Genomic DNA, 144,179 nt, shown 5'->3' on the forward strand with positions numbered 1-144,179 from the left:
ATAGAACTCTTATGAGGTCTAAATATGACAGTGTATATAATGCACATAATACTACTACTTATTGAGGGCTTATTATCTAATCCAAAAGTATTCTTTAAATGAACAAATTGACACACTGAAGATTTGAATGACTTCCTAACGGCACCAGAGCTAGGAGTGAAACACCTAAATCTAAATCCCAAATCTAGAATACTTTCCTAAATCTAGAATGCTTTCCACTACATCATTTTGTGCTTCTGAAATTATAAAAATACTGGATCATTTTTCCATTTATTTCTCAATGTTATCTATGTTAGTGAGCCTCAGTCAGAAGAATGACAACTTTAAAATTTGCTTTGCAATACAGGAAGCAAGCAGATATGCTATGTGTGATCTTATTTCAATAAAGTTGCAAAGAAACACAAACCAAGTATTCACACATACACAGATACAATGCCTCTGAAATGGCACCTGAAAACAACATGTGTGTAGTGTGTGTGTGTGTATGTGTGTGTGTGTGTGTGTGTCTGTGTGTGTATACTTGGTTTCTGCCTCTTTGCAACTGTATTCTCTTATACTTATAATGTAGTATCCTCATTTCTTCAGTTTTCTTCAGCTACAAGGAAGCCTGGGTCATCACCAGCCACAAGCTTGGTCAACTTCAATGGAGGCAGCCAGAATCAAAAATTTGACAGGGCTCAGTTAACCAACACTCTTTCACCAGGAAGGCATTTAAATTTGGTAACTGCAAGTATGGCAAGTATAACTCTGCCAGCTTTACTTATGCAATAAGCTTAGTACCTTCAAATAAAGTGAACTTAACTCCATTACTAGACCACGCAACTCAACTATTTCAGGTTTCAATAAACTACATTTAACTCTCACAGTGTCAACTTAGCTATAATCAATGTCAGCAGAAAAAATGATTTTGTTATGTTATTAATATAAGAGCATTTTGAGCTAATCATATTATTTACTAATCAATTCAGCATTTCTTGGCTATTTTAGTCTTTTAATACTTGGTTTTAATCTTTAAAATTGCATTATGATCAATTAAAATAGCCTGATGTAATTTCATCTAGCTTTTTTTGAAAAAACATAATTGTTTTTAAAAGAACTGTTTTATTGTGTAAGTATATTTCTGCATTTCTAGATGTAATGGGAACTATTTACTCTAAAGGAATTAAGAGATTTGTCAAGAATTCTGCTGTGTCACAAACTAAAACATAACATGGAAAATCACCGTGAACTTACTATGAAAAACTGATAAACTTTGTTGTCTAATGCTATGATTCGTAAAAGCTTTACTCAAAATCCTCTGGCTCAATTTTAGAAACCTTATAATCAGTTTTTCTGTTTAAACCTATAATCACTTTCATTTTTCATGTCAGCAGTTTGTGACACTCAGAATTCCTTCCCAAGTACTTTCATTTCATCAAAAATATGTAACACAGAGAAGATCCCCTTCTACAGAATACAGGATAAGCTTTCTCACTGTTAGCAGGATTCTCCTGTCTTTTTCAGGTAAATCTTCTCAAAATGTAACTCACCTGATACTTATAAAAGGTATAAGCATTATTATAAAGGTAATAATTTTGATATTTTTGTATAACATACAATAATCTGACATAGCGGTGTTAGTACCACCAATTAATTTAAAAGATCTATGCATCAGGTAGGTTTTGTAGATAATTCGAAATCATATTCAAAAAGATTAAATGAATTAAGATTTAATTACCCAAATATTCTTAAAATGCCAGGCAGTATGATAGCTAGTATCTATTCCTCAAATCACCCACCTCAGTGATTCTAAAAGCAATAACCCCATAGGGAAATGGCACAAGAAACATCAATTTGATGTTCGAGACTTGGTTGATCTTGCCATTTATGCCCCTATAATTTCTATCTTCTTAAAAGCAAGAAAATTTTGTGCTTCAAATAGCATGAGTTCACTCTTATACAGGGGAGGGTAATTCAATATGTGGTTTTCTTCCAATTCAAAGCAAGGAGAGAGGACAACAAGAGGAACTTTGCAGTAAAGAAACCCAACAGACACTACTTCTGCCAGTTGGTCAAGGTCACCATCAACGATCACAAGTGATGTCGATAGTATGCATCCTTGATATAAGGAGATGAAAATGATGCTATATCTGTTCTTCCTTCCAATAACTATAGCACCAGTTTTATCATAAGAAAATAATCAGACGAATTCCAATATTGGGCAACCCATAGAACACCTAACCAGGATTCCTCAAAATTGTCAAGGGCATCAAAAACAAGAGTTGTCTAAGAAACTGTGACAGCTAAGACAAGCCTAAAGAGACACGGCAGTAAAACGTAACGTGGTATCCTGAATGGGATCCTGGCGCAGAAAAAGAAACACTACGTAAAAAACTAAAGAAATCTGAATAAACTGTGGATGTATATGTTAATAACAATATACAAATAATGGTTCACTAATTGTAACAGATGACCCACACTACTGTAAGATGTTAATAATAGCGGAAAGTGCACATAGACTATATGAGAATCCTCTTTACTGGCTTCTTAATTTTTCTGTAAATCTAGAAATGTTCTAAGAAAGGAAGTCCATTAGAAAAATCCCAAAAGTCCACCCAGAAAAAAAAAAAAGGCAAGTGAAGGCATAAAATGCATTCACAGATTTTCAACAAAAAATCTACTGTGAATTAATAAGATCTCCTTAATCACCTGCCAAGAGAATATATTGATATTCTTTATCCATGCACAGATTTTCTCTTTTTTTTTTTTTTTTTTTTTTGAGACAAGGTCTTCTTGCTCTGTCACCCAGGCTGGAGTGCAGTGGCGCGATCTTGGCTCACTGCAACCTCCGCCTCCTGGGTTCACGTCATTCTCCTGCCTCAGCCTCCCGAGTAGCTGGGACTATAGGCACGTGCCACCACACCTGGCTAATTTTTTGTATTTTTAGTAGAGAAGGGGTTTCACTGTGTTAGCCAGGATGATCTCAAACTCCTGACCTCGTGATCCACCCACCTTGGCCTCCCAGTGTGCTGGGATTACAGGCATGAGCCACCGCGCCCAGCCTTCCCTTTCTGTCAAACAAACAATGAATACATGTGCAATGATATTCAGAAAGGCAATTTAGTTAGAAGAGGATACAAATCAAGAATTATGCAGAAAATATAGGCCAATGGGGCTAGTATCATTAGTAGTTTTAATTAGTGGTTTCTTGCTATTAACCTAGGTATGTCATCAGATGGGCTCCTTAATGAATTGGTCCTCTTTCTTGCTTTATGCCACAGGGCTCAACTCAATTTCCCTCTTAAAAATTTGCCAAAAACAAAAGCAACTGTCCATCACATGACACGTAAATGGGAGTACATACCTATTTCATTTAAGCAAAGGACACTTGTTAAAACACAACTATTTTTACATGTCAGCGAAGATGGCATTGCGAGTTGGCACACTGCTCTCAGCTTCTCATTCCCACCCTTCTTGCTTGCTTGCTTGCTTTCTCTTTCTTCTTTTTAATGTAAAATTCTTTGCTGAAGCATAACAAACAAATAAGAAAGTTCAGCCCAATGGATTTTCAAAGTGAATACATCCAGGAGATAAGCACCTAGAAACAGAGCATTACTGAACTCCTGTAGCCCCAGCGTGTCCCCTTCCAGACAGAAGCCTCCAATGGTAACCACTATCTCAAGATCTAAAAGAATTGGTTTGTTTTGCTTGTTTTTTGAAATATATATAAATGGAATCCTATGGTGCATATTTTTTTGTGTGGGTCCTTTTACCCATTATTATGTTTGTCAGCTTTATCCATGCCACTGCATTTTTAAAATTTTTCTGTGATTGAATTATGCCATTGTATGAATACATAACAACTTACCCATTCTACTGGGTTGGGTTGTTTCCAGTTTAGCACTGTTGCAAGTAGTATTGCTATGAATGTGGCTATAATTGTCTGTTACCCTCTGGTTAACTTTGCTGCACCTTCATGGCCTAGAATCTCCAGGAAGGAAGTCAACTAAATATTTCCTGAAATCACAAGCCCATGTGTTTGTGCAACATCACTTTTAAATTTCTGCATACCTGTAACGATGCCATTCAAAAAGGGCCAAGGCCACATTTTTCTCAGTCTACCTGGTAAGTGATGAAACTGTTCCTCTAAGTGTAGGCAAGCAGAGAAGAAGGATGGTGGTATTGAAAACAGAAAGGGCTACACTTCAGGCAGAAGAGAAGCTCAGCATTAGCTGATGTCAATGCAATGTAACAAGTGGGCATTTAATGTTATGGTATAATACAAGAAACCAACAGAGTCCTGAACAAAAATAAATTCCTGCTCTTGGACACTTTACCCAGCTATTGCCACACAATAACTTTGGACTAATTACTAGACCTGTTTCTTTGGTCTCTGATGACAAAGTTCCCCTTCAAGAGGATTTCCGCTGCTTTCCAGCCACTAAAAACTCTAGGTGGTAAGTGTATATGTGCTTGTGTTGAAATCCTCATACTTGAAGTAGATCTTGTTAATTACTACATAATTGAGTTAATCCAATGTCGCAGCAAAATATTCTTCTGAATCTCAAATTGTCTGAGATACAAATTTGTCACTGAACATCATCTGAAACTCTCCATGCAAAATTCGTTTACTAAAGCCCAGGTGAGAGTCTGTAAGGAATAATTTAAGCATATACAGACAGTCCCCAACTTAAGACGGTTCAATTTACAATTTTTCAACTTTACGATGGTGCAAAAGCAATATGCGTTCAGTAGAAACCATATTTCAAATACCCATACAACCCTTCTGTTTTTCACTTTCAGTATAATATTTAATAAATTATAGGAGATATTTAACACTTTATGATAAAATAGGCTTCACATTAGATGCTTTTGCCCAATGGTGAGCTAAGGTAAGTGTTCTGAGCATGTTTAAGGTAAGCTAAGCTTAGCTATGATGTCTGCTTAGGTGTATTAAACACATTTTTGACTTAATGATATTTTCAATTTACCATGGATTTACTGGGATATAACCCCATGGTAAGTCAAGGAACATCTATATATTTATTTTCAGCATGTATTAATCATAATAGTATTTTAAGAGACATTTTACAAGAGAGATGAATTATAGATTCTGAGGCAATGACATGGCCATTAAATAACCTCTGCTGACAAATAAATTCAGAAAACCCTTAGAAAAGAAGAAAGTTATTCTCCATAATTTCCTTTAATGTTGACTAAAGGAAAAGAAAGTAATCAAGGTACCAACTTTTTCTGAGTTGAAGTAAAATTGATCACAAGGTCTTTCATCTGTTTATACCCGAGGCTAAAGATTGCAATCAAGCTAAGAGGTTTCCTTTACAATAACGTGTAAAAAAGATGCTTTTGTAGAGAGAATTTAGTATAGCCTCAGAGTTGCAGATTTTTCTAAACCTCCATAGTAGGAACATCTCTGAGATAGAGACAACATTGGCCAAAATTTTAAGTCCTAAAACCTCTGGCCTACACATTACCTCCCTAAAAGGGGCCAAAGAATAAATGCAGAGGAGGTGAGTGGGCAGAGAGACATTTCTCAACACTAATCATGATTGGGCTCCAAATTCTTGTCTTCTCTCTCACTCTTGAGAGAGTACTGGATCAGATGGGTCAAGAATGCCATTTGCTCCTAGAGCACACATAAGGAAGATGAGACCAAGTTTTTGGATAATTAAATATTTTACCAAATGGGAAAGGCTTAGAAAATTACTAGCTGGTAATGAGCATGCAATAAACATGAGCTTTCATTTGTATCATTCCCTAGGCTCACTACCTGATCCTGACCCTATAGCTCTTAATATTCTGATGGTGATAAGAGGCATAAAAACATAAACCAATAAAAATAGTTTTCTCACTAGAGCATCTCATTCTGTCATTTCTTTTGTGTCCTAACCTTAACCATATTTGGCTTCTAAAGTTGCAGAAAACTTCCCCAGGCTCATTTGACCATATCGATGTCATGGAGTTCTGGAGAAAGAATTCAGGGAGAAACATGATTAAAGAAGGGAGTGATCCCTGCAAAAGATGCCTAACAAATATCAAAACTTCCCCAGGATAATAGCCTCAATGTGTATTACGTATTATGATTAACAACTCTTACAGTGGTGCAAGGAAGCAAAACCAAGGGGAAGGAACAAATCCCACCACAATGAAGAGAGGTATTTGGGCCATACAAACTCTTATAAAAGCCTGGTTCTCTACTCGAGAGTCTGAGGCAGAAGGATTGCTTGAGCCTAGGTGTTTGAGGTTACAGTGACCTATGATCGTGCCACTGCACTCCAACCTGGGCAACAACACAGTGAGACCGTATCTCTAAAAAATTATAATAATAACATTTTAAAAAAGTTCTATGAGCTGGGTTTAACATGTGCTACTCACAAAGTGCTTTCTGTAGTGTAAGGATAAAACTACATCCTTAGAATCTTCAAGACAGAATGCTATTTATTTCCCATTTTCTGTCAACCCCAAGTTGCCCCCACAAAAATGGAGGATCTAAATGTCAGTTTAAAACGGGGCTTACAAGTGTATTCCATTCCTAATCACTTTTGTGAATTTGCTAAATAGTCCAATTAATTGGTTTTCTTCCAGATATTTTCTGGTTCTGCAATTCCATTTTGAATGTTTCTAACATACTTTGATACAAACCAATCAGCAACTAAGCCCATAGACAACAATAAAATAACTCCAGGAAAAAAAAATAGGCATGGTTGGTGTTGGATATGAACAACAAACAGTATGTGAACATAAGCAAATCATTAGGGAAAATCTTCATTTTCTCCGATATTTTCATTTTGATGTAATAGGCACAGAAAACATATGCTACAATTATGGAAGGTAATACATCAAATGAAAGATACATCACATGACACAATGAGCCTTTGGAGATGTGTGAAATGATAGCACAAGGCCCTGAAAACTTTAAAAATAGAGGCATTCTGAGTCTCTGCAAACCTTTGGAGAATTAAGAGAACCAAGTAAGGCAATTTATTACTTTCTACAGCTTACAATCCTGAGAGATTTAGGGAATGTACATTTATATGCTTCTTGTATAAGGTTGGTTAACACAGGAGGTCAGGGTATTTTCTTTACATTTCATTTCTGTAGAACTCTTGAAATTACATAGATTTGAATGCCAGAGGGAAAATAGAAGTTTCCGTTGCATGTTTGATAAGAAGCATTTCAAGTTAAAGGTCAATGGTCAATGTTCTGATGAGTGGCCTACAAGCCTGAGCTTTTGCAAATAATGGCATGTGCTTTCCTTCTCCAAAAATAATGACAAGCAGATGAGAAGGGACTCCCAGATGGAGAGGCCAATTGAAGGGCAAATGAGCCTGTCCTGCACTTGAAAATCAGAGCATGTGACAGAGAGCAAGTAACACTTTTCAGAGCTCTAGTGGGCTGATTTGCATCCTAATAGCAACTCGAGACAAGTAATCCATTCTTTTAATATATATTATTTGTCTTTTGGGGCATAGGAGGCTATACTAAGAAACCATGAATTTCATTCCTCAAAAAGTTTACCATCGAAGAAAATTATAGGAAATAAAAATGACTAGGTACCTAAACAAACAAACAAACAAACAAAAAACAGCAAAAAAAGAGGCTCAAGAAAAATAAATTTGTTGGATCAAAATTTTACATATTAGAAAAATATATATTTGTGCAAATAGTAAACCCAATCTAATGTACAAAAACTTTAAAATATTAAGGACATCCAACTGGTAACACAATATGTTGCTATTAAAAATAATAGAGTACTTCTAGACTAACTATAACTTTGGTACGGGGATCTTACTGTTTCCTTCAAATCCCAATAAAAGTGATGAAAGAAAAATAAAATAGAGGAGTAATTGCAGAACATTGAACACAAAATCAAGGTGACATTCACGTGGCGCAATCTTTGACGTAGTTCCACATAAATTCCTAAAGATCTAGCAAATTCTTTGAAAATCATACATTTACATAACGAATCGTGGGGGGACGGGAAGAATATGGAACTGATAGGAAACAGTTCAAAACCTTGTTGACATCTGCTGTACTCAGAGGCACATGCTGTGAGATAGGAGTTCAGCAGACTCCGCAGATAAAACAGGATGCAGTAAAGAAGCTGGCCAAACCTCCCAAAACCAAGATGGCAACAAAAGCCACCTCTGGTGGTCCTCACTGCTCATTATACCCTAATCATAATGCATTAGCATGCTAAAAGACACTCCCACCAGCACCATGACAGTTTACAAATGCCATGGCAACATCCAGAAGTTACTGTATGTGGTCTGAAAGGAAGAGGAACCCTCAGTTCCAGGAATTCCACACCCCATTCCTGGAAAACTCATGAATAATCCACCCCTTGTCTAGCATGTGACCAAGAAATATTCATAAAAATAGTCAACCAGCCTATGGAGTAGCCACCCTTTCATTCTGTTATGTCTTCATAATTTGCTCTCACTTAACTCTGTCTGCTCACTCTTGAATTCCTTCCTGTGCAAAGCGAAGAACCTATATGACTTCTCAAACTGAACCCCAACTTTGAGGTTCGCCCTGTGACACAACTATGTGAAATAAGAAGCCCAATGGTGGAGCCTTTCCCTGACATGGTAGGTCGTCCTCCAGGATGAAGGTGGACATCATCCTTGTCCGCTCACATTCTGCTGAGAATGAAGGCTCAGTAAAAAATTACATATGAAAGCTGGCCTTTGCCAAAGAAGCATAGCTGTCTACAGAGAACAAACTGTACTAAAATAAAGTCTGTTTATTTCCCCTTATCCCAGGCACTGGATCACAGAACTGATAACGTCACCTTTTATCAGCAATTTCTTCTGCAAAACATACTAGAAAAGAATTTTAATAACATCCTTATGGACAGTGAGAGGACACAAACAAAGCTTGTGACTATGTTTCTGATGAATACCAGGCTGGAATGGTGTACCAACAAAATCCAATATCACACGTGGATTTTATTGTGCAAAGTTGAAGAAGCAAAAGAATATTGCTTGGTATTGATCTTTCCTAAGAAAACAGAGGTAAATTATGATGTATTAATAAGTTTACAGTAAAATTCTATGAAAGATGAAGTACTTAAAATAGGGAAAAAGAAAAGATGATAAAATAGTAAAACGGAGCTGAATAAGACACAGAAAAAATGTAAAAAATTAGAAATGCCATGGATGAAAGCAGCCTTACAGAAGCCAAAATACATCAGAAGGTTTCATCTAAGATATGAAATTAACCAATTTACTACAACTACCAGAATGCACTGAAATAAGACAGAGATGAAAACTGCAACAGAAACTATGATAGGCTATTTGACATCACTGAAAAAGAGACTGCAAGAAAAGAAATATATGTTTAAATATATGATATATATATTTTTAATACATCATATTTCATAAATATTATATAACCCCTGAGATGAAGGCTACAATCTTCATATCTCAAAAAACTTACAACTTTCCAGAAAGAAAATTTAAAAATGTAGGGAAAAAACCTAACATACCCTGGTAAATAAAACTTTAGCATCAAATCCAAAAAAAAGTCATACAAGCAACCATGCAGAAAAACAAAAGAAAAATATAAAAACTCACCACAGACTGTTCTGCCTTATTATTTGTAAGAACACTATGAAACAAGACTACAGATTTGTGAGAAGCAAAATGTTATAAACAGAAATTCTAGAACAAACAAAAATGAATGTTTCACATATTATACAACAAAGCATTCTCAAATACCCTCATAAAGCAAACATATGTTACTTATCTTTAAAAAACAATTTAGAGACATATTCTAGGTAACCATGAGACAGATTGAAATCAGGAACTCAGGAATAGAGAAATCAAGGTGGAGAAAAGTTACCTGACAGTGACATCTCATCACCTCCATACACAACTAAGTCTAAATTGTTGTAAATGCCATTATTTAAAAAGAATGGAAACTGTATAAATAATTATTGAATAGTAAATACATACTACAAAATATTATGTAATAAACTGGGAATATTTTGCAAAGTGCATAATGAAGATAGTATTTTATTTGTAAATATCTCTTACAAATTTTAAGCATAAACACTACTGTTAAAACCAAAAAGAACAAACGAAAACCACATACACACATAAACAGGCTAAATCCCAAAAGAAAAACAAAGCCACATAACCATTTGTTTAAGAGATTTCTAAAGTTATAATTTTAATCATCTCATCTTGGAGTGTAACAAAAAGAGAACCAGCTATCAGCCTGTGTATCAGGAATTTTCCGCAGAAAATGTGTATTACTTTCTCTTCCTAAAGAGACGTAACAGACAAAATTATTATCTTTAGGTTACATATTGAGCATATCTTATTTTTAAATATATAATAAATTATTATCATTGTGTGCTTATCTGTAAGACCTGGCCAGAAGAATATTTGACTAAAATAAAAACAATTGAGCCAATTAGAATTTCCAGTTTCTACCTGGCAATTCTAAGGAAACAAACCAACGAGAAGAGCCAGTGCTGATGTAACAACATGGTAGAAATAGAACAGTCAAGAACACTGTTTACGGGAATGTAAATTAGTATAGCCATTATAGAAAGCAGTATGAAGGGTTCTCAAAAAACTACATATAGGGCCGGGCGCGGTCGCTCACGCCTGTAATCCCAGCACTTTGGGAGGCTGAGGTGGGCGGATCACGAGGTCAGGAGATCGAGACCATCCTGGTTACCAAGGTGAAACCCCGTCTCTACTAAAGATATAAAAAATTAGCCGGGCGTGCTGGCGGGCACCTGTAGTTCCAGCTACTCGGGAGGCTGAGGCAGGAGCATGGTGTGAACCCGAAAGTCAGAGCTTGCAGTGAGCCAAGATCGCGCCACCGCAGTCCAGCCTGGGCGTCAGAGGGAGACCCCGTCTCAAAAAGAAAAGAAAAAAAAGAAAACTGCAAATAGAACTACTATATAATCCAGCAATCCCACTACGGATTATCCAAAGGAAAGGAACTCAATACATCAAAGGGATAGCTGCGCCCCATGTTTACTGCAGCACTATTCATAATAGCCAAGATATGGAATCAACATAAATGTCCATCAACAGACGGTGGATAAAGAAAATTGTGGTATACATACACAGTGGAATACTGTTCTAAAAAAAGAATGAAATACTGTTATTCACAGCAACATGGATGAGTCATGTTATTAATTATTAATGACTTATTAAGTGAAATAAGTCAAGCACAGGAAGGTAAATACCACATGTTTTTACTCATATGCGGCAGCTAAAAAACAATTGAACTCACGGAAGTGGAGAGTAGAACTGTAGGTATTCGAAGCTGGGAAGGGGAGGAGGGGAGGATAGGGAGAGGTTGGTTAACGGGCTACAAAATTGCAGGTGCACAGGAGGAATGAGCTCTGGTGTTCTGCAGCACTGTAAGATGAAGATGATTAACTGCAATTTATTGTATATTTTCAAAACGCTCCAAAAGAGGATTCTGAATATTCTCAACACAAAGAAAAGAATGAATTCTTTGTGACAGAGATGCTAATTTCCCTGATTTGCTCATTATGCATTGTATACACAGACGGAAATGTCACTCTGTATGCCATAAATATGTACAATTATGACATGTCAACTAAAAATAAAAGGAACAAAATAACAACAGTTTTAAAAAATTTAAAAAAGAATCACCCTTTTCTGACAGTGGCTAAGGAAAAGTCAACAACCTCAAAGGGCTATAGGTAGGCAGATCTGCTAAAGTATGGATTTTCAGACATTTGCTAGGAGAATCAACCAAGATTTCCCCCTAAGAAGTACCTGCGACCAAATCTCAGCCTCAGGAGGGCCCAAGAGAGGTCGTCAGGGCCATATCCCTCGCCAGCCACACTCAAAGACAAGGTCCACACTGTGAGCCCTGGGATCATAAGTGGACAAAGGGGAATAAGGGATCGGTGGTACTAGGATTGACTTTTTTATTGTTTTCATTTTCTCCAATGAACATACATAATGTTTCTATTCAAAAAACAGAACAATATTTTTCAAATGGTTGTTGCAGATAATATGTGATATGGGCCACATCCATGACATAAGAGCTAAGTGTAAATTTTATTTACAACTCTGAGGAACAAAATAAGCTTGGAAGGGAATATTTAAAAACAAAATGACATGAACAGTAAGATTATGAATTATTAAGGTTTGTCCTCTAATGTCTAAACATTTCATAAGATGGTTATGTTTTAATCATTTTAGATATTTTAAACATAATTGGAATCCAATCATTCTGCAACACATATATATTAAGACATATGTATCAGAATAGTACCATATCTTCTAGCCTTTAAACAGATTACAGGAGGATCAATGAATCTTAATATATATTAGAAGGCCTTTTTTTATTTGAAGCATTCACAAATAATAAAATAAACCTGGAGATTTAAAATGGAGGTGACTTCCAAAGGAACATTTTTTTTGGAACCCACTCTTTTTAGAAAGTGTAGTAGTAACCATTGATTAATTATTGGCATTGCTGGAATTTTACAAGTGACAAATTTCACATCTAATCATGGATGACAGAATCTCCAAAGACTGGATATATTGCAACTAAAGCAATCAAACAAATACAAGTTATTTTGGATACAGCAAAGACCACAGAAAGACTTTAATGAAATTTCAGTAATCCTTGCTAGGAGAGAAATTCACAAGGCCAGAGAACCCTAAGTTCTGAAACTATTGTTCTTCAGAGCGTTTGAAGAGCCCACTGTCAGAGAAATTGAAGTGGATCTGGCTTTTGATTTAAAATAAGTTCCTATCATAGAACTGTCACTTCCAGGCATTCCAACCTCAGGCACATGATGAGCTGTGGACGGCAGAAGCTATAATCAGAGGTAAAGCAACTGGTGATAAAGTACAAGGTGCCATAAGTTTCAATATAAATCAGTAGAGAAATTCCATCTCTATCCAGTTAAATCATTTCTAACTTTATTGTCTTACAGGAAATACAACCTGTGTCAAAAGAAAGGCAAAGTCAGAATCTACTGCTATAATTCCTATAATTTCTATTTTCTTAACAGTGCTTCAGCAAACTCTTTTGGTGCTGTTATGTGATAAGTATCTCCCCTTAACCCTGGGTGCAAGGGTAGAATCCCATTGTGTTGGCAGGTAAGAGCTCACAGCTGCTCCCTTCTCTAGGAATTGCCCTCAGCTGGCAAAATCTGCTTTACCACAGCCTCCTTAGTCATAGCCACCAGTTAATGACTGAGTGATTTTGGAGTACAAAAGGTCAACCACCTTGCCATTTGTGCAGTGAATACTGTAAAGTCCCCAGCTCCCCACGCCCCACACACATACCCAGCTTCCATGTATCAGACCATGCCCAGCCTTCATCTGATACCACATCCTTGCCTGGCTCTTTCTCCTTCCCTTCTTCCCTCTCTTCTCTTTCCTGCTTCACTCCCTCCACTAAGGGGTTTTTCCTGAAGATCACTTCCTCAGTAAATAAATCACTGTCACCTGAATTCCTATTTCAGGCACTGATTCTACAGAACCAACCTAAAACAGAACAAAAATGAAAATAAACATACTTAAAAATCAAATTAAATTTTAAGACTTAGGCTGCACAAATCTCCGGATATTCCATCAATATGTCTTTGACCTTCTTTATTCCTCTCCCGAAGAGAACTTCTCCAGTGTATCTTATTCCCCACTGCCTTTAAGACACTGACATCAGTTCAACAATTGTATGTTGACTTCCCAGGTATATATGACAATGCTTAAGACTATTGCTAAGCATAGCCTTAATGTTTGGAATAACACAATGACAGCAAGATTCAACTCCTAGCTCTAAAGAAAAAAAAGAAAAAAGAAGATTCCACTCCTGACATATTCGGACTGCAGTTTTGTATCCAACAACTCTGAAATTAGTAATAGAAGAAAAGATACACTCTCTGCCCCTCAAATGTTTTTATCCTTTACAAAGCAGAAATGCAGAACGCCTTTGATGCCAAGTGTTACTCACCCTACACTGCCCTTCCTCACCTTTCTGTGGCTCCTAAACCACTTAACATGGTGTGTGGTGGCTCAGGCTTGTAATCCCAACACTGGGAGATAAGGCAGGATTGCTTGATCCCAGGAGTTTGAGACTGGCCTGGGCAACGTAGCGAGACTCTGTCTCTACAAAAAAAATCAAAAAGTTAGTCAACCATGGTTGTGCATGCCTGTGGTCCCAGCTACATGGGAAGCTGAGGCAGGAGGAGCACTTGAACCAAGGAGGTTGAGGCTGCAGTTAGCAGTTTTCACACCACTGCACTCAAGCCTGGGCAACAGAGAAAGACCTGTCTCAAGAAAAAAAAAAAAAAGTGAGAGAATTTGTTTTGATTTGCTTTAATTCCTCCTAATGAGAGTTTTAATTTCCATTTCAATCACTGGGAAAAAATTTTTTGAAAGCATCTGCTCTGTACCAGGGTCTGGAGATTAGGGTAATGAAAAAACAGACAAAATCCTTTTCGATTTTTTAAATGATGCTTACATTCTAACTGTGGAACACACACACACACACACACGCACATACACACACACACACACACAAAAACAAAACAAATTATGTTATATCCAGACAATGGAATATAGTTAAGTACTAAAAAGAAATAAGCTATCAAGCCATGAATAGAGGAAACTTACATGCATGTTACTAAGTAAAAGAAGCCAATCAGAAAAAGCTACATACTGTATGATTCCAACAATGTTACATTCTGGAAAAGCTAAAACTATGGAGACAGTAAAAAAGATCAAGGGTTGCCAGAATTTCGGAGGAAGAAGGAAGGAATAGGCAAAGCACAGAGGATTTTTAGGACAGTGAAACTGCTCTGTATGATCCTACAACGTTGGTGCATGTCGTACATTTGTCCAAACCCACAGAATATACAATACCAAGAGTGAGCCCTAATGTAAATTATGGACTCTGGATGATAATGTGTCAGTGTAGGTTCATCAGTTGCAACAATGCGCCAGTCTGGTGGCAGATGTTGATAATAGAAAAGGCTACACCTGTGTGAGGGCAGAGGCTATATGGGAAATCTCTGTACCTTCTGCTTAGTTTAGCTGTAAACCTAAAACTACTCTACAAAATAAAACCTACTTGAAAAAAAAAACAGAATGTAAATAAAATTATAAATTCTAGTAAAGAAGAACATCCAAAAATAACTTTGTCTCTAAACTTTAATATAACATTTTAAACAAATTATTTTTTCCTCCATAAATTACATTCTAGGCCAAGGAGCTTAGTAGTCCTTGAAATGTTTTAGTAAAATATAGATTGATCAAATATTTTAATATGACGTTATTTCCATTACAACTCAGAGAAGGGAACAGTATATTCATCTAAAGAAAGTAATGGTTTCTCCAGTAAAATAAGTTGAATAATTTCATAATTTAACATTGGCATTACTTGAAATAGCAAATACTTGATAAAAGATTTATCTATAAAATGCACACTTAAACTATAAAAATACTATTAGTATTTTTTGACAATTAGCTATTGTTCTGCAACAATTTCACTAATAAAAATTTCACTAGCAAAAATTAAAATGGCTATAAGTAGCTAAAAGGTGCAGACTGTGAAATCATTCCTCAATAGTGGTCACTTAAATGAACTGTTCTCTCAATGTAGATGGTAGGTTTACCCAACAGTTGCATTGCCCAATTATTTGCCTACTAACAGTGTCTTGTGAACACTGTAGCATCCATCACAGCCTTTGTTTCATGATCCACATTGAGACTGTGCTTCCAACTGGACCACAGGAGTAATGGTAACTTTGAGATTACTTTGAGATTGTCAACCAGATCTGAAAAAGGAATCACACACAGCTCTAGCTGCAAAAGAGACTGTAAACTCTATGAGATGGTACCATGCTTGAGGAAGATATGACATATCCCCAGCATAGAAGATACTAAATAAATGCCTATGGAATGAATGAATAAGCAAAAACAACATACACTTATATTGTGGAAGCTCGAATTTTATGCTCCTTCATGTTCCCAATTAACTCAGAAGGAATACTTCATGGAATCATAGAAAATTATTTCCCCAGTGATAAAGAAAACTAGGTTAAACTAGAAGGCATACTATAAGTCATTTTGTAACTTTAATATATATGTTAATGATTATTGACCAGAGTTTGAGATTAATAGGTCACACTTGCTGAAGCTGTAAAAATAAGTACTTTGTAAAATATGTAAGGTCTAAAATGTATTTAATAAAGGAATGTGTCTAATATAAATATTTTCAGGGATATTTTATTAAATAGATTTTTCTCACATCTTTCAATAAGGAGTTAGGCAAAAAACGTACTATTCTATCTATCTATCTATCCACCTCACTCCTTTTCATTGCTGAATCCCAAATTTGCTCTGATTAAGTGGTAGCATTGATTCTATAGCTGGTTTCCTTTCTTGACTATTTGAGGATCTCCTATAGTTCACTCTTGAGCACTTTGCAAGATATTGCTTAAACTCTCCTTCAGTCTAGCCAGTTTTATTCTGACCTTCTATACTTTCTAGATATTTATATTGTCTTTTCATGAACCTACATTTAAGTTTCACAGGTGTCTTTTTTTTCTTGCAATAGCTTCATTGACTTTGCCTGTCAGTTATGCTATGAAAACTTGCAACAGATTTTATATACTTAGTACACTCATACTTAAAAATTAAACTAATTATTTAACTAAGATTAAACATAAAATTTATTATTTATCAAAAAATTAAAATAACAGAAAAAATAAAAATAAAATAGAAAAAAATTAGAACATGTGGAAAATACACCAAAAATATAAAAAATAAAAATATAATAAAAATGAAATTTATGCTCATCAAATGTACAGATTTCAGAAAGCTGGAAAGTAGAATAATATATTAGGTAGGTGCAAAGGTAATTGTGGCATTTAACGACAAAAACCACAATTACCTTTGTAAGAACCTAATAATAAAACCAAAATTAAATATCACTATGAGAGATTGGATCTCAAACTCAAAAGGTGAATTTAAAGTCCTGTATTTATGTTCAAAAAATAATTACATAAGTACAGAATGAGAAGATAGGTAACATAGCTAAAATTCACTTGGAAAAAACATAAAAGATTTAACTGTGAACTCACTAGGATCAGTTTTAGGATGGGACAACTTGAAAACTAAATCCAGTCTAGCTGCATTGATAGAAGTCATATGAAAGTAAAACTCTACTGCATTCTAGTGCTTCTCAAGGTTTTCTCAAGAATATTTTCCATCTAAATACATCTTTTAAGAAAAAATCACCAGTGGTGTTTTCAACCTTAATGCTTCATCAACTTGACTCACTGAACTGTGTACTGAAACTATTGGAGCTACTTAGGAGTGAGATAAAGTGCTCCACTGAGAAAATCCAAAGACTGGGAAGTCAAGAATGAGACAGCAAGTAGAAAATGTGAAATCATTGGGGTGAAAAGGAAGACTCCAACAAAAGGCAATAAAATAGCATTCGCTCAAATACTGATGAAATGCTCTCCATTGTCCATATGCCAGCAGCTGAACGACACCAACACCATGCCATTACCTAAGTAATTGCACACATTTGTAATTCACAGAGAACTAAATAGATATCTGAATTTATCTTGTTTTCGTCTGCCTTCTATTCGTTTTGTCATTACAAGTATGTGAATTGTTATTGTTTGCGTAACTGCTCCTGATACATGAAACGTTAAGTAGTTAGCACCAAGAAGATCCTAACACATTTCAACATTACATCATGGCTGGTGGTGAAATGATATTACATTTACTTTTTTTTAGAAAGTTTGACTTATATAGTATGCATTTCAGTGAATCTGTTATTAATGATATTTTTAAACATCATATAATTATCTATTTCAAGAATCATAACCACTTCCCAGAAAATGGTTCTCCCATTCATTGAAAAACATATCAAGTATATTCTGCATATGTTGATACGTACTTGAGAGATAGGAGAAAAAAAGTACTATTTCTGTATCACATCTATTTACTGATTTGAAATACTATTATTATTATTATTGCCCAAATGTTTATTTTGCAATAATTATAACTACACTAACATCTACCCAACAACTAAAAAATGAATTCTTAGTCTTCTGTAAACACAATAAGCATCACACCATTTTAATAATTAAACTGAATGCCTTCCCTTTACATTTCTCCTACTTCTCCAAGTCATCTCAGCCCCAGCCACTCTCTAAGTAAAAAGAGGAGAAAGAAATAGCAGGTATTTGGGCAAGTAGGTTTTTTTACACTAACTAACATTGTTTCCCTCATAAAAGCAAGCTACAGATAATTCTTTCCTGTATTCTTAATTTCTCGGCACCACTAGCAGGACTAGTTCAAAACCATAGTACAATATCAAATTCAAGTACACTAATATCTTAATAATGAGGATCCCTGTTAAAACATTGCTGAACATTAGAATGTAATTTAATGGCTGAGTGGCTTGAAGAATTTAATCTCCTTCCTCAACATGGCACAAGAACTGCTGCTACTCTCAGCATAAAAGTCCAGCAGATGGTGGAAAGTCTAGTCTGATAAGCATAACAGGCTTCATCAAGTACAGAAGGATCTGTATGAATTAAATGTATTACACTCAAAGGTATTACACAAATAAAGTCACTATTTCCCTTCTTAGAAATGTCTTGTCCTGACTTTTCCAACTTTCCTTTTCTCCCAAAGGGAAAAATAAACAAAAATCCAAAGAGCCATGTTGGTTAAACATTCACATCATTCCTATTGCCATGAGTACACAGCTCAACACACACATGATTTTTAGGCATATATAAAGTGAGTCAAAAGGAAACAGACAAGAGAGATTGAGACTAACTTCCAGACATTTAATATAATTATTGGATCAATCCAGACAATAATAAAACTAATTTGATTCTTCACTGAATGATCTGAAGAAATTTCTCTTTGATATCATAATCTCTAAAGGAAAGAAATAATGAGAAATAGGTCAGTGAAATTTAACAATGGATATCACAAGAATGTTATTGATTATACCTTCCACCAAAACATAGAGAGCCTTTTTATGAGTATCCATGAGAAAAACTTCACTATGACTTTAGTACCAGAAACAGTTCTCATTTGAAACTTATGGACACCATGATTATTTCAACTGCTTATGTTTCTCTGTTTGTTCTAGCTACTGAAAGGTCCAAGCCAAAGTTTTGATCCCCTTCTTACAAATGAAAATGACTTTCTGTGATGCTTCTGTCCCTGAATCTTTCATTTGGCATCAGATTATCTTACTATTTCTTTCCCTATACCTCAGGTATGTCCAAAAGTCAACTCCAGTTCTCTAATTCTCTTTTTAAATGTATGGATCAAAGTTTAGGTCTTACTCCATTTTGTGATGCTATAAAGGAATACCTGAGGCTAGGTGATTTATGAAAAAAAAAAAGTGTTGTTTGTTTGGCTCATGATTCTGATGCCTAGAAAGTTCAAGAGTGGGCATTGGCATCTGGTGAGTGCCTCAGGCGTCTTCCACTCATGGCAGAAGCCTAAAGGAAGCCGGCATGTACAGATATCACATTACAAGAAATGTGGAATCCGCCCATCACCAAAACATGCGGTTTGGAGGGGATAAACATCCAAACCATAGCAGTATGTATAAACAAGTAAATAGTACATTGGGATTCTTATTGGTTTTTTAAAAGATAATCAGTATAATGCTTTAAAAGAAACAAGCTTTTGGCTGGGCACGGTGGCTCATGCCTGTAATCCCAGCACTTTGGGAGGCCGAGGGGGGCCGATCACGAGGTCAGGAGATCGAGACCATCCTGGCTAATACAGTGAAAACCCGTCTCTACTAAAAATGCAAAAAAAAAAAAAAAAATTAGCTGGGCGTGGTGGCGGGCACCTGTAGTCCCAGCTACTTGGGAGGCTAGGGCAGGAGAATGGCTTGAACCCTGGAGGTGGAGCTTGCAGTGAGCCGAGATCGCGCCACTGCACTCCAGCCTGGGCGACAGAGCGAGACTCCGTCTCAAAAAAAAAAAAAAAAAAGATACAAGCTTTTCCCAGTTCTACTTTCAGTGGAACGTCCTTTGCCTTTATGTGCAAAATTCATCAAGCAATTGGAAAGAAAATATCTTCCAAGACAATTTTATAGACAATGAGCAGCCAGTTTTAAATGATTATTTCCTGTTTCAATCTTTGATTAACAGTTGAATTCTTTGATTTCAGAATATTCCCCTTAACTGAATTTTCTTCTACCATACTAATCTACAGATTCTCAGTCTTCCTTCTTGTTCCTTAACTGGTAATTTTGGTGCGCTCAGCCCTTGGTTCATTCTCTTCTCTGTGTACTGTCTCTTCCTTGGATCACATCCAGTCTCATAGTTTTAGGTACCATCTATATGCTGGCCAGTCCCAAATTTGTATTGCCAGCCTAGACTACTCTCCCGATTTCAAGACTCATACATCTGACAGCTCAACATTGCCCCCTGAATGTCTAATAAACATTCCAAAGTCAAATTTCTAAAATCAGACTCATGATCTCATGATTTTCCTCCCAAATATGTTCCGCTTATAGTCTTCCCTGTCTCATTTGATGGCAACACTATCCTTCCAGTTGTTCAGGCCAAAGCTCTGGAATTATCTTTGACTTTTTCTTTCCCGCCCTGTATCAAATCCATTCGATATTCTCTTGGATCTAGCTTTAAAATACTTCCAGAATCCAATAGATTCTCACCACTTTTCACTGCTACAAAGCCACCAACCTCTCTTACGTAAGGTTTACAGCGCTAGGTCTTCTCATTTCTTTTTATATATATTTATTATACTTTAAGTTCTAGGGTACATGTGCACAATGTGCAGGTTTGTTACATGTGTATACCATGGTATCTCCACACTCTATTTTTCACATGGAAGCCAGATGTGAAAAATTTATTTTTAAATCATCAGTTAAATCATGCCACTTCTCAACCCAAAACCATATAGTGATTCTCCATTCACTTGCAGTAAATCCAAAGTCCTTACAAGGTCCCACAAGACTCTACAACTACTGGCCCCTCCATTACTTCCCCGACTTCATCTCCACTTTCACCTCCCCAACGCTGCTCAGCCACACTGGCCTCCTTGTTGTGAGGACACACCGGGGCACTCTCCTTGCCTTAAGGCCTGAGTTCTAAGCTGTTCTCTCTAACTGGAAAGCTCTTCTCCCAAATATCCTTTGGCAACATCCTCACCTGTTTCGAAATTTGTTAATAATTTTATCTGTTCAGTGACTACTAATTCAATACTACATCCTTCTAAGCTCTTTCCCCACAATTTTCCAGCCCTCCTAATCCCCCTTATGCTTTTAAAAATTTTTTGTATATCACTTATCACCTTCTAACATAAAATATAATTCACTCATGTATTACGTTTATTGCTTTTTGTCTTTATCCCCTTGCTAGCATGGGATACCCAGAAAGATAAGGATCTTTGTATGGGGCTCTGATATGCTCTGGACACATAGAACAGAGCCAGGAACGTAGTAAGATGGTAGGTGCTGATTATTTCTTGAATGAATTCATACAGGCTCATAATTTAATTCAAGGAAGATATTCCTGGGAGAACCAAACTAACAAAATATACTAAAAAAATTGAGAAATTCTGGTTCCTGCCCTTTATCAAGTGAGTTTCCTGGATAACACTAACAAAAATAAGAAACATCAGTTCTACAGAACTTGTTTAATAAAAATACATTAAGCACACATTTTCCGAGAAGTTTGTTTTCTTCTGTTTGTTTTTTTTTTTGTAATTGTCTTAAGTGACTTTATATTTATATATATATATATATATATATATATCCTTTAAGTTCTGGGATACATGTGCAGAATGTTGCACAGGTATACACGTGCCTTGGTGGTTTGCTGTACCCATCAACCCGTCATCTACATTAGGTATTTGTCCTAATGCTATCCCACCCCTAGCCTCCCACCCTCCGACAGTCCCCACTGTGTGATGTTCCTCTCCCTGTGTCCATGTGTTTTCATTGTTCAACTCTCACTTATGAGTGGGAACATGCAGTGTTTGGTTTTCTGTTCCTGTGTTTGCTTGATGAGAATGATGGAGAAATAGGAACGCTTTCACACTGTTGGTGGGAGTGTAAATTAGTTCAACCATCGTGCAAGACAGCGTGGCGATTCCTCAAGGATCTAGAATCAGAAATACCATTTGACCCAGCAATCCCACTACTGGGGATAAACCCAAAGGATTATAAATCATTCTACTACAAAGACACATGCACACGTATGTTTATTGCAGCACTTTTCACAATAGCAAAGACTTGGAACCAACTCAAATGCCCATCAATGATAGAATGAATAAAGAAAATGTGACACATATACACCATGGAATACTTTGCAGATATAAAAAGATGTGTTCATATCCTTTGCAGGGACATGGATGAAGAGAAGTTTACTTCTAATACTCTGAGAACATGCTTTTCAACATAGAAACATCAGCTGTTTTTCAACAAAGTATGAGCCCCTAAGTTTCTGACTGGCAATGTCCTTCTCCATCTGCAGTTTGAAGTATTTGATTGGTATCAACTAAAGCAAAGCAACATTGGAACAGGCACTAGTGCATCATGATGAAGAAACGTCAGTTAAGAGTGGTGTTATAAGGAAATATCCAGCTGAGTCAGCCTTGAGCACGGTTGAGGCATAGGGGAGATCCTCGGCACAAGAGAACACAGAAGGCAGTGTTTTCAAGCATTCAGTCTTGAATATTGCTTCAAGACTTTTTGCATCAGGAAAACAGGTGCTTCAGACTAGTCTTTTTTAAAACTTTTCAACCTCAAAAAGAGAAGTAAAGTTTGTTACTGAAGAACTATTAACATGGATGTTTACATAAACAGAAGCATATTTAAACCAGAATGAATAGATCAAAATCACTTTGCAAGAAGCTAAATTTACAAAGAACACATACTCTATACACTCAAGCTTTGCTTTTTTGTTTATTTGATCTATTTGCTATATTTGGCAGAAGAAACAGGAGGCTGGAGGCTGGGACAGATTTTATTAGATGGAAGGAGCAGAGGTCAGGAAATTATACTCCTCAGTTCACAGAGAATATTGACATCTTTAATCCTATTTTTTTATACCATTCCTCCTTCTCAATTCCTGTTTTCCTCCCCCACTCCCATAGTCAACCATTTTCATATATTCAACACATATCATTTTGCTTGATATGTTCTTATAAAATATATGGGCTTGGTTGGTTTTCATGTATTTTATTTTGTACAAATAGGATTGTGTGATATATTTCAATTTGTTTCTTTTTTCTCAGAATTTTATTTTCAAATATGCTACAGTCTGAATGTTTGCATACAGTACTGACAGTATTGAAGGATGGGGCTTTGGAGAAGTGATTAGATAAGTGTCATGATAAAAGAGACCCCAGAAACTAATTAGCCATCTCCACCATGGGAGGATGCAGTGAAAAGGCACCATTTATGATGAGTAGGCTCTCAGCAGACACTGCATTTGCTGGCACCTTTTATTGGATCTCCTAGCCTCCAGAACTGCAAGAAATAAATTTCTGCTCTATATTAGCCATCGTGTTTATAGTGTTTTGTTATACAAGCCCAAAAGGACTAAGACCAAATACTTACCCATATTTCCATGTGTATATCTAGACCACTCCTGCTAACTGCTGCATAATACTCCAAGATGGACACAGGCTTTACTGATCATCCCTCTATCATAGACACCCATTTTGTCTCCAACTATCTGTAGTTAAACACTGCAGTGAACATTCTCATACTTGTCCCCCTGTGGAGCTCTGGAGCTATGTGACTTTGAGATATATATATATATGTATATACACACACACACACATATATGTATATATGTATATACATATATGTGTATATATATACACACATATATGTATGTATATGTATATACACATATATGTGTATATATATATACACATATATGTGTATATATATATACACACATATATATGTATAGTCCGACTTTTAATTATGTGTTTATGATTTATACTTTGGATTATTTGCTTCCCCTTTTGTTGAATTATTTACCTTTCTTTGATGGGAACAAAACTATTAAGGCATTTCCCTAAAGGCTCTTCTTATATATTTTTAAGGAACAAGTTTTCAACATTATAACTTTGCTAGAAACACACTAACTTAGCCATCAACATCACCTCACTGTGGATGGCAGCAAAGATGGATGAGGGAATCTGGTCTGTAAAGGAATTTATCCAGTGCTTTAGGCTGGGCTGCAAACCACAAGCTTGAGAACTTCATGGCCACCTAAGCCAAGCAAATATCCTCATCCTTCATATATATATTCAATATACTCCTACACCAAACAAGAACAGGATGAAATAGGTCCATTTAAGAACTTTCTGAATACTCTTCTTATATTAGAATGTGATCATGTATAGCAAAAAAAACACTCGAAATATATGTTCAGTCTCTAAAATCAGAAAAAAAAATCAGAGGGGAAAACATGTTGTATGTACTTCAATCAGGGCAGTTCCTTTAATATCAGTATCCAGGTCAATCCCATAAGAACAATGACAAGCCCCATATGACACCTTGGCTAGGGTTCCCCTCCTGCCCTGGAATGTCCTTGGTACTCTCCTCGCCATTGCATCCACTCATCCAAATCTGACATTCAGGACCTAACCCATCTCCATGGAAAATTATTTCATTCTGCAGATTGCCATCCTTCAGCCGTTCACATAGGTTTATTAACGGTTTTTAGTTTTATTTCCTTTAGTTATATTTAGCTTATGATCTTTTTTTTTTTGCTTTTATGAGATACATGGCCCTGAAAGACCATATATGTCTTATAAATATGTCCAAATAGATATAGGGCCTACCATCAGTAATCCTTAAAAGCTTGTCCTTTATATTAAAGTACTAATGGACAGTTAGCGAAAGTATTAGGGTATACACGTTATAGCCCAGTAGAAGTGTATAAATGTTAAAGTTTGTTCCTAGGGTCACTAATTTTGCCAGCTATAATTTTCATTAGTCTAGACATGTTGACATTGGCAGTGAATTTGACAATTTGAACTTCTCCTTGCACATTATGGAACATATTAATTCCCTAATATCATCAGCTTCATAAAGTGGTACAATACGTTGTCTGCCCAACTATTAAGAAGTTCTCGCTACTCTCAATAAGCTTGCATCTAGAAAGAATAATGCAATATAGATACTCATTAGAAATATATTGAATAATTTATTCCATATATGCGTGTATCCGTGAAAAAATAACAGAAAATGTTACATGCCACAGGAATGCTATATTTAGAGAATTTTTTCAGAAAAAATATTTTGATTCTCCTAATATATTTAATAAGAAAGCATGCAATGATAATTCAAGGCATATTTGTATTTTTAAAACCTGAATATTACTGTGTGCCAAGTGATACTTGAAGAAATTAAAAACAACTTAATCCTCAGAATAATCCCATGACATAGGTAAATCTTCCCACTTTGTGTTTGAGAAAGCTGAGATATAACCCCCTCAAAGTCTCAAAACTAGTTAGTAGCTGAGCAAGGATAGAAACCCAGACAGTCTGGCTCCAAAGGCTATGCTTTCAGCAACTATGCAATGTTGTCAATCTATCTGAGATTTTATTTTTAAAATAAAAAATGGGAGGCTGAGGCACGAAGATCATTTGAGGCCTGGAGTTCGAGACAAGCCTGGACAACATAGCGGGACCCCTGTCTACAAAAGTTACAAAAATTATTAGGGTGTAGTGGGACTCGCCAGTAGTCCCAGCTACTTGGGAGGCAGAAATGGGAGGATTGCTTCAGTCCAGGAGTTCAAGATTATAGTGAGCTATGACTGTACCAGGATTTCAAGGTTACAGTGAGCTATGACTGTGCACTCCAGCCTGGGTGACACGGCAAGACCCTGTCTCTAAATAAATAAATAAACAAAAATAAAATACGCAATGTAACCCAATGTTTAATACAGCGTTTTCACAAAATGTAATAAATGCATGTTTCTGACTATGCTTTGGGGATTTTTTAAGTTTTGAGACTCACATAGAAAATTTTACGGAGTTTTCTACAAGTGAAAAGTGGTTTTGAGGATTTAACAGCCCAGACCTCTTAAAGTGCAAGAATTCTCTTAATTTCCCTCAACATGAGAGAATTAGTGCATTAAAGATAAACCAATTTCAGCTTGCACGATTAGGCAAATGCTACCAAAAGTTCCTCTGAGCCTTGTTTTTTTCCTCTTATACTTCCAGTTTGTACACTGAGCATCTGCAAAATAATTTTACCCAAGAAGATACATTTCACCTGATGATACCAAATTGAGATATTCTAAGAGAGGTGAATGCTTTAAAATCAGAGCAGGAGCAATACATTTAATCCCAAATAGAGCAGAAAATAATTATTTAAAGCCATCCCTATCAAACTAGCAAAACCATTATGTCACCTAATTAATCATATCTTCGCATTTGCACACAGTATGTAAAATAGTCAGAAACCATTTACTGTATCCATCCATATTCTTTTTTGCTTTCAACAATTTATTTTTTCGTTTCTGAAATACAAGTCAAAATACATTTTTGTTACGTAACATGCCCTAAAATAATTTTAAAAAAATAGCCCGTGTATCCACGTATTTTTTTGATGAGCTGTTTCCTCCATTCACACTCTTCATCTATGCTCTTTGGCTAGAAAATACTATTTGTTATACCCAGCAGTCACCTCCAGCCCATCCCAATCTTCCTTGTTAACAGATCTCCAATTTTGTTGAGATGCCAACATGCTCAGGGAAGGGGCCCAGCTCCAAGGAATTATTCGTGATTGTTCTCAACCTGTCACAAGCCTGCCCTCCCCTTCCGTGGACCGTTGTTGAAGCATACTTTGGTAGGAGGCTTGGTATCTCATTCTGGGCAGTGACATGTAACGAGAAATCTGCTAGGACCTTCCAGGACAGAATTTCTTCCCTGGAAGAAAAGAAAAATACAGAAACCTGATACCACTGAGCATCAAATCAGTTCTGAAACTGCCTGTCTCCGAACTTATATGAAATTGTAAGCCTTTATTACCAAAGCTGCATTTAGTATGCTATTATATTACTTGTAGCCAAAAGCATCCTAATTTATATCTTATTTGGCTTGTTCTCCAATCCCCAAGGCCATTATCATAAGTATGTCCATGCTACTATATCCTAACAGCTACATTAGCAGAATTTCTCCTCATAGATACCTGATTCTCTTTGCTTTCTTTTACATGCAAACTGCATTTATTTGTGTGAAATATAATAATTAGAAGATAAAATAAATGTTGGAAAATTTTTGATGTCCAAAGTGTGATGATGACCACTATTGTCAATTAAGATTGATTAAACTGTTCCTGATAACAAGAAATCTAGCAAATATCCTGATTACACACATTGAAGCTGTGGAAGAATTCAGAAATAAGATCATATTTTTTGTCAAGCACTTGCACGAATCCCTGTGAGCACACAATTTTCCTTGCCTGAATTCTGAAGCATACTTACCACCTGCAGATACTGAGAAAACTGACAAATAGCTTCTGACAAATAGGCAACTACTCTATAGCAAAATGACACTGGGAAACATCCACTGTGCCAAGTAGCATTTTATATTGAAGAAAATACACTAAATTTTCACATTGTAGGTCAAGTTTATATACTTCATGATATCACTTTTGGGGAGAAGCTTTCCTCTTCCCTCTTTTATAATACCCTTGTAACAACCTCAATCAGAAAACCACGGGAAAACTAAACCATATGCAGTGACAATCTTAAATTAGAAAATTGTTCCCTAGCTAGACCTCTTACTGGGTTTGCTATGACTGCGCACTTCAATTTGAAGAGACAGCAATGGTCAAAGAAGATGGGCAGGATGCTATAATGAGCCCACGTTTCAGAAACAAAATGTCAGGAAGGAGAATACCAGGTCATTCAAACATGAAATAAGTATAGTTAGAATGTATATCAGAAAGGAAATGATGCATAACAGAATAGCAGGATAACATAGTTTGGATTCCAAAGAGATGAAAATGTGGGCTAAAATCCATAAAGCATAATTTATAAAATAAACAATATCTGAAGAAAGATGGGTTGCTAAAGGAGAAAACCACTTTGCAGTCAAAACACTCCTATTGGACGGCAGTAACCAGGCAGGGGTGAGCAGAGATTCAAAAGAGAATTTGACTGGGGCAAACACTTCACTGGACTCAATCCCCACTCTATCACTTTGGTATACAACTTCAGAAATTTAAAATACAGTACTCCAACAGAGACTTAATAAGAACTGAAATACTAAGATTGAGCCCTCAGGCTTAGACAACATTTATGTTACTGTCGCAGTAAGCCCCTCTCATAGATCCAGAAACATTAAACATTCATTAAAATCTTTCTATCAATTGCCTACATCTTCAAAGGGGATTTCATTTTTATTGTGAACAGATGGGAAGCCCATTGCAGGGCGTTCTTTATGACCAGAGCATAAACACTGTCTGATTAAATCGTTCACAAACCAATTAAAAACAGCATTTGCTTTAGTAAGTCATATCTGCAATGAGAGAGGGAACATGAGCAAACCTAGTCAATTAACTATCCGATCCCCTGAGGAAAATTTGACATAGGACGTGGGTTAATAGAAGAAATCAGGTACCTCCATGTAGCTATTTATAGCCATGTAAGCTCTCAGTTAAAAGTACAATTGGCCAAAATGTTGGAAGTCCTTTCTCATACATGTATTGGAATTCTCCAATGATAAAGTCTTCAACACACATACACATACAAAGAAAACCCACTAATTTAGAAAATTTGATCCTATTACAGAAAGAAAAAATGATAAGTCAGTGTAGATATTACTCTGGCACAAGGCTAAGTTCCACTTAAATTGTAGCCAAAATATTGAAAACTTTCTCTCTAGTAAACAATAAAACACATGACTACCTTACATTACAGTCAGACCTCACCCAATATCATTGAGAAGTTCTTGGAAACTATGACTTTAAGGGAAATGACATATAATGAAGCCAATTTTGCCATATACTGATATAAACAAGAGTGAAGTTCCTAAGGCATATTTCCGGTCACAAAAACATCACCAAACTTCTAAATGAAGATCAAAAACACTTGTAATATTAAACATTGAAATAAATGTGAGCTATACATGCATTTAAGAAAGATTAATTGAAACGAGTAAGATAATTATTAACCCAATTTTTGGTGGCTCGACGAGCGATAGCAGTCATAGTGGTGGGGGGCAAAATCAAGGAATAAAATGTTTGTGAAGTGAAAATTGTCAGGAGCACCTCCTTCCACTGTGCAGCTCAAAAACAAACAATCACAACTGGGGCAGCTTGCTGAGCACTTTGCACGGCATCGTTTATTCTTATGCCCTTGTGTGACTATCATCTACTCGTAAAATTTTTATTTGACGATGTTTTTCAGGGCGTATGTTCATTCATTTTCCAGCCTGCTTATTCCAGTTCAGGGTCTCGGATGGCTGCAGCCTGTTCTGCAGTTCAGGACACAAGTCAAGAACCAGCCCTGTCCAGGACTTCATCCCATGGCAGGGCCACTCACACACTCATACTCTGGCAGATGGGGACAACTTAGACAGCTGATTCACCTCATGGCACAGCTTTGGGATACGGGAGAAAACCTAGGCAGGCATGGGGAGAAAGTGCCACTTCCACACAGATGGTGGCCCCACCAGGAAGCAATTTTTTTTCTCATCAACGTTGTAAAGAAAAGACACGACATGGCTGGGCATGGTGGCTCACGCCTGTAATCCCAGCACTTTGGGAGGTCAAGGCTGGTGGATCATGAGGTCAAGAGATCGAGACCATCCTGGCCAACATGATGAAACCCTGTCTCTACTAAAAATACAAAAATTAGCTGGGCATGGTGGCACACACCTGTAGTCCCAGCTACTTGGGAGGCTGAGACAGGAGAATAGCTTGAACCCAGGAGGCAGAGGTTGCAATGAGCCGAGATCGCACCACTGCACTCCAGCCTGGCAATAGAGCAAAACTCTGTCTCAAAAAAAAAAAAAAAAAAGAAAGAAAGAAAGAAAAGAAAAGAAAATACATGACGTTATTTGAGGTCCTGCTATACATAATTTATTCTTCATAACAACTTATTAGATAGGTACTATTGTACCATTTTACAGACCAAAAAACTGTGCCTTCAGAAAAATAAATATTTTTGTCAGTGGGATCGTTCAGGTTCTTGACTTCAGCACACAAAAGAATTTGAGAATGAGTTTAAAGCAAGGGTAGGCAAAGAAGTTTATTGAAAAGTGAAAGTACACTCTTGAAAGGCACAGGGAGCTGCTCAGAGGGAGAGACAGCAGCTAGTGCCTTCAGGGGAATTCCCTTTATAGGAGCTGTTCATTCACATTCATAAAATACCAATGAGGTCGAGTATGCAAAAGAAGACCTGTAGTTGGTGCACATACTCACCGTCTACATGCTCTCACATGCATTGCATGTATCATTAGCATACAAAATCTCCACCTAGGGGTGTGCATTTTTACTATTAAAATGAGGAAAAGGTCATATAAGCTAAACCTTGAGCCTAGCTGCACATGTGGGACCCTGGAGAAGTTCTGAGCCTCTCTCTGCAAGGCAAGAATTTGTAGTTAATAGCTTCCTGGGCTTTTGGTGCTGATTGGCTGGAGAATGAGAAAGCTATATCAAGAATAAGGACTTGGATGGGCATGGTGGCTCATGCTGTAATCCTAGCAGTTGGGGAGGCCAAGGCAGGAGAACTGCTTAAGCCCAGCAGTTTGAGACTAGCCTGGGCAACATGGCAAAAAATACAAAAATTAGCCAGGCATGGTGGTGCATGCTTGTAGTCCCAGCTACTCAGGAGGCTGAGGCCAGAGGATAGCTTGAACTTGGGAGATAGAGGCTGCAGTGAGCTATGATCACATGACTGCACTCCAGCCTGGGCCACACAGTGAGACCCTGTCTCAAAAACAAACCAAACAACCAACAAACAAAACAACAACAAAAAGAAGAAGGGACTTTTGTTCTCTTTCCCGAGCCATGCTGGGTATTAGGAACTTGGAACCATCTGGCAATCCACTGGTCCACAGGGCTTCACAAAAGGGGACAAGTCAGTATGGTCTCCTAGCCTTACTTATTCTGCCTCAGTGTTCTCACTCATATGTGAGAGTTAAAAAGTAACTGAACTCAGAGAAGACAATTGTTATTATTAGAGGTTGGGAAGAGGGGAGGGGCAAATAGGGAGAGGATGGTTAATGGATCAAAAAGCACAGCTAGATAGGAGGAATAAGTTCTAGTGTTCTGTAACATTGTTGGATAAATATGGTTACCAATTAACTGTATAATTTCAAAAAGCTAGAAGACAGGATTTTATTCTGCTTTTTCATTTTGTTTTGCTTTTTATTTCTTCGAAAAAAAATAAATGGGATACAAGTGCAGAACGTGCAGGTGAGTTACATAGGTATACGTGTGCTATGGTGGTTTGCTGCACCTATTGACCCATCCTCTCAGTTCCCTTCCCTCACCCCCCATCTCCCAACAGGACCTGGTGCATGCTGTTCCCCTTGAAGAGAGGATTTTGAATGTTTACAACAAAAAGAAATTATACATACGGAGATGAATATGCTAACTACCCTGATTTGATCATTACACATCATATACATATATCAAAATATCACTTTATTTCCCATAAATATGTACAGTTATTACCTGCCAACTGAATTTTTTTTTTAATTTAAACTGTGCCTTCATGAAGTTAAACAACTTTCTCAATATCACATAGCTAAATACATGGAAGAGCAAAAACTTGGCATTGTACCCGTAAGTTTTGATACCGGAAGACGTGCTTGAAACTACTACCCGCTATTTCCTCTATAAGACAGAACAGTTTTTCTAAACTCTTTTAGAGAAAATAAAATTAAAAGCAAAAACTTCCAATCTAACAGTTGCTAGAACTAATTATTTTCAGGCATTGCATATAAACAACTGAAGTACTCATCACAAATCATTCTCATTTCTTCGTTAAAGCAAAATGAGGACGTCTGTGTAGTCCAAATTACTATATGTACTTAGTTAAAAGGATAGATTTTAAATATTCATATTTTAGGCTTTTCATGCCATACTACAAAATACGAATTGGAAATAATACAAATGTTATATTAAAATGTAAATGAAAATCTAATATATCTGGAATTCATCATCAAAAGGGCATGTATTATTGGTAACCTAACTGTACCTGATCTTAGGTGGCTGACTAAGCATCACAAACATGGAAGAGTACCAAGTACCAAAATGTCACTGTTCCGGTGCGAAAGGAAATTAAATCTTGGGACCCCAAACTCATTAAGCCAAAGAGAAAAGTTAAGATGGAAACTGGGTCACACACACCTGCCTCCTGACAGAGCAGGAGCATCACCACCTTAGACAAACACTGCCATTTAAAAGTTTCCCTTGATCAAAAACTGCCTAAATCCAAAGGGCATCAGCCCCAATGGCTAAGGTCACCATGACCATAAACCACAAATGACATCTCCGATCAGAAACATTCCAACCCTAAGATAAACCCCTCCCCAACCAGAGACATGCCAGCCCTGCGATAACTTCCCTCCAGCCAGAGAGATGTCAGCCCCAAGATAACCTCCACTCCAACAAGAGACATTCCAATCCTGCAATAGACTTCTCCTCCACACAGAAATATTCCAAGCCTGTGATAAGTTCTCTCACCCTGAACCTTTAAATACTCTTAGTCTGTAAGACAGAGCGCTCCTGATCAAAATTGGCCAGAAGCCCCTCTCAGGTTTATTCACCAAAATAAACCTGTCTTTGACTGTTGAGCTGCTTTTTGTCTTTCTTTCCTCTTTCTTTAACTCTTACACCTCCCCTTTTTGTTCCTAAATAAGATATCTATGAGATGAAAAGTTACCCACCTTCCCCATATTTTGCCCACAAAGAAATTCCCGGTGAGCTCCAAGATCTTTACCCTAAAGTACTCCTGTTAAAATTTCCCCATGGAAATGTAAGTGGATAGCTTATCTTTACAGATGCAGCCACACCCCCTGCCCACCTGACGCAAATGCGTATCTGATGGTTCCCCTATGTTATCTTATGTAAAAATACAGATACCCTGCATTTTTCCTTGGCCCCAATTGTGTATGTCATCTTATGTAAAAAAATGCAGATTCACTGAGCCAGACAAAGGCATGAACGACTATTTTCCCTACTCCCCTTCCAAATGAAAATTGTGTACATCTCAAAATCCTGCCCTTTCCCCTTTAAATTTGGAGCCCTCAAAATCATCTTCAGAGGAAAGCATAGACCTGGTTCCTGGCAGCACGTCCTTAACTTTGGCAAATAAACCTCCTAAAATGATTGAGACTTGTCTCGTCATTGTTCTCAATTGACTCAGGAAAGACAGAAATATTCAAGAAAACATTCTTATGATGTGATTCATACTGGGAAACAATGCATGTGGAATTATATACTTTCTTAAGAAATTGAGCAATTATAATTGTTTCAGCTTAGGCCCAAAAGTCCAAGACTTTTAGGTAATTTTTTTTTAATGTTTGAATGGTCAAATAGTACACATTTTCTCTAGTAAACTTGATTAATCTCTGGCAGATTAAGGTATCACACAAAATTTCATCTTTTTTTTTTTTTCTTTTGAGACAGGGTCTCATTTAGTCACCCAGGCTGGAGTGCAGTGGCATGATCATGGCTCACTGCAGCCTCAACCTCCTGGCCTCAAGCCATTCTGCCACCTCAGTCCCTCAAGTAGCTGGAATCACAAGCTTGTGCCACCACACCCAGCTAATTTTTTTATTTTTTGTAGAGATGAGGTCTCACTATGTTGTGCAAGTTGGTATTGAACTCCTACATTCAAGAGATCCTCCTGCCTCAGCTTCCCAAAGTGCTGAGATTACAGGCCTGAGCCACTATGCCTGGCCCAAAGTTTCATCTTTATGTGCAGCTGTAACTGGCACATTTATTTACTACTTTAAACATACTTAATGTTTATTCTGGTTAGGGGGATGATGACTACAAATTCATGAAGTTTATGATATTTTGCTAAAATTGTCTCACTATGGTGCATCTGAGAAAATGTCCTACCATATTAACTAAAAAGGCTACGTTTATATGCTATTACTGATATATACTAGATAGTAGCAAAGAACTTTCAATCAAATTAAGGTTGAATTTAACACAATCTACTATTTCACAGTCATGTCAAAGAAGACTTAATTTGGACCCAGCCCTCTCACAGATTTACTGCAGTGGCAGTTAACTAAACTAGGCAAATAAATTACTTAATTTAATTAAATCACTACTGGGTCACTGTCAAGTTCATCACAGCTAAAAGAAAATAATTAAAAATGCAAAAAGAAATTGCATTTTTAAAAATGTGAGATGAATCCTAGCAATACAATGTTAAATGAGAGACAACAAGTCCAAATATTACACACAGCAAAATGCCTTTTAAAAAAGGTAAAAACAACAAAGAAGTACATATTTAAGGAATACATACAAATGCAATAAAATCATATTAAAGGGGAAGAAAGAAATACTGATCACACAAATCATTTGGGAAGAAGTAGAGATACCAGATGGTTGTGGGGGACCATATGCCTAGTTTGGGGCCTGTGTTCGTAGTGCTTATAATATTATTTTAAATAAAAATAAATAAATGTATGAATGAATAAAAGCAGGGAGCCATGCATAGAAAATGAGCCATGCATTGTCTCATGTAATAATGATTACAATTTTTCAATTCTGTGCATTTGAGGTTCTTTAAAATCATATACGAATTTACCACCCCATTTAAATCCTGGAGGGCAGCTAGAAAGACCCAGGTTAGTCTCCTGCCTCCAATGCTGACTTCTCCATTTCACTTACATATTTCTAATACATCCTCTCAAAATTTCTTCATTTAAAAAAGACCTGGTCAAGAGGCCCGATGATGCAAATGGGATTTTCCTTCTCCATCCTCTCATTAAACTGTTAGAGTAGGCAGCTAGTCAGACATAAGCAGAGCAGCAGAGGGCTCCCCCTGCAACTCAGACACAGAAGGAATGTCAGGCAACCATCATGTGATGGTCAGAAGGTTGTTAACTGTCTCTTTAAAATAATAATTGGTCACATTCAGTGCCAGGGAAAGGCAGTTTCCCAATAAACAGAAATACCTGAAACTGACAATCAGCAGCTTCCCAAAAAGATCTTAAAAGTTGGGTAAGTGGGCTCAAGCATGCACATCGATGTGGTTTGGCTATGTCCCCACCCAAATCTCATTTTGCCTTGTAGCTCCCATAATCCCCACATGTCGTGGGAGGGACCCAGTAATAGGTAATTGAATCATGGCAGTGGGTTTTCACATGCTGTTCATGATAGTGAATAAGTCTCACGAGAACTGATGGATTTATAAAGGGCAGTTCCCCTGCACACACTCTCTTGCCTGCCACCATGTAAGAGGTGGCTTTGTTCATCCTTTGCCTTCTGTCATGATTGTGAGGCCTCTCCAGCCCTACAGAACTGTGCATCAATTAAACCTCTTTTCTTTATAAATTACCCAATCTCAGGTATGTCCTTACAGCAGTGTGAGAACGGACTAATACAAACATTAAGAGGCAAAATGGTGCAGTTTAACTGGTACATGACCTTCTAGGGACATTTGACTGGTAAGGGAAAAACGCCTCAAGGAAGCATGCATACAACTCCAGTCAACGCTGTGCATGCAGCCCCTCCCAAGTGCTAGCAGCCCACTGCATATGTGAACAACACACTCCAAGGATAAAATCAGGGGAGAAGGATTGCAAGGCCATGGAAGTATGCCAACTTATAAAACGCCAAGTCAAAAGGTCATACTGAACACTTGATCTCTCCAGTCGCCCACCTGGCCCTCTTCCAAGTGTACGTTACATCGTTTTACTCCTGCTCTAAAGTTTTGTAATAAACTTTCACTCCTGCTCTAAAACTTGTCTCGGTCTCTCCTTCTGCCTTGTGCTGCTCAGATTCTTCCTTCTGAGAAAGCAAAAACTAAGGTTGATGCAGACCCGTGTGGATTCACTGCAGGGAACCTACTTTGGTGCCACAGGACCCACGTATGTTCCGCTGCTAACAGAATCAGGCACTCCAGCTCATGCTAGACCTGGTCCTGGACTGCTTCCCTGGGGTTTGCACCTCCTCCTTCCTGACCAAGCCCTACTTACCTTGTAAGCACTAGCACATGGGCCACCACATTCACAAATTACCTAGTCTACAATCTGTTTTCACTCTATACCCCAGAGCATAGTATACATATTTTTATAAATGAACTTATCTACAGTAGTCTATTTCATCTTTTTAATTTAGCAAAAATCTATTGACTTCTATGAGTGAGGCAATAAGCGAGTTTGGGGGAAAAAAGGTACAAGGCCCTCAAAGAATTTATAGTTTAGAATTATTTATATTTCTATTTCACTTTTCCTATTTAATAATAAAAGAGGCAGTATCAATACATTTCACATTTGTATGTTTCCTAGTGCTTACCACACAGAAGGTAATTAACAAATATTACTTTCAGATTTACCAATCTTATTTTCTTTAACTTCAGAGCCCACTAACCTAATAAATAACTCCCAAATTATACTACATTTTATAACTTTCCGATGATCATGTCTGAATAAATATTGCAACTCCTGAGTCTCTTCTATCTTCCAAACTCTGAAAATGTTTTCTGCTAGCAGTAAGAGTTAAGAAGTTGAGGTAAGAATCACCATCCTAGGCAATTCTTGTCCTCTACCTCAGAGAAGAGAAACTGGGTCTGCTTCCCCGGGTGGCATGACTTAGTCCCTTTTTTTTTTTTTTTGAGGCTGAGTCTCATTCTATCAATCATACAGGTGGCTGGAGTGCAGTGGCTTGATCTCGGCTCTCTGCAACCTCTGCCTCCTGGGTTCAAGTGATTCTCCTGCCTCAGCCTCCCAAGTAGCTGGGATTACAGGTGCCTGCCACCACACCTAGCTAATTTTTGCATTTTTAGTAGACACAGGGTTTCACCATGTTGGCCAGGCTGGTCTTCAACTCCTGACCTCAGGTGATCCACCCGCCTTGGCCTCCCAAAGTGCTGGGATTACAGTTGTGACCACCACACCCAGTCACCTTACTCCTTTTGGGCTACTATAACAAAATAGCATAAACTTGGCAGCTCGTAAATGACAGAAATTCATTTCTCATACTTCTAAAGAGGCTGTGAAGTCCAAGGTTAAGGTGCTGGTAGATTTGGTGTGTGGTGAGGGCCTATTTCCTGATTCATTGATGGTGCTTTCTTGCTATGTCTTTACATAGTCTGAGAGGAAAGAGTTTTCTGGGGCCTTTATATAAGGGCACTAATCCCATTCACAAGAGCTTTGTCCAAACAACCTAATCACCTCGTGAAGGCCCTGCCTCTCCACATCATTACAATGGTGATTAGGTTTCAACCTACAAATTTTGGAGGAACACAAACATGCAGACCACTACATGGCCAGAGACCATCCTGCATTTGATAGTTTTACATATATTGCCAGTGAGTCAAAATGGCGAAGGCATTTTGCACCCGCAAATATTGAATTTTTATCCCCAATGTTTTAAAAAATGCAACAAATTATACTGTGACCATATTTCCAAAAGTCAGAGATTTTCAATTACTGGGAAGACTATAACTATAGAACACTATGAATTATCCAGAAATAAGTAACCTCTGACTATGAGAACAAGACATGTCTCTTCAGTCTAGCACCAAGAAATGATGAATGGCAAATGAAAATACAAAACTTATCTAGGGGTTGATCTACCAGCTCTCAAATTTAACATTGAGTAGAGAACACTCATAATACAAGAGAGAGACTGTATCAGCACCTGTATCCTTCACAACATCTATTTTCTCTATCTTCTTTATCAATTAATCCCAATTTTATGAGCACACAAGGATTAGCACCAATGAAAAATACATATGTCTATTGCAGCTATGGGTGGCCACATGACACAGTTCTTAGAAATGAAATGAAAACAGAAATGTCCTGAGTGGAGCAACTTTTAGGTTGCAGTGAGCCAAGATCGGGCCACTGCACTTCTGCCTGGGTGACAGTATCTCAAAAACAAAACAAAACAAAACAAGGACTCTCATCTTTGTCTCTTGCCCTTCCCCTCTTCAATATACATGTGATATGGACATGATGCCTAGAGTTGGTGCACCATTTTGCAACCATTAAAGTCACACTCGGGCTGGAGGTTGGGAAACTAGAAGAAGCCCTGGACTTCAGCCACTTTCTTAATTGGTCGTATTCGCTTCGCTTTGGGCTACCTAGCTATTGACTTTGGTCATGTAAGAATGAAGGACTTTGTATGGTTAAGCCACTGTGGTACTTTTTCTTTCCTCAGCCAAAAGCAATTCCAACCAACACAACATCTCTGTTTATTAGTCACAACCAGGCTGGATTTTCTTCCCGTTCAGAAAATGAATAAAAAATGCAAACAAAGGTTGGAGATTGGAAATTTTTTCTTTAACATTAAAGAACCTAGCTTCAAGAATGGACTTCTTACAGAACACTACAGAAAATGAAATTTTAGAAATAGTCTTCTGTTCACAATAAAATTCATAGTGTAGACCTGTGAAATAAGAGCTAACGAATGAGATAACATACTGACAGGAAGAGAAATGTGGTTAGGAGGTGATATGGTTTGGCTGTGTCCCCTCCCAAATCTCATCTTGAATTGTAGTTCCCATATTCCCCATGTGTCACGGGAGGGACCTGGTGGGAGGTAGCTGAATCATGGAGCAGTTACTTCCACGCTGTTGTTGTGACAGTGAGTGAGTTCTCATGAGATCTGATGGTTTTATAAGGGGCGTTACCCCTTTTTTGCTCTGCACTCCTCCTTGCTGCCACTATGTGAAGAAGGATATGTTTGCTTCTTTTTCTGCCATGATTGTAAGTTTCCTGAGGCCTCCTCAGACATGCTGAACTGTGTGCGTTAATTAAACAAACCTCTTTCCTTTAAAAATTACCCAGTCTCAAGTATGTCTTTTTAGCAGTGTGAGAATGGACTAATACAGGAGGTGAGTTGAAATAAAAAGGAAATAAATTAAAAGTAAAATGGTAAAATTAGTATCTTCACGAAATTAGAATTACTCAGAATTAGATTCACTGAAGAAGAAAGGTAACACTGCTGAAAATTGAATAGTAATGTGTACATTTGAGCAGCTGCCTCCCATATATGAGAAATGTGCAGAGATTAAAATGATGACAGAAGAAAAAGTAGACATGGTTGACAGAGAAATGATATGTAACATAATATGCATTCATGAAAAGAAACAGTTTTAACAGAAATTTAATAAATCTGAATTATAACAAGAGAATATACTCCTACGCGAAAGAAAGGCTTGAGTCTATGGATGTGATTAACAGGAAACATTAATGACAACAGTAGCCTGAAATGATCCTGTTGAAATTCATAAATTCAAGGGTAAAGAAAAAAGCCAATGATTTGTTTTCAACTAGGCAGAAAAGTTTGCTGATAAAGAAAAAGATCTGACTAATGTCAGACTCCTCCATAGCAAGAAATACCAAGAAGCAATTGGCAACATCCACAGAGTTTGAGGTAGCAAAAATTATAAACCAAGAAATCCATACATAACATGTTTCTTATACACAAAGGTTAAAGGAAAACACCCAATATGCAATAACTCAAATATATATTAATTCTATTTTTGAATATGAAAAATTTAAACATCAAATTTTAACCACTTAAAGGATAAATCAAAAGAATTAAATAATAAAGGCAGACCCAACAAAACTTCCTAATTATCAAACACATGCACAGAAATTTCAACACACACTTAATCATCATTACGTTACTTATAACAAGTAAAAATTGGAAACATCCAAATGATCAGATACACAAAATTAACTAAATGGATTATAGTACCGCAAATGATGGACTAAGTAAGATACAGCTGTTTAAAACCACCTTCACAAAACAATGAAAAATATAGAGAATCATCACAATACATTACTAAATGAAATAACAATAGCAATATATGCAGAGAGACTTTGTTACAATAACACATGTATTTGGGTAGAAAAATACTAAATAAAATACAACAAAATGCTTACTCTGGCTTAAGATACGCTGATGTATTTTCTTCCAAATTTTCTGTCTTTTCTCTACCTAAATAAAAATAATACTTTTAATCTCCTCTCTCCCTTTTGGATGGATTTATAGTATATCAGCCCTAGTGCCTTCCTTGTGGCTCTGAAAGCTTCTCTCCACGTGATTTTAGTAATGTTTGGAGTTTAGAAAGAATTTAGAATGTCATATTACTTATTAGGTACGATGATTATGTTATCTGTTTTATTACAACTGACAATTAAATTCACAAATCAAATTTGCCATTTTGCCTATAAGAAGAAAATATTGGGCAATATATGTTTTCATAACGTTCCTTAAAAACCAAAACTTCAGAATGTGAGCATCTGTTTTCAATATGCATACTATTCAGTAGTACTTTTAGTTTTTAATGTAAAGCCATAAATATTTTGGAACTGTAAATTTGCCTCCAGTCTTTTATCATCTCACTTTAGCTTTCCAGTTTTGCTGAATTTTACTTAACTGATTTACATCTTTTTTATACCTAATATAGACTCATTTTAAACAAATATATAGTAGAAATGATAGATGTTTTTCAGTAAGCATTGCACTTTTCTAGAATACACAGAGCTATAGGTTTAACTGAAGACAAAAATATCATTTTGTTTTTGTTCAGATGTTTTCTACAGTGATAAAAATTTTCATGGTGAAGCTTAGCATAGTACTAGCCTTTGGCAGTTAACTAGGGAGATGAGGCTGTCAGCTCAAAGAATTATAGGAACTTGAAAAAATCGATTGTTTATGTTATCATCTGGAGGTTAGTTTATGGGCTCCTGAGTCCTTAACAACCCCAAGACACATAGAAATTCACAGTGAGAGCCTCAAGCAGACTCAGGTATCACTGATTGTTGGTTGCACCTTTGCTTCCCGATTTGCCATAGGGTTTGCCCAGGAGTTGGTGAGAATCTTTTGACTAAAGCCAAGATGAAGCATCCAGAGTTTGACATTCTAATTCCTGCTCTGCCCCTGGCTTGCCAACGATCTCTGATAAGACAGTTATCTTGTCTGTGCCTAAAGCAGCCTGCAAAGTGAGAATAATATTTGATCCGAAATCTCTAGGACGCTATGATGGTGAACTAATACTTTACTGTGAAGCCAAGAAGAAGCGTAGCTATGCTTGAAGTTCTCAGTATATTCAAATAAACTTTTTAAAATCCTAGGTATCATGACTTTCTCATACTCAGTTACCCACAGTAAAAATGAGGAGGAAATAAATCAAAGAGGAAGAGAGTCCTTAATAAGCAGAACCACATGTTAATATTCTAGATCAACAAATTCCTACTAAACCTTATTGTATAAAAGTTATTTCACTTCATCCATGGGTAAGCATGCTTTCTTTTGATCAGATGTAAAACTTATTTTAATTTTACACAAATTTAACACACTAACATTTGCATTAGTTTGTGATATTTTTGGTATCAACTTTGTTGTTGCAGTAGCTTAATCTTGAATGGGACAATGAATTAATTAATATAATTCTATAACCTTACCACAGTATTCCTTTATTCTAAAGTAGCCACCTTATCAGTGGTTATATTGATGTAGTTCCTCAATCAACAATTGTTCTTGGCTGGGCACAGTGGCTCATGCCTGTAATCCCAGCACTTTGGGAGGCCAAGGCAGGCATATCACTTGAGTCCAGGAGTTCAAGACCAGGCTGGGCAACATGGCAAAATTTCATGTTCTCTACTAAGCATACAGAAATTAGCCAGTATGCTGGTGCGTGCCTGCAATCCCAGCTACTCAGGAAGCTGAGATGGGAGGATCCCTTGAGCACAGGAGGTTGAGGCTACAGTGTGCAGTGATTGTGCCACTGCACTCCAGCCTGGGCAACAGAGTGAGAATATGTCTCTAAATAAAGAAAATTAAAAACAAAAACAAAACAAAATTGTCCTTCTAAAGAAGTCATATACTATTAAGAATATATATTCCCCTATGTATTTTTTCTTTAGTTTATCATAGAAACATAGTCAGCTGTACATTACATTACAGCAATACCATAGCTGACAAAAAAACATAAAGTACACAAACACAAAATCAGAATACTATATTTTCATTGACAACTTAGCATAGAGAGGTTTAATTTCTTTATTTGAAATTGAGGATAATAAGAATAGTTATCATATAGAATTGTAACAAATATTAAAAGAGCTAATCTTTCAAAGTTATTTATTACCACAATGTCTACCAGACAATAAATAATCAATAAATGTTATCAATTACTATTATTCTATTTCAAGAATACACAGCAGACTAGTCGTGCTTAAGTTCTGGCTCTTTAATAAGTAAAATTCAAATTTTTCTCTAACAGTAAAATTCAAAATTATTTGTATTTTCAACTATTTTAGAAAACTAATGATATAATATTTCTAAATTCCTTGATTTAATTTGAAAACAAATTTTTAAAAGAAAGTTATCTACAATGTTTTGATTATTATTAATATTATTTTCTTTTTTTAAGAAGGAGTCTCCTTCTGTCGTCCAGGCTGGAGTGCAGTGGCATGATCTCAGTTCACTGCAACCTCCGTGATTCTCCTGCCTCAGCCTCCCAAGTAGTTGAGACTACAGGCGCCCACAACCATGCCTGGCTAATGTTCATATTTTTAGTGGAGATGGGGTTTTGCCATGTTGGCCAGGCTGGTCTCAAACTCCTGACCTCGCAATCCACCCACCTCGGCCTCCCAAAGTGCTGGGATTACAGGCATGAGCCATCTTGTTCAATGTTCATTTTTGTATACAGATTCTATGATATGGGGATACAACGACCTCAAATACATTGTTATTCCCTACAGGAAATATACATCTGGGTTTGTCTGTTACTGTGCCTAGCACATAATGAACACTCAATACATAACATCTACTATTATTAATTCTTTAATATTTAAACAGATATCATAAACTGCCTAGTGTAATTAAGTGCCAAATACATATTACAGATGGTGAGAGAGATGATATACAGATATTCGTTCAAGGAAGACTTTGGGCAGAATTAAATTTGAGCTCTTCCTCATTTAATAGGCAGGAAGGATTCTGTGCATTATTTTGTGCTATATTACACTATTTTACATCATATTGTATTATGTATATATTGTATTATATATAAACATACATGCCATAGTGACATAATCTATACAATAATTATCTCAAGACCTGCCCCCACGTTTACCACTATTTTTTAAATTCAGAAAAAACATAAAAATATAAAAATTTAAGACATAATCACACACCCAATTTCTCAGCAGTGCAAAAACAAAAGCAATTAGATAATAAGTAGGTCTTCTGTACATTTCACAAGAAAAGAAAGATAAAAATCTAGGGCAGAGCAAATTGTCAAGAAGGAGAGGACAACTAAACTGGCAACAGAACTTGGATACCATCTGTTACTCACTGCTATAGTTTGGATGTTTGTCCCTGTAAACCTCAAGTTGATATTTGATCCCCAATGTTGGAGACAGAGTCTAATGGGAGGTGCTTGAGTGATGGGGGAGGATCCCTCCTGAATAGACTGATCTCCCCCACTAGATCAGGCAGGGATGAGTAATTTCTTGCTCTATTAGTTCCCTCCAGAGCTGGTTGTTAAAAATAGCCTGGCACCTCCCCTACCCCTCTCTGGCTTCATCTCTTGCCATGTAATCCCTGCACAGCCTGCCTCCTTTTGCACTCTGCCTTGAGTGAAAGCAGCCCACCTTCAGGCTTTCACCAGATGCCCAATAGTCCAGCCAGCAGAATTGTGAGCCAAATAAATCTCTTTTCTTTATAAATTCCCCAGCCTCTGGTATTCCTTTATAGCACCACTAAGCAGACTAAGACACTCACACTGTATTTTCTTGTCTTGGTCTTCTGCGCTTGACTCAAGAAAATGGAAGGAGCTACTCAAACATGTTGAGAGATCACTCCCAAACCCAGCCTTCATTTCTTCCATACCTGAATATTATTTCCTTAAACCCTGAACTTGCCTTGTCCCACCCAAACACTGTTCAAGTGAAAACAAATTACAACCTTGTTCCAGGCACCACCTCATACACCATCTCTACCATGATATTTAATTCAACAACATTTTTGAACACTTAATATTTAAAAAGTGTTGAAGAAACATACCTAAGAGACCCATGACCACGACTTTAAGAAAGAGCAATGGAAAGAAGTATAAGTAGGTCTTCTGTACGTTTCACAAGAAAAGAAAGATAAAAATCTAGGGCAGGGCAAATTGTCAAGGAGAGGACAACTAAACTGGCAATAGAACCTGGATACCACCTGTTACTCACTGCTATAGTTTGGATGTTTGTCCCTGTAAACCTCACATTGATATTTGATCCCCAGTGTTGGAGATGGAGCCTAATGGGAGTAAGCATCTTAAAATCTGTGATGGGAGGAAAACACAGACCAGGAAGGACCACGTATCTATAAGTAATGCCCATGTATTTTTTGACCTGTAAAGGGAATGAGTACCAAAAGAGATACAGGAAATACAGGAATTCACCCTGAATCACCTTTCTACTGGGGAGAAGATACTTTCAAATATTTAACAGAGTACAAAACAAAAGATGATGTGTGCAACATCCCTTAATTTCTAGAAAGCATGGAGGCCTTGTTTGGCTCTGCATCCCAGCGTATAACAGTGTTCAGAGATTGGAATGCATTAGTTATTCAGTGCATATTTTTTGAATGAATGAGTAAAAAGTATAGTTAGTAGAAGGAGGAAAGAAAAATATTCCCTTCAACTATTCATTTCATCAAGCCTTTCTTGAATTCCTATGTTTACAGTTCAGGGTCAGATTATTTGGGGATACACAGATTAATCAAAAAAGAATCCTACCTTTACAATGTCAAATTTAGCGGTCGTAGTCGCTAAACGAAGTGAAAATTTGCAGGACCAAACAGTATTTAGTTTACAAGGAAAAAGGGAAGAAAAGACAAGTACACCATTGAAGACTGCCCACAGCTCTAGGTGAGCCTCTATACCAGCTCTTCAGAAACCATTCTGGAGCTCCAAGAGCAAGACTATCATGTCTCCAATAAGATGAGGAAACAGTCTAACAGAACTGAATCATTACACAGAAATTCTATGACGAGCTGCTCACATTAATGTTGATGCAATTGAATGAAATGGAATGTAAACTATGAAAATTTTTCATAAATAATAAAGATAAATAAATGTTTTTAAAAACCTGAAGAACCAACTCTGTATAGGACAAACATTTTCCTCTACCTAAAAATAAAAATATTCCATTTCAAGACGGCAGACTTTATACCTGTGCTTCTGTCTCTTCCTTCTGCAATCTTGATAAAATCACGATAAGAGCATAACAAAGCTATAATTTAAGAACAATAAAGAGAAAGGAATGGCATAATCCAACCAAGTTCCAGAAGACTGAAAGTATTTCATGCAGGAGTCAGAAAAAAAGCAGTATCCTATAGCAATGGAGAGCACCAGCCTGCTCATCGGAAACCTCAGAAAGATCTGGGCATCAGCTACATGATCTAACAGACCATGACAGTAAGAAACCGAGCATGAGAGCCTGGGTTAAAGGTCTCTATAAAAGATTTTTAACCCATACTGACTTAAATTTATTGCATGCAGAGTGCCAGGAGCCAAACACTCATACTCCAGGGAGAAATAAACAGCCTTTGCTAATAATTATATAAGAGTAGAATGAATTATCTGCAGACATTTAGGACAGCTAAAACTAGTATTGACACTCACTGAGGTCCTCTGCATTTTGGCATTAGTGCTCTGGAATTCAGACCAGCTCCCAGTCTGCTCTCACTAGAACAAAGCCTGGCCGACCACTAGCCCCACCCACATACCCAGAAATCCCCGTCAGGCTCTCTACTGAGTCTCCCTTTCTATGGACGAAATAAATCCCATTGTTGCAAGTACCACAGTTATGCTGGTATCACCAAAATCTGTCCCAATGCCTGTTTCATATGCTTCTCAAAACTCAAAAAGCAAAGAACTTTTACCACCCACCAAATCTCTTCCTCACTCTATCCTATTTTAGTAAATAAAATGGCAAAACCAGCCACTCAACTGCTCAAGCCAAAACCAGTGAGTTTTTCCTCATTCCAAAGGCAAGTTCTGTCAACTCTGACCCCAAAAGCTATCCCACACCAAGCCAACTTTCCTTGCTCCACTGAAACCACTAAAATTCAAACCAATGTAATTTTTTACCTAGATTCCCACAACTAACTTCCCTACCACTATCCCTGGCTTTCATTCTGATTTTCTACAATGGAGTGTCTGTTGAGAAGCCAGAGTTTTCTTTTTAAAATGTGAATTAAAACTTGTTAGGCCAGGCGCAGTAGTTCAAGTCTGTAATCCCAGAACTTTAGGAGGCTGAGGCAGGAGGATCATTTGAGGCCAGGAATTTGAGACCAGCCTGGGCAACAGAGTAAGACCCAGTCCACACAAAAAATAAAAATGAAAATAAAGTAGCAAGGTGTGATGGCCATGTCTGTAGTCCCAGCTACTCAGGAGGCTGAGATGGGAGATCACTTGAGCCCAGGAGTTCAAGGCTGCAGTGAGCCATGTTAGCACCACTTTACTCCAGTTTGGGTGACAGAGTGAGGCCTCATCTCTAAAACTAAAAAAAAAAAATTGTTAGGCCCCTGGAGTCCATCCAACAGAATTTTTCTTTGTCACTCGAAATGAAACCCAAATCCTTTCCCAAAGCCATAGGCGTTACTGTCCCTGCCACCTTCCCTTACTTCATCTCAGGTCATTGTCCTCTTTCTCACCCTACTATAAACACGTTAGTCTTGGGTTCATTAGAGATTTCTGAAGACTACTCCAACCTCATGACATTTGGAAGTGTTCTTCTTTCTACCCAGTATTTTTTCATTTGGGTCTCGGTTTCCTTAGAGAAGTCTTTCCTGACTGCCTAGACTCTCTATCCCATGGAAAAGCTCCCATAGTTGCAATTGCCTTTATGTTACAGCTACATATACTTAGTATGCTTATTTTTATTTGCATACTAATACTCATATATTATCATTCTCTTGCTCAAGTATACAAGTTCCAGGAGCACGGTTGTCTCTTTTGTTTACCACAGTGTCTGTACTGATACACAATGAGAGCTAAAAAGTCTTTGCTGAATAATTGTTTGAATATGTCATAAAGTGGGGAAAAAAAGTCCAATATAAACAAAAGTAAAAACAACCCTAGGGAAAAAAAAAAAAAAGAACTATCAAACTAATTGCCTAGCAAAACCATAACTTTTAGAGTATTGTCATTATTTACTCAGGGGATTTTGAGAATAAAATGGAATCATCAGAAAGCAAAGTTCGCAGAAATGAGAAAGATAATTTCAAAACTATTAATTTAATAGCATTAGAAGGTAAAATCAAGGCACCATGGAAATGTGCTATCAAAAAATAAGAGACAGAAAATAAGAAAGAAAAGATAAAGGACACAGACAATTTCTCCAGGAGGTACGAGATTCAATGAATGGAAATTCCCAAAAGAGAAACAGAGAAAATGGAGAGAAAGGAAGCATATTAGTGAGTTCAGGCTGCCATAACAGAATCCCACAGTTATGGGATTTATTTGAACAACAGAAATTTATTTTTTAACAGCTCTGGAGGCTTGAAACCCAAGATCTAGATGCCAGTAGGTTTGGTTTCTGGTGAGGCCTCTTATCCTGACTTACAGATGGCTGCCTTCACACTCTGTCTTCACACGGCCTTTCTCTATATGTCCACAGAGGGGGAGAACAAGCTACGATGTCTCTGCTTATATCAGGACACCAATCCTATTAGATTAGGGCCCCACCCTTATGACCTCATTTAATCTTATTTATCTCAATAAAGGCCTTATCTCTAAATATAGTCAGAGAAGGGGTTATGCCTTCACCATATGACTTTGAAGGGGACAACACTTCAGTCCATAACAGGAAGTGAATCATTTTTTAATGCATGCAAGAAATTTAACAAAAGTTAAAAAGAGACATAAATTTTAAAATTTCAACAACTTAGCGAATGCCATGTAGGTTTTTTTTAAGTTCTACATCTCATAGTAAAATTTAAGAACAGGATAAGGAGAATATGTTCTCATCTTCCATAGGACATTGAGTAGGAAGTTAAAACAAGTCACATACAAAGGAACAAGAATTATACTTAAATTTAACGTTTAAGTATAATCACTGGGTATCATAAGACAATGAAGAAAAAATTCATTTTCAACCTAAAATTGTCTACCCAGCTAAAATTATAAATTACATAGGTAAAGTAATATTTCATTTTCAGGTATAACAAGGGCACCTAAATTTTACATTTTACACACTTTACTTAGAAAATTGTTTGAGGATACCACCCAGCCAAGTGAGGAGCAAACCAAACAGTATTAGAAACAGAAAGATCAGTAGTGAAGTAAAAGCTAAAGACAATAAAGGGGAGAACATTAACAGTGGTGCAGCAGGTGGATAGAAATCAATCCATACAGGAAGAACAGAAGAAGACTTCAGAAGAGAGGTCCTAGGGTTAAAGGGGAGTGTCATAGATGAGATAGGTTAGAAGAGATTAAAAATTAGAAAAGAGATAGAATGAACTTTTAAAGGCACAAGAATTAGAAATTTCAGGGAAAAATTAACAAAGTTTAAAACTGGGCTGGGAGTCGTGGCCCACGCCTGTAATCCCAGCACTTTGGGAGGCTAAGATGGGTGAATCACTTGAGGTCAGGAGTTCAAGACCAGCCTGGCCAACACAGTGAAACCCTGTCTCTACTAAAAAATACAAAAATCAGCAGGGTGTACGGGTGGGCACCTGTAATCCCAGCTACTTGGGAGGCTGAGGCAGGAGAATCACTTGAACCTGGGAGGCGGAGGTTGCAGTGAGCTGAGACCACACCATTGTACTCCAGCTTGGGCAACAAGAGCAAAACTCTGTCTCAAAAATTAAAAAATAAAAATAAATACAAACTGTATGAGAGAACATATGATTAAGGCATAATATTTAATTCCACAGAGAACAATTTTCATGAGTTCACAGTATTACAAATAAAAATAAAATTAAGATAAAATATTTTATAAATAAAGTTCAAAGGTATGCAGAGACTAGGAGAATAATACATGCAACATGCAGAAAAAAGACTTTATGCCCAAGGAACAAATACAGATCTAGATGTAAATGACAAACAACTCAATAGAAAAATAGGAAGGGCATAATGAGGTAATTTATGAAGAGGAAATGCCAATAAACATTTGAAAAGTTGCTCATTCTCACTTCCAGCCCAAGAAATGCAAATCAAACTAGCTAGGAGAGATCTTCTTTTTATCCATAATATTAGCAAAAATAAACTTTTATAACATCTAGAACTGGCCAATAGATGTGGAAATGGGCGCTCACATGCAATGTTGATGCAAGAATGAAGTATTATGAGCTTTCAATCCAATAGTATCTGCCAATAAGTAAATGCACATAACCTCTGCCCCAGTAATTCACCTTTTAGAGTTAATTCAATGGATATAAAAGCATCAGTATATAAGAATATCTGTACATTACTATCTACTAAAGCAAAAAAGTATACAGTATACAGTAACAGAAACAAAAGACCATTACCCAAAAATCCATACTCTGTCTCAAAAAAAGTATAATTGAATATAGCCTATCTATCTATAAAATAGACTATTAAGCAGCTATTTTTAAAAAATGAGTTAGATGAGTGGCTTGAAAGGGTATTTGTTACAGATTATTAAATTGAAGAAAGGAAATTTTTAAAAGATAAATTCGAAGAAGCAAATTTCAAACAAGCAAATGACAGAATTTAATTTGTAAAACTTAAAAATAATTTTTTCAAATTCAAAGAAGCATATGGAGTAGGATCCTAATTTTGACAGAAATAGAAAAGCATATGTGTATGTTTACATACATCTCTATGCTATGTGTGTGTTTATGTGTGCATATATATATTAATATGTATTAGTAAGCATATTTAATAGCACACAGAAAAATGTGGAAATATGTACATGAAACTATCAGCAATAGTAACCCTGAGGCTGGGGAGACAAAAAGAAATTCTTTATACACCTCTGTAGTTTTCTCTAATTACAACAAAAGTATAATTATTCTATTTTTAAATTTTAATCAAATTAAATAAAAATAAAAAGATAAGCAAAATATTTTTTAAAGACAAGGAACGAAAAGGAAGAATCAATTATGGAACTAAATGCTACTTAAAGAATAGTAAGAAAAAGTCTCCACAATGAGTAATTTGTATTTTAGCAGAACTCATGGGCAACGTGAAATCAATAAAATAAGACACTCACTAAAAGGATAAGACAACAGAACGAAGGGGAAAAACAAGATTGCAAAGTTTTTTTTTTTTAAAGAAAGAGAAACTGGATAAAAACACTCTAACAAAAATAATAAATAAATAAAAATAGCAGAAAACAACATGTGGGGCCAAATATTGAATTAGAGGACAAACGAATGCAGAGAGTAAAGACAGACACTACTAATCGCTTAGAAGAGATCTACCTAATCGCTTAGGTAGATCAGACAAATAACATGGATCCAGTAAAAGAAAATCAATTGTTCTTCCTTCTGGGAAATTCTTGTCTTCTATTCTATAAATGGAATAGGGAAAACAGTTCATTTTTATATATCACAAGAAAATTTCCATCAGAAGCAAGGGAAAAAATGGGTCCACCAATTAAACGAGGCTACGATGTTTGAGAAAATGAACTGATTATGAGAAAGAATTATCAAAACTGAGACATGGGCCGGGCACCGTGGCTCATGCCTGTAATCCCAGCACTGTGGGAGGCCAGGAGTTTAAGACCATCCTGGCCAACACGGTGAAATCCCGTCTCTACTAAAAATACAAAAATTAGCCAGATATGGTGGCGCACACCTGTAGTCCCAGCTACTCAGGAGGCTGAGGCAGGAGAATTGCTTGAACCCAGGAGGCAGAGATTGCAGTGAGCCGAGATCGCACCACTGCACTCCAGCCTGGGCAACAGAGAGAGACTCTGTCTCGATAATAACAATAATAATCAAATTACTGCTGGATACTGTAGATAACTTTCTTTTAAAATTTGTTTTCAAATTAAATCAGGAATCTTAGAAATATTATATCATTAGTTTTCTGCTTATAAAAAGCAAGACCCTGTCTCAAAAAAAAAAAAAAAAAACTGAGACATATCCTGGAAATTTTTCTGAAATTCACAACTGAATTAGTTCAACAGGAATTTTTAGTCAGGAAAAGCAGAAAGGAGAAAGAAAGGAGAAGGAAAAAGCAAGGAAAAAAGGGAAGAAAGAAAAGAGGGAGGGAGTAAGAGAGAGAATCAGGCATAAATATAGTGAGTACAAGTGAGGAGAAAGTTTGATTGTAAGAAAGTGAGAGTGAGTGGTTTCCATCATCACCCTTCCTACCAGATCTCTTATAAAACCTGCCCTGAGGACTAGGAGTTGCAAAGCATATAACGTTTGCCTGAAATAATTGGGTACATGAATTACAGGCATTTGTATTTTAACTGTGAATAAAGCTTTAAATCACTGAAGAGAAAGTTAATGGGGAAAATATCAGACGATAAGGGGTTAGTGGAGAAAGTATTTGAGAAGTTTAAGCAGTCTGAAACATTCATATAGAAGCTAGTATTAACCTTCTCAAAAGAAAAAAAAGTTAAAATTTTTCTTTCACATACTGTATTCTTTTCTTTCCCACCCTACTGCTTTTTGAGACCAAAACCAGAAATCTGGTCAAAAAGTTGAGACCAAAACCAGAAATCTGGTCAAAAAGTTGCAAAAGCACTTGCAACTGTCATCAAGAAGAGTATACAAAGTTTCCAAGTCCAAAGAAAGACTTTCTAGCTTCTGATATTTAGGATTTGAGAAGACCCTGAAAATTAAATATCCTCTCAAAACAAATAAAAACAAAGAAACATCCCTGCCAAATCCTAATTCTCTATTAAATTCCTCTATCACTTGGCTCACCTGATTTGCTCATTCCAGTACTTATTCATATTCAGTCTCACATATTACATGATGGCATAAATAAACATAAATGTGGTACCCCTTTTACCTGTGGGGTATTGTTACCAAGTTTAGCCTGGCTGGCACTAAATGCTAAGGACCACAAAGAAAGTTGAAATCATGAGTCCAGAACTTGTCTTAGAAGCCTCAGGAAGCAAGGAATTCTATTTGCAAGTACGGTTAAGGAGTAGAGAAGTCTGTCTAAACCTAGCTGGCAAATAAACACTGATGGGGATTTAATGGAAAAAGAAGGCAAAGAAGTTTCCATAACGAATACAGACTGTCATAAGCTGCCTTACTTCTTTTATGTAATCTGGAAGGAATATAAATGTATAAAAATGCAAATAAACAACTAAATACATTTTTAAATGAAATGCCATCAGCAAGAGGTTGCAGATAATTGAATCAAATTGTACCTCAGAGATTGTTCTTTTGTCTGAACAATATAATCACTACAAACATATTTCAGTGAAATGAAAAGATTATTGAAGTAATATTAAAAGTCATCAGCACACATTAGAAACCCACACCTTTCTAACAAATGAGATGTATTTAAAGTTGAACTTAAACCTATAATATCAAGCAAGAAATAATGAAAAGCCATTGATCTGAATAAACTATGATTTTCTAGATCAGAGTGCAACTACTCACGTGCAATGAAAGTAATTCCAGGTCATGCCGTGATCCTATAAAAATTTGTCGTCTGTGATATTGGATTTTGCTTTTGACTCTAAAAGGTCAGAAGAAGAGCAGAAAAGCTATGGTTCTAGTTTATCCATAAATCATTTTGTATTCATGGAGGTACTGCTTCATTGCAAAGAGAACTGCCTAGAAACCAGATTGAAAATGTCTATGAATTGAGTAGGTTCCAGATGGGCAGTGAGCTGCACAGTGACCACACATTTCAAAACTTTGAAAAAAAGAAAAAATAGATATATATATATTTCAAAGTTAGTTGAGATGAAGACACTTTTCAAAGTTCTGCATTTTTACAGATTCAGAACTGCTGTCATCAACCATGAATCACTTTCTCATATTAAACTCTTAAAAATCATTACCAGTCACCAAAGCCATATTTTAATAGAGATGAGGTAGGATCATGTATTATTTCTTATTACCTGCCTTCTAGAAATTCTACATAGGTTCAATACCCCCTGGTATGGTGATACAGTACTACTCTTTCTTTCCACAAAGCATATTAAAACACGCATACACACACACACACACACACACACATGCGCAAACACATACAACCTATCAGTTTACAGTCATTCCCATGGCCATTTCAGACTTTGTCACTAGCAATAACAGCATTTTCTTTACAATCTCAATGTCAAGATTCCTACTGTTTTATTACCACCTTGGGTCTTTCTAGCTCACTTCCTCTAGCACCCCAATTCACACAATCCTTAGAATTCACCAGCACTTCCAATCCATTATCCTCACCACCATGATATTTTGAACACCCCCTACATTCTACATCCCTGTTTTATTTTTATTGTTATTATTTATTGAGACAAGGTCTGGTGATGTTGCCCAGGCTGGTCTCGAACTCCTGGGCACAAGCAATCCTCCCGCCTTGGCCTCCCAAACTGCTGGAATTACAGGCATGAGCCACTGTGCCCTCTTTATTACAGGTATGAGCCACTGTGCCCTCTTTACTCAGGCAAAATTCCACCAGCAATTATTATCATCAAATTGTTGCATACACCTTCGATGACTTTACTCCTCTTTTTCCTTGTCTTTCTCTGGCAAAATCACATACCAGTTAAATCCAACTCTCTGCTTACTCTCTCACCTGCACATGGGTGGATGAATCCAGATAAAGAAAAACCCTCATTTAAGTTGCTTTATATTCATGACCATGAACCAAGCCTTTAATGCTTTCTGGAAACCACATTATACTTTCTCTTTTCCATTCATACTCCACTCTCTCAAGATGACTATCTCCCATCTTCTCTCCATCATCAAACCTTCAACACTTTCTCCTCATTTCATTCTCAGCAGACAATCTGGCTTCCTACTTTATTCAATCAGAAAAGAACTCCCACAATCTATGGACCCTCCTACCAGCATCTTCACCCATTCTGCCTTCCCAACTTTTCCCTGAGATTAAAGATTCCCTTTCCTTTCCAAAGAGACTTACTGGAATTGTACACTATAACCCATCCCCTTTAACTGATATAAGATTAGCACTTAGATGATTCTTTCCTCTCTTTGCTATACCATCAATTTGTCCTCACTACTGGATTATTTCTATTAGTTTATATTCTATTAATGCTCAGTCTTTAAAAATAAATCTTGATGTCATTTCTTTCACTAGATAGTACCACATTTCTTTGCTTTCCTTTGTGCCAAAGCTCCTCAAGAGACATCTTTATCCCTGGTCTCCAATTTCTCTCTTAAACCTACTGTAAAACCTCAGGCCTCAGTCTTTAGTCCCATCTCTATCTGCATTTCTTTCCTTGACAATCTCATCTGTCTCATGATTATAATTCTCATGTACCTGCAGATAACTCCCAAATGTATAATTTGTATCTCCAGTCTGGACATCTCTCCCAAGTTCCAGGCTTATTTTCCCATTGCCCATTCAACATCCATGTTATGACCTGAATATCCGTGTCCCTCCCAAAATCCATATGGTGAAGCCCTAACCCCCAGTGAGTCTGTGTTTGGAGATGGGGTCTCTAAGGAAGTAATTAAGGTTAATAAGGTCATACAAGTGATACCCTGATACATAGGAATAGAGTCCTTATAAGAAGAGACATCATAATCCCAGCACTTTGGGAGGCCAAGGCAAGCAGATCACAAAGTCCAGAGATCGAGACCATCCTGGCCAACATGGTGAAACCCCATTTCTACCAAAAATACAAAAATTAGCTTGGTGTGGTGGTGCATGCCTGTAGTCCCAGCTACTTGGGAGGCTGAGGAAGGAGAATCACTTGAACCAGGGAGGCGTAGGTTGCAATGAGCCGAGATCACGCTGCTGCACTCCAGCCTGGGTGAACAGAACAAGATACCATATAAAAAAAATAAAAAAAAATAAAGAAGAAGAAGAGACATCAGAGAGCTTGCTTGCTCTCTGTGTAGTCCAGAGGAAAGGCTGTGTAAGAACACAGCAAGAATCATCTGAACCTGTAAATATGTTACCTCAGCTGGTGTTATGGTTTGGCTCTATGTCCCTACCCAAATCTCATCTTGAATTGTAATCCTCACATGTGGAGGGAGGGACTTGGTGGGAGGTGATTGGATCATGAAGGTGGTTTCTCCCATGCTGTTCTCATGATAATGAGGGAGTTCTCAGGAGATCTGATGGGTTGATTTGTTTGCTTGCTTGTTTGTTGGCTTGTTTGTTTGTTTGTTTTGGAAGAGAGTCTCACTCTGGCACCCAGGCTGGAGTGCAGTGGCACAGTCTCAGCTCACTGAAACCTCTACCTCCTGGGTTCAAGCAATTCTCCTGTCTCAGCCTTCCCAGTAGTTGGGATCACAGGCACAGGTCACCATGGCTGGCTAATTTTTGTATTTTTAGTAGAGACGGGGTTTCACCATATTGGCTAGGCTGGTCTCGAGCTCCTGGTTCAAGCAATCAACCTGCCTTGTCCTCCCAAAGTTCTGGGATTACAGGTGTGAGCCACCACACTAGGCTGAGATCTGATGGTTTTAAAACTGGCAATTTCCCCTGTGCTTTTTCTCTCTCCTGCCCATGTAAGATGTGCCTTGCTTACCTTCACTTTCCGCCATGATTATGAGTTTCTTGAGGCCTCCCCAGCCATGCGGAACTGTGAGGCAATTAAACCTCTTTTCTTTTTAAATTACCTAGTCTCCGGTAGAATCTTTGTAGCAGTGTGAAAACAGACTAATACACCTGGTAGAAAGGACTTTGCCAATGCAATTAGGCAGAAAGGACTTTGCCAATGCAATTAGAGGGAGATAATCCTGAATTATCCTAGGGGACCAATCTAGTCACATGAAATCTTAAAAATGGATAACTTCTGCTGGCTGCAGGAAGATAGAGAGATGCAGCAGAAGAGCAGACAGGAGAGAGGAGGCATGAGATCAACATGCTGTAAATGGCTTTGAAGACACGGAGGTCCATAAGTCAAGAAACTTGGGCAGTTATGAAAGATGAGAATGACTCCTGGCTGAAAGTGAGCAAGAAAACAGAAACTTCAGTCCTACAACCACCTAGGACTGAATTCTGCTAAAACCTCAATAAGCCTAAAAGCAGATTCTCCCCCATAGCTTTCAGCTTGCAGCTTTGTGGCATCCACAGCAGATAAACCAGCTGAGCCTACCAAATGTCCAGCCTAAAGAATTGTGAGATCATAAATGTTGTTGTTTTAGGCCACTAAATTTATGGCCATTTGTTATGGCAGCTAGTGATAACTAACAAGTCCTAAACAGCTGCCTCTGAGCTCTTATGTTTTGCACACATTGTTAATGCTTCTCAGAAACCACAATTCATCCCAGTGGGAAAAGGAATAGGTAGGAATTTGTCTCTGATGGACCCAGGCCCCTTCCGAGAGGAAGGCCAAGTCTGTACCTACTCCGGGCTTCTGTCCTTTGAGTCGTTACTGCGCCATGTTTTGTAAGACTTACATTATCTGCCTTGACATATATAAGTCAGCCCTGTGTATTACTGCACAAACTAATAAGAGTGAGTCATTCTCTACACATTCACACATTCGTTTAGTTTTCCAGGAAGTATCAAATTTAAAAAAAACAAAAAAAGGCCTCGTGATATTTTTGGCCAGGTGGGGTGGCTCATGGCTGTAATCCCAGCACTTTGGGAGGCTGAGGCAAGTGGGTTGTTTGAGCATAGGAATTCGAGACCAACCTAGGCAACAAGGCAAAACCCTGTCTCTACAAAAAATAAAAAATAAATAAATAAATAAAAAGAAACACAAAAATGAGTTGGGCATGTTGACAGGCATCTATGGTCCAGCTACTTAGGAGGATGAGGTGGGAGGATCACTTGAGTCTGGGAAGTTGACGCTGCAGTGAGCTGTGATTGTGCCACTGTACTCCAGGCTGGGCAACAGAGTGAGCACCTGTCTCAAAAAAAAAGTGGTGGGGGGTGGCGATTTGGAAAAAGTATATAATTTACTATATGTCTGGCACTGCACAAATTTCTTACATGTATTATTATTTTCAAATCTTCATAATAGTTCCATGAGACAAGACGATCAGGACTTCCTATCTAACCCTTAGAGTGAAGGTGAGAAACCCCACTACTCTGTGAACAGAATTCTGTCCAAACATGCTTCATATCTCCAGCATATTAACTAGTCTTTTTTGGATGCATCGTTAGTCCAAATTGGTATAACAACTTAAACTTTAAATGAGTATTCACCTCCTTTTGTTGTTTCAAGTCTCTTATTAAAGGTCAAATTTGATCGACATGAGCAAAGACCAACAAAAGATAGTGCGGTGGGGATCAGATGAAGACTCAGCCCTGGAGTTTCCCCTCTGTTGCTCAACCCCTGAACTTATTCTGCTTCCAATTTAAAAGTATTAAATCTCTAGATAATCTTTTGAATGGCTTCCAGTCACTGAAATATGTTTTATAGCTTCCATAGAAGTGTAACATTGATTATAAGTAAGATTTGTGAAACATCAAGTAGCATTAGATTCTCAAATTTAAAATGAAGGTTCACATTCCACAAGGCTGTTTGAGATAGCCTTATCAAATCAGCTGATTTGACTCCAGGTAGGTCTGCCACAGAATTATTATGAATAGATAGCTAACTTGGGAGAACTTTCACGGTCTGGTCAGCAACTTGTGCAACTTTCTGACAGCTTTAACTCATACCCTGATCACTACAGCTTTGAGACAGCATGCCAATAAGAATAAAAGGTTCCAACATTAATAAAATAATATGAATAATAGCTTTAATTTTTAACACTTGTTAGAATGCTAGGCAGGTACAGTTCACTAAACAGTGACTTATTCAACAAATATCAATTAGGATTCGAAAAACGAGTACAGAGTTGAACTCTGCAGCTACTCTCCTTTAGGCTACCATTTTTAACTAACTGACCTTGGCCATAATATTCAAATTCCTATCTGTAAAACAGGGTAAAAATAATACCTATCCCACAAGTTGTGAGAGGCAAATGAGTTTGTGCACCTAAATACCTTAGAAGAGGGCCTATCACAGAGTGAGTTCTCAATATGTCCTAGTTGTTATTGCGCATGACAGCTACATTCCACGTGGTTACTGGGCCCTGGAAATATGATGGTGATCAAGATATCCATGTTTCCTTACTTCAATAAAGCCTACATTCCTATGGGGAAATAAAACACAAACAAGAAAGCAATCGATGTTTAAAGGTAAGTTTATATTGCACTAAAGAAAATAAGCATGGTGGTTAGATTGGCAATAGCTAGGTGTGTACAAGTGAGATGAAGGAGTAAGGAAGACCATCATTTGAGATGGGCCCAGCAGAGGACAAAGAGCCACACATAATAAGAACTGGAGATAGATTAAAAAAGAAAAAATTCCAGGCAGAAGGGGCAACTACAAAAGCCTAGAGAAAATTAAATAAAAGAGCCAGGATCTCTTAAATCCTTTCAGGCCAAGAAAAAGAGTTCAGATTTTATTCTAACCACAAAAGGAAAATGCTGAATTATTTTAACTGAGAAAGTAAATAATCTGATCTGTTTTTTTTATCTTGATTTTCTCCATTTCTTACCCACTTGCACAGAAATTTACTTGCACAGATGTAGAGCTTAGAATGGGAAGTACTGAAGTATATTAGGAAGATTCTCAACAGACAGCACTGGGAGTGAGATATTTCTGGAATATATCTAGGAAAGGTGAGTTTTCCTGATACCTTCTCCCCAAATATTCTGAAGAATATCAGTTTTGAGATTTTTTTTATTTAATTAGGAGAAAGAAAATTCTGATACAACACAAGAGAGTTTAGTAAGTGGAACAAAGTTCAAAATGAGGAAAGAGGAGAAAAAAATGAGTAAGCTCCCTTAGTAAAAAGTATTACTATAACAACTCATTTTTAGTAGACATCTTGAGTGCAATTTTACTTCTCTTTTCCAGAAATAAAATTCTGTGCAAGAAATGGAGAAAATCAAGAGAGAAAGAGAAAGACTAGTAGGAAATTATCGCAGTGTTCCAGGTAAGAGATGATTGACAACTGGGCTAGGATAATGGCAACAGATATGAAAACAAGTAAATAGAATCATAGTATGACTTGGAAGTAAAAACAAAAATAAACAATAATGACAAAATAAACCTGTGAAATAAGCATCATCGTTATCTTAATTATGTATATATATATATATATATGAAGAAGGCTTATGGAATTTAAAAACTCAGCCAAAAAGCAACTGGAGTTCAACCACCAGGAATTTCTGACTGCCATTTAGATGTTAGGATAAGAAGTGTGGTTGTGAGAAAAATTAGCATTCACTTTAATGCTTCGTATGTCAGCATGTCTAGAGTCAAACTGAACACCATGAAATGTTTTGTAAGCACGCATCTGTTGAGTATTTGCTATACGGAGCATCTTCAGGTTTCTTTTATTTAAGTCTTGTAAATTGTCAAAGATTTTTGTTTTCATTCTTTTCCTTTCTGCCTTTCTTTTAGTCTCTTAAGACATGCTCTGAAAGGAAGCACTGCAGAAAAACTTGTTACTGTTTGGATTTTTACTTGAAAAACGGTTGTTTGTTTTTATTACTGTATTCTCCAAAAGGTGGATTGCTTTCTCAAATGTGTGAACTTCCACTTGAGAAAGAAGAGTTGAACTCTTACCTATCTCCACCCTTCAAAAGAATCAGAATTCCAGGATTATTATTTTGCCATGTGCTGATTTGCACCTGACGTGAGATTATTGTTGCAAGGAGCAAACCTTCCAAAAGAAAAAGTTATTTCAGGGCTGCCAACATTCCCAGTCTCCCTAACGAAGCAATCAGCTTTCAGAATTTGGCACTGCATCTCCCTGAACACATTGTCACCCCCAAATTGTCTTAAACTATATGACTGTCCACAGTTGTAGAGCTCAGAATGGGAAGTACTAAAGTATTTTAGGAAGGTTCTCAATGGACAGCACTGGAAATGAGATCTTTCTGGAATATATTTAGGTAAGGTAAGTGAGTTATCCTGATAACTTCTCTCCAAATATTCTGAAGAACATGAGTTTTGAGGGTTTTTTTTTTAATTTAATTAGGAGAAGAACGCTAATACAACACAAGAGAGTTTAGTAAGTGGGACAAAGTTCAAAATGAGGAAAGAGAAGAAAAAAATGAGTAAGTTCCTTTAGTAAAAAGTATTACTATAACAACTCATTCCTCATTGACATCTTGAGTGCAAATTTACTCCTCTTGTCTAGAAACATCTCTGAAAGTAATGTTATCAGAGGGCAATTCTTTAGGCTGACAGCATTTTACATATTTCATATTGAAATTGATTGGTCTTTCTACCTTAGCAAAACATTTGTAGAAGAAAGTTGACAAGGAAGAAACAGAAGAGAGGATGTGAAATAATTCATAAATATTCACAATCTATCCGTTAAATTTCCTACAGTCCCTCAATTTTCCCAGCTTCATCCACTTTTCTTTTCCTGAGTCAAGAAAAGATTGAAGTCTTCGAAATGAGGGAAAGTATAATGATAGAAAAACATGGACCGAGAGTTAAGACTAAAATTAAAGACAGTAGTGAACTACACCTAATGGAAAGGAGCCCTTAGCCCCACAAATGGTATAATGAACTTGAGCTGACTTTTAGGATTGAAAAGGGTGCATATTTTTTCTATGTGTTGTCAAACCCCACCATAAACTCACACAGGGTTTACTTTGCATGGCTATAGTGCAAAGTCATGTTTAAGTTCTTCATCTCAACGTTCTCCATTAACATGAAAGGATTTGGCAATGGTTGTAATTAACTAGAGTGTCCCAAATAAGATGGGTCACTGACAAGGCTTCGCTGCAGCTTTGGGATGCTCCAACTTTCATTACAAATTCCTTTAAACTCTTCACAATGGGTGTTCTATTTATATAAGAGGCCTACAAATAATTGTTTTTTAATTAATTTTTTTTGAGTAAATGTCTCACTCTGCTGCCCAGGCTGGAGTGCAGTGGCAGGATCATGGCTCATTACAGACTCAAACTCCTAGGCTCAAGTGATCCTCCTCCCCTAGCCTCCTAAGTAGCTTGAACTACAGGCACACACCACCATGCTGAGCTAACTTTTTGTATTTTTGTAGAGACAAGGTCTTGCTATGCTACCTATGCTGTTCTCGAACTCCTAGGCTCAAGCTGTCTTCCTGCCTGGGCCTCCAAAATGCTGGGATTACAGGCCTGAGCCACCACACCTGGCCTAAATAATTATTTAAAGCTTACCATCAAGCCTGTACAGACAACTGTGGAACATTTTGACTCAGACTTTATTTCTACCTGATTGGCAAATAGAACATTTTCAGTGGAAATGAGGGGACAGGATTAGAAAAGAAATAGCTCCCTGATCTCCTGTCCCTGATGCTTCTGTCCCCACCATTACAATTAGCACAGAGCTGGTCACCTCTGTATCTAGTAGTATGCTGTTAAGTGTTTAACAACCATCTCTCCCAAAATAAAACAGCCTTGATCTGTAGCACTTGACAATTTCTTGGTCTACATATTCCCAACATGGCCAATTTCAAGCTCCCAAAATGGTATCACTGAACATGGAGTTGATAAAAGGTATGCAGTCAGCTCTGGTCAACCATCATGAACACTCCAGCACATCACTGACAGTGTCTTCTTTGGAAACAGGGAGAATGAGGATGACAGTGAATATAAAGATAAGAAGGCCAAATTGTTAGCCACCACAATGCTTGCTGTTATCATTTTGCAACCATGGTTACACAAATGCAACCTTCATGTATTACGGAATGAAACCTTTAACACCTAGATAATGCCTACATAGTGCATAATGAAAGTTCACAGGAATAGAAATTCATTTCAGTAGCTCACGTTTATATTTGCATCTTTTGTTGGCATGCTATAAATTATCTATTATGAAAAAATGTTGACATCTATATGAGATGAAGATAAAGTATGTTCTATCTATCATCCTAAAAGAGAGAAATTTCCAGTTCTTGATGTGAGCTGATGTTTTGTCTCTCATAACATAGTTAATACATGAATGCAAAAGATCACATAACAGAATTCACTGTAAGAATAATTAGTGAAAAAAGTATTAAATATCTACTATTGACTTCTTTTACAACTACAACTGCAATACAAAAAGTCCATCCCTTGTTAAACAAATACAATTGTAACACAAAAAGTTCAGAGCACCTGAACACTTCACCTGATACCCTTCACCTAATAGTGACAGTTCTCCTCTCCTGTTGAAGAAAGCAAGTCTAATCCTGAACAAAACTGAGATATTGCAACTTGCAGACAATTCATGTTCAATTACCACTGAGCATCATGATGTGTCTTCTCCAGGAGCAAAGAGTTCCCTTTACATGACTCAGAGATCAATTTCCTATGCCAAACAGGAGAAGTAAAATTGTTCATGAAAGCATATTCACTGAACCACTCATCTGATCTGAAAATGCATGTTCCTCTCTTGGTTTAAAAAGTAAAAGGCATAGAAAATTTATTTTTGTGAAGTGACAACACTACGTGACATTTTAATAATTCTAATGCTAGCATCGAAGAAGCCTAATCAGTGTAGATCAATGCGTCATTAATGGTTTTATTCCACTCTTCAGATCTTTCTGTCAATGCTATAGTATCTAGCCACATATGGCTATTCAAATTTAAATCAGCTAAAATTAAATAAAATTTAAAATGTATTTCTTAGCCTCACTAGACACATTTCAAACACTCAGTAGCCACATGTGATGAGTGGCTACCATAGTGGACAAATGCAGGTATAGAACGTTTCAGTCATCACAGAAAGTTCTATTGGACAGCACTGACTAAGGCACTCAGACATCATTACACCAGCAAACCAGAAAATGAAGGGAAGAGAAAAACATTGAAACTGCCATTTGCCTTAACCCATTGCTATGTTCTTATAGAAATGAGTTTGGTCCAGGAGCATCTTTTGAATTGTTGGATGATAGGGCACCTTAATCTGAAACCCATTATCCTTGAGTGAACATGCAACCTTTCTCTTGCATATATAATTATAATAGGGAGAACTGGAAAAAGCATTTATCAAGTTTATGCTTAACATAATAATTCCCAAGCATCATATGTGCCCACAGGAGAAATAAAATCTGACTGCCCAAAATTGATTCCTTCCTCTTATTTTTCAATTATCCTTGACCCTAATATAGCAGAAATCTTTACAATAAGCAGTGCTTTGGTCCCTGGGAGGAAAGCCCTCAATCCCTTTGCAGCCCAGATGTTTCTCTGCTGAATCCTGACTCTACAAGCTGGATGTTAAAGCAAGCTCAGAGAGCCTCCTCTCTTGGGTCTATTAATGAAGCAGAATTTTCCTTCTTTGACAGGCAAGGGCTAATTATTGTCCTTGAGTACAAAAAAATTCACTTGCTGCCCCCTGAAAAAAAAAGCAAAATTCAAATTTAAAGCCAGCAGTTTCCAAATTAAATTTCACAGAACCTCAGATTGATTAATTTCCAAATCAAGCTGCTGAAGCAACAACTCTGTCCTCAGGCATAATCCGCGCTTTTTCAATATAGTGGTTATCACAGTAGTAGAGGTATCAGCAAAACTAATGTTATGGAAGCTAAAACATAATGTTTTGTAATTATATATCTGCCTGTCAGAGGTGCCTTGGGTTGAATAATCTCTTGATGATAGAAAATAGATTTGACGGCACACAAAATAGCGGAAAATATCTTGCATGCACCTGCCTGATTGCTCTCGATAAGCTAAGCAGAAAACAACACATAGCAGTCTATCTTTTTTTGTTGCTGTTGTTTTGTTTGTTTGTTTTGTTTTTTTGAGACCAAGTCTCACTCTGTCACTCAGACTGGAGTGCAGTGGCGTGATCTCAACTCACTGCAGCCTCTACCTCACTGCAACCTCCGCCTCCCAGGTTCAAACAATTCTCCTGCCTCAGCCTCCTGAGTAGCTGGGACTACAAGCACATGCCACCACACCCAGCTAATAAAACAATACGTAGCCGTCTATCTTGACACATAGGGTTAGAAAATGACATTTCTTTAAAAAACATACAAACAAACAAACAAACAAAAAACTACACAAAAGTACTATTGTCTCATATAAAAAGCCTTGTCAGATTTATTTTTCTGCTCATCTTTTTCCTATGTTTCTATCTTACGTCACTACCACCCAGTCATTTTTCACTGATTGTCTTTTTTTGACAGTCACTCATTTGCCCTTATCTAGAGGCTAGGCAGCATCACAGCCAGAATCTGAAAATGCCGGTTCACAATGAGATTTCCAAAAAAATATTTCTCCGAATCTCAAAAGGTTCTATCCAAGATATTAACATGAATGTGTCAGCCATTTAAAAAAATAGATTAGGAAGAATTTCACAATAGTTCATTGTTTACTTTAGTTGAACTGGTGGGGGAACCACGGGGGATTTGAGTCATACTTTCCTTTAATATTTTCTTTTTTCTTTTCCTGTGTTAACTTTTGTATCTCACATTTCTTAGTTATTTTCCTCTGCTTCCTTCTTTTTCTAATTTAATCCTATTTGTTCTCATAGAATTAGGGGAGCTGAGCACTTTCTAAGGAAATCCTAGAATGCAGAGTTAATTTTATACTTATTACTTCATTTTCACCGCAAAAAAATCATGAGCACACATTATAGGGTACATTTTTAAAAACAATTCGATTTTCTCCCTGAATATCATTTGCCTGGGCACCCTGAATGCAGTTCACTCACCTGTGGGAGTTTGCAGGTTGGTAGTTGATATGGTTTGGCTGTGTCCCCACCCAAATCTCATCTTGAACTGTAGCTTCCTTAATTCCCATGTGTTGTGGGAGGGACCCAGTGGGAGACACCCAGTGGGAGACAAGTGAATCATGGGGGCGTTTTCCCCTATACTGTTCTTGTGATAGTGAATAAGTTTCACGAGATCTGATGATTTTATAAGGGATTTCCCCTTTCTTTTCACTCTCATTCCCTCTTGTCTGCCGCCATGTGTCTTTTGTCTTTCACCATGACTGTGAGGCCTCCCCTGCCATGTGGAAGTGTGAGTCCATTAAACCTCTTTTTCTTTATAAGTTACCCAGTCTCGGGTATGTCTTTATCAGCAGTGTGAAAACGGACTAATACAGTAGTGAAATGAGGTTTTCTCACCTCATGGAAAATAGACATTGTATGACCCATCAGATTCCTGTTATTTTAAACTTCACTAGGGTCATGAAAAAACTCAGAGCAAGTTGTATTTCTTCTCTCCTACTTGCTCTGTCATCTGTAGAATTTAGCTGAGGTCAAGAGGCACCTTCTTCTCATTAATCATTGTAAGTTAAGGAATAATTTTATTGCTGTGAATGTTTTGGGCCGCATGCCCATTTCAAAGTTGAAGATGTTAAGCCGACCCATTTTCTCATAAGATGTATGTTTCTGCATCTTCAACCAATATTCTTTGGTCTGCTAAAATACATTAGAAAGTAGGAAAGATAAATAGACTCACATAGCTGTTTTGAGGTAGCAGATTGAACCATAAGGCATATAGAACTTATAGTTTTATGTCTGCTTATACCATAATAAATAACTTCAAAAATAGACAAATTCTTTGCAAAATAAAACTGTAGGATAAACCAGAAGGCTAGAAATACAAAATACTGAATGATCAAGTCAAAATAGAATCCTCACTTTGCTTAGTGACCAAACCTGATTCAGAATAAAGCAATTATGCAAGGTATAAGAACATCAGGTGAAAATGCCTCTAAATAAATAAAATGCAGCATTTGTTTCACAAATATTTGAAATTTCAATATAATAGAACACAAATTAAAATGGCTTCATTACAGAAATTATAGCCTTAAGTTTGCCTTTTTGTTAAAAAAAAGAATAATTATATTCTATCTTTAAATAGATTGTAAACACCACAAGCAGGATGTGTGTGTGTGTGTGTGTGTGTGTGTGTGTGTGTGTGTGTGTGTTATTCACTAATGTATGTCCGGCATATAGAAGGTGTACAATAAATAGCTGTTGAATAGATTTATAAAAGAGTTTCCTGTATATAATCTCATATGATTTCACCTGATCCAGCAGTCTTAATGTATAGTAGACACTAGTGATATGTGTTAGCCCATAGGCACAGACTAAAGAGTGCAGTACCCATCTGTGTCTATCTACTTGATAGACACCAAATCTGTCAGTATTCACTGGATGGTGATGCCTTCTCCAAAGATTTGGTCAGACTCAATTCAGCCCCCTCCATTCACTACCGCAACACCATATTTTATTTTATTTTTACTTATTTATTTTTGTTTCTATTTTTTTAGAGACAGGGTCTTACTCTGTCACCCAGGTTGGAGTGCAGTGGCACCATCATGGCTCACTACCATCTCGAACTCCTGAGCTCAAGCCTCAGGCCTCCCAGAGTGTGAGCCACCACTCTCAGCTCACATTTTATTTTCTTAATAATTTTTACAATTAGAAGAAATTATATTATTCAGCTACACATTTACTTGTTTATTGTTTCTCCCATCCCACTAAAATGTAACTTCCATGAACAAAGGGTCCTTGTCTGTCTTAGACCCTAAGGAAGTACCTCATACCCAGTAGACGCTGCAAGATTTCTATGTATAAATGAATCAGTGGGTCAGCCATCTACTTGGAATTATTTGTCTGGATTATCTTTTGTTCAATTATTCTCTCTCTTTGCATACTTTACTTGAGTGGCACAACTGTTTGTCTGTTTTTGTTTGTATGCTTGTGGCTTTTCTTTTTCTCTCTTTCCTCCCCTGTGATGTGGATTTCCTCCTTGGTGCATGGGTGAGGCACCCTCGAAGTCCTAGCAGGATCATGGTAGAATCCAAGAAAAAACAACCGTGAATTGAATGGCTTAAGCTAGCTCTTCTCCATTATCTCAAAAAAGGAATGTTGTTTCTACCTTGTATTCATCTTCATGTTTCCTCTAATCTCATCAGAGAGGTAAGACCACAGGAGTCAAGAATAAGGAAATATGTGCCACATTTTCTTTATCCAGTCTATCATTGATGGATATTTGGGTTGGTTCCAAGTCTTTGCTGTTGTGAATAGTACCCCAATAAACACATATGTGCATGTGTCTTTATAGAATGATATATAATCCTTTGGGCATATAGCCAGTAATGGGATTACCAGGTCAAATGGTATTTCTAGTTCTAGATCTTTGAGGAATCGCCACACTGTCTTCCACAATGGTTGAACTAATTTACACTCCTACCAACAGTGTAAAAGCATTCCTATTTCTCCACATACACCATGGAATACTGCACAGCCATAAAAAAGGATGAGTTCATATCCTTTGCAGGAACACGGATGAATCTGGAAACCATCATTCTCAGCAAACTAACACAAGAACAGAAAACCAAACACCGCCATGTTCTCACTTATAAGTAGGAGTTGAACAATGAGAACACATGGACACAGGGAGGGGAACATCACACACCAGGGCCTGTGGGGGAATGGGGGGCAAGGGGAGGGAGAGCATTAGGAGAAATACCTAATGTAGGGGACGGGTTGATGGGTGCAGCAAACCACCACGGCACGTGTATACCTATGTAAAAAAACTGCACGAAATAAGGAGGCCACCGGGCACATCTAAGCCTTCAGCTAGGCAAGAAAATGACCTTTGGAGTCTCACATTCATTCTGTTTCTTCTGTTTACCATAATAAGATACAGCACAGGGTTTTGTTTTTTTGTTTTTTTTTTTTTTTTTTTTTTTGAGTCGGAGTCTCGCTCTGTTGCTCAGGCTGCAGTGCAGTAGCACAGTCTCAGCTCACTGCAATCTCCACCTCCCAGGTTCAAGCAATTCTCCTGCCTCAGCCTCCCAAAGAGCTGGGATTATGGGCACATGCCACCATGCCCAGCTATTTTTTTGTCTTTTTAGTAGAGATGGGATTTCACCATATTGGCCAGGCTGGTCTTGAACTCCTGGTCTCAAGCGATCTGCCCTCCTTGGCCTCCCAAAGTACCGGGATCACAAGTGTGAGCCACCATGCCCAGCCAACACAGGGTAACACGGTCAAATCCTCAGCAGGCAATACTAGCATGTACGTTTGCCTTAACTGTCCTTTGCATCACAGTTATTCCTTGGCAACCCAGGTGACAAAAAGCAGCTGGCAAGTTATTCAAATCTCTGCATTACACAGTCACCTATCAAAACTAACAGCACAGACATTACAGATAAGGAAACAGCCTCAGAGTAGTCCTGAGACAGGACTGCTCTTCCCCCTACATCCTGTTTCAATTACTTTTCACTCACTGAGAATGTGAAAAATAAAATGAATGTTTTAATACACATTTTGATTATTATTTATTAATTGGTTGGGTGGCAAACTGTTAAGGTTAATTGATTGTAAGACAACCAGGCAATGCTAAAGACATAAACCAGCCTTAACATTTAAATAATAGGAACATCCTATGACCACCTCGACTCATTGATTTGTCATGTTCACTTACTGCTTCTTTTTCTCCTTCCAGGCAATTTTCTGGAAAGACTGAAAAGTTTTTGTTCTCGTTTTCTTCAATATGGCAGTAATCCTAAATCTTAAAGCAATAAAAATAGCCATTATAAATTCAAGGAAAGAGTTGGAATTTTTTTTATAAAAATCTGACTATGTCCTCTCACTCAAGTCACTTAAGGAGTTATTTGTACAGCTCCTGCTGCTATTCAAAGTAGCCAGAGCTCTAATTCAAGTAATATCCTTTCTTCTTCAATTCCACATACTTCTTCACCCCCATGGCTCAGCACTTTGTTCAGTATTTGTGACTGGATTACTGGTCTTTCCCCAACAACTACTATTTTTCTTCCATTTCTGGGTTTCCTCTCTTCTCACATTATGAAAGCCATACTTTTGTACTTAGCTTTTACGCTTTCGAGAACATTCAGTCTTTAAAAGCAAGAACACTGTCTTAGCTATCTTTTGATCTCCAACAGTGATTGTCTTTACAAATGGAAGCAATGGTGAATATGCAACAATTATCCTTTCCTCTTTGCTCCACTCATCCCCAATAATTTAATATGTTTGTGATAATTAGATTTGCATTGAAAATGGAAATTTAGAGAAACCTTTAGGCTCATAATGGACATTGTCCTCTAATTGGACATTAGCTGTAACAAGTCTAGGCTTGATCCTAAGGAATTAACCAAACACCCTAAGCACTTTCATCTTCAATCCTACTACATTTAAATGGATATCTAGGTCTTTTGAAATTTTAATCACCTAGAAAGCTGCTGTTACTATCCTAGAGCCTGCTGGGTGAAATTATTATCCCACAACATTTGTTCTGCAAGTCCTAGACGCTCTTGGAGAAATAGCACCACATAGCTTTCTCTTCCCTTACAGTCAAAAGTGGTAAAATCTCCAAAGAAATGACTCAAAGACTGGTCTTGGAACTATATCGGTAAATACAGTAATCACATGAGTTTGTCAAGATGAAAAATTGGCTCCTTATGTGAAACCAAACAGCTTTTTTTTCTGTCTCACCATTCCAGGTGAAAAAGAGAATGATTGCTTTGTACAGGGCGGGTAGACAGGGTCTTGTTCTGGGTTCTGATATATCGGCTTAAAATTTAAGAGGAGGAATTTAGTTTTGGCAAGAAAAAGTTCTCAACTGTAACAGTTATTTGACACTGGAATGTAATATAAAAGAAAATCACAAGTTGCTTCCATAGGATTTTAGATGTTTTAATGTTGTAGTGAATTCTCTGAGGACTACTAGGAGCAATGAAATAGCATCTTAAAAGAGGAGGCCTGTGATTCTATAAATGTATTTAAATATAATGAAGAGTTTGCTAACACTAGTGATTTTCAAAGAGTGGAACAAGTAATTGGAAAAGTAAAGAATATCATTCTAAAGGTTTAAACACAAAAAGAAGTATACTTCACTTAGACATGGTTTCTAAAATTAATTCAGTATTCAAAAATGTAATCCCAAACATAAGTATCTCTGGAGTCAACAACATCAATTAACACTTTACACTCACAGAATACCTGGCACTAAGTAAAACATTCCCAAAATAAAGTGTTTGCCCTCTCTGCATTCACATTCGGCACGGGATGGTACAACCTGAATACTACAAAGAGTCAGTCTGAATCCATTTTAAAGTTTGAATTATAAATCAGTTGTAGAGTCAGAATTATACAACTTTAGGGGAGAAACATGAGTCACCACGGTTTTAAATCAGAATTATACAACTTCTGGGGAGAAACATTGGTCACTATCTCATAAAACTAAGATTCTTCTTTTCTCTTTTTTGTTTTTTAAATAGCTGTCTTCTTTTTAAGAAGAAAAAAAGCCATACACTCATTAACGTTCTCAATGTCTGTCATGGTCACATTTTAAGAGATGGAGAAAAACAATCCAAATCATTTAGCATACCACAAGTGAATTAATCCACCTTTCTCAGAGATAGCTGGGATATTTTCATCCCAGTGTTACTAATCAATTACAAAGCCTACTCTGGAGAGGAAAGACTCTAATTTAAATGCAAGGAGCATGTGAAGCTCTTCTTTTTTATTATTATTTCAAGTAAATTGTTTCATTAAAAACCTCAGGAAGGAGATGGCTTCCTGTGCTTGTACAGAGAAAAGTGCCCGGGACAGATAAATAAGTCAGCAGAGCCCAAATTAACTTGCTTCATTATCTCATCCACTCACCTACACAGAAGAATCTACCTTTCTGGATCTCTCCCTTCCTCCGCGCTCTCTCCCCACGCCATTGCTTCCCATCCGGGAGAAAAGACTAGAGAACAAGTTTCACTTCCCTCTCTCTGAACACTTCCCTGGAGACGGCTCTAACTTTGACTATTATGCACTTCAAATGTTATGCAGCAGCAGCTGCCGGGCATCACGTCGGGGCAATATTTAAATATTATGCCTACCAGCTGTGTTTTCTTAAATAGTACCTTTAAACGTCAGTGGCTGTGTTTGTGACAGACTCTACAAGGCATGGAATATGCATTGCAAAATCATTTTCTCCTCTAGAGATTTAACAGTTCCAAAAATGACTTTACATCGGTAAGAAAAGTTTGCCTTTCTTCAACGCTTCCCCCATGTATAACTGAGTTAATCAGTGTTCCTTGCTTGCAGCTATCTTTCCAAAGGCAGGCACCAAATATGAAAAAACATTCATCAGTGAAACTTTAAGCAAGAGAATAAGCCAATGCATTGAAACCTGGGTAATGGGTTCCGGATGACTGAAATTGAACAAGAGTCGCAGTCAGGACTGGGGGCCATTATGATAACTATAAATAGAAGTAAGGTTAGCGCTACTGGCTCTTTGATCATTTTTCAGTCTATAGCTCACAAACTCCTGTCGTTAAAAATTCTAAGAATTACTATGCAATTGAGCAGGCAATGAATGTTTTTTAATACACAGGTTTTTTTTTTGTAGAACGTGTACCTGAACCACTCTTTTTAGGTAATTCTGGAAACTATATGCAAAAAAAAAAAATTTAAACCAAAATTAGAAAATATTATCACAAAATAGTGGCTCGTGTACAGGATTCTCTGAATCCAAATGATCCCAAACCACATCACAAAACAGTTAAATTAGTGTAAAAATGTATGTAGGAAGACAGATTGTTATTTCCACACTGTAATAGACAGAGTGACTCATTCCCCTAAGCGTTAGCTTGCATCCTGCTACACTTTTCAAACGCTATAAAGGTAACTTATCTCTAGTCCATATTGTCTCCAAAAGTAACAGTCAGGGTAGCAATACTGCAGATAAGCAAGAATAGGACAATTGGACAAGACCAGGGGCTTAAGTCTTGTCACCTGTTATCTGGAATTGGTCTGGCTTGGACGTATTAAATTCTCATTCTACCACATCTTTTAATTTCTAGGTCTACTGTCTCCTCTATTTTCTTGGATCCTTTTCAAACCCGTCCTGCCTTCATATTCTATACTAATTACTTAGATTCTATTATCCATCATGCATCACTTTGTTCACACTTTGTCAATATTTTCAACTTTTTTGAGCCAGTGTTCTTCCTTCTCTCCGAAGTTTCTATTACTTGTTAAATTAGAGAGATACTAGAACAAGCTAGTGATTACTTAAAACATGAATATTTCATGTTTATTCAATCTTTCCATAACCCTTGTTTAGAATACACTTTAGCCACTCCAGAATTTTGCAATTCTTCTGTACCCTGAGAATATACATTTGCATTTTTACCTTTTTTTCAATTTTCTCTTTGCTGGCAGTTAAAGATTAATTTTTCTCTTTGCTCTAATAGCCTTGTGCGTTTGATGTTGGTGGCTAATAAATTCATAATGCTAATGATCTTAGACATATCTAAGTATCTTTTGGTCTTCAAAGTGCTAATAATTGAACTTCCAACACGGTTTAGAGGATACACCCTCAGGCTCTGACAGCAGTTCCAAATATCATCAGACAACTTAGAACTCTTGTGCTCAGTGACCTGGGATTTCTTAAGCAAATTCAGCTGAACCTTAAAATATTTAAGTGACACCCAGAAAGACGATAATTCCGCTACAGGAAGCGGGAATGCCAACAATCATAAATTGGCAACATAATGCAGAAAAGCACAGCTGAGTTTTTGCTAATGCCAAGGCAGAAGCAATAGAGGGTTGACTGACACTAAGAAGATTATCTCTGGATTTTCAATACAGCAGGTAAATGAATATTGCAGATAAACACACTATCAACTTTATTCTTACAACCCTGATATTGACTTTAATCTTGACCTTGGAATGGCTTCTCTGTACACACAAAGCCTGTTTGAAATGACATTTTTTTAAGGTGAAACAATAATTTATCTAGTGATGAACTTTTATTTAGATGTTTACAGCTGGCCAGCCAACTGAGTGCCTTACATACATCTTGTCTGATTTAATCCTTACAACAACATGATGAGCTCACTATGGACTCCCATAATTTACAGACAGGGAAACTGAGGCTTGGTGCAGAATCAATCCAACATCAGAGCCTGAGCAATTATATCCCATTCCTAGACTGCACCCCAGTAGTTTGTGTTTCAGTATTCTGGCTTCCTATAGTTAACAATCTGGACAAGTACCGATAATTATAAAAAACAAGCGCTGATCATTATAAAAAGCAGGTACTAAAAATAGTGCAGAGCAAATGACAGTGGGTAATTGACAGGATTCAGGGTATAAGGAAAAAGAAAAGCACAATTCACCGCAAGTTCTAGCCTTCTCTATGGGAAAAGCAGGCCACTGACCATGTAGTGATCTTTATGACCTTGAAGCTTTCTTTAGCCAGAAATTGAAGGTCTTTGTCTCCAGTCTTCTTTAGAGCCAGGCATTCTTATCCTTAACTACTTTAGGGGCTTTTTTAAGGACACATGTATATTAACTAGGCTGTTACGTTTTCTAGGAAGTGGAACACATTAATTAAGTGAAGGAATTAATTCATCTACTCCATATCATTACTATCTCTTTTTCTTTTTTTTTTTTTTTTTTTGAGATGGAGTCTCACTCTGTTGTCCAGGCTGGAGTGCAGTGGCACAATCTCGGCTAACTGCAACCTCCGCCTCCAAGGTTCGGGCAATTCTCCTGCCTCAGTCTCCCGAGCAGCTGGGATTACACGTATGTGCCACCAAGCCCAGCTAATATTTGTATTTTTAGTAGAGAAGGGGTTTCACCATGTTGGCTAGGCTGGTCTCGAACTCCTGACCTCAAGTGATCCACCTGCCTCGGCCTCCCAAAGTGCTGGGATTACAGGCACAAGCCACCATGCCCGTCCATCTCTTTTCAATTAATAGAGACACACATATAAAGATTTCTGTGAAGAGACGTTTTACACTTCACTTATTCAAGTCCTAGATCCGTTCCCATCACTTCAGTAAAGCTCTTTGGCCAAGGTGACCTTGTGGTTATTTTTAGTTCTTATCTTATTCTCTACCGTATTCTCCATTCGACATCTTTCTCCATTTGAAGTAGTCCCTTTCTTTGAATATGAGCGCATTACTCTCTCCTCCTTTCCTCGTTCTCTGACTCTCACAGCTCCCTCTCTCTGCAATCTACTCTTCTTTTACTGATCCATCAAGTGCTGGAGTTTCTAGGGGGTCTGTTCCAAGCGTCTTCTCTTCACACTCTACATATTCAGTCTGGGCACCTCACTCACTCATGCAGTTTCAGTTTCCATATTTATGCAGACAACCCTGAAATCTCTATCTTCAGCTCAGAATTCTGTACAGAAGTTCAGGCCTATATATCAAAATGTATACCAGCTCTCTTAGACACCCTGCAGACACCTTAAATTCCATAATTCGCAAAATCCAGTTGTCTTTCTCCCACTGAAAAACCTGTTCATTTTCTGTATCTCAGTAACCTGGGTGTCACAGTCCTCATCCCCCATGTCCTATCAACCAACATCTCCTGTATATTCTACGTCTTAAGCACATCATTACCCTCTGTCCTCCTTATCGCTCATTTAATGCCAGATGCCATCTCTCCTCTGGATTATACAACCAACTACAGAAGGTCTTCATGCTTCTTGGTCCCATAGATAGGACCTGCCATGTTGCCCAGGCTGGCCTCAAACTCCCGACCACGAGCAATCCTCCCACCTCAGCCTCCCACAGCGCTGGGATTACAGGCATAAGCCTCTGCACCGGGCTTCACTATACTATTAATAACCTCAAATTTGCATGCTGCTCTTTACTCCTATTAATAAACATTAAACGCTTGCAGTTGGTGTCTTCTCAGAAGGCTCTTCTTCTACTTCTTAGAAATAGAATAATAAATTCTACATTGCCTTCAATTTTCAAGTTAGATGCTACATCCATAGCAAAGTTTCTTCAAACTCCAGGATCTGACTAGCCTACTCCCGCTGTGTGCTGCCAACATTCCTAATGTGTCCGGAATTGGTGGGTTCTTGGTCTCACTGACTTCAAGAATGAAGCCACAGACCCTCGTGGTGAGTGTTACAGTTCTTAAAGGTGATGTGTCCGGAGTTTGCTCCTTCTGATGTTCAGGCATGTTCGGCGTTTCTTCCTTCTGGTAGATTCGTGGTCTCGCTGGCTTCAGGAGTGAACCTGCAGACCTTCACAGTGAGTGTCACAGCTCTTAAGGCGGCACGTCTGGAGCTGTTCATTCCTCCCATCCGGAGTTGTTCTCTCCTCCCAGCGGGTTTGCGGTCTTGCTGGCCTCAGGAGTGAAGCTGCAGACCTTCGCGGGGAGTGTTACAGCTCATAAAAGCGAGCAGCAGCAAGATTTATTGCAAAGACCAAAAGAACAGAGCTCCCACAGCCGGGAAGGCGACCTGAGCAGGTTGCCACTGCCGGCTTGGGCAGCCTGCTTTTATTCCCTCATCTGGCCCCACCCACATCCTGCTGATTGGTCCATTTTACAGAGAGCTGATTGGTCCATTTTACAGAGAGCTGATTGGTCCATTTTGACAGGGTGCTGATTGGTGTGTTTACATTCCCTGAGCTAGACACAAAAGTTCTCCAAGTCCCCACTAGATTAGCTAGACACAGAGCACTGAATGGTGCATTCACAAACCCTGAGCTAGACACAGGGTGCTGATTGGTGCATTTACAATCCCTGAGCTAGACACAGAGTGCTGATTGCTGCATTCACAATCCCTTGGCTAGACATAAAGGTTCTCCAAGTCCCCACCAGATCAGCTAGACACAGAGCACTGACTGGTGCATTTACAAACCTTGAGCTAGACACAGAGTGCTGATTGGTGTATTTACAATCCCTTAGCTAGACCTAAAGGTTCTCCAAGTCCCCACTAGACTCAGGAGCCCAGCTGGCTTCACCTAGTGGATCCCACACCGGGGCTGCAGGAGGAGCTGCCCCCTAGTCCCATGCCCTGCGCCCGCACTCCTCAGCCCTTGGGCGGTCGATGGGACGGGGCGCCACGGAGCAGGGGGCGGTGCTCCTCAAGGAGGCTCCAGCTGCACAGGAGCCCACCACGGCCGGGAGGCTCAGGCATGGTGGGCTGCAGGTCCTGAACCCTGCCCCACGGGGAGGCAGCTGAGGTCCAGGGCCAGCACTGCTGGGGGACCTGGCACACCCTTCGCAGCTGCTGGCCTGGGTGCTAAGCCCCTCACTGCCCGGGCCGGCGGCAGCCAGCTGCTCCCAGTGCGGGCCGCCGAGCCCACACCCACCTGGAACTCGAGCTGGCCTTCAAGGGCTGCGCAGCCCCGGTTCCCACCCACGCTTCTCCCTCCACACCTCCCTGCAAGCTGAGGGAGCCAGCTCCGGCCTTAGCCAGCCCAGAGAGGGGCTCCCTCAGTGCAGCGGCGGGCTGAAGTTCTCAAGCGCCGCCAGAGTGGGCGCCAAGGCCGAGGAGGAGCTGAGAACCAGCGAGGGCTGCCAGCACGCTGTCACCTCTCACTAATACTTATTCTTCTCCATGTAGTACTTTAATTGCTTAATGCTACATGAATGAGAGGAATGAATGAGATGCTAGTGCCATAAATTTTCAACATTTAAAGTACTTAAGACAGAGAAGTGACTAGATGATATGGTGGATAGGGGAGTTATATTGAAGCTGCATTTAAATAGCAGGCATAATGTTTGTGCTTCTATTTATTGTTTATTTGGTATGCATTTGGAGGGGTTCATTATTACTATGAGAGTAAATTGGGTCTATGAGGGTCTAAAATTTCTCACAAGCCACCCATTAGTATCACTAATGAAATAAACCAGTGGTTTGCAAACATTTTTTATTTAAGCTTCTATCAGTAAATAATATGAGCATGTACCTTTAATGTGTGGATTTTATAATTTATAGATTATACACATGTACTTATATATAATATACCTTTGAAACATTCTCAGAAACAAAGTTTTAAAAAATTTTAAAATAAATGGAGATTCTAAATTTTTCTATACCTTGGTCGACCATCTGTTGATTTCTGTTTAAAGATCATCTTTACAAATGGTTTGTTTTTCATTTCTGTGGGTACATGGTAGGTGTATATATTTATGGGGTACATGAGATATCCTGATACAAGCATGCAATGCATAATAATCACATCAGGGTAAATGGGGTACCCATCCCCTCAAGCATTTGTCCTTTGTGTTACAATCCAATTGTACACTTTTAGTTGTTTTTAAACTACAATTAAATTATTACTGACTATAGTCACCCTGGTGTGCTATCAAATACTAGGTCTTATTCGTTAAAAACGGGTTTTGAAGACAGGAAATGTATTAGGTTGGTTAGCTGCTATAGCAACATCAAAGATGGGTCTAGCACAGAGCTCAGGATATAGTAAGCACCCAGTAGTTATCAAGTGATTGAAAGATAGAAAGTTTGCGCTAAAGACTAGAGTAGCTTATGGAATGCGGTCTAACCACCAGTGGGATGCATGAACACTCACAAGATAACTCCTTCAAGGAAAATTTCTCAAAAACATATAAGAAAAAGTGCTTGCTCGCCAAGATGGAAAAGACGACCATACATAGACAAACACTCTATCATTTCCTTTTAAATCTAAGCAGTTTTTTGATGGGTTTTGTAAAACTAATTTCAAACATTTTCAACGACTCTCAAAATAGTTGTGACTATTAATAAGGTTTGAGGGAGAGAGATAAGAATAGATTCATTTCCATAAGCAAAATTATCACTGTATTTGTGAATACTATTTTACTTCAAATATTTCCCTTGAAGATTTCTATCTTAAATGGTTTTTAGAACTAAGCTATGCCAAAATTCTGCATCTGTGATGTCAGAAAATATTACCCATTGTTCTGGCCAGATAAGGGCAAAGTACAATTTCAAAGACATACTGAAAATGGTGGCCAAGGTTTTACAGTTTGTCAGAAGTTAGCTGGAAAAAGAAAAAAACATTATTGCCAGCCACAGTGGCTCATGACTGTAGTTTCAGCCCTTTGGGAGGCCAAGGCGAGAGGATCATTTGAAGCCAGGAGTTCAAGACCAGCCTGGGCAACATAGCAAGACCCTGTCTCTCCAAAACCAAACAAACAAACAAAAAACGTTTTAAAATTATCCGGACATGGTAACATGTACCTGCAGTCCCAGCTACTTGGGAGACTGAGGCAGGAGGACCACTTGAGCCCAGGAGTTCAAGGCTGCAGTGAGTCACAATCATGCCACCCAGCCTGGGTGACAGAGTGAGACCCTGCCTCTAAAAGAAATAATCATTCTTTTTTGTATGCACCTCACCTCCCAATAATAGTATTTAATTCCTCAAGATAAGCAAACAACATGGTGTTCATACGCCTTGAGAGAAAGGACTGTGACTAACAGAGTCTTGTCGAGTTCAGAGAGTGGTAGATTGTATGAGTTAAAGGAATTTTTACAGGTCACAGGCAAACACAAGTGCTATAGCTTGAATTCTGAGGCTTTGATTTAGACGCATTTGGCTGTTTTTCTCAAGGTGACAGAAAAAAAAAGTCACGCATTCCTACTCTTTTCTGATTCTTGAAGACAAAACCCGGCCTGGCCTGGGAAGCTGAAATATCTGATGAGTTTGATTTCTTCCCTACAAAATGTTCATGAAACTGTGGATCTTCAGATTCATTCTATTCGTTTTTAATAGCTTTAAACATACAGTAAGTTTTAGGTGTACAATTCATTGGCTGCTAGGAAGTGTACAGAGCTGTGCAACCATCACTACAATCCAATTTTAAAACATCTCCATCACTCCAGAAAGGAACGCCATGTCTGTCTGCAGGCACTCCTTACGACCACTCCAACTCCCAGGTTACCATTAATCTACTTTCTGTCACTATCAATTTACCTTTTCTGGACTTTTCCTTTAAATGGAATTCTACAATATGTGGTCTTTTGTGTCTGGCTGATTCTACTTAGCACCATGTTTTTGAGGTTCATAGACGCTGCAACGTGTGTCAGTACTCCATGCTTTTCCATTGGCCAATAGTATTGTGTTGTGTGGTTATACAATTTTTTGTTTATCTACTCATCAGCTAATGGACATTTGAGTTCTTTCCATTTTCTGGCTAATATAAATAAAACTATGAATGAATATTTACATACAAGTCTTCATGTGAATATATAATTTTATTTTTCTTAGGTAGCTAGAATTGAAATTGCTGGGTCCTATGGTATATTTACATTTAACATTTTAAGACACTGCCAAACTTTTCCCAAGCAGCTACACCATCATTCTACCTTAAATTTCCTGAGTACCAGGTAAATGATAATCATGGTGTTTTGAACAAGACTACATTTGCTAACCAAAATAGAATATAAATTTCTGCCAGCTCTTAGCTCTTACCAGTTAATATACTTCCATCATTCTATCATATCATATTATCCCATCTATTGCTAAAGTGATATAATCTGATAAGCAAAATTGATCTGTAGAGACGCTAAAATTAAATGCTAGTTACTTGGAACTATTTGGAGATTCAAATTCAAATGGGTCATTAAAAGTTACCTTTCTTTTTTTTGTAAATCTGTTTAAAAAACCCCAGAAGCATTCATATCACTCCTACATTTCTTCCGAAAATTTCCATCAACATGGTAAAGAGATCGAGACTAATAAGTACAATTACATGACACAGAGATCCTTCAGCAAGCCATCTCTGTAAAGAGGCAGAAGGGAGTCCTTCGATCTAGTCTTTAGAGCAGAGTGACATTTCTGTGAAAAACGATATTTTGTGTCAGACTGTTGCTTGAGTAGTCCATGAAGGATAAAGAAACAAGGAAACTAAACACTGTTCACAGATCAACAAATGTCTTTTCTCCTCAAGTGAATTCTGCATTGTCAAACTCAGCAAAGCCAAGATATAACCATGACGTTAAACAGAGTTCTTAATACCAGGACTGAAGCATTCAGCTTTTCACAAAGAGAGAAATCTAAATTTCACTTATATTTTTTTAAAAGAAAATCTACATTGAATGGAAGAGCAAGGCCTCCCCCTAGTGGATAGTTCAAAAATTTTGTTTTTTACAGTCTCATTTGGCATTTATATGGTAAAATGTCATAATGAATATATAGAGTGAACGACAAAACAGAAATGTCGCTAATTAGCTCTCACTTACTAACGAAGCCAGTTAAAACTTGAAAATAATTCCACAATCTTTCAGGGAGACAGGGAAACGTACAGTCACCAATAATACATTTAGAAATAAATGTAGGCAATAAAAGAAAGTGAGACGAGGCAAACTTTTAAAGGTATGAAGAACATTTAGCTAGACAATTAAAAATTTGTGTGTATAAAAAATCCTCAAGACCACATGAATTACCATATTGATGTTCCTCAGTTTCAGGCAATCAATGGAGTTATTTTCCACCATCAGCTCTGTAGATAGCACAGATTTTTCTTCTTTTTTTTTTTAGACAGACTCTTGCTCTGTTGCCCAGTCTAGACTGAGCAAGCAGCCTCTCACTAGAGTTCACTGCAGCCTCGAGTTCCTGGGCTCAAGTAATCCTCCTGCCTCAGCCCGCCAGAGCGCTGGTATTACAGATGTGAACCACTGCATCTGGCCAAGTGTGCTTTTAAATCATGTCACTTTACAAAGCAATTATAGGATTCTTATAACCATATATAATAATTTCCAAATTGTATGGCTACTATAAGTTGATTAAAAGTCTAGAGAACAACAGATTTGAGGCTTATAATTGTACTGTAATGCATGCTTTATTCATTAGGATCTCGGCACGTAGGCAGACATTAAACAAAACTTATGCTAACATTTGAGGACTCACTGTATTCTAGGCACTGGTAAGGGCTTGATATAAATTATCTTCTATAATCCCCAAAGCAATCCTATTCTTCCCCCTTGGTACGGATGAAGAAATTGTGCCTTCACCACAGAAATAGCAGAGCTGGAATTTGTTCCAGGAAGTCAGACTCCAGAGGCCACGTTCTTAAGCTCTGAATGAAAACAGAAAAAAGCACAATAAAAAGTGAACGCACATTGAGAAATGTGCGTTCACTTTATATTGTGCTGTTTTTAAGGAGAAAGCGTATACTGTTCTAATTTATATTATTTATTTGCTAATTTTCAAGAAATTTCAAACTTCCCAATTCAGTGTTAGAAGTGAAGTGAGAATCAGAAGCCCTGAGCTCTTTTTCCGTCTCTACCGCCCGTTTGACATCAGACCAGTTTTTGACCTTTCTAATAAAATGACCTGTATCCTTCTGATATGGTTTGGCTCTGTATCCCCACCCAAATCACATCTTGTATCTCCCAAATTCCCATGTGTTGTGGGAGGAACCCTGTGGGAGATAATGGAATCATGGGGGCGGGTCTTTCCCGTGCTGTTCTCCTGATCCTGAATAACTCTCACGAGATCTGATGGCTTTAAAAACGGGAATTTTCCTGTGCAAGCTCTCTTCTCTTGTCTGCCACCACGTGAGACATGACTTTCACCTTCCGCCATGATTGTGAGGCCTCCCCAGCCACGTGGAACTCTAAGTCCATTAAACCTCTTTCTTTTGTAAAGTGCCCAGCCCGGGGTATGTCTTTATCAGCAGCGTGAAAACAGACCTTGTCTAGTGCTCTTGGTATTGAAGCCTTATGGTGGTGTATTGAAGTCAATGGGGATATAATAGGTCATCCCTAAGTGGATATGTTCCTCATGCCCACTGCAAGGCAACCATAACAGAGTATAAAACATGAGCCCAAACTTCCATGTATAAAAAAAGTGCACTTTAGAGAGCATGAAGATCATTTGGTTCAACATCCCTGTTTCTGTATTTCCTTTGCCTTATAATATCGTTGACTAGGACTCAGTGATTCCCCACAGCGATGCTTTTAGCCTTTGACGCAATTCTTGTTTGTTGAGGATTATCCCACGATTGGAAGATAGTTAACATCTTTGGCCCCACCTTCAAAATGCTACTAGAGCACTGCACATTTTCAAACACATCCCTAGGAAAAAAACAGTAAAACCTTTCGTCAAAAACCATGCAAAAACTTCTAAAATCTTTATCTCTCACTCAGCTCAGAGATTGTCAAGAATAGAGAAACATCACGGAAGACAAAAAACCCATAGGCACTTTGAGTCCACCAGTCAACAGCCTATACTGATTGCTGGTGGGGTTCCCTGTATCCAGCGAGGAAGACAGAATGCAAAGCCAAGAAGGGTACATGAAATGTGTGGTAGTGGTTCCTGTTGTGATCAAGCAGATTTAGAGATTGACATTCAAAATATAGAACTATGATTTATGATCCTCAACATGAAAATGATCATTGATGCGACACAGAAAAATACAAAACAGGATTGACGGCCACAATGCGTATATGTGTTGTGAGTGTAAAGGGTAGAATATTTCAGACTCTCTGTGTTAACCAAAAATAAAATTATTTTCTTGTTTTTCTGTAACTCAACCTCAATTTGAACACACTATTTCACATAATAACAGAAATTTGGTCTAATCATTCAAAACAAACTCCAAGGTTTTCTCAGTCATTTCTTATGTAATCTCAATATTCTCTCTCTTTCATTCCTTTTCCATTTGTGGAGGTGAGAGGCTAGTAATAGTAATAATTATAACAATAGCTAAAATATTAAGCTACTGTTAACTTCTTAAGGTGCAATCCCTCCCTCCCACCACTCCCTGCTTTCTCATCCCTAGACAGATGATCTTCTTTCTATCGTGATAGATTAGTCTGCATTTTTATATATAATTTTATATAAATTGAATCATACCATATGTACTCTTTTTGTTTGGCTTCATTCACTCAACATAATTGTTTTGAGATTCATTCATATTGTTGCTTGTATCAATAATTCATTCCTTTTTATTGTGTGAATATACCTCATTCCATTAAACAGGTAATGGAAATTTTGGTTGTTTCCAGTTTGTAACCATCACAAATAGAGTCTCTGTGAATATTAAGGTACAACCTGTTTGGTGGACATATGTTTCCACTTTCCTTCTACTCTTCCTAGGAGTGGAATGCAGGGGTCATACGGTAGGTGTTCATACATCTTTTTAAGAAAACGCCAATCTGTTTTCCAAAGTGATTTTATTATTTTACATTCCCACCAGTAATGTATAAGAGTTTACAGTCCCTCCAGCAAACTAACAAGGAACAGAAAACCAAACACCACATGTTTTCACTCATAAGCGGGAGTTGAACAATGAGAACATATGGACACACGGAGGGGTACATCACACACCGGGGCCTATCAGGCGGTTGGGGGCAAGGGGAGGGAAAACATTAGGACAAATACCTAATGCATGTGGGGCTTAAAACCTAGATCATGGTTGACAGGTGCAGCAAACCACCATGGCACATGTATACCTATGCAACAAACCTGCACGTTCTGCACATGTATCCCAGAACTTAAAGTAAAATTAAAAATAAAAAGTTTACAGCCCCCCAATATGTAATATGCTCAGACTTTTAAAATTTCTGTCATTTCAGTGGGTGAGTAGTGATAACTCATTGTGGTGTAATTTTCATTTCCCTAGTGACTAAAGATCTTAAGCCTCTTTTGATGTGTTTATTTATCATCTGTATAACTCCTATGATAAAACATCTGTTTGGATATCTTGCCCATTTTCTACTATGCTATTTCTTTTTATTAGACATTTTTATGTTCTAATTACAAGTTATTTATCAGATTCATGTTTGCAATATTTTTCCTGGTTTATTTGCTTAACAGAATAAAATGTTTTAGATGGTAATGCACAATATTAATTTTTTTCTCTCATGAATTGTGTCTCTGGTGTTGTATTGAAGAAATATTTTCCAAGGCCAAGACCACTAAAGTTTTCTCCTATGTTATCCTCTAGAAGTCCTATACTTTTGGCATGTTTTTTTTTTTTTTTGAGACAGAGTCTCGCTCTGTCACCCAGGCTGGAGTGCAATGGCGAGATCTCGGCTCACTGCAACCTCCGCCTCCCGGATTCAAGCAATTCTCCTGCCTCAGCCTCCCTAGTAGCTGGGATTACAGGCATGCGCCACCATGCTCGGCTAATTTTTGTATTTTTAGTAGAGACAGGGTTTCACCATGTTGGCCAGGCTGGTCTCAGACTCCTGACCTCAGGTGATCTGCCCGCCTCAGCCTCCCAAAGTGCCGGGATTACAGGCATAAGCCACCACACCCAGCAATTTTAGCGTTTATATTTAAGTCTATGCACCATTTCAACGTAATTTTTGTTGATGTTGGGAGGTAAGAGTTGAGTATTGGGTTTCTGCATGTGGCTACGTGATTGCTCCCAAACCGTTTGTTGAAAAGATTATACTTTTCCCATTAAACGCATTCCACTTATCTATTTTTCTATCCTTACACCAAAATCACACTCTCTTGCTCACTGCAGATTTATATGCTAAGTTTTAAAATCAGTTAATGAAGACCTCCAACTTTCTTCTTTTTCAAAGTTGTTTTGGAATTTCTACGTCCTTTGCATTTCTATATAAATGTTAGAATAATGTTGTTAATTGCCTGAAAAAAAAGGCTTTCTAAGGTTTTGGTTATCATTGTGTTACACATGTAGATCATTTGGGGGATAATTAATAATAACATTGAAACTTTTGATCGAAACACAGTATATTCTCCAATTATTTAGGACTTCTTTAAGTTCTCTTAGCAATGATCGGTAGTTTTCCAAGTATGGGTCTTGAGAATCTTTCGTTAAGTGTATTCGTCATTATGCTATTTTTTTTTTTTTTTTTTTTTTTTTTTTTTTTTTTTTTGAGACTGAGTCTCGCTCTTTCGCCCAGGCTGGGCTGCAGTGGCACTGTCTCGACTTACTGCAAGCTCTGCCTCCCGGGTTCACGCCATTCTCCTGCCTCAGCCTCCTAAGTAGCTGGGACTACAGGCGCCCGCTACCACGCCCGGCTAATTTTTTGTATTTTTAGTAGAGATGGGGTTTCACCATGTTAGCCAAGATGGTCTCGATCTCCCGATCTCGTGATCCGCCTGCCTCGGCCTCCCAAAGTGCTGGGATTACAGGCGTGAGCCACCGCGCCCGGCCTCCAATGCTGTTTTTAATGTACTTTTTAAATTTATATTCCTAATTGTTTGCCACCCATATATACAAATACAATTTAATTTTGTATTTGTATCTTGTCATCTCTAGATATAATTGGTTTTACTTCTTCCTTTTTTATCGGCATGACTTTTGTTTGTTTTTCTTGCCTATTGCATTGGATAGAACCTCTAGTACGATAACTGAGCAAAAGCAATTAAAGCAGACATCCTTATTTTCTTTCTATCCTTAGAAGGAAAGCATTAAATCTTTTACCATTAAGTTTGATGTTAACTGTAGGTTTCTCACAGATACCCTTTATTAAGGTTAACAGAGCTTCTTTCTCTGCTAATTGTTTTTTTCAGAAATGAATGTTGGATTTTGCCAAAGCTTCTTCCACATCTGCTGAAGTGATCATATGGTTCTTTCGTAACCTGTTAATGTGGTGAATTACATAGGTTGATTTTCAGTGTGAAACCAACTCTGCAGTCTTGGATGAATTCTACTGGATCATTATGTGATATCTTTTTAAAATACTGTTAGGTTTGGCTGGGCGTTGTGGCTCACACATGTAATCCCAACAGTTTGGGAGGCCAAGGTGGGTGGATCACTTGAGGCCAGGAGTCTGAGACCAGTCTGGCCAACATGGTGAAACCCCATCTCCACTAAAAATACAAAAATTAACTAGTGCCCACCTGTAATCCCAACTACTTGGGAGACTGAGGCAGAAGAATTGCTTGAATCCAGGAGGCGGAGGTTACAACGAGCCAAGATCGCCACTGCACACCAGCCTGGGCAAGAGAGCGAGACTCTGTCTCAAAAAAAAAAAAAAAAAAAGAATTGTTGGGTTCAATTTACTAAACTTTTTGCAAAATTTATGCGTCCATCTTTATTTAGCCATTGGTTTGCAGTTCCCTAGAAATTTCTTTGGGAAGATTTTCTGGAAAAGGTTGTACTGAATTGGTACTATTTATTTGACATGATTAACACATATTCACATATTTTAACTCTTAATCTCCATGAAAACAATATGAAGCAGACCATTATCATCATTTTACAGAGTGATTAATTCACTTGCCCAAGGGTCATAACTTATAAATCATGGGGCCAGAATTAAAACTTTGTCAGTCTAACAAAGACGCACTACTTCACTATACTAATTTCAATTACAGTCAAAATGAAATCAATACCTTTAATATATAAGTAGTATATATTTGGCAATCTCATTTAAGCTTCATTGTTCATAGACTGAGATCTTGGCAGAAAGAGTGGAGGACCTTTGCTAAGGATACATCTAGTTCTTTGGAAATAACAGTATCTAACAGCATGTTAAAATAGGAAACTTCTTGTCTAAGCTTTTGGTGAGGTCCCCAAAGGCTCAGAAACAAAACTAAAGGTTCAAATTTGCAAAAATGATGTTTAAAAACTGTTTTTATGAGCCTTAGCTAACAATCAGTCAAGGGTTGGTAGTAGCAGAGGCTGAAATATGTGAAAGCTGGATAACTGAGGCATTCTCCCACCTACTCCTCTTTGCCATAAGTCTAAAAAGAGGAGATTCGAGAAGACCACCTGTAGAGCTACCTATTGTGTGAGAAGCAAAGAAGCTGGTGTCTGACTCAAGGCTGACTAGAGCAAATGCAAAAATCCATCCTGTGAGCTGCTTGCAATGTCAGGACAAGAAAAGCACAGCAAAGAAGGCAGCTATTCTTTCATAATTTAGATGGGCAATGATGCACGAGTTGCCTGAGAGAAAAATGGATGTTCAAGAAGAAGTTCAACAGGTCAAAGTCCCCTGAAGAGCTCATTCCCAAAAAATAAAAATAAGAAACAAAACAAACAGCCAGGGTAAGGGGACCTCAGCGAAAAGAAACTATGGGTGGTACCTTTGGGTGTTGATGCCTGTTGTGAGACCTCGATTCTTTTCTTCTTAGTTTGAAATAATTTAAACAAGCAACACACAGGAAAAGAGATGCAACACAGAGTAATTTATTGCAAAGGAAAAAAAAATATTTTGAAAGTTAAGTGCAGAAAAGGCCATACACACTGAGAGGGGAGTCAGAGTGACCTGCCCGTGAGGATGAGACAGCAAAGACTGGCACTAGGGAGACTCCCTTTATGGGAATCTTACATAATTATCCATGAGCAAGTGGGAAGAGGTGTCTGGGTGGTCCTCTGGGCACACATGCACAGTAGCTGTACATGCCTGTTCATATGTCACGTGTCTCATTAGCATCTTAAATCTCCACCCACGGTGTGTGTTTTTTAGTATTATAGTGAGCATAGGGTGAGTCTGAGGACAGATAAAATCAAAGTGCACATGCTCCCTACAGGGGAAATTCCCTACTGGAGATAGCTTTGCTTGAATGAGCTGGACTACAATGCAAATGTGGGGGGTTATTGTTTTGACTGTATGGTCACCATGGTGGATGCATCCCAAGGACATGGCTATTTCCATGACTACCTATCCTGCCCCAGAGGCTCTGAGGATGAATCACAAGAAGTTAGCTGGAGAGTGAATCTCCCACATGAGAGGATTGGAGCAGAGGGCAGCCAAGAACTCACCCTGCAAAAAAAATCCTATTTGAACATCCATCATTCTCAAAGAAAAAAAAAACAATGGTATATCTATTACGTATGCTTCATTTAAAAATTTTGAATTATTATCCATAAGTATGATTGGTCATAGGAGGTGTGTGTGTGTCTGTGTCTGTGTGTGTGTGTGTGTGTGTGTGTGTGTCTTTGTTAGGTTTTGATAATGCTTTTATGTTGGCTTTGTTCAAGGAATTTTCTGTTGTGGCCCAAATAATACTGTTTTCTTCCGGTCTTACCATCTTAGATGAGACTTAAAGAGGCCCAGAGAACAGCCTGTGTTATTGGTAAAACCACCTTTCCTACTCACTCTCACCTACAAACCGCTACAGCATTCTCAATGACCACAGTAAAGTAACTTACAGGCCAGTGACAAAAAGGAGTCTATTATATGGAACATATAATTCACTGTTCCCTCGTTGCTCCTGAGAACCCAACATTATGCCTTCATTCCATTCACCTCAGCAATCCAATCTTATCAAGCACACTACTCTACCAGATTTTTAACCTCCTAACACTTTGTACATCCACAATCTAAGTCCAATACCCCACCTCTCCCAAATCCCCTATATTCCTTCTCTGAAACTCATATTCATCAGTGTAGTCTATAATATCTTCAGCCTCTTCTCTGAGCTTTATTCGTCCTTCTTCATGAATGCAGTCTGTCTTCTATGGACTCTGATATTCTGTAACTCTTTCAAGTAGAGGTGATTTTTTCTCCATACTATATGTGCCACCAAACCTAAAGGTAGATTAGATGTCAGACTTTTTCCTCCTTGCTACATCCAAACATCTTACCCCCTACTTCTTAAAACCCCCTTGATAATTCAGAGCACATGCCATCAGAACATGACACACTTAATGTACTGAGAACTGTAGCACTCAGCTCGTGACTTTCTTTCAACTGCTATCATCAACTTAGGTAAGTCGCTATGCCTGTAGAGTCAACACCTTGCCCCTCCAGTTTCTTGACCTCTTTGCTTTCAGTAATTTTCTTCTACATCCTCCCTCTTCCACTAACAACTACATCATCTTCAATATCTGGGTTTTGATCACCCCCTTCTCTGATAATTACTTCCTCTGATGACTTCCAATTAAGTTGGAATTATGATCATTGGAATTATGGAATGGATATGGAATTATAATAATTCCAATAAGCTTCACTCCTATTACTCAAGGTAATGTCAAACTCACTGTATCTGTCAATCCACTAAGCTGGCCACTTTTTTACGCTACAACACGCATCTCACGCCCTCCCTTCCCTCCTTACCCAGCTTAGATCCCATGACCTACCATTATAATGACTACCACACATACCCTCAGCCCCTTCATCCACTTTTTCTTCTTTACACTCATCTAACAAAACATCAACCCTAACTAAATTCAATTCCAAGTACAACTCTAAGTTCTACATGTTTGTTAATCTCTTAATTGATTGGATTTCTACATTAAGTACTTTTTCCAGGAAGAATCATGGATGTCGTATTCCCTAGGTCCTTGCATTTTCAAGATCATCCATCTGTAATCTTCACACCTGAACTGAAACGAGCCAGGTATAAATATTCTTATTGATATTTTCTTTGTCTCTCAACAGTCTAGATACTCTTCCACTGTCCTCTGGCACTGAAAGGTTGTGTGGAAAAGTTCTGAAACCAGTCTGATATTTAGTTCATTGTTTAGTTCATTTTTTCCCTTGAGTCCTGAATATTTAATTATCCCTAAGAATCAGTAACTTTGCGTTATGTAGATTGATATTTATGGAACATGGTGCACCTTTCCATTTTCAGATGTTGAAACTTACTAATTTCTTTATAGTGGAAAAGCTGAGGGGGGGTTGTTTTCTCATTATATCTTGTAATATTTTTCTGTGTTTTTTTTAAATCCAGAAAAGGTTAATTGTTTTTTATATTGACCATGTTTTCTGTAAATTCTTTCATGCTTTATCTTTTTTCTTTGCATTATCCGAGTTATTTCCAGCCTGTTTGTCATTGGTTTAATTTTCAACAATGCCTACCTATTTTTTATTAGTTCCAATATTATGTCTTTTTATAGTCAATTCATTTCCCTAGTTCTCCCATACTATTCTCTTGTCTGTTATCTTTTCATCTTTGAGTTTTGGTTTTATATAGTCTATACACTTTATAATTTCTTTAAAATGCAAAGCATTAGTTTTGAATGTTTTTCTTTTGTTTTCTAGGGCGTGTTCTCATTTAGAGTACTACGCATGAGAAGGTCATTTATTTCATTTTTTAAATAATCATAGGAACTTCTCATAGTTGTTATCCTATCTCTTCTCATGTCACTCATATTAGACAAGGCAGCTCTTCTCTTTGCCCATGTGTGAGCTCTCCTTGAATCTCTTCTTATCTGCGATCTAAGAGTGTTGTCTTACCTTCAGATGGTCAACGTGAAGACTGGATATTGATAGGTCACACTCACTCTGCTCTTTGTTTATCTGAGATTGAGAAGCTAGAGAGAGGAAGCTATGGGCAGTTAGGAAGAAGTTGGTCTCTTCTCTATTTTCCCATTGATTTTATAAAATCCTGTTCTGTATTTTGTTTTTTCTAGTGAAATGTTGACTTCTCTCCTTAATTCAGAGTGAGCTGCTGAATCTTCCCTATACAAAATATCACTCTTTCTTACTAGGCTTTATTCCTCTTTCAACTGAATATTGAGCTTCTAAGTTCAAATGGGAGTCTTTCAGGCTAGCCATTAACCTTTTCCTGTTCTGTAAATGCCAAGATAAAATACTATGAGAGATTAAATTATTAAATCTAGTTAGATTTTTTCTTATAATGAAAACACAAGCTGGAAAATTGGAGAATGCTGTACAACCCTTCCAAACTCCAACATGCTCATAAGCTCAACTTTCTTAAATTGATAATAATATTGTCATTTCTTACTAACAAGGACTGCAGATAAGCTTTAGGGACTATTTTCCTTTCTTTCTTTTTATTTCAACCTGTTGACGTATAGGCAACATGTCCACTACACCACGATTTTAAGCGCTCCTTTCAAACTCATATCTAGCCCTTCTTCCTAACCCATTTTGGGGGTAAAAAGTTGCTGAGTTCAGAGTCCTAACATCCTAAAGGACTTTTCTAACTTAAGTGCCATAAAAGTTCTTATCAAAGAATATATGGATTTACGCTATCAAAGGCTTCCATAGAAACCTCTAATTTGACTCAAATGAAAAGTTTAGTCCTTTTAAAATGAAAACATTAAAGCAAGAAGGTGAAAGCATCACTTCCATTGATTTAGTAACCAGTGACTTCTAAGTGACTTTTAAATTTGAATCTCTTTTAAAAACCAGAAACAGGCCGGGCACGGTGGTTCACACCTGTAATCCCAGCACTGTGGGAGGCCAAGGCGGGCGGATCACGAGGTTCCGCGATCGAGACCATCCTGGCTAACACAGCAAAACCCCGTCTCTACTAAAAATAAAAAAAAACTAACCGGGCTTGGTGGTGGGTGCCTGTAGTCCCAGCTACTCAGGAGGCTGAGGCAGGAGAATGGTGTGAACCTGGGAGGCGGAGCTTGCAGTGAGCCGAGATCGTGCCATTGCACTCCGGCCTGGGCAACAGAGCGAGACTCTGTCTCAAAAAAATAAAAAAATAAAAATAAAAACCAGAAACATACTGGCAAATTCCGGTAGTCTACCTTTATATGGACACTGTATTCTCACTTCAAATCCAGTAGGGCCAAAAGAAAACTCATATTCTCCCTGTCGAACTGGTGTCTTTTTCTGATTCGTCATCTATAACATTTCTGCCATTATATATACACAATAAAGATTAACAATCATCTTTATTTCTCCCTTTATCAAAGAGTTCCTTGGTTAATCAGTTACTCAGTTCTAAAGATTTTTCTCCACCTTGGGAATTAAATCATATTTCTTCCTGTCCATTCACACACACGCACCGAGAAATGCGAGCCCAGGTTATTTTTCTCCCAATCTCCCAAGTTATCTTAATAACAGCCAATCTCCTCATGATTAGGCGCTCACTTTGCCATCCCAATTAAAGTTTTGACCATGTCACCACCAACTTAAAAAACCTTCCATGGTTCTCCAATACCTTCTCAACCTCCTTTTGTTGTTTCAATATCCCTGACGATCTGGTCCAATCTCCCTGTCAACATCATCTCACAAAAGTATACACAGTCAAGCCACAATGCTTTATTCACTATTCTCCAACCACGTTTCATGTCTTTCATGATGACACTTCTTCTGTCGAGGCTCCTGTGTTTATTGCCACACTATTCACAGTAGGAAAGATATGAATCAACACGTGTGTTCATCAGGCCGGGCGCGGTGGCTCATGCCTGTAATCCCAGCACTTTGGGAGGCTGAGACGGGCGGCTCACGAGGTCAGGCGATCGAGACCATCCTGGCCAAGATGGTGAAACCCCGTCTCTACTAAAAATAAAAAAAAATTAGCCAGGCTTGGTGGTGGGCGCCTGTAGTCCCAGCTACTCGGGAGTCTGAGACAGGAGAATGGCGTGAACCTGGAGGTGGAGCTTGCAGTGAGCCGAGATCATGCCACTACAATCCAGCCTGGGCGACAGAGCAAGACTCCTTCTCAAAAAAAAAAAAAAAAAAAAAAAAAATGTGTTCATCAATGGATAATGAGATAAACAAAATGTGGTGTGTGTGCGCGCACACACACACACACACAGCCATGTAAAAAGAATGAAATCCTGTCTTTTGCCGCAACATGGATGGAACTGGAGGCCATTACCTTAAGTGGAATAACTCAGAAACATGAAGACAAATACCGCATGTTCTCACTTAGAAGTGGGAGCTGAACAATGTATACACATGGACATACAGTGTGGAATAACAGACGTTGGAGATTCGAAAGGGTGGCAGGGTGGGAAGGAGGTGAAGAATAAGAAATTATTTAACGGCTACAATACACACTGTTGGAGTGACAGTTACACTAAAAGCCCAGGCTGCACCACTAAATTAAATATCCGTGTAACAAAATTGCACTTTTAACCCTTAAATGTGTACAAATAAAAAAAAAGAACATTTCTATTCTTTCCTCTCCTGCTTCATTTCTACATGTTAAATCCTATTTAGCATTCAAGGCTTGGATCAAATATGCTGCTACAAAGCCTTCTTTGGGATTCCATAAATAATTAATCTCCTCCCTAGATGACTTTTTAGTTATCATTATTTATTATTATTCTCAGTTTATGGTTAATAAATACATTTATTATTTTATGACATAATATTATATATAATTATATAATATTATATAATTATATAATTACTACTATTAACTATTCTCATTTTATACTTATTATATTATTATTGTCATTTGATTACTCTCATTTATGCTTTCTATAAACCCCTTGACAGCAAACTTGCTGTCAAGAAGTTTCTAGAGATTTCTAGAGAGAAGAGTATAAATGAGACTAATGAGCTGACCATAAAATGTCATGTTCATTTTTGTTTTCAAACTCAGAGCTCATGGCCTGCTATGGTTTGAATACTTGTATCCCTGCCAAGATTCACACGATGAAACCTGTTCACCAATGTGATGATGGTGGGAGGTATGGCCTTTGAGAGGTGATTAGGGCATGAGGGCAGAGCCTTCATGAATGGAATTAGTGCCCCTATGATAAAGGTCTGCAGAGAGCTGCCGCTCCCCTTCCACCATGTGAAACACAGCAAGAAGATGCCATCTATGAGAAAGGGCCTTCACCAGACACTCAATCTGCCAGCACCTTGATCTCAGACTTCCCAGTTTGAGAAATTCTGGAAGAAATTTATTTTTGCAGAAAGGGGAAAAATAAATTTCTGTTGTTTATAAGCTATCCAGTTTATGGTATTTTGTTACAGCAATTCAAACAGACTAAGACAGGCTGTATCAATAATAATTTCTGCATAGTCTGAAAGCTCAATGACAGCAAGAATCAAGTAGGCCTTATTGATCAGAACTGTCTCACCACCACTTAACACAGTGCCCTTAGCTAACTATTTTTAATGGATGTTAAATAAAGGAGTAATTACTGAATTGATTTAAGTCTTCATTGTTAGTTTTAATTTGAAAGACATTTAAAATTCACTATTTGGTCAGAATATGCAGCAATCAATGAAGTTCGAGGAAATTTATTTATATGTAGTGGCCATAGGGGTGTGTCTTCACATAATGACATCCTTTGCCAAAAGTAATCCAAAAGAAAAAACACACCCTTGATTGGTTATCTGGCATTAAAAAATAAAGTAAGGCCAGGCACGGTGGCTCATGCCTGTAATCCCAGCACACTGGGAGGCTGAGGCAGGAGGATCATTTGAGGCCAGGAAGTCCAGACCACCCTGGGCAAATGGCAAAACCTCATCTCTATCAAAACTACAAAAATTAGCCAAGCATGGTGGCACAAGTCTGAAATCCTAGCTAGTCGGGAGACTAAGGCATGAGAATCACTTAAATCTGGGAGGCAGAGGTTGCGGCGGGCCAAGATCGCTCTGCTGCACTCCAGCCTGGGCAACAGAGTGAGACTTCATCTCAAAAAAATAATAATAGTAACAATAATAACAATTTAATAGTGAAGAGTCTATCTTTGGTTATCATGAATCAACACAAATAATTCATTATTTTGCTCAAATGCCAAGAGAAATTACAGTCATCTCTGTACGCAACTGCCAATAAAGTTTATAATATCTATGAAATTATGATACACAGAATATCTGTATGAGTTAATATTGGTAATACTTGTGGTTACAAGAGAGGGAGATGTTATTGACTTGCTGTAGTTTTATCATTCTTATAGACATGATCTTCAAAGGGTGAGAAAATACAAACATCTGTAATTTTCTTTTCCTAACTTGTTAATAACAATCATACTTGTTTAATTCCTTCTAGTTTGTAAAATTATTCCATTCATTAACATATCAAAATAACCAAAAGTCATTGACAGCTGATCCAGAAAATAATGTAGATGGCTGGAGTAGCATTCAGGAAATTCAAGCCTTTAGCTTCCTCATCTGTAAACTAGACAATTGCAATATATGATCTTTGAGGGCCTGTGGGTTCTAACCTTCCATTATTTTTAACAATGTTTGTAAGTTGAGTTAGGGAACTAATCAAAAAGAAAAAGTTTCAGAATGTTTCGAAGTCATGTCAGCCTTCAAGTTAAAATTACAGCCACCTACTCCAGAGTAACTTTTTTTTTAAAGAATGCAACACTTTGGGGGTGTTTACATTCTTTTATGGTTCAACAAGCCTTCAAGTTCACTGTTTTATAGAGCAAATCAATCCAGCCTGGTTTGCTTTGTAAATAAAGTTTTATTGGAACACAGCCACACCCACTCATTCACATATTGTCTATGGCTAGTTTTGCACAAAAATAATAGAGTTAAGTAGTTGCAACAGAGACTTTACAGCCCAGCGAAACCTAGGATATTTACTATCTGGTTCACTGCAAAAAAAGTTTGCCAACCCTTGCTTTAAAACAATAACTTATTTGCATGTATTGTTAAAATGTTCGTTCTTCCACACAAAAAAAAAAAACTTTAAGAGAAGAGGTGAAGTTATTTCAACTTTTCTGATCGATCCTTGGCAATCTGTAAATTTTGTAAATTTATATCAGTAGCACAAGTTAAATTATTTTTTTAAATTAATTTAAATTTAATTATGTTCCTGTGAAATCTAATATACAAATTTTTACACTCTTCTAATGTTTGCAATGTTTGAAAAACACACTTGCAAATAAAACTGCCCAAAATGTCTGTCCTTTGTGAGTTCAGTATTCTGGTGAATCCTGTTCGATAGTATTTTTACTGATCAGTAGAGGGCGTGCTTGACTCAATATAATTGCAGGTACAGCGTGCGCACAATTTAGCCTGGGAACAACAGGTCGACAGCTGCATGAAGAAAGTTAAGGGAGAAATTACTCTATTTTTGTGATGTTAGTGAAAAGGATTAGAATAGCACAAGAAAACTGGTCTATTACCATTTAACTGAAGGTAATGTTTTCCTCCTGAGAAGAAAATTACTCATCTACTCTTTAGCATTGGTTTACAGGAATCTTGAATATTTTCAACAAGAGAAAGCAACAATTTGGCTACAGAAAACAGGATTTTTTTGTGCCAAGATGATACAGCACATCTTGTGACGGTGGCTACTCTCTCCACCCTCCATCTCTTTGCATTGTTGCCTGTGTACTGATGCCATTAGCATTGACAGAGCCATTGTCCATTGTAAGAAAATATAAAAGAAGATCATTAGAAGTTCAGATTTCTGTAGTGGCTCTCTGGGTTTTTTGATCAACACAGAGGCTGTCTGAAAAGTGAAACATTTCCAAGGAGAATGTGCTGCCGAACTAAAGAATGCTAGGCCCCTAGAAAGAGACTGAAAAAAAACCCACCTACCAGCAGGCTAGACAAAGGGTGCAGGTTGGGGCCTCTTCTTTGAAAGACCTGATTAATGTGAGGTCTTGTTACCTGCTTTATCGCTGTTTTGTTATGAGTGAAAGGTTTCAGCATTCTTAATTTGTCTTGCGGATGGGAAAAGGAAAGGCAAACTTGCCTGATGGGGGTCTGAGGGTGAGGTAGATCCATTTGCCCTCAGTGAAAAATAACAGACACAAAAGACACAGGTGATCCTACAGATTCATCCTAAATGTCTTTTTCTGAAAAAGCAGCCAAAAGCACTCATCGTTTAGCCACTTATCTTGAAGAATAAGGTATAGGCTCCAGCAGGTGCAGAAAATAAGTTATTCATTATGCTAAAGCAAAAATAGATTCAAAGAACTAAATAGGAAAAAAAAATCAGTTTTAGGAATTAAAGAACGGGCATAGAAAGATTAAAATAAGGTAATCACTGTAATTCCTGTTACTTAGTAGGTTATTCTAAAGCACATTTTGGCTTCAGGTCTCTAGAAATAATCATCTTCTCATGATAAGTGCAATATTTAAAAATTAATTACAAACAGTTTTCATACCATCTATGAAATTAGAACATATAAATCATGCTTTGGAGTTTTTTAAGTGAGAAGCAGAATGTGGGCTTTTTACCATATTTTACCTCTGGTTCCCAGAAATTTAAGTCTTATGAAAATATTAGGAGATACATAATATAGTTAATAGCAAATATCCAATATGTATTTTCAGTGAGTGGAGAGAAGGATAAGATGTTTATGCTGGATACGTGTTTCACGAACATTGTCTCACGAGGATGAAAACGTAACAGATCATGGTACTTGGATTACTGTATTGCCAGTCACAGACAGCAAGTGAAACATATCATTGGGTTGTGATGTGGAAAATACCCCACAATAAGTAAGCAAATGAGACATAGTATTAAAAATACATGGCGTCTGACCCACATAATTAGCTATTCCACAAATAGTAGCTAGTAGTCATCATCATAGTGTAAGTACAATTTGGTTTGATTGAATTTGTCACCTTTTAATTAGCATTTTGATCTCATTTCTAATATAAATTATCCTAGCCTTTTGCTAATCATTAGGGCTAGACTTTGGCATACATAAGAGAGAAAGTGATTGTAAATACCTATACATACCTTTATGTATCTATATTTGTATGGATTCATAAAACTTTTTGCCGTAACCGATTAATTTTTAGAGGAACGCATTAGCTCAGTGGTTAAATAATAGTTTTTGTTTCTTTTGCAATACTTAATGCCCTGAATAACAAAGTTATATGATTAGATTGTGTATACACTAGGTTGTGAGCTAGTGTATACAGAAAGACAAGATGCATGTCTTTCTGATTTTTATATTCCCCAAGCCCAGTAAAGCCTCTGACATGAAAGTCTGCTTTCAAAAAATGCTTACCAAATGAGTGAAACTTGATCAGACACAACCGAACTTTTAAATTATTTCCCTGATCCAACCAGTTATTTTTTATAAAGAAGATATAAATTCCCATTTTTCCAAAGCATCTAACAGCTTCTCCTAGGTCTCATATCGCCTAATCAGCACTCTGTAATCTCTCTGAGTCCACCGTGGAAAGCATTAGTTCAGTCAAGGGAAACTTTTCAATTTAAAGCATGCAACAAGAATTATTGTCTCATGAGGAAGAGGGTTCCATAAGATCAAAAAGAGAGGTAGAAATAAATAAATATATACATACATACTTGTTCTAATGAGACTATCTACAGGTCATGCCTGATTGCCTTGAGCAGTGCAGTGGAAGCATCTTGATGTGGGTGTGAGAGAGGTGTGGGCTTATATCCTCACTCTGCATGAACTTGAGCAGGAAACCTAACCTCTTTGAGACTCAATTTCCATGTCTGGAAAACAATGATAATAATATCTCACTATATTTCCTGAGGCTCCTTGCAGATTCGATGGGCCTTCCTTCTTCATCTGTATGGAAGCTAGGCATCATTTGGAAGCATTTGTCACTGTTCCAAACCACTAAGGCTTAAAAAGTTAGAAATCACTACATATTGCATGTTGAGCTCAGCAAACTTGCAAACAAATTCCTGCTTTGAAGGCAGTAGCTGAGTCCTTTCGGATTTTCTCAGAAGTCCCAGGACTATCTCCAGAGAAGGCACACTCTCCCTCAGTTTTGTTTTAATTTATTGAGTTAGTAAGCAAGCCCTCATGTGTGGCAGTCACTGTTCGAAGCACTTTGCTAACAATCACTGATTTGATCCTCTGAGGTTAATGCCACCCCATGAAATAGAGCTCTGTGGTCTTGTTCTACCTAGTAATCCCTTCTTCATCCTTAAATAATTCAGCCTTCATTCCTAAAATAAATGTGGAGCAATGGCAGTAGTTGTTAACTACAGGAACAAGCTTTAAGTGTACTACAGAAAATTTAATGGATAATATTCCAAAAATAATAACTTGGAATTTTATCTTAGGAGAAAAGAAATTTCTTCCACCTCACCACAGCCCTGCCATTGTCAGGAGAAATTTCCTGTTAGCAAGGCCAGATACAGGAGAAGGGTCCAGATGTCTCTCTGCTAAACTAAACACCATTTGGCATCTCTTTCCTTTTTACTGAAGCTTTGAAGCAAATAGGAATAGAACCAGATCTAGCAAATTACCTGAGGACTGAAACATCTTTGATATATGTCTTGAGAACATAGCAACATATTTCTTTTCCTCCTTCAGAGCATTAGCTTCGCCGCTTCTTGGAACCCTAAATGACAGAAACAATGACAGACGGATTGGACAGCAAGTCTCGCTTCCCTGGTGCCAAATACAGACCAAAATAGCCTAAGCGCCCCTTTCCAAAGTCTTGTGACTGAAAAAATATATATATGATATGTATATGTATCCATATTTATTTATTAACTTGGTTACACTACAGCTGCTTTATTAGAATATTTTAATATCAGATTGATACAGTGGTTATGATAGCAGGCTTGATTAAGAAGGTTACCTTGATTAGGATCCAAACTCAACCACTTACTAGCTGTGTAAATCTGGAAAAGTTGTGTAAATGTCTTTGCCTCAGTTTCCCCAGATATAAAATAATTATAATAGAACCTACCTCAAAAGGGTGTTGTAAAGATTAAATGTTAATGCATCTAAAGCACCTAATACGTACCTAACTCATAGTAAGTACTCAATACATGATAGTGAGAGGTGACAGCGTGCTGGCAGTCCTCGGAGCCCTCACTTGCTCTTGGCAACTCCTCTGCCTGAGCTCCCACTTTGGCAGCATTTGAGGAGCCCTTCAGCCCCCCACTGCACTGTGGTAGCCCCTTTCTGGGCTGGCCAAGGCCGGAGCCCACTCCCTCAGCTTGCAGGGAGGTGTGGAGGGAGGCACGAGCGGGAACCGGGGCTGCGTGCGGCGCTTGCGGGCCAGCTGGAGTTCCGGGTGGGCGTGGGCTTGGTGGGCCCCGCACTCGGAGCAGCCAGCCAGCCCTGCTGGCCCCAGGCAATGGGGGACTTAGCACCCGGGCCAGTAGCTGCGGAGGGTGTACTGTGTCCCCCAGCAGTGCCAGCCCACCGGCGCTGCGCTCGATTTCTCGCCGGGCCTTAGCTGCCTTCCCGCGGGGCAGGGCTCGGGACCTGCAGCCCGCCATGCCTGAGCCTCCCATCCACTCCGTGGGCTCCTGTGCGGCCCCAGCCTCCCCGACGAGCACCACCCCCTGCTCCACGGCACCCAGTCCCATCGACCAACCAAGGGCTGAGGAATGAGAGCGCACGGCGCGGGACTGGCAGGCAGCTCCACCTGCAGCCCCGGTTCGGGATCCACTAGGTGAAGCCAGCTGGGCTCCTGAGTCCGGTGGGGACGTAGAGAGTCTTTATATCTAGCTCAGGGATTGTAAACACACCAATCAGCACCTGTGTTTAGCTCAAGGTTTGTGAGTGCACCAATTGACACTCTGTATCTAGCTGCTCTGGTGAGGACGTGGAGAACCTTTATGTCTTGCTCAACGATTGTAAATACACCAATCGGCACTCTGTATCTAGCTCAAGGTTTGCAAACACACCAATCAGCACCCTGTGTTTAGCTCAAGGTTTGTGAGTGCACCAATCGACACTCTGTATGTAGCTGCTCTGGTGGGACCTTGGAGAACCTGTGTGTCAAAACTCTGTATCTAACTAATCTGATGGGGAAGTGGAGAACCTTTGTATCTAGCTCAGGGATTGTAAACGCACCAATCAGCGCCCTGACAAAACAGGCCACTCGGCTCTACCAATCAGCAGGATGTGGGTGGGGCCAGATAAGAGAATAAAAGCAGGCTGCCGGAGCTAGCATTGGCAACCCGCTCAGGTCCTCTTCCACAGTGTGGAAGCTTTGTTTGTTCACTCTTTACAATAGCTCTTGCTATTGCTCACTCTTTGGGTCCACGCTGCTTTTATGAGCTGTAATACTCACCACGAAGATCTGCAGCTTCACTCCTGAGCCCAGCGAGATCAGGAGCCCAGCAGGAGGAACAAACAACTCCAGACGCGCTGCCTTAAGAGCTGTAACACTCACCGCGAAGGTCTGCAGCTTCACTACTGAGCCAGCGAGACCACGAACCCACCAGAAGGAAAAAACTCCAAACACATCTGAACCTCAGAAGGGACAGACTCCGGACGCGCCACCTTAAGAGCTGTAACACTCACCGCGAGGGTCCGCGGCTTCATTCTTGAAGTCAGTGAGACCAAGAACCCACCATTTCAGGACACAATAGCAACCTGTGTAACTCTTCTCTCGGGCCATTCACTATAGTTGAGCTAAATTTCTCTTTGTCAAGCAGGAAATGCACTGTTTTCCTAAACTGTTTTTTGAAGCCCACTCGTCCCTGAAGTCCAGCAAAAAGGAATTCTCTTCTTCATTTAATTTTCGGAAACATTATATTTGCCTTGGAAATTCAAAATGCACTGAAATATATTAAGGACTTTGATATATTTGTAATTTAAAAGTCTGTTTCATTTTGTTTAACATGATGAATCCCAAATATACAAGATCTCTTGACCCTTGAGTTTAACAGTCACTTACTCATTTTTATTATTTCTTCTGTGTACGTTTTGTTTTAAGGTCTTCATTTTCTTGAAATGAGATCATTTCATCTTTTTTTTTTTTTTTTTTTTTGAGACAAACTCTCACTCTGTCGCCGAGGCTGGAGTGCAGTGGCGCAATCTCGGCTTACTGCAACCTCTGCCTCCTGGATTCAAATGATTCTCCTCCCTCAGCCTCCCCAGTAGCTGGGATTACAGGTGCCTACCACCATGCCCATTTAATTTTTGTATTTTTATTAGAGACAGGGTTTCACCATATTGGCCATGTTGGTCTTGAACTCCTGACTTTGTGAGCCACCCACCTTGGCTCCAAAAAGTGCTGGGATTACAGGTGTGAGCCACCATGCCCAGCCAAGACCGTTTCATTTTTCTTTAACATACATGGGACAGCAAACTGTCGAAAGCACGCAGGTATCCTGAGATGAAGAGATCATTCTGGACTATCCGAGTGGGCCCCTAAAGCCAATCACAACTGTCCTTATAAGAGAAAGGTAGGGGGAGATTTGAGACACAGAAGAGGAGAAGACACTGTACAGGAGAAGGCAATGTGGTCACAGAGGCAGAAATGGGAGAGATGTGGCCACAAGGCAAGGAATACTGGCAGCCACCAGAAGCCAGAAGGGGCGAAAAATGAGTTCTCCCTTAAAGCAGGAGTCCCTAGTCCAGATGCAATGGACTGCACTGGTCTGCAGTCTGTTACGAACTGGGCTACACAACAGGAAATGAGAGGTGGGTAAGCAAGCAAAGCTTCATGTGTATTTACAGCCAATTCCCATTGCTTGCATTACCCGCTAAGCTCTGCACCCTGTCAAATCAGCAGCAGCATTCTTCATAGATTCTCACAAGAGCACAAATCCTATTGCAAACTGAGCATGCGAGGGATCTAGGCTGCAAGCTCTTTATGAGACTCTAATGCCTGATGATCTGTCACTGCCTCCCATCACCCCCAGATGGGACTATCTGGTTGTAGGAAAACAAGCTCAGAGCTCCCACTGATTCTACTTTATGATGAGTTGCATAGTTACTTCATTACATATTAGAAGGTAATAATAGAAATAAAGGACACAATAAATTTAATGTACTTGAGTCATTCCAAAACCATCCCCATCCCCTGTCCACGGAAAAATTGTCTTCCATGAAACAGGTCCCTGGTGCCAAGAAGTTTGGGGACCGCTTGCCCTAGAGTCTCCAGAATAAACATAGCCCTGCTGACTGGATTTCTGATTTCTAGCTTCCAGAACTATAAGAGAATAACTTTCTGTTGTTTGAAGCCACCAAGTTTGTGGACGTTTGTTATTGGCAGCCCTAGGAAATTAATACACCCAGTTTCACCACTGACAAAATGGTTTTAATAAAGGCGCACCTTGCCCTGCCATTGCCCTAACAGTGTTCTGAACATCACATGTGACAACGTAGGTGAAAAATCTTCCACAGCTTCAAGTACTCACACAATTGTAGCACTATCTTATTATCGCGATATCGAATTCACGAACTCTTCTCCAACTGAAACAAGAATTCCAAATTTTAGTTGCTTGGCAATTTCTCAGCTTTCCCTTATTCCTTTGTTTCACTTGGTTTGGCTTGGTTTGATTTTATGAAAACTAGATCCACGATCCTCATCTCCTCCCAGTCAATGCCCAGTATGGCAAACACTGAATTTCCTAGGAAAACCTCAGCCATACCTGTCATCCACTTCCTTCCTATAGAGGATAAATCCACAGAATTGATCTGAACAGGAATTGTTCTTCTGTCAAAACAAATCAAAGCTTAAATCAATATATATATATTTAGATCAAAACAAACCCATTGAAATAACAGAAAAACATTAGGATAAATTAAAAGAATTAATCCAGATTGCAAGGAAACACCTTGCGTTATTAAGTCACTCGCTCTGAGACATTTAATATTATATTTCCATTTTAAAAGATGTACCGGACACATTTTAATGGCATCTGCCTCTTCGGTTTCCAAAAATAAATATATTTGCGTTCCTCAAACTTTTTCTTGAAAACCGCAAGAGCTCAAACCACAAGAACAAGGGCTTTTAAGAGTAACCAAATGCAATTAGAGGCACTGTCTTCCATACAGGGAGACACATGAGAGTCCTTCTTTGTTAAGACTGGCTTCCTTAACTCACTGGAGAAAAGAAGCTGGAAGACGGCACATCTGTCAAGAAGCATATTGAAAGGGCCAACTCGGATACTCTCACTTTCTCTTTGAAACTGTGTCCTTTTCCCGTTCATTTCAGCAATTCACTTTACCTACTCCCTGTAGTGATCAAATTTCTCTTCCCTTTTAAAGAATCTTCATTTGATAGAATCTAGACTTGACAATATGCAGCTCCAAGTAGCAAACAATGAGAGTTTCCAAGGCGTCTCTGACTATGGGATTCAAATTGAAATTTATTTCTAGAAACGGATTCTTCATTTCTCAAAACATCCTAAATGTTATTGGAAATTCAATACACGTGTAGGGAACTTTGCAAAAACCAAGAGGTGTTTTCATTCCAACTCATTCTTTCTGCCACACTTTCACTTCACAGTCCTCACTACCATCTGGTAGCTCTGCCAGCGTTTTTCTCCAAATTGTTTCAGTTCTTTAAGTGGGTATGTTGGGAGATCAGGATTGTTTTTCAATTTTATTTATGACTTGCTGTACACGTATCTCAATTTAGTCCATAAGTCTCTGTAAAACTGCCCATTCCCCTATATAACATTGTTCCAAATCTAGGGTTTACAAAAGTAACTCCAATCTAGTGCACCATATTAGCACATCATACACTCCTGTGTAAAGGTAAACAGGTAACAGGTAAAGAATGAGGATCCGACACAGTGGCTGACGTGTGTAATCCCAGCACTTTGGGAGGCCGAGGCGGGTGGATCACCAGAGATTAGGAGTTTGAGACCAACCTAGCCAACATGGTGAAACCCCATCTCTACTAAAAATATAAAAATTAGCCTGGTGTGGTGGCAGGCACCTGTAATCCCAGCTACTTGGGAGGCAGAGGCAGGAGAATCCCTTGAACCCAGGAGGCAGAGCTTGCAGTGAGCCAAGATCCCACCATTGCACTCCAGCCTGGGCAACACAGTGAAACTCCACTACCAAAAAAAAAAAAAAGAGAATGGGGAAAAGATTTTCAATGGCATGATGAGCCCATTACCATAAGTCTAATGAAATTCCCACAATTTGCCCTATTAGAAACCAGCATTTTATGTCTTATATACTTCACTCTACAGTTTTTAAACATCAGATATGTGTCAGGTATGCGTTTAAGGGACTAGAATATATTAGGAAATTAAAGTAACAAAAATCTCTGCCCTCAAAGGACTTACATTCAAGTGATGGATAGTAGTCAATACTTACTATGCGTCAAGCACCATTTTCAGTATTTTATACAGATAAATGTATTTAATCCTCCCAAGAATCATATGAGATTCATACAACCATTTAAGAGAAAAGAACACTGAGGCACAAAGAGTTAAGTGACTTACTCAGAGGCACAAGAACAAAATCCGTCTCAGCTTTAACCCTCAAAGGAAAATTAAAATGCAAACATTGGCAAAAGAATATGATAAATGCCCAATGCTTAGCTCAGTGCTCAATGGAATCTAAGGAATAAATTCTGTCTCCACTGAATTTTTAGAAGACTTTTATTATGCAGTTTCTTTTTACAACCAACACAACTAAAATTATTAATATGACTATTCAATATTTTCCAAGTTTAAAATTATAAAACCAATTAGAAATTTATATTCTAGTACTATAAGAAAAGTATAATTGATAATAGCTTTACTACTGAATTATTGTTTTTAGAAACAAAAATAATTTCAGCTCTTACCACAGTTCATAACCGTACATATATTATTATTTGATTAATGTCTATAGCCACTGCCCTGTATTTACATATGCCCTGTATACTATCAAGGACTTAGCACAATAGTACAGCATCTTATATATCAGAAATTTATAGATTTAGCATTGCCTTTCAGTTTCTTCGTGAACATGATGAGGATACTGACTGTAGTATTTAGTAGCCAGATTTACTTGCATTGATTTGCTATGAGAATTAGGCATAACAAGAAACTCTCCCTGGACAAAGGTACTAATACCTTTACATAGAGGAAAAAATTGTTTTTTCACCAAATGGTGCTGGAACAATTAGATACCTACATGCAGAGTAATGAGCTTGAACCCTTACCTCACGCCATACACAAAGAGTAACTTGAACTATATTGTATACTTACAAGTAAGAACTAAACTAAACTATAAAATTCTTAGAAGAAAACATGGGAGTAGTAATGTTGGATTATGTAATAATTTTACAAAAGTAAACACACAGGAAATAAAGAAAAACATTAATAGGCATCACTGAAATTCAAAACCTTTTCACTTCAAAATATACAATCAAGAAAGTAAAAAGACAAGCCATGGAGTAGAAGAAATGTTTGAAAATCTTATCTCCAGTAATAAACTTGTAACTAAAGCATAAAAAGAAAAACTCTTACAACTCCATAATTAAGATGGTAAACAACCCAACTAAAAAGTGGGCAAAGGCTGGGCACAGTGGTTCACACCTCTAGTCCTAGCACCTTGGAAGGTGGAGGTAGGAGGATTGCTTAAGTCCAGGAGTTCAAGGCTAGCCTGGGCAACATAGCAAGACCTTGTCTCTACAAAAAAATATTTTTAAAAAAATTAGCCAGATGTGCTGGTGCACACCTGTAGTCCCAGCTACTTGGGAGAATGAGGTAGATCACTTGACCCTCTGAGGTTGAGGCTGCAGTGGGCCATGATCATGCCACTGCACTCCAACCTGGGCAACAGAATGAGACCCCATCTTTTAAAATAAAAACACTAAAAAAATGGGCAAAAGATTTTAATAGACATTTCACCAGAGAAGATATAGAAATGGCCAATACAAACATTAAAAGAAGTTCATCATCATTACTCATTAGGGACATTCAAATTAAAACCACAATGAAATTCCACTTCACACCCCTAGAACATCAAATGCAGACAATGTTAAGTGTTGGCAAGGACTTGGAGAAACTGGAAAGAACCTTCATATTGGTGAGAATATTAAATGGTACAGTCACTTATAGAATGTTTCTATCAACCTATGCCACCCTAATGAATTGCTATTCTCTACTCTTTAGAATAGAATCAAGACGGCCGGGCGCGGTGGCTCACGCCTGTAATCCCAGCACTTTGGGAGGCCGAGGCGGGCAGATCACGAGGTCAGGAGATCGAGACCATCCTGGCTAACACAGTGAAACCCCGTCTCTACTAAAAAATACAAAAAATTAGCCGGGCGTGGTGGCGGGTGCCTGTAGTCCCAGCTACGCGGGAGGCTGAGGCAGGAGAATGGCGTGAACCCAGGAGGCGGAGCTTGCAGTGAGCCGAGATCGCGCCACTGCACTCCAGCCTGGGCGACAGAGGGAGACTCCGTCTCAAAAAAAAAAAAAAAAAAAAAAAAAAAAAAAAAAAAAAAGAATAGAATCAAGACATTCTTTTACTTACAACTTCAGCAAATAAAAGACAAATATCCCATGTTTCCCTGTTCCATGGCCCAGGAAAAGCAGCAGTAATTGATCACTGAACTCTCCTCCCACCCAACATACAAAGAGTGTCACAACTTTCCTCAACAGAGAATAATAGGCAATCATTTCTATTTGTCACCTCCTGATACTTTCACTACTTTTTAGACATCCCACCTGCAATCGCCTTCTTTTATGATAATATTACCATTCCTGATCTTACACAGGCTACATACTAATCTTTTTTTTTTTTTTTTTTTTTTCAGAGGGAGTCTCGCTCTGTCACCCAGGCTGGAGTGCAGTGGTGCAATCTCGGCTCACTGCGAGCTCCGCCTCCCGGGTTCATGCCATTCTCCTGCCTCAGCCTCTGGAGTAACTGGGACTACAGGCGCCCGCCACCGCACCCAGCTAATTTTTTTTTCTTCTATTTTTAGTGCAGACGGGGTTTCACCACGGTCTCGATCTCCTGACCTCGTGATCTGCCCGCCTCGGCCTCCCAAAGTGCTGGGATTACAGGTGTGAGCCACCGCGCATGGCCGGCTACATACTAATCTTATCTGTGAGCTTTAAAAGTTTTATGAAGGAAAAAATGTCTGGCATATAACCTGAAACTGGACCACAGAAGCTACCATGTAAAAGACCTGGGCCGGGCGTGGTGGCTCATGCCTGTAATCCCAACACTTTGAGAGACCAAGGTGGGAGGATCGCTTTAGTTCAGGAGTTCGAGACCAGCCTGGCCAACATGGTGAAACCCCATTTCTAATAAAAATACACAAATCAGCTGGGCATGGTGGCAGATGCCTGTAATCCTAGCTACTTGTGAGGCTGCATCAGGAGAATTTCTTGAACCCAGGAGGCGAAGGTTGCAGTGAGCCGAGATCATACCACTGCACTACAGCCTGGGTGACAGAACGAGACTTAAAAAAAAGAAAAACAGAACTGGCCGTAAACTTTGTTCTATTAAAAAATATATACACTGTACTAAATTATTAGTGTATCTTATTCTTAGTCAAATCTTAGTTTATATCTTTGTCAAATGTAAGACTCAAAATCCCAAGACTTTTTTTACGTAAGAAAATAAATTTCTCTAATGGCCAGGGATGATGAGCACTTTTTCATATGTGTTTTGGCTGCATAAATGTCTTCTTTTGAGAAGTGTCTGTTCATATCCTTTGCCCACTTTTTGATGGGGTTGTTTGTTTTTTTCTTGTAAATTTGTTTGAGTTCATTGTAGATTCTGGATATTAGCCCTTTGTCAGATGAGTAGGTTGCAAAAATTTTCTCCCATTCTGTAGGTTGCCTTTTCACTCTGATGGTAGTTTCTTTTGCTGTGCAGAAGCTCTTTAGTTTAATTAGATCCCATTTGTCAAGTTTGGCTTTTGTTGCCATAGCTTTTGGTGTTTTAAACATGAAGTCCTTGCCCATGCCTATGTCCTGAATGGTATTGCCTAGGTTTTCTTCTAGGGTTTTTATGGTTTTAGGTCTAACATGTAAGTATTTAATCCATCTTGAATTAATTTTTGTCTAAGGTGTAAGGAAGGCATCCAGTTTCAGCTTTCTACATGTGGCTAGCCAGTTTTCCCAGCACCATTTATTAAATAGGGAATCCATTCCCCATTTCTTGTTTTTGTCAGGTTTGTCAAAGATGCGGCATTATTTCTGAGGTCTCTGCTCTGTTCCATTGGTCTATATGTCTGTTTTGGCCATCAGAGAAATGAAAATCAAAACCACAATGAGATACCATCTCACACCAGTTAGAATGGCGATCATTAAAAACTCAGGAAACAACAGGTGCTGGAGAGGATGTGGAGAAATAGGAACACTTGTACACTGTTGGTGGGAATGTAAACTAGTTCAACCATTGTGGAGGTCGGTGTGGTGATTCCTCAGGGATCTAGAACTAGAAATACCATTTGATCCAGCCATCCCATTACTGGGTATATACCCAAAGGATTATAAATCATGCTGCTATAAAGACACATGCACAAGTATGTTTATAGCGGCACTATTCACAATAGCAAAGACTTGGAACCACCCCAAATGTCCAACAATGATAGACTGGTTTAAGAAAATGTGGCACATATACACCATGGAATACTATGCAGCCACAGAAAATGATGAGTTCATGTCCTTTGTAGGGACATGGTTGAAGCTAGAAACCATCATTCTCAGCAAACTATCGCAAGGACAAAAACAACCAAACACCGCATGTTCTCACTTATAGGTGGGAACGGAACAATGAGAACACATGGACACAGGAAGGGGAACATCACACACTGGGGACTGTCATGGGGTGGGGGGAGGGGGGAGGGATAGCATTAGGAGACATACCTAATGCTAAATGGCGAGTTAATGGGTGCAGCACACCAACATAGCACATGTATACATATGTAACAAACCTGCACATTGTGCACATATACCCTAAAACTTAAAGTATAATAATAATAAAATTTTAAAAAAGAAAATAAATTATAAAATCCATATATTAGCTCTCTGCAATAATTCTTAGGGCAATTTTTATTATATGAGTCATGGAACGTCTCATAAAATATTGTATATTTAAGCTGGGCAGATTGGCACACATCTGTAGTCCCAGCGGAGGCAAGAGGATCTTTTGAGGCCAGGAGTTTGAGACCAGACTGGGAATATAGTGAGAACCTATCATTGCTCTCTCTAAAAGAAAGAAAGAAAAGAAAATTCTACACAATGATCTAATGTTAGAATTACCCAAGAAAAATAAAGAATAGATAGACCCTTAAAAATTCTTGACATTAGATCTCACTGCCTCAAGCTTCTTTATACAGCAAACTTTTATTGCTTTTTTTGTTGTTGACTCATGTATGTCAGACTCCATTTGGACATCACTACCTTTAACAAGCTATTTTGTACCTCTACTATCATTTGTGAAAAAAAATCAGAGCTTCAGTGTTATTTCTCTACTTAACTCTAGTTCATGACCCTTTGTGTTGAGGTTATAATTGTTGCTGAATCTCATAGAGATATTCACAGGAACTTTTTTTTCATTTCTTTCTCAACCTAAATAGAACTCACAGTCTTGAAATCACCTGCTGGGTTCTTTGTTTTCAACTGCCTTAAACCTTACACTATATCCTCTATAGCTAAGTACAAAATCATGTAAGGCAGACCAAATTTCCTGGAGCTAGTTTAAATGGTACTGTATTCAACAATATTGTAAGTCAAATTGACCTAAGGCAATATAATACACGGTCAGAGTAATAGAAAGTGAGATAAAAGTCTTCATTAGGGATCAAATAACTATTACCTTATCCATTTGGAGTGTTCATTTGAGATGCACTTAATACACTTCTATCTGTTGATAACAGCAACCCTGAATTAGAAAAAAAATAGTGATATGTTCCTATTGAAATGATACCTTAGGCACCTGTTGCCCACAGAAAGTAAACAGGAGGAAACAAATAAATCTGAGATCTGGGCTGTTTTGCCCAAATCACATCATTTCAGGGCACTCTGTACCATTGGTTGCCGCCTTTGTAAAATATTCACCCTGCACAGTTTGTTTTGGTGCTCCACCTCCCTCTGTGTTGCTAATATCAGCCTGACAAAATACGCAATTAGGCTCCTCTATCTTAGCATAGTTCTTTTGACAAGAAACAACACTGTGAACCTCTGTGTTAACATGAACAGGTGATAAAGGGGGTCATATAGCCAATCGCAGCTGCCAATAGGAGAGTTTCATGAAACATGCAAATCTCAAAGCCAGCTATTTAGCTGAAGCCCCAGGGACCGGAGTTTGCTTTCTAACTCTCAATGTGTTCTCCTCTTTCCAGTCCTGCCACAAGCCCTTTCTCTCTATATAGCTTGGCAGCCCATTAAAGCAAAAAACGCTTTAGTCACTGAAGCAATAAAGTTGAATAATTGCTGCCTTGAGTCTTTCTCCAACTCATTTGAAGGCTGACCATTGTAAGACAGATTTACTTCTGGTAAATGATCTACATTAAAGAGTGGGTTATAGAACAGCCGGGACTAGCTTGGCAAAGTTACTGGCAATGGCTGTGAAGTGGCAAGTAAATTGCCTAAAGAGAAGCAACTGCCTCAGTTACCAGGGCTCTGCCAAACCTTCATGAGCAATATGGTTTGCCTTGCACTGCTGCTAGCATTTGCTAGTGAATGTCAGGTTTTTTGCTTTACATGAACTCATGAAACAATTGCTTTCACAGGCAAAGACAATCATCTGGTCACTCAAGACTAAGTATGAGTTACCCTGGGATCATAGGGGCAAAGAGTGTAGGAAATTTCTCACTTTGCAATTTCCTACCTACTCTAAAGTGATTTCAAATCTAATAGGAGAGATGAAAGAATAAATCATTCTAACCCTAGCAACATACATGGAGGTGTATAGCTTGCACAGGGCACTCCGTGGGCATATGCATTCTCCCTTTTCTTTTGTTTGTTTGTTTCTGAGACAAGGTCTTGGTGTATCACCCAGGCTGGAGTGCAGTGGCACAATCATAGCTCACTGTAACCTCAAATATCGGGGCTCAAACAACCCTCCCACCTCAGCCTCCCAAGCAGCTGGGACTACAGACACATGCCACCACACTGGGCTTCCATGTGTATTTTCTTATTTGATAAACACAGGCTCTGCCATTTGCTAATTACGTGACTATTGTGAAATTATCTACTTTCTTCTTGCCTACATTTTACCAATTCTAAAGCTGGAGCACTACCCTCTAATGTCCTCGTGAGAATTAAATGAGAAATTGCAAGAAAAAGCAAAAAGCCTCATACCTAGTAAGCATTTGATAACTGTTAGCTTTTTAAAATTCTAATAAAGCATGTAGCAGAAGCACAAAAACATACAAAGACTCTTATGTAGCTCTCTGGAATTAGAAATTAATATAACTGAAATGGATAGAACCTTACAGTGAATAGAGCAATGCACAACTTTCTATGAAGATTTCAAGAAACAGAATTAGTCTGATGGAGAAAAATGAAATAGATTTCTGGGGGAGTCAGAGAGGGGAAAACATTTTAATGAATATAAGAAATGAGAGTTGTTAAATTGTCAACTCATGCTAGAATGAAATCAAGAAAGTGAGTTTAATCCACTTAAATGACAATTACAGTAGTCTTCCCTTATCCAGTGGAGATGGGTTGCAAGATCCCCAGTGGATACCTGAAACCACGGACAGTACTGAACTCTATGTATATACATACATGCATGAATTTCTTCTTCCTTCTTGACAATTTCACAGATAGAAGATTGTTTTTCACCGTAAATCTTAGCCACCTCAGCACATGACTTCTTTTTTCTTTCCTTATTAAGTCAAGAACTTTTGCCTTTTCTCTTTTTAAAAAAATAATATTTTTACTTTTTGTGGGTTCATAGGAGTATATATTTATGGGGTACACAAGATTTATTTGTTGTTGTTTTTGTTTTTTGAGACGGAGTCTCACTCTGTCGCCCAGCCTGGAGTGCAATGATGCAGACTCGGCTAACTGCAACCTCCGCCTCCCAGGCTCAAGCGATTCTCCTGCCTCAGCCTCCCGAGTAGCTGGGATTATAGGCACCCACCACGACGCCCAGCTAATTTTTGTATTTTTAGTAGAAATTGGGCTTCACCGTGTTGGCCAAGCTGGTCTGAAACTCCTGACCTCAAGTGATCTGCCCACCTCGGCTACTCAAGTTCTGGGATTACAGGAATGAGCCACTGTGGGCAGTCTACATAACATTTTTTGATATAGGCATGCAACGTGTAATAATCGCATCATGTGAAATGGGGTATCTATTCCCTCAAGCATTTATCCTTGTGTTACAAACAATCCAATTACACTCTTTTATTTAAAAATGTACAATTAAGTTATTGTTGACTATAGTCACCCCGTGCTATCAAACACTAGGTCTTATTTATTCTATTTTTTTGTACCCATTAACCTCTGGTAAACATTCTTCTAATCTCTATGCGTCCAGGAGTTCAATTGTTTTGACTTTTAGATCCCACCAATAAGTGAGAACACGCAATATTTGTCTTTCTGTATCTGGCTTATTTCACTAAACAACCTCCAATTCCATCCACGTTGCTGCAAATGACAGGATCTCATTCTTTTTCATGGCTGAATTGCACTCCATTGTGCATATATACCGCATTTTCTTTATCCATTCATCTGTTGATGGACACTTAGCTTACTTCCACAACTTGGCTATTGGGAACAGGGCTGCAAAAAACATGAGAGTGCAGATATCTCTTCGAAGTACTGATTTCCTTTCTTTTGGGCATAGGCCCAGCAGGCGGATTGCTGGATCATAGGGTAGCTCTATTTTCAGTTTTTTGAGGAACCTCCAAGCTGTTCTTCATAGCGGTTGTGCTAATTTACATTGCCACTGACAGTATACAAGGGTTCCCTTTTCTCCACATCCTTCCCAGCATTTGTTATTGCCTGACTTTTGGACAAAAGCCATTTTAACTGGGGTGAGATGATATCTCATTGTAGTTTGGATTTGCATTTCTCTGATGATCCATGATGTTGAGCATCTTTTCATATGCCTGCTTGCCATTTGTATGTCTTCTTTTGAAAAATGTCTGTTCAAATATTTTGCCCATTTTTTGACTGGATTATGAGATTTTTTTTCCTATAGCGTTGTTTCAGCTCCATATGTATTCTGCTTATGAATCCCTTGTTAGATAGGTAGTTTGCAAATACTTTCTCCCATTCTGTAGGTTGCCCCTTTACTTTGCCGACTGTATTCTTTGCTGTGCAGAAGCTTTTTAATTTGATATCCCATCTTTCCATTTTTGCCTTGGTTACCCCAACACACACACACTTTTTTCTGAAAGGCAGCATTTCAAGGCTTTCATTTGGCATATCCACATTGCCAGCATCACTATTCTTGCACTTTGGGGCCATTATTAAGTAAAACAAGAGTGACTTGAACACAAGCACCACAATACCATGACAGCCCATCTGACTACCAAGAAGGCTACTAAGTAACTAACGGGCAGATAATGCAGACACCATGGAAATGCTGGACAAAGGGATGAGCCACATCCTGGGCTGGATGGAGCAGGTTGGTAAAAGATTTCCTCAAGCTACACAGAACAGCGAGTGATTCAAAATTTATGAATTGTTTATTTCTGGAATGTTCCACTGATATTTTTAGATCTCTGTTGATCTTGAGTAATTGAAGGATCAGAAAGCAAAAGCACAGATCATGGAAGACTACTGTACAGTTCACCCTTCAACAACACAGGTTTGAACTGCACAGGTCCACTTATATATGGATTTTTTTCAATAAATACACAAATACAGAACGGACATGACTCCAATCACAGTCAAAAGACATATTAATGCAATATTAAATCATAACTGCATAAAATTAACTGGTACATACTTTACTACTGTAATAATTTTGTAGCCACCTCCTGTTGCTGTTGCAGTGAGCTCCAGTGTTGTAAGTATCCATTTAAAAAGTCATGTGTCACTAATCATCTAACATTGAGTTGTTCCTCTCTCCGGTAAATTGCACAGTAAAAAGTGACCTCTCGTGGTCCTCCCATATTTTTCATTGTGTTTAGTGCAATACCATAAGTCTTGAATAACACCATGGGACCCATACGAAGTGACAATAGTGATGCTGGAAGTGCTCCCAAGGAGCAAAGTTGTGACATTACAAGAAAAAGTTGAATCTCTTGATATGTACTATAGATTAAGGTCTGCTACAGTGGTTGCTGCCATTTCAGAAATACAATTCATCTTGAAACAGATGAATAAACTTCTGGTATTCACAAGTACAGGGTTATTGGAAAGGTATTTTCTCTTCCTTGTATTTTCTTAATAACATTTTCTTTTCTCTTACTTTATTGTAAGATTGCAGTATATAATACAAAATATGTATTAATTGACTTTATGTAATCAATAATACTTCTGGTCAAGGGTAGGCTGTTGGTAGTTAAGCTTTTGGGGAGTCAAAAGCTATACTCAAATTTTTGACTGCATAGGGAGTTGATGTCCCTAACTCCGGCGTCGTTCAAGGGTCCACTGAACTGTTTATTAACTTGCATGCTCCAGTAGGAAAAGGCAACATTCTGATCACTTCTCAGTATTGACTTGTCCTTAGTTTATACTGAGTGAATTGTTTTTGAGTTAATGAAATGAAGACATAAAATGTTTTTGTCACAAGTTTTAAAAGAGTTAAGTGTTGAGAAACGTGGCAATTCAATTCAACTTGATCTCATCAAAGCATAAGGTTTACCAATACTTCACTGCCTACCAGGTTGACATTTTCATGCCACTCTATAATCTGTATTGGAAGAATTTTGTTTAGCTATCAGGAGATCATTTTTCAAGAATATTTTCACATTTCTGGACAATCTGGGGTTTCTGAGCAAAGGGCATTCGTTAAAGGATGCCTAAGAACAAATATGCCTTGGAAGCTAGAGATAATATATTATTCCAGAGAAATGTAGTGTTATCTCCCTAGAACCATTAGCTTATATTCCAGGCTAGGGAGTCTAGAGACTTTCCCTTTCCTCACTGGAGAAGATCTGTTTACATTCCAGAGTAAAGGTCTCTCTCTCTCTCTCTCTCTCTCTCTCTCTCTCTCTCTCTCTCTCTCTGCAGGAGGGAAGATGGGCTGTTACACCAACCACTCTACTTGAGCTCCAAGTCTCATAATTTCAGGATTCCTCTCTTGGGGTGTAATACCTTCTGCATGTGCAGGGTAATATAAGGCCTTTACTGTGTCACCCCATAGAGACTGGAGCTCTGTGAGAACTGACATGTTCTATAAATAACAAATGGTCTGTTCTCTCATCCAGATACTTATTTCCTGTCAGAATCTGAACATATATATTCATATATATAAAATATATGCTTACATATTCATATATTATATATGCTTATATATTATACTATATATTAAATTATTTATATTATAAATACGTACATATTTAACACTAAAATATTCTGTTAAAAATGTTGTATTGCACATCATAATCCAATCTCCCTAAACATTCATTTCACCTTTCCCAGCACAATTACATAGCAACCGTACGGTTTAACAGAGCCAGGTTTGTATTCAGTAAAACTATTCACGAGATTCCTTTATTTTTGTTGTTGTTGTTGTTGTTGGTTGGTTCAGAAGCATTGACCTTAAATCATCAGCACAAGGGTTTTTTCTGGAAATAAGGTTGGTTCAGGAATGGGTAATGACCCACTTAAGGCTCATGATTTAGAAGGAGAATTTTGCTGGCAATTATGAAAAATCTTCTACCTCTTAAGAGAGTCATAGAAAGCTCCACACTCTCTTCTACTGAATAAGAACAAGGAGGCATTCAGACCAATGATACTGACAGCAATCCTACAATTTAAAGGGGAAGCAGCTTAGGATGAAATGGAAACTGGAGAAGGGGAATTCGGGGAACTAGGAAAAGCCTGAGTTCTTGATGAATGATTCCTCCGCTGCATGGGTAACTGCAAACACTTTCCTAATTCGGAACTTCCTATTTTGTGAGCAAATTAATTGCATTATGGTTTTAACTCACTTGATTTAGGTTTTGTGTTACACGCAACTGAATTCATTCTAACTGATAAATACTTGACATAGTGTCTATGGATAATTAATTCTGAAGATCTCTTTTGCTAGATCAGCTTCTGTGAAATCCAAATTATATTGTTGGGCTAATCTTATCTGAAGAAGAAAATAATTACACTAAATAGATGAAGTATGTGTAATAGTAAAGAAAAATGACATGAAACCAGTGAATAAATGAAAATAATTATAATAAATTGATAAGTAAATAAAATATATACATATATTAGTGGCTACCCACAAAATTACCTGTCAAAATAAAGTTTATTGTCTTTAAGGAAGAAAGAACATTTCTTTTTCAAACAGAAGTTAGCTATGAATCTTTCACACTCAGATTCTAAGTAATTGTCCCTTACTCTTTTTTTTTTTTTTTTTTTTTTTTGAGACGGAGTCTCGCTCTGTCGCCCAGGCTGGAGTGCAGTGGCGCGATCTCGGCTCACTGCAAGCTCCGCCTCCCGGGTTCACGCCATTCTCCTGCCTCAGCCTCCTGAGTAGCTGGGACTACAGGCGCCCGCCACCACGCCCGGCTAATTTTTTGTATTTTTTAGTAGAGACGGGGTTTCACTGTGTTAGCCAGGATGGTCTCGATCTCCTGACCTCGTGATCCACCCGCCTCGGCCTCCCAAAGTGCTGGGATTACAGGCGTGAGCCACCGCGCCCGGCCGTCCCTTACTCTTTAAGTTCAATATCCTTGATAGATACAAGAAGGAAAGAGAAGATTCATAGAGAATTACTTTATAAACTGATTGCAAAAGAGGTCACAAGCAACAGATGTGAGAAGATAAAAGCACTTCAGGTGTTGAGCTGCCCTTTGATGCAAGCAGGCCAAATTCAAGTGGCTCTAAAAGTATTAATTTAGGGCTGGGTGTGGTGGCTCACACCTGTAATCCCAGCACTTTCGGAGGCCCACAGGGGAGGATTGGTTGAGCTTAGAAGTTCAAAACCAGCCTGGGCACCATAGGGAGACTTCATCTCTACAGGAAAATTTTTTAATTCGCTGGGCATGGGGTGTGCACCTGTGGTCCCTGTTACTTGGGGGACTGGGGCAGGAGGATCACTTAAACCCAGGAAGTCAAGGCTGCAGTGATCTGTGATTGCACCACTGCACCCTAGCTTGGGAGACAAAGTGAGACTCTGTCTCAAAGTAAATGAATAAATAAACTTGTTAATTCAGGTTCAATTATGCACAGAAGAGCATAATTCTGGTTAAACCTGCCAATAAGAAGAAAATGACATGGTTAGGGCCTATTGTTAGAGAAGACTCCTTGTATGTACCCATTTATTTTATAGGACATTTTACCCTGTGCCTCATTAGGGCATTGAAAAGTAGAGTATGTAAGGTGATGCATATATTAAACAAAAAATAAAGAAATATAGCATATTCAGGGGAAGATTTTGAGGCTAATGGGTATCCAGAAATCATCTCCTACAAGGAATGGAGAGAGAATCAACTGTATGAATGTGTCTGCCAGGTATTAAACGAACTCCGGAAAACTTTCAGTATCCTCTAAACAATGCATATCTAGCTCCTCTCATCAGTGTGGTTCTCAGCTTTTAGTGTGCATGAGAATTACCTAGAGATTTTATTCAAAATATAGACAACCAACACAGTAAGTACACGCACCATCTCATTCGAGATGATTCTTATAGCACCTTTATTTATAATTTTTAGCTAGATGCTAATTAACTTGCCCCAAGTTATCACTGAATTAATCACTAAACTAATAAAAGAAAAACGTGTTCTCTCTGTCCAAAATCTGTGCTGTTAGACTCGACTGTACACGGTCTTATAACCAATAAATCAGAAAACAATACTAAAGTGTCAGGTTTCTTAGTACATATTAACTACCAAAAACTGGCCAGCTTTTAAAATATGACAGTAGCTAAGTTAGAATGAATTGCACAAAAGTATCTGAAAAACCATTGAAAAGAACAGTTTTCCAATATTCGCCACATTATGCCCCAAAGGCACAACAGGAAATTGAAATTTGGCATCAGGCCAGCTTTAAAGCTTTCATCATTTTAATCTTGAAAGATTATGATTCCAGCTTTAAGAAGCTTATGTGATTTATCTTCATAGGCCAAACCAAAAAGTCCGCAGTCATTTGGAAATAGGCCCTGCCATTGTGTTCAGTGACATCTTATATTGGCAGGAAGTGATCAAGTATGCAATTATTTTGTGTAATCTTTGCATTCCTGTTAGTATAAGCTAGAGAAAAGAAAAAAAAATTGATGATCATGTTCCTTAGTGTGAAACTGGACAAAACGCTGTCCCATTGCTGATCCCTTCTTTCCACTAAGAAATAATTATGCCACTGAGGTAGCTACAACTAAGGTACAATGAGAAAATAATTTTCTTGAAATGAACAGGAAGCTGGAGATGGAAACACATTTTCATTACTTTTCCATTTTAATTCACCAGGATTCAATTTTTCCTTGAAATAGTATCTACTTATAAAACTAACACAAAGATACAACTACTGCTAAGATGTTCATTTATAGATATTGGGAAAAAGAGTCAAACGAGTTTCACTGTCCCTGTTTTGTTAGTGGCTGAAGTGACCATTAATTTTGTCCCTCTTGCTAACTGACCTTGACCAGCTAATAAAAAATTTCAGCATTTGAAAGAAAAAAAGCACATTTCTTCATTTCTTCTTTTGTATTCAATTATATTTCACCTGTATGCTTGGTATTTTTCTAAAAAGCCAAATCAAGAAAAATTCAGTAGGACTGTTTCATCTAAACAAAGATTAAAAATTTTAGCACCCAAATACATGATGTAATTTACATTTGAATATAGCTTATATCATATCCCAGCTGAAATACTAAGAGATTTCTAGTCTTTAAGTCTTTTGCATGGCAAAGACAGAGAGTAGATTCTTGACAATTTCCAATCCTGAAGCATCCTTGGTTAAGGACATAGAGGGTATATTAGTCAGAGTTCTCCGAATAACCAAAAAAAAAAAAAAATGAATGAGACATGAAAGTAGAGAAAGATTTTAAGGAATTGGTTCACACAATTGTAGGGGCTAGCGAGTCCAAAGTCTGCAAGGCAGGCCAGCAGTCTGGCGACCCAGGAAAAAATTGACGTTGCAATCTGAAAGCACAATTTCTCTTCCTCAGGGGCCTCAGTCTTTTCTCCCAAGGCCTTCAACTGATTGGATGAAGCTCACTCCCATTACAGAGGGACATCTGCTTTGCTCAAAATCTACTGATTTAAATTTTGAAAAGATTTTCACAGAGACATGTAGACTGGTGTTTGACCAAATATGTACATACCATGGCATAGCCAAGATAACACAAAATTAACCATCACAGGAGGCCTTGGAAGACTTCACAATATCGGCAGAAATTATGTACATGGCATATAGGTGCTGTATTAGTCCGTTTTCATGCTGCTGATAAAGACATACCCAAGACTGAGCAATTTACAAAAGAAAAAGTTTCAATTGACATAGTTCCACATGGCTGGGGAAGCCTCACAATCATGGCAGAAAGTAAGGAGGAGCAAATCACATCTTGCATGGATGGCAGCAGGCAAAGAGAGAATGTATGAGCAGAGGAAACGCCAGATGCTTATAAAATGATCAGATCTTGTGAGAACTCACTATCAAGAAAACAGTATAGGAAAAACACCCCCATGATTCAATTATCTCCACCTGGCCCCACACTTGACACATGGGGATTATTACAATTCAAGGTGAGATTTGGGTGGGGACACAGAGCCAAATCATATCATTCTACTCCTGGCCCCTCCCAAATCTCATGTCTTCAGATTTCAAAACCAATCATGCCTTCCCAACAGTCCCCCGAAGTCTTAACTCACTCCAGCATTAATCAAAAAGTCCAAAGTCTCATCTGAGACAAGGCCTGTACAATCAAAAGCAAGCTAGTTACTTCCTGGATACAATGTGAGTACAGGTATTTGGTAAATACCGCCATTCCAAATGGGATAAATTTGCCAAAACAAAGGATCTACAGGGCCCATGCAAGTCTGAAATCCAGCAGGGCAGTCAAATTGTAAAGCTCCAAAATGATACCCTTTGACTCCAGGTCTCACATCCAGGTCATGCTGATGCAAGAGGTGGGTTCCCATGGTCTTAGGCAGCTCCATCCCTATGGCTGTGCAGGGTACAGCCTCCCTCCTGGCTGCCTTCACAGGCTGGTGTTGAGTGTCTGTGGCTCTTCCAGGTGCATGGTGCAAGCTGTGGGTGGATCTACCATTCTAGGGTCTAGAGGAAAGTGGCCCTCTTCTCACAGCTCCACTGGGTGGCACTCCAGTAGGGACTCTAGGCAGAGTAGGTGGAGGTTTCTAAACCTGAATTCTTCACTTCTTTGCACCACAGGCTCAACACCAGGTGGAAGCTTCCAAGGCTTGGAACTTGCACCCTCTAAAGCCATGGCCCAAGCTTTAGCTCGGCCGCATTTAGTCATGGCTGGAGCAGCTGACATGCAAGACACCAAGTCCCTAGACTGCACACAACACAGGGAACTTGGGCCTGGCCCACAAAACCATTTTTCCTCCTAGGCCTCTAGGCCTGTGATGGGAGGGGCTGCTGTGAAGACTTCTGACATGTCCCGGAGACATTTTCCCCATTGTCTTGGGGATTAACATTCGGCTCCTTGTTTCTTATGCAAATTTCTGCAGCCAGTTTGAATTGCTTCTCAGGAAATGGGATTTTCTTTTCTATCACATTGTCAGGCTGCAAATTTTCTGAAATTTTATGCCCTGCTTCCTTTATAAAACTGAATGCCTTGAACAGCACCCAAGTCACATCTTGAATGCTTTGTTGCTTGGAAATTTCTTCTGTCAGATACCCTATATCATCTCTCTCAAGTGCAAAGTTCTACAAACCTCTAGGGCAGGGGCAAAATGCCACCAGTCTCTTTGCTGAAACATAACAAGAGTCACCTTTGTTCCAGTTCCCAACAAGCCCCTCATCTCCATCTGAGACCACCTCAGACTGGACCTTATTGTTCATATCACTATCAGCATTTTTGTCAAAGCTGTTCAGCAAGTCTCCAGGAAGTTTCAAACTTTCCCACATTTTTCTGTCTTCTTCTGAGCCCTCCAAACTGTTCCACTCTCTGCCTGTTACCCAGTTCCAAAATTGCTTCCACATTTTTGGTTGTCTTTTTGGCAATGCCCCACTCTACTGATACCAATTTACTGTATTAGTCCATTTTCATGCTGCTGATAAGGACAAACCTGAGATGGGGCAATTTACAAAAGAAAGAGATTTAATCTACTTACATTTCCAAATGGCTGGGGAAGCCTCACAATTGGTGGAAGGCAAAGAGGAGCAAGTCACATCTTACATGGATGGCAGCAGGCAAAGAGAGAATGTACAAGCAGAGGAAATGCCAGATGCTTATGAAACCATCAGATCTTGTATATCTCACTATCACAAGAACAGTAAGGGGGAAACTGCCTCCATGATTCAATTATCTCCACCTGGCCCCACCCTTGACACATGGAGATTATTACAATTCAAGGAGAGATTTGGGTGGGGACACAGAGCCAAACCATATCAGGTGCCATAAACAAGAGTAGACTCTTTAATTAGATGTGTAGAGGAACAACAACAAAAAAAGCTAATGACTTTTAGTTAACCATTTAAGTAGTATTAACTAGACTAGTAGATTATAAAATGTGGTCCCCAGACTAGAAACATCACCATCATGGGACCTTGTCTCAGACTTCTTTGAGACCAGATTTTTGAAACAAAAATCTGGGGGTGGGGCCCAGCAATGTGGGTTTTGACAAGCCCACTGGGGAATTCCAATGCTCACTAAAGTTTAAGAGCCAATGAATTGGACCCTTGCATCACTACAGAATTCACACATTTCTATTTGTCTAGGGGAAAAGTTTATTTTTCTATTGCTAGTTGATTAATGCACCTAAAAAGTATTTTTCACTCACCAACAATCATTTACCAAGTATCCACTATGTGCAGCATCTATGTGATTATTAATTCTTCTGAACTAATAAGGAGGTGACCAGCAAAGAGAAGTGAGGCTGCCTAGGTAGGTTGGGGCCAGTTTGTGACAGGTTTTGTTGTGTTTTTTTTTTTCTCCTTTTTTTTGACACTTTGAGGTTTGTTTAGACACTGATGGCTTAAATTTGTAAAAGAAAAACTTCAATTATCAAAAAAATAACTCTAAAAGCAACATAAAGAAATAGGATATCTAGGAAGTGACAGAACTGCCCATTAGAAGAGCAGTTGGGAAACAATAAAATAGTCCAGACAAGAAAGAAGTGAAAAGGAGTGTAAGAGAGAAAGAGAATTTCAGAGATAGAATTAATGGGAATAAGTGATCAAATGGATACACGACATGAGTGGAGACATGTATGTATACACACACACACACACGCACACACATACATGCACATTTCATGAAAGAGAAAGGCCAAATTTAAAGCAGAAAATACATCAGACATGAATACGGAAAAGTTGGAAATGAAAGACATCTCAGAATAAGTAATAGATACGGGACTTTTTAGTATAGAGGCCATAGCTAAAGCCATGAGAGCAGATGAAATTGCAGTTTGGAGTACTTAAACCATGATTTTTCCAGCCTAAGTAGTAGTAAGAGGAGAAGAGGCCATGATTTTCATCAGTTGTATAGTTGTTAAAACATAGTCAATACAACTAATGCAAACTAAAAAAGTAAAATTTGACATGATCTTAGCTGAAGAGGTAGGCAGATATTGAGGGCTGCTGCATTGGATAAGGCACACATGAAAGGAGACTCATACATTTCCGAAGTAAAAATGAGCAAATCGGGAGGATCAAGGCAGAATTCTACAGACGTCCAACCATTCCAGGAAAGGCAGGGGAAGAGGAGCCAACAAAGAAGGCTTAAGAGAAGCTGAAAAAGAAAGAGAGGAGATGCGGAATGGAGCAATGGTAAGAAAACCAAGACAGGAGAGCACTTGAAATGGAGGGAGTGCTAAGGAAGCCCCATGTCCTGACGAGAACTGCAAAGCACCAACTGCAGATGGATAACAGCAAGCCCCAGGTGCCCAGAGTAGAAATGGTCTCAAGAGTATGGGGGAAGGGAAATTCATCTTAGAGCCATCCAGTGTCTCCCATTCTCACTTCCCCTCCCTGCACAAGGAGGAAAGTGGACTCAAAGATACCACTCCTTGAGCTCCAAAATTCCAGGGCAGAGATTCCCTGAAATTAGAAATGAGCAAGTTTTAGGTGGGGCTCAGTTGGCATTTTTAGTAACAGCCCATATAATACCAATTTGATTGTTCTGAAAAACACTCTTAGAAATACCGTTATGCAGCTGCTATGAGCGAACACAGTTTCTATTAGCATCTCCTCTGTGACTTCCCACAATTTTTTGTGGGCTTCTCTCATGAGATATATGACACATTGTTTTATGAACACATTGTAGAAGTCATCTCAGATTCCCTACTCCCCGCCTGTCACCTGGGGCTGTTCCTTCTCATGGAAGGACATGCTTGGTGTTGTCCCTCCCTCTTCTGGTGAGTGTCTGTCTCTGTGATGGTCTCCACTGCACCTTCTGTAAGTAGGTCCCTTTCCCGTGGTGTCTTGACCGTAGTAGGTGATTGAAGAAATAAGTGTAAAGAAATATGACATGACATAATTATTTTAAAGTTGAAATTCAAATGCCATCATGATTAGCCGTTTTAAGGTACCATTATTATTTTAAGAGTGATAATTACTAGAAGTTTCCCACAGAGCTGTTATACTCATTCATGAATGAAGCAGTCATTCTAAGTTAACTGTTAAGAATGATTCCTTTTACATTTTCTATTTTTCTACTTTTCTCATTAACATACTGATAATTTCCATTTTTTCAACATACGATGCAATTTACAAAAATTATTTCCCTGGAAGAAGAATAATACCAAAACAAACGAAACCAGGCACAGTGGCCCGTGCCTAAAATCCCGACTACTCTGGAGGTTGAGGCTGGAGGATCACTTGAGCCCAGGAGTTCAAGCTCAGCCTGGGAAACATAACAAGACACCTATGCCCAAAATAACAAAAAATAAAACAAAATAAGCCTCTGGAAACTGAAAAAAAAGTTAACATTTTGTCTAATAATCAAGATTGTCTTTTGAGAGATATTTCAGCAAAAGTTTACAGGGACATATGGAATGATTTGAACATTCACGGTACCACTACATACATTCTCACCCTTATCAGGAGTCATTTCTATTTCATCATAAAAAGTGAACTACTTACTAATAGCCACAAAAATAGCCATGGGAGTAAGAAGAGAATGGGAAGTATTGCTAAAAATTACTAAAAATGTCTCAAGTTTTGATCAATAGTTTTTAAAGGATAAACTGAAAAAAAGATGTGCATGGCTTCTGAATATGCTATGACCGGGAGACATGGATCAGGCACTCTGAGAATGGGACAAAACAAAAAAAAATTTGGAGTATTCTGATAAATCATTCCTGCTTAAATTCTACATGTAGCTGTAGATAAAGGAAGATAATTGTTCTAGGAGACTGGTGAGTTGGCTGCTTTTGAAATAGAAGGCGAGGAGGACCATAGGGAGGTAGATCATGGGGGAGAATGTAACATAATAATATCCAAGTAATGTTACCAAAAGCAGAAATGCCTAAAGAAATAAGTCCTCAACAAGAACAAAAACCTTCAGAATCCAATTTTCAATTCAAACTCTTTTTGACTGCTTTGATTTTTAAATTTCCGTTTAACAAGAATCTCATGTAAAGTAAACAAAAAGGGAATATTTTTAAAGAAGCAGGGTATATTATGCTTTTTGGAATTCTGTAATATCAGTTTAATTGGGCCTTTGGGATACGGACCAGGTTGTATATGTCTATATCTACACAGAATGTCCCCAGCTTATGATGGTTTAACTCAAGCTCATCCAACCTGCAGCCCAGGACGGCTTTGAATGTGGCCCAACATAAATTGGGCCTTCTTAAAACGTTACAAGATGTTTTCAAGCTTTTTTTTTTTTAGCTTATCAGCTATTGTTAGCGTTAGAGTATTTTATGTGTGACCCAAGACAATTCTTCTTTCAATGTGGCCCAGGGAAGCCAAAAGATTTGACACCCCTGATTTAACTTAACAATTTTTCAACTTTATGATGGTGCAAAAGCAATACACATTCAGTATAAACTGCACTTCGACTACTCATGCAACCATTCCGTTTTTCATATTCAGTACAGTATTCAATAAATCACATGAGCTATTCCACACTTTATTATAAAATAGACTCTCTGTTAGATGATTTTGCCCAACTGTAGGCTAATGTTAATGTCCTGAGCACGTGTAAGGTCAGCCCATTTAAACTATAATGTTCACTGGCTACATGTATTGAATACATTTTCAATTCACAATATTTTGAACTTAACAATAGATTTATCAGGACATAACCCCATTGTGAGAAGAGGAGCATCTGTATGTCTATAAATAGATAATATATGTATATAGATATATACACCTATATTTAAATATATAGGCAATCTGTATATCAAATTGATAGATATAAGATATTCATGCACACATAATCACCTGCCAGATTATAGCAATACCAATTTGAAATTTTAGGTACTACTTGTTTAACTGGGAAGCAATTTTCTAACCTACACAAACGAGAAAACACTAAATGAAAAGTTAGATCTGCACAAAACCCAAGTTTATAATTTTACTGTGATAAAGTCAATTTTAAGCATTCAGTGATTTAAATGACTAATACAAAATATCTCACAGCCCTTGTGATCAAGCTACTGAAAATAAATCATTTTATTTACAGCTATCCTCATTATCCAAATCAGTGCCAGAAATATTGTAGGAGATCAAGAGATTACTGTAGAAAGAAAAATTTTCAACCAGATAGAGGCATCCACTGGCAAAAAATGAATATGCTAACTATAAACAATTTTGAACTATTTATTCAAACAAGAACCACTGTATGCCCTGTCTTTAAGTCTCTAAGTCACTTAAGAGTCAGGCTACACATGTAAGTAGTTTGACAATTTTTTTTTGTTTTTCTAAATTTTTTAATATAGATTCTCTTTCCTTCCTCAATGCACCCCAAATTAATGAGGTCCTGAAATTATTCATACTGCAAATATATGACAACATTCTGTTTATACTATTGTCATGGAGTAAATGATGGCATAAGCATCAATATATTTTATTATTCTAATGTGATTACTCAAACATTTATGTCAGAGACACACGAAACAGAATGAAAGAAAAATGTGATGGGTGCTGACTTGCATGAAATATTCTGTATTAAAATATCCCATGGGGGTAGCCTACACAGCAGCTAAGAAATCCTTGAATTATTAAGGAAACAGTTATTTCTTTCATGATTTCTCAAGAATTTGGGTTTCTACATTTTAATAACCTTCGAAAGTGATTTTTTTAATTTAATGGAAATCTGAGTATAATCTTAGAATCCTAAAAGGATGTGTATATATATATATATATATACACACACACACACACACACACACACATATACATTAAAGGAAAAACAATATATTCAATGATAAGATTCATATTTAGATTAAACTGTCAATTTTAATTGTGTCTTTGCAGGACAATGAAAGTTTTTTTTTAATGTTCATTTACACTATCAATAGCACAAAACCTTCCTGATTTTCTTTGGTCTTATATTCAGATAAAAAAACATGATTTTTATATTGTAATTTTTGCAATAAAGATATTTTTCTACAAAGTAGAAATCTGTCTATAGCAGCACTCTTCAGCTAAATAAAAATAGCCATTGTTTCTACTGCAAAACCCACATAATACAACGCGTTTTCTGCATTTTCTGAACCAAGTCTCTAATAAGAAACAAACATCTAAGATTACCATCAAACACAGATACGTTTTGAAAGAGACTAATCTTGCTTGAGTCAAATTAAATAGGGTTAGACATGAAGGTCCACATGAATGGTCTACTTCCTGTTCCGTCTCAAGCAAAGTACCTGCCTAGTGCAGTTCTGAGTCTGCAGCTGTCCTCTTCCCCCGAGTCTGACTGATGAAGGAGTCTTTTGTTCTACCGATAAGTGATACATTGTGTATTGCTCAGGTGCCTTGAACAAAAAGTATAGGGCAACACAATGAGCTTCTCTACAGCCAGCTTTAAGAAGACGAAGAATAAAAGTAAAACTAGCTTTACCTGAGATGTGTTCTTTTCAATGAAACTTTCCTTTCCCATTCTAAAGGAAAATATCATTTTGTGTGTTTATAAAAGCTTATTCTATAGTTTGTCCCTCACCCCCCACATCCCGATTCTGTGATAAAAGCAACAGGAACAGAGGTTCTTTTTTATTAAAATGGTTAAGTTGGGTGAATTGCTGGCTTTTTGAAGGGGATTGTTGGAGTGACTTTATCTGAGCTAAGTTGCCTCACTTACTGTGTCTAAACAATCAGATATAGTCATTTAAATAACCATCGATTCTATTATTTATCAATGTAGAAGGAAGATATTTAAATCTTTTTTATATGTTCTTAAATTCACCTAATTTTTTCCTTTTTTCAACGTATTTCTAAATGCAAAAATATAAATATATAAATAAGTCATTTAATAATATTTTTAAAGCCCACAATTTTTTTTTTTTTTTTTTTTTTTGAGACAGAGTCATCTAGGCTGGAGTGCAATGGCATGATCTCGGCTCACTGTAACCTCCACCTCCCAGGCTCAGATGACTCTCCTGCCTCAGCCTCCCAAGTAGCAGGGACTATAGGCGCCTGCCACCACGCCCAGCTGTTTTTTGTATTTTTAGTATAGACGGGGTTTCACCATGTTGGCCAGGCTGGTCTCAAACTCCTGACCTCATGATCTGCCTGCCTCGGCCTCCCCAAGTCCTCAGATTACAGGCGAGAGCCACCGTGCCCGGCCAAGAATGTTTTTAAAATTCATGTAGGATATATAATTTACTTGGTGAAGTCATGTTTTTTATTTAAATAAAATATTTGCATTTTTCTAGAGATATTCTTAAATCACAATGTAAAAAAGCATGCAATAAAATATTTGTATTTTTCTAGAGACATTCTGAAACCACACAGTAAAAAAGCATTCAAAAAAATATTTGTATTTTTCTAGAGACATTCTGAAACCACAAAGTAAAAAAGCATTCAATAAAATATTTGTATTTTTCTAGAGATATTCTGAAACCACAATATAAAAAGGCATTCAATAAAATATTTGTATTTTTCTAGCAACATTCTGAAACCACAGTGTAAAAAAAACATTCCTGGGGGCGGGGGGGACAGTAACATTTCTTTTTCAACTCTCCTTTGACCAGTAGAGCATGATGCCCCTCAGGGACATTTTGGCTTGACCCAAATGGTGTGTGCAGATTCTAGCTACTATAAACCACACTGTTCTATGGCTTGACAAGTCCACTTCATCAAGAAAAAAAAAAAATGCACTACATTATTGATGATTATCACAGCAATTGCATGGATTAGTGCCGTCACTGAGTTTTTCTCATCCATCTTCCACACCAGGTTATTACATTTATATGATTTACAAATCTGTGATTCTTAGAATCACTAAAATCAGTACAGAAAGTGTTCAGTATAGCATTTCCGTCTTTGGTAAGTTCACAAAATATTTGTTGGATAACGAATAAAAGGCCCTCCAACATTGTGACTTTATATGCTGTGTTTCCAATGGCTCCTTAAACCTTTTAGATGCACCACTGGCATTATTTGCTGTGTTATAAAATCTATTAAATGTTTACACACTTTTTTTTTTTTTTTTTGAGACAGAGTTTCACTCTTCTTGCCCAGGCTGAAGTGCAATGGCGCCATCTTGGTTTACTGCAACCTCCGCCTCCCGAGTTCAAGCGATTCTCCTGCCTCACCCTCCCTAGTAGCTGGGATTACAGGCGCCCACCACCAGGCCAAGCTAATTTTTTTGTATTTTTAGTAGAGACAGGGTTTCACCATGTTGGCCAGGCTGGTCTTGAATTCCTGACCTCAAGTAATCCGCCCGCCTCGGCGTCCCAAAGTGCTGGGATTACAGGCGTTAGCCACCGAGTCCAACCTGTTTACATACATTTCAACACAGTATAAGTATGTATCAAATGTTTGTACACTTTATATGTAAATGCTTGGTGGGCAGAATTTATATGTTTTATTAACCTATAAATCACAAGCGCCTATAACAGAGCCTGGCAAACAGTGGTGCAATATTTGCTTAAGTAATTGATAATTAATTGGCAATGAGATGGTAAATACAGATCTTAAGGTTATGTAGAAGATTCTATAATTTCCACCTAGTCAAATACTGAATATTAATACTAATTTTGTGTATTATTTTATTCTTAATTCTACCCAAAATAAACTAAATATTTTTTATTTCTGTTACATGGGATTCCAAGTTCTACAATAAATTGGGATATCACAGAGAGGTGATGGTATCATTTTCTAGAATTTTCCTTCTAGAGACCCTCTGCATGAAAGAAACTAGAATTCTAAAATGTATAACACTTTTATTATACCTTATGAACACAAATTTAAATAATCAGCATGTTAGTGGTTCAACACATGAAATGAATACTGCACTTTTCATTTCTGATAGCATTGAGAATGTTACAATCAAAAAGTTCTAAAAGCTATGTACAACTATTATATATAAATAAGAGAAAAACTTCTAATCTTACTCAATGTTGCTTTAAGTTTGGTCAATAGAGAAAGAGAAACAAAGAAAAGCAATACTTCCTCATATGTTTACCATCACTTTTTACTGGGACCATCAAGGTCAAATGCTTGTCAATGTCTTAAATTTAGATAACAACAAGTTGAAATTTTCTTAGATGTGTTTATTTCTTTTGGTAATCCAAATGCCACAGTTGCCCTCTAGGGTCATTTTGAAGCTCTTAAGTGACCCTGGATGAACCATTCCTTTCAAATCCTTTTCTCAAGCCATACATTTGGTAAAAGAAAGCGTATTGCTTGATAAAATCCTACTGTAACTAAAATAAAAGTCCAAAATCTATATAGATGACATTATCTGAAGTTTCTCTTTTGCAGTAAAAGCATTCCTTCCCAAATGTCCCAGCAACTTCTCAATGAACAAGGGCCTCAAAATTAATAGCTTAGCAATGGGTAGATAAGCAAACAAATGATTAATGGTATAGTATCTTGTATATTTTACATGATACGCATGTATGATGGAAGAGAGAGACAAAGAAAGAGAGAGTCTGAGGAAAAAAAGAAACATGGATTTTTCAAATTTTACAGATTTTTCTCCTGTGATTGTATACACCAATAAAACTCACAGTTTGGTGGCTAAGAGGCTCATACCACTAAAAAAAGGAGTTAAATTGAAGAAAGCATTTTTAAACATCTTTGAGAACTTAACCACAACATGAGGCAGATTCTGTTTCCTTTTCTATTGACCTTTGATTGTATTTTGGGATGGTAGACACACTGCTTTGTAGTACTTAGCTTCTATATCCCTGTATGTAAGAAACCAAACCACCCTAACCTGTGTTGTTTATCTAGGAAAGACACCTATTCAAACACAAAGAACAGTGTCCCACCTTTCCTCAAAAAGTTAGGGTGTAAAATCTGTAGTGTAAAAATAGGAGGTCACGAGTAACCCCTTAATGCCTCTGTTACTTCAATTTTCTATTTTGTAAAATAAAGAAGATACTAAATAACTCACATGGTCTTGAGAATTCTCTGATATGCAGCATGAAAATATACTTTATAAATTCAGAGGTATTGCACAAATATTTTATACTCACACTATAATGGGACTTTATTAGTAGACAACTGTGAAATTTGTCAGCCAACCTTCCTTCAAGTACTCAACCAGAAACATTATACACTTATTTCAATAAAAAATCATCACTAAAAATGTTTTTTGAAAATATTCCTTTAAAATCCCTTCAGAGTCTGATCATAATTCTCATGAGAATAGTAGTCTTGTTAAATTGTAACAATAAGATGATTTTACCTGGATTAATCACTATATTCGTCTGTTCTCACTGGGACTGGGTAATTTATAAAGAAAGAAGGTTCAATTGACTCACAGTTCCATATGGCTGGGGAGGCCTCAGGAAACTTACAATCATGGCAGAAGGGGAAGGGGTCGCAAGGCACGTCTTACATGATGGGCAGGCAAGACAGAGAGTTGGGGGAGCGGGGAGACACAGTGCAAAGCGGAAAGTGCCAGACACTTAAACAACCAGATCTTGTGGGAAATTACTCACTATCATGAGAACAGCATGGGGAAACCATCCCGATGAGCCAGTCACCTCCCAACAGTTCCCTCCCCAAAACATGTGAGGATTACAATTTGGATTACAATTGATGAGGTTTGTGGGGGACACAGCCAAACTATATCAATCACCAACATTCATTCTCAAAATTTGAGACATTTCTAACATGTATATGTAAATTTAAATTTAAGATAGTTTATTTTTAAAGAGAGAGCTTAAATGATGATATAATTTATTTGAATATTGAGTTTGAGTTAGTTTTATTTACAAACAAATCATTTTTTAATATATTAAGTATTTTATAATTTTTCTGTCCACATAAAGAAGACCAGTTATATTTAAATCAAAGTGTAACTTTTGCTTTTTAATTCTTTTCTATGTAGGAATCCTCTTAATAAGGACGTTCATATTAATAATGGGGTGGTTTTTTTTTATCCATTCAACCTATCAGTTAATCAAGAAATATTTCTGAGTCCTTACAGGAAATACCAAGTCCTTACCCTAAAGATGCCCATTGTCTAATAGAAAAGATAATATAATGGTAGCAAAAGACTAGAAAAGAGAAAGATGGAACAGAGCAGCATATTTTAGAGGGAGTTACGTTTATAATAAGTGCTATTTATTAGCAGTTACATGGAAATCCTAACTGCAGTAGCTATTGAAAGAGCAGCTTTTGAAGAAGAGTTTGAGTAAACCTATGAACATTAGAGTGTTTATCTGTGATTTTCAATTCTAAGCTCTCCATCACATGCCTAACTCACAGATGCTGAAAAGACTTCAACACACTTTTATCCAGCTCAATGTTTGTTAGCCAATAAATAGACACTGACTGCTAGACAGTGTCCTAGGAAGTGGAGATAGTTTTTGAGAAAAACAGACGAAATCTTTTTCTGTGTAACTAATGACATAGCTGGACAAAGCAGACATTAAACAAACTGTTTCAAAATAATTAAATCATTTAAACTGCAAAGTACCGGAACAGTATACAAGATGCTCTAGGAATATATAATATGGAGAAAAGATCAGATCTCAATGTTTACCAATTTTTATTTGAGACAATGTAGATCATTTTGGTTTCAGAAAAATAACATCACAATAATGTAAATATTCTGCAAAACTATCATGAAAGCTGCATTGTAATATTTTGAGTAAAACACTCATGTGCAGGATATCTATGAATTAATGTTTTATCATTGTCAATAGAGAAGTTAGACAGGTGTTTTGTTCAGTCCTTTAAACTTGTCCCTTTTCTCTAGTTCAAAGTCTGACAGGTAACTGGAAATTCTAAACAGTTCAGGGTTGTATGGGTTTTAACAAAACTGTTGTATTTTCTAAGTGCTTAACAAGTTATTCTTTGATCTCTGAAGGAGTTATGTCAGAGCAAGGTTAATCATTGAATTTCTATCTGGGTTCCACACTGAAAAATAACATAAATGGCTTAAAACTCAATTTATAAATTTCACTAATTTGAAATTGAACCAAAGAAAATGTTTGTAAACTTTTGCCTCAAAATCATATCATAATGCTGTAGAAAATCATAAACTTCACTATAAAAGAAAATGTATCAGTTTCATTTTTGATAAACAACAAAATTTATTTTGATCTGCACTAAAGAGAAAATCAAGATAAAATCTGTTAATGAAATAGAGAACTATGGGTTTTAAATTAAAGAGATTTTAAAAGTAGAACAACTTAGAGCTGTCTCCAAAGTAAATGGAATGGTTGGGAGAAATTTGGTTAACACCACCACTTGGCAGCAAGAGCCTGTATTGGGAGAGTCTGTATTATGATTAAACACCAAATTTATGTTTCCATCAGTTTATAATACAAATGCTCTTTTAACAACTTGGCTAAGTACCAGATTACATTTTTTTTATTTATTTATTTTCTGAGACAGGGTCTCATTCTGTTGCCCAGCCTGGAATGTAGTGGCACCATCATGGCTCCCTGCAGCCTTGAGCTCCCTGGCTAAGGCAATCCTCCTATCTCAGCCTCCGTAGTAGCTGGGACCACAGGCGCATGCCACCATCCCTGGCTAATGTTTTGTATTATTTATTTATTTATTTATTTATTTATTTATTTATTTATTTATTAATTTTGGAGAAACAGGGTTTCACTATGTTTCTCAGGCTGGTCTCAAACTCTTGGGCTCAAGCAATCCACCAGCCTCAGCCTCCCAAAGTGCTGGGATTACAGGCATGCACCACCATGCCCAGCCTACAGATACTTATAACCATGTCTTCTTTCCTCTTCAAAAGCTTAAGAAATGAAGCATTTTTTCTTCTTTCCTTATTTCAGTTGTAGAAACAATATATGATTAATTCTCACTATGCATATAATAAAATGTAGGAAGTTCTAGTATTATTCCAAATAGTATGAATGTGCTAGAGAGGCAATACCAGACTAAAAAAAACCCACAGGGGTAGGCTTTGAGAAAGAACAAAAGTGTAAAAGTGCCTAGGGACAGGAAGTCCCCAGAAACTTTAATCAAATATTCCCACCCAAAGCAGAAGTCCCTACCTGTGAGAAGACTCTTTTGAGATTGAACAGAGTATGATTATTGAGAAAGGGTAGAGACAGTATGTCCAGAAAGTACCCAGAAGTGAGCAAAAAGTAAGTTCAGAAAATACAAAAGATAGCAGAGGTATCTGGACTTGAAAGCTTCAGCAAAACCCAACTTCTAAAGGTGAGTCCAATATTTTGGAAATAAAGAATGTGAAGAGATCTGAAAAGCTCAGAGCTGGGGATAGAAACTCTTCTGTATTCATGTAAGGTCTGAAAGCCAGAGAAAAAGTGAGACCAGAGAGGGGCCATTTATTAAGACCTTTGCTGAAATAGAGAAGGGAGCACCAGGATATTCACTCTGACACACTTTCATTTCACCCCCAAAATATCCACACTGCTGGAACCACCTGCTGCCAGGTGGGAAAATTCATCTTCTTCAAATATAGATAGAATAAGAGGAACACATTCTGCCTCCATACAAAGATTTTGGGTAAGTATCCATTAGTTCAATTTTTTTTCTGTATTACTCAGATCTCCTGTATCCTTACCAATTTTTTATCTGATATTTTATTTATTGAGAGAGTTTTGTCAAACTCAGTAAGAAAGTGATGAAAAAGAATGGTGTAACTTTCCTGCAGATAATAAAACTCACTGGAGAAAACATTTTCAAAAAGTTAATGAAAAATTATAACAACATTCCGAACATAAACAGAACAGAATGAAAGAAAAAAAACTTCATTTGCTTAAGAATAAAGATAATGGAACAGACATAAGAATTCTATTGAGCAAAATAAAAAACATCAACAGAAATAAAACGAATCCTAAATAAACAGAGATATGTACCTTGTTCATAGATGGGAAAACGCAGAGAGGCAAATTATCCCAAATGGATCTACAGATCCAATAAAATCCCAATAAAAATTTCAACAGATTTTTTTTGTGGAAATTGACAGGTGGACTCTAAAATTTACATGGAAATACAAATGGCCAAGAATAGCTAAGACCCTCTTGAAAAATCAACAAGGCTAAAGGACTTATACTGTCAGGTATCAAAATAAATTATGAAGCATTAATTATTAAAATAGTTATTATCGACTCAAAGGTAGATAAATAACCCAGTGGAACAGAATGAAGTCTTCAGAAGCAGTCCCAGACAAGCTATTTGTTACGTTAACTTTGCAATTGAGTGGGGGAATAAATGGTCTTTTCAAAAAATATGGCAGGTCAATTGTATAGGCATATAGAAAAAAATAATATTTACCCATAGGTCACTAAAATATGTTGCAAAAATGGCCACAAATCCCTCCCATTCCTCTATGCATACCCTTTTGTGGCATAATTTCCCCTTTTCTCATATCAGAAGTGAAGTCTATTTATCCTCTTAAATCTAGGCAGGGATACGTGACTTCTTTAGCCAGAGGGACAATAAGAAATGTGACATAAGCAGAGCTGTGAAAAGCACTCATGCATTAGGACTTGCCCTCTTGTTGCTGGAAACCCTGAGGCCATCATCTGATGATCCTGGACCAGCCTATTGACATAGCATGAGAGACCATGTGGGAGAGATGCCAGCCAACCCAGCCATCCCAGCCACTCGCAGAATTGTGAGCTAAATGAAATAGCTGTTTTAAGCTACTAAGTTTTGGGGTGGTTTGTTCCACAGTAAAAGCTAATTGCTGCAGTTCTACCACAAAAATTCCAGATGGATTGTAGATCTAAACGTGAACAGTAAATGACAAAAGCTTCTACAACAGTGCTGTCCAATAGAAATGTTCCCTATTTGCAATGCCCAGTAGGGTTGCCACCAAGCCACTTGTAACTACTGAGTACTGAAAACATGACTAGCACAAATGAGGAAATGAATTTTCAATTTATTGTAATTTATATTTAAGCTTAAATAGCTACACTAGGCTACTGGGTACAGTATTGAACAGTGCAGTTCTAGAAAATAACACAAGAAAATTATTCAGGAACTTTGGATTAAAAAATATATAAACAGGGGAAGAAGTACTGATCATATTGGAAAACAATGATTAACTAACCCACATAAAAACTAAAGATTTTTGTTTGTCAATAGACATCATTAAGTATTTGAAGAGATAAACAATAATTTGAAAAAATAAAATGAAAACATATCTCTGACAAAGGAGTCATAACCAGAATACATTAGGAATTCCCAAAAAATAAATTAAACAAGTACACCTAAAAACCCAGCAATTCTATTCCTAGGTAAATAGATATGTGTACATTATGTACATCAAAAGACATGTCTAAGAATATTCACAGCAACAGTATTTTTAAGTAGCTACAACTAGAATAACCCAAATATTCACCAACAGTAGAATAAAATAGAATATTTGCAAAATAAAATATGAAAGAGTACATTACATGGTATACATATATATGGTTACATAAAAATGGATGAAATCTCACAATATTGAGCAAAAGAAGTCACGTGTATTTGTTTACTTATTTTATTATTCTATTTGTATGAAGTTTAAAAACTTTGGACATAATCATTAAATTTAGTTGTGAAAGATGGCTCAACATTAAGAGATTCAGTAAGTTATCTTAATAAAATTACTCTATTCATGATCTAAAAAGAAAAACCTATAATCATCTCCATGGATATTGAAAAGTTATTTAATCAATTCAACTCTATTCTTAATTTTTAAAATATGTAATAAAAAGTCATTCAGTAGGCACTTCCTTAATATGTGTGCTGGAGACCCTTTTTGGTTCCTTAATCCTGCCTACATTGTTATAAATGTTTTCTCTTCATTAAACTCTTGTTAGTTACTTAATTTCATTGTACTGTTTGTGGCAAAGATCTTACCTGGTACATGATTGTAGATTAGCAAGCCCAAACACTAGCATCTTTCCTAACCAAGAAACACAAGAAGAACATGACTAAGGATGGCCACTATGAACTCTACTATTTAACTTTGTATTAAAAGTATTCAGCTAAACAACTGGGCAAGAGAAAAAAAGCTAGTGCTTAAAAGTAGCAAAGGAAATTCTGTTGTTCTATTGCACAGTAGGATAACTATAGTTAATAATAATGTATTGTATATTTCCAAATAGCTAGAAGAGAGAATTTTGAATGCTCTCACCAAAAAGAAATCATAAATTTGTGAGGTCATGAGTATGCTAACTACCCTGATTTGATCACTACATAATGTATTCATGTATAGAAACATCACACTCTACCCCATAAATATGTACAATTATGTGTCAATTTAAAACAAATACAACTTTTTAAAACCTGGAAAAGATAAAACTTTATTTGCAGATGATGGCACACTTGTAGAATAAAATGTGCAAGATTTTTCATTGTGGGCATTGTTTGTAGTAGAAAAAAGTCTAGACATAATCCAACTTCCCAAAAATATTGGACTGACTGAATGAAGTACTTCTACACCATGGAATATTAGACACTTGTAGAAATAGAATGCAGAAGGTGTATATGTACTAAAATAACTAGATCTCTATGATATGCTAATGACAGAAAAAAGCAAAGTCAAGAACAAAACATAGGTAATAAAGAGGGAAAATAAGCCACGTGGAACTGTGAGTCCATTAAACCTATTTTTCTTTCCAGTCTTGGGTATGTCTTTATCAGCAGCGTGAAAACGAACTAATGCATCTCTTTACAGCCAATCCCAATTCTCAGAAATAAAGATTATAGTCTGATAACTATTGTTCCTGATCTTTTTCTAAGCACTCACATACGAACATGTTGTGTCACTTAGCTATTGCTGCAATAATGCTTCATAACAACCAACCTCAAAAATCAAAGGCTTTGGCTGGGCTCAGTGGCTCATGCTTGTAATCCCAGCACTTTGGGAGGCCAAGGTGGGTGGACCACTTGAGGTCAGGAGTCCGTGACCAGACTGGCCAACATGGTGAAACCCCATTTCTACTAAAAATGCAAAAATTAGCCAGGCGTGATGATGGGTGCCTGCAGTCCCAGCTCCTCAGGAGGCTGAGGCAAGATAATAGCTTGAACCTGGGAGGCGGAGGTTGCAGTGAGCCAAGATTGTGCCATTGCACTCCAGCCTGGGTGACAGAGGCTTAGAACATTCATTTTTATTGATCAAGATATTATGGGGCAGCTACGGTAGCTCCACTTCAGGCTATAGATCAGTTTAGGTTCATTCTAACTGCTTTGCCTCTGGGACCATCAGCTACCAGGACTTGAATATTCTAATGGAAAATAGTCAAGTGAAAGAGGTCAGGCAAAACACACAAGGACATTTGAAGCTTCTGCTTACACTATACCCTCTAACATTCCATTTGGCAAGACAGGTTGTAAAGCCAGGCAAGACAAGGCAGGGAGCTAGAGACACAAATAGTTATAGGAATGTATTAACCCGTTCTCACTTTCCTGTAAAGAAATACCTGAGACTGCATAATTTATAAAGAAAAGAGCTTTAATTGGTTCACTGTTATGAAGGTTATACAGGAAGCATGGAGGCATCTGCTTCTAGAGAGGCCTCAGGGACTTTTACTCATGGCAGAAGGCAAAGCAAGAGCAGGCGCTTCACATGGTGAAAGCAGGATCAAGAGAGAGTAGAGGGAGGAGAGAAGGGGAAGGTGCTACACACTTTTGACCGACCAGATTTCGCAGTAACTCACTTGCTATCATGAGAACAGTACCAAAGGGATGGTGCTAGACCATTCATGAGAATTCTGCCCCCACGATCCAATCACCTTCCGTATTAGTCCGTTTTCATGCTGCTGATAAAGACCTACCCAAGACTGGGTAATTTAGAAAGAAAAAGAGATTTAATGGACTCACAGTTCCATGTGGCTGGGGAGGCCTCACAATCATGGTGGAAGGCAAAAAGCACATCTTGCATTGCAGCAGACAAGAGACACAATGAGAACCAAGTGAAAGGGGTTTTCCCTTATAAAACCATGAGATCTCATGAGATTTATTCATTACCAGGAGAACAGTATGGGGGAAACCACTTCCATGATTCAGTTATCTCCCACTGGGTCCCTCCCACAATACTTGGGAATTATAGAAGTTACAAGTAAAGACGAGATTTGGGAGAGGACACGGCCAAGCCATATCACCTCCCACCAAGCCCCACCTCCAATATTGGGGATGACAATTGAACATGAAATTTGAGTGAGGATACAGATCCAAATTATATCAAAGAATTTATTGTACGATAGCATTTCACATTAAAAAGGATATGGATATTCAATTCGAATACAGAGATTGAGTAAAGACTTGGTAAAAATAAACTGATTAATCATATATACATATGTATATACCAATATATAGTTTTGATTTGTTTGGATTATTTTAATATCAATTTACTAACTATATCATTTAGAAATTTGTTTTTCTCAAAACTTAGTGTTATGTCCTCAAAAGTTTTCCATGGCAATACATATAATTATAGCTAAATATTTTACCTGCTGGATAATTTCCAAATATGGCTATAATTTCCAATAGTTTATACATCCTTTCCTCCATTGATGGGCATCTAGTCTGTTTCCAGTTTTTCGCTATTGAGAACACCGATGCAATGAATATCTCTACATCTAAGTCTTCATCTACATTTGGAAATTAGCAGACATTTGCCGCTAAATGTGCACAACAGGAATAAGGAATAATCTGATATCCTCATTTTGAAAGAAGTTATCAGTACTCACAGTGTTCACATACAGGGTTACAGGGTTTAGAAATGAGAAAGTTTCCATTAAAGGAATGATTTCATGTTTATAAACATATTAAAATCATAGAACCATAGAAACAAGTTTAGATTGTTTCTCTTTTGCATTATTGCTTTTTGCCTTTATACACTTGCACCATTTCTACCACTAGATTTTGAGCTACTGTCTTTTATTTATCAAAGGAACTACCAGTCTAAGAAAATAAAGAAATATGTGTTCTCCTAAAAATGAATCTTAATTTCACTCCCTTTACCCTGCACGATTTTTCCTTTGTTCTTTCTTTCACAGCACTTAGCACGTTCCCCCCACACTACATAATTTACACATCTGTTATGTTTTGTATTTTCCAGCTTAAATGTTAATTCTACAAAAGCAGGAATTTTTAAAAATCTCTTTTCTTCACAATGTATATTCCAAGGACTTTTATAAGTGTACTTTACATTGATGAAAACCTTAAGACAAATTTCCAGGTATATATTACATATTACATATATAATATATACATATGTAATACATACATTCTAAATATAGCCATCAAAACATTGTATCAGATCTACAAGTTGGGTGAAATATAATTTTTAAATGTAGCTTTCCCTTCTTCTTGCCTCTGGAATAAAAACAGATCGTTTCTTAAGGTCATTGTCAAGTAAACAAGGTTATTAATATATTCTATAGAACATACTCCAGAATAGAATAATAGAATATATGCTTTACAGTTCATGAAAACCAAAAGAAAAAATATTCTTAATGAATTAAAAAATACCTGCCTGCTAAAAAGAACCATTCAGCACACCTTGCCTACAGCATTAATAAAAGATGAACAATTCAATTTTTTTTTCCTAAATGGTATATCTAGTGGTGGCAATTATTTTTCCTTCTAAAAAGAAATGTACATCTGATGTAATAAGTCATGTTTCAGGAATCACTCAATTCTGTATATTATTTTAAAACTAAAACAATTTTTAAAAAGAACCTCCATGTCTCACAGGGAATATGTAATTACTTATCTTTCAGAGTTCACTTAAATTTCTACATTTGAACAGGAGAAATTTTAAAATAGCATTTATTTTTTGGAGAAATTGGCAGACAATTTTCACAACAAATTTATCCAATATCACTATATATATATATATTCGTGGCATCATTTAAAAAACAATTACCATATAGTGAATGAAAAATGTTGTCTTCACTGACTCCAGAACCAAAGTATTTTATAACAGATTCCTTATATTTTTATTTTAAATAAATGTTAAAATCTTTTTAAAGAACTTTTTGTGGGTTTCATAGGATTCTTTTTTCAGATAAAATGGGGTGCAATAAGGTCATAAAGTCAAGATTCATGTCTAAAAGCAAACTGTTGGTAAGAACTTCCACCAAGACTCTCCTAGTTTCTCTTTTCTTCATATTAACTTTTAAAAATCTTGTTATTTTCCAAGTCCTTTAGGCAAAGGACTCCAAAATAAACCCAAGATCCCATGATGTCAATGATTGGAGAGAACCACAAATTCAGTAGAATTACTTTTCAACCAAGACAGATACTTCTTAACTTACAAGTCACATATTTGAAAATATCTCTATTAAACATTAGAGTTGGCATCTGAAAATCTTTTATAGGGGAAGTAATTTTAAACATAAGCCACTTAAAATACTCTATCACTCTCTGATAAGAGGGATCTTTAATATAATAATGATTAAAGAAGATTCTTAATAGAACACTTCCAGGGTAAATTTTGTTTAATATAATTATTCCCAATTCCCATATTGTCAAAAACAATTCTTTGGAAGAGGTACTCAAGTTAGTTATATATTTTTTTAAATGTGTACCAAATAATAAAGAAATACTGCTTTCAAGCAGCAAAAACTGGACAGAATCCTAGTAACTGAGATGTCACCCAGTATTACTCAGAGTAAATTGTTTATTAAGACAAAATAGTATGTATTTTTTTATCTGAATTGATTCCTCAACTGAAAAATCTAAGTCCAGGAGAAAATTCCTATAAAATCTATTTGCTTTCCATAGTTAGGCAATGATCCCAGAAATATACATATACAGATATATGTATATCTGCAGATACACACACGCACACACACACACACACACAGACATACACACACACACACACATTAAAAACCCTCTCCTTCATATCCAAGGTCTCTGACCTAATTTCTGGGCACCGTGCCCCATTTCTAGTCATTCAAATAGATGAGTCAGTACTCCCTGGGCCTCACTCTGGCTAGATCCACTCAGAGACCAAAACCTCTTCATCTCCTGGCAGACATTCTCGATGATGTTCTCATTTCATTTGAAAGCAAGATTCCTTCGACCCGCCTGTGAGGACTAAGGAAGAAAGCATTCTCACTCCATTTAATCATTTTACGCCACCATGGACTACCCAGCAGGGGACTCACGGCCCACTCTCTGTACTTTCAGGTAACTACCCTCGTTCACAGGTCAATAGTTGCTCTCTTCCTTCAGAAACAAAAATATTTACCTCCCACATAAAAGAGTAGTCATTCGACAAGTAGATTTTGCTTTTTATTACATAGGAAATAGGTGAAAAAACTTATAAAAGGACAGTATCTGCTGTTAACCTTTCTGCCCCTATTCAACTCCTGTTATTCCTTGAAAACCTTAATTTCCAGAATAATCTAGGATCTCTTTTTTGGATAACAGAAGGAAGATTGGCAAACCACATAAGAATCACTTAAGGAGCAATGAGAAATAGCTAATGACTGAGCAAAAATTATTCAATCCTGATTATCAGGTAGCAATTTTCCAGCAAGATACTGAAAATGTGTCAACTTATATTCACATGGGTTACCAAATGCCTGTGACATCCCAAGTACTATATTAGACTCTTCTTTCAGGATCTCATCTTCACAAAAACTCTGTGATGCGAATATTATTATCCTCTATTCAGATGAGAAAAGTGAAGTTGGAAAATGTGAAGAAACTTACCCAGTATCACACATAGAGTAAAGAACTTGTACACTCTTCTTAGCCTGGCCCATCTGATCACTAAGCTAGTACTCCTACTACACAATGATATTTCCTCCCATACTTCTCTCTCAAGTCCTGCATATCCTTTAAAATTCAGTTCAAATTCCATCTCTTAAGACATCCTCCAAAAATGTTCTCAATCACAAGTGAACTTCCCCAGCCACGTATACCCATAGCACATCGACTGGTTCCCTCGGCCATCATTTACCCGCAAGATATCAGAGTGAGTTTTGTGTGTTTCCAACTTACCACAAGATTAAGTCATTGGAGAGCAGGCTCTAAATCTCTTCTTTGCCAAGAACACAAAGGTTCAGTGTTGAATTAAGGTGAATTATCACTTCCAACAAATCAACCACCTGATAGCTGCCTGTCTTCATTATAAGCATTTAGGTCCATCCCGCAAATGCAGGGGATGCTGGTAGACATAACAATCCCCTGCAACCTCACACATTTTTTTCTTTGACAGTGAATTATGAAAATGTCAAAAATGTGGAACACACATTTCTAAACTCTAGAAACACTCCAAATTAGTATGCCCTTGTATTAGTCAGGGTTCTCTTAAAGGAACAGACCTAATAGGACATATATATATATATAGGGAAGTTTATTAAGTATTAACTTACATGACCACAAGTTCCCACAGTAGGCTGTCTGCAAGCTGAAGGAGCAAGGAGAGCCAGTCTGAGTCCCAAAACTGAAGAACTTGGAGTCCAATGATGAGGGCAGGAAGCATCCAGCACAGGAGAAAGATGTGGGCTAGGAGGCTAGGCTCATCTCTCCTTTTCACGTTTTTCTGCCTGCTTTATATTGGCTGGAAGTTGATTAGATTGTGCCCACCAGATTAAGGGTGGATCCGCCTTCCCCAGCCCAGGGACTCAAATGTTAATCTCTTTTGGCAACACCCTCCAGACACAGCCAGGATTAATACTTTGTAGCTCTCAATCCAATCAAGTTGACACACAGTATTAACCATCACAGTCCTTAAAGTCTAAAACTCACTTAATGAAACACTCAGACAAATTTAAGAATTCAAGAACTGCAATCTCACATAATAACAAAGTGTATTGTCCTTGACTTTGTCCATTGATTCTGAAGAAAGACTCTGGTCTTGTCATCTGCTGTAGGAAGTTTATTGTCATTTCAAAACTTCATTTAAATTGAAAATAGATTAGTTCCATGTCAAAAAGCAGCGTCTACAAAATTGCTTCATGTCAACCTGTCTAAAGAGATGGAAACTTGAAAAGAGTATATTCAATTTAGAAGAGATCTTTAAGGAAATCTAATTTAGGCAATTTGCCTTTTTAACTTTATATTTATATAGAGTTAACATATATACAAAATGAATATATGTTATATAAAAAGTTAACATATAAAGTTAACATATATAGTTATATAATGTTGAGCACAGAATTTTACTACCACCAGAATGCCTATTCTTCACTCCAATTCATTGAAGGAGAACATAGATGACTTTAAAGAAACATTATTGTTTTATATTTAAACGACCACATTACATGTATAATCTGGTAGT

This window comes from Gorilla gorilla, chromosome 7, assembly GCF_029281585.2.
Source record: "Gorilla gorilla gorilla isolate KB3781 chromosome 7, NHGRI_mGorGor1-v2.1_pri, whole genome shotgun sequence".
Classification (NCBI taxonomy): Eukaryota; Metazoa; Chordata; class Mammalia; order Primates; family Hominidae; genus Gorilla; species Gorilla gorilla.